At 45.3% G+C, this 144,179-nt stretch overlaps 1 protein-coding gene and 1 long non-coding RNA gene across 2 annotated transcripts; both read left to right on the plus strand.

The window, feature by feature from the left end:
• Positions 1 to 32,409: 32,409 nt before the first annotated feature.
• On the plus strand, positions 32,410 to 87,726 carry LOC309399051 (solute carrier family 2, facilitated glucose transporter member 11-like; the record flags this gene model as incomplete). Its single annotated transcript, XM_081966518.1, has 12 exons — positions 32,410 to 32,508; positions 34,040 to 34,138; positions 42,344 to 42,504; positions 45,441 to 45,565; positions 45,669 to 45,798; positions 46,154 to 46,302; positions 46,915 to 47,018; positions 49,775 to 49,885; positions 50,159 to 50,260; positions 66,782 to 66,857; positions 70,273 to 70,367; positions 87,514 to 87,726. The coding sequence occupies exons 1-12, from the start codon at positions 32,482 to 32,484 to the stop codon at positions 87,724 to 87,726; spliced, it is 1,392 nt and encodes a 463-aa protein (XP_081822644.1). The 5' UTR covers positions 32,410 to 32,481.
• A 41,284-nt stretch (positions 87,727 to 129,010) lies between these two features.
• Positions 129,011 to 131,452, plus strand: LOC309398904. The gene is made up of 3 exons (XR_014176463.1): positions 129,011 to 129,223; positions 129,725 to 129,826; positions 131,323 to 131,452. It is a non-coding gene; the product is annotated as an uncharacterized lncRNA (long non-coding RNA).
• Positions 131,453 to 144,179: the final 12,727 nt, after the last annotated feature.

Raw genomic sequence — 144,179 nt, forward strand, 5'->3', positions numbered from 1 at the left:
TGTGGGAGATGCGATAACCAAGGTAGTCAATTTTTTCCTGATGAAATTCACATTTAGACAATTTGGCATAAAGCTCCGCCGCAAAGAGTTTTTTGAGAACTGAACGCACCAATGTCACGTGTTCCTCACGTGTTTCCGTGTAAATAAGGATGTCATCGAGATAAACTATCACGCCTTTGTATGGGTGGTCATGCAAAACTTCATTTATTAGTTGCATGAAAACCGCTGGTGCCCCCTGTAGGCCAAAAGGGAGTACTCGGAATTGAAAACAACCAAATGCGCAGTTGAAAGCAGTTTTCCATTAATCTCCCTTTTTAATTCTGACTCTGTAATAAGCCTCCCTTAAGTCCAATTTTGTGAAAATCCTCCCTTTACCCAAATGGGCCAACATGTCCTTCATCAGAGGGAGGGGGTAAACATTGTGTACAGACACAGCATTTAAGTTCTTATAATTCACACAGAGGCGAAGAGAGCCATCTTTTTTTTCTCTAAACAGCACTGGAGCAGCCACTCGGGGCCTGGCAGGTTCAATAAACCCCCTTCGTAAATTTTTATCAATAAATTTCCATAATTCGTCCATTTCATGGGGGGGGGGTGTCATTGAGTAGATTTGGGGTTTTGGAAGTTTCCCCCCTGGGAGAATATCAATACTGCAATCTGTTGCGCGGTGAGAGGGTAACCTATCAGAGGATTTCTCACTGAAAATATCATTTAGGTCCCAATATTCTTTGGGGATTTTCTCCTCCCCCTCATTTTTTCTTGTCCTGTGACCGCTAGGTTAGGTTTAGCATCAATGGGCTTTGGAGCCCCACCTCACCCTGAGGAGGTGTTGCGGATCGGATGCGCAACCACCCTTTCCGCCAATTGATGCGTGGGTTCCACTTCCGTAACCAAGGTAATCCTAGTATGAGAGGCCGATCCATTCCTGGGGTGACAATAAAACTTATAGTTTCTTGGTGAGTTCCCATCCACATGTCTATTGGCTCAGTTACAAAATGGGCAGGGCTCCCCCCAGCTATTGACCCGTCCAGCTGGCAAAAAGCAATGGGGACTTTTAAAGTTTTCAATTTCAGCCCCAGTTTTTCCACCACCTCAGAACTAACGATGCAACGTGTGCATCCTAAATCTAAGAGGGCCAGCATTTTTTCTTGCGCTCCAGTAGAGGGCACTTTTAGTTCTACTGGGATAGTCATGGGGCCCGATCGGGAACTTACCAGATGTTTGTCGTCAGATTCGGTTTCACTTTCTTCCGATGAGGAGGATGGTTCCCCCACCCTTGGGGTGGCATGGAACTGCGTAGTTGGCTCCACCTCTTTCATGGTGGTTTCCCTTCTTTTCCTGGGCTGTTTGTCTGGTTTTCTCTCTCCCCCAGTAGTAGGTTTTTGTCCCATCTTGGTGCAGCAGTTTGCTGCGATGTGCCCCTCTTTCCCACAACGAAAACAGGCGATGCCTCGGGGCTTGCTAGTAGACCAACTTTTCCCTCCTTTTGGAACTCTTTGGAGGGCCTTGGGGGGGGGGAAGTAGCCTTCTCTTTTTCACTGTCATCACGGTACTTGTCTCGGGCCAAATCAATTTCCACATCCGCTGCCAATTCATACCAGTGCTGCAATGTGCAGGGAGCCCCCCTGTTTACACAATTCTGGTATATATCTTTGTTTAAACTGTCCATGAAGCCATCCAACAGGGCTTGTTCGGACCAACCCGTCATATAAACAGATAATTCACGAAATTCTTGCGTATATTCAGCAACTGGCCTGTTTCCCTGGGTGAGGGTTTTAAATTTAGTTCTGGCTTTTTGCTCTGTGAGTGGATCATCAAAGCGTTTCCTCAGGGCAGCCATAAACCTATTGTAATCTCTCAGTAGGGGGGAATTAGCATTATGCAGAGAAACCATCCAAGCAGCCGCTTTATCTTCTAATGCCAGGGTAACAATTCTTACCTTGGCTTCTTCTGTAGGTAAATCCTCGCCAAACTGACACATGTAATTCCATACTTGAACTAAAAAAAATCCAAGATCTTTTGCCTCCCCACCGAATTTCATTCCAAGTGGAGGAACTTTGGCCATCCGGCATCTGCGGGGGCCTCCTCCCCCTCTTGGGATGGCTCTGGCGGCCGCTGCTACTGGGGTTGGGGCTCGTTCATCCTGATCATCACCACCATCTGTGCCCCCAGTCTCTCTCGGGCAGAACAGACCCTCTGCAGTTCTCTCCTCTGTTTCTGGGAGAAGATCTTCTCTTCCAGGACCACTCTCATGTAAACGTCGCCTCTCCCAAGCCTCTTCAAAGAGTTTCATGGCCTGAGACATCATAAGGTCTCCTCCTCGACCTCCTACCACTCAGCGGCTGGATGCCTCTGTCTCCTTGTGGTGACCCCAAATGGAATTTCTTCTGGATCATACTTCTGCCCCTCTCCCAATGTCTATCTGGGGTGAATGGATTGTTCTTCCAAGTGTAATCCAGCCATTCGCTCTTTTTCCAGAAGGCAAGAGGATGCAGTTGCTCCCATGTCTTCCTCCTGGTCGCTGCCTGCATGGGACATTCTTTTGAAGTTTGAGATTTTATTGCACTCCCCTCGGAAGGTGTTAACTCCAGGTTGAATGCAAAACTGGGATCTTGCTTAATGTCAGGGCAGCCTCCATCAGTAACCAAGAAAGAAACCACTCAACTCCGTTTTTCAGAATTAAGAGTACTTTTACTGGTTATGAGTAGATAGCAGCTAGCAAAGCAAAATCTGAGACAAAAGCGCGCGTAATCATAGATATCAATATGTGACCCAATTCCCTCCCCCTAGTAACCCCATCCCCCAGTCCAATCCGCACACCCCACAGGTGTCATGTGGGCTGCAGCTTCAAAACCCATCATCAGGTTGATAGGACGGACGGTTGGCCTTGGCGGCAATTCCACTATCTGCAGCATGCGCAGTAGATGGTGAGAAAATCACTCCCTTCTTCATTCACTCCTGTGCTTAAGCTTCCCCTCCCAAATACCATGTTACTGCCACCCTCCCCATTTCAAGGGCAGCCGAAAGCAAGCAGCAAAGCAGAGGCTGACAGAAACACACAAAATCTGGCAAAGCTGCCTTGCTCCAACCTGGCCTGCCCATAGAAAAGCAGCCACCTTGAGACACATAAAGCATGCACCAACCTGTACATTTAAAAGCAACGTATTGCATCACAAATAAAACATTTGTAAAAAGGAATAACATTTCTTGCAATAGACATTCTATAAACAATAAATAAATAAAAATTCCCTAAAAATAATTTTAAAAAAGATATTCTACACACAATAAATTAAAATAAAACCATTAAAATATTCTATACACAATAAATAAAATTTGAGATTGTGGAGGGGGGCGGGACTTGCTGCCAGCATGAATGGCTGCCTGGACAGAGAGCTCTGTTAGTAGCAGCCAGAACTAACGTCCGGAGGAGGTTTGCTGAAAAGATTTTGATAAGCCAAGCCTTCCTGGAGGGAAGACTGAAGAGAGAAGGTTGGTTTGACATGACCATAGGACGGCAATCCATGGTCTGTGCTTGAAATCTCCTTCATATCCCCGGACGTGGAAGAGGGCAACAGTAATGGCCATCCCAAAATGCTGACAAGAGTTCAAAGCAAGCGAGGATTTATTACAGAGAAGCTGTCGGAGTTGCGAGTGACCTAACAGTTTCCGGATCTTGGAGAAGGTAATTCTATCCCAAAACAGCTCAAGAGATTAAGGGCTCCAAGAAGAGGTGGGGGGGGCTGCTTTCCCTCCCTTATCACAGTGGCGAGAAGTAATATGCTGAGTGAAAAATGGAGACTTTATCTTTTTACTCTCTGAATTGTCTGATAAGCTGAACCTAAACCTAATCTATTAACATAACAAAGCCGGCTGTAAATAACTCTGACTATACAGATACCTTCAGGGGGTTTTGAGTTAATTATACAAGTCTGGAAGGCTCGAAGGGAAAAATATATTATAGCAACATATATAGGTGGAGTGATTGCAGTTGGTCAGCATCTGGACAAGTGGAAGAGCGACATCTACTGGCGAAATCTGGAATCCCCCCCCTTAATACCCTAAGAGAAAACAGGATTTTTGCTGACTATATTCTCTGGACAACCTTTGGATACTACTATCTGGAGAGAGAGAAAGAAGATCTATCGGAGCAGGGGAACTCAGAACATTTTCATATAATTATCCAACATAGGAGGGACGCATCTAAGGTTGAACTTAAAACCTAGGAATTAATTTGATAATACTACCATCAAAGGAATATATTGTTTTTGCTATTGTTATTGTTGTAAGATTATTAACCCTAACTTCTTTCGATATTATTGGCCCTAGTACTGCTTAATCTAGGATAATATAAGTAATAACTATAAGCATTCTTCACTTAGATTTTATTAAGTTATTAAAATAGATTATTAGATTAATAGAAAGTTAGGAGTATTATAAATGTGACATACAGACACACATATATATACAGTGATTAACCGATAAGTCTCTCACACTATCCCACTATCCTATGACAGCTGTTCCTATATAACACACGAACTAATCGATATATAGAGTTTACTACCCCCTATCACTATTTAAAATTGATATTTGAGTAGAGGTAGAGGGAAAAGGAGAGGGAGAAGAAGGAAGGTAGGAAGGTAGGCAGGCAGGCAGGCAGGCAGGCAGGAAGGAAGGAAGGAAGGAAGGAAGGAAGGAAGAAAGAAAGAAGGAAGGAAGGAAGGAAGGAAGGAAGATAGGAAGGAGGGAGGGAGGAAGGAAGGAAGGGAGGGAGGAAGAAAGGAAGAAAGGAAGAAAGAAAGAAAGAAAGAAAGAAAGAAAGAAAGAAAGAAAGAAAGGGGACTGGAGAAAGTCACGAGGGAGAGAAGTAAGTGGGAGTTCTGGGAAAAAATTAAAGTAGGGATCCAATTCCTCCAAAAAATGACAAGTAGTACAAATTTTACGAAAATTGGCACGGGGAGGAAGCGGCTGCCAGTCCCTTGAACCAAAGATCTTTGGAGGATATGCCTCAGAGAGAAAGATCCAACTCAACTAAGGAATTGCAGATGATGCTACAGTCCATGCAAGATGCAATGGCTAAAAATCACGAAGAACTTTAAAAGGATATTAAAGAAATAAGGAGTGATACGGTAGAATTAAAGGAGAAAATGAAGAAGATGGACAATAAATTTGAGAAGTTCCAGGAACAGATCGATAAACACGAACAAAGAATAAATGTAATGAAGGAAGGTTGGAAAAGGAGGATGAAAAAATGGAGCAGCTGAGTGCTAGGCTGATCCAGGCAAACAAGGAACTTGAGTTAACGGTCCTCGCGTTAGAATTGGAGAAAGCAGCCCAATTCCTACGGTTCCAGAACGTAAAGGAAGAAAAAGGTGAGGATTTACCAGACACAATGGCAGACCTAATGGCAAAGGCTTTGGGAATAGAAAAGGATGAGATGGCAAGTGAGATCGATGAGACATATAGAATACAGACAAATTACGCAAAAAAGAATAATCTACCAAGAGAAGTCCATGTAAAGTTTGTTAAAAAATCAATACGTGACGAGGTGCTGAATAGAACTAGAGACAACCCGATAATTTACAACCAACAACAACTAACAGCTCTAAAACAGGTACCGAGGAGAATCAGAGAATTAAGAAGGCCCTACCAATTTTTAACAGTGGAGATACGAAAGGAGAAAGAAGTCGTTCTAGACGAAAAAGGGGAAGAACCAAAGGAAGTGAGAGAAATAAGGGCAACAAGAAGCACATGACCCAAATACACATAGAAGTATGTCGGGAGAAATCAAGATCCTATCATTGAATATTAATGGTCTAAACTCACCCCAGAAGAGGAAAACAATATTTAATAAATTAAAACATTTGAACTACGATATAATTGCAATGCAAGAGGTCCATATGACTAAAAGACAGATCCAGATTTTAGAATGTCCTAGATTGGGTAAACTTAACGCGGCACTGGCTGACCAAAAGAAAAGAGGAATAGCACTATATGTCAAAGACACAATTCAGACTAAACTAATTTATCATGATGAGGAAGGGAGAATACTAATCGTGGAAATAATGTTAAACCAGGCATGTCCAAAGTGCGGCCTGGGGGCCAAATGTGGTCCTTTTTCAAATTTCAAGCGGCGCGCAGCCTCTTCTCCCCACTGGAGTTATTTGTTTAGTCTTTCATAAAATACCGTATTTTTCAAAGTATAAAGATGCATCTTTTTCCCCTCAAAAAAGAGGCTAAAAATCTGGGTGCATCTTATGCACTGAATACAGCATTTTTGCCTCCCAAAACTCTGCCCCCTTCACCAAAATGGCTGCGCATAGCCTTTAGGAGGTTTTCAGAGTGCTCCTGGGGGCTGTGCAGGGCATAAATGAGCAAAAAACAGGCCATTTTTTTGCTCAACTTTGCCCCCCCTAGCCCCAAGGAGCACTCTAGAAGCCTCTTAAAGGCTATTCATGCTCTTTTAAAAAAAGGCCCATTTTTGGGAGAGTGCAAAAACTTTTTTTAATTTGCCTCTTCAAAATCTTGGTGCGAAAAATTAACTACCGCATTTTACTACGAAAAATGCGGTAGTTAATTCGCATTTAATGTTAAGGGTTCAAAGAATGTTAGGCTGAATTATCGGCCCCACACATTTTCACCTCACCAAATCTGGCCCTCCTTGCAAAAAGTTTGGACACCCCTGTGTTAAACCAAAAAAAGGTGTCACTGGTTGTAATATATGCACCTAATGAAGGCCAGGAAAATTTCTATCATAGACTACATAGCATTATTCGAGAGAATGGGAAGTGAAAATGTTTGTTTACTGGGTGATTTCAATGCTATAGTTGACCCGAAACGGGACTATAAAAGTGGAAAGAAGAGAAAAGGAGCTAGGAGAACATTGCCAAGGTCATTCTTCCAAATGGCTGAAGAACTTAATTTGTTTATGTATAGCGAGAAAGATGTCCAGAGGGTAAGCAATATACCTTCTACTCGAATAGACACGAATCCTGGTCAAGGATAGACATGGTCTGGTTGCCGATGGAGCTAATCTCAGAAGTGAAGGAGATAGATATAGAACCCAATCTATGGGCTGACCACAATCCCATGAGGATTATTTGGAAAAAACAAAAGGGCAGTAATCGTTGGTTACTCAATAGGTCAATTCTAAAAGACCAGGAATATATTAAAAGAGTCAACCAAGAATTAAGATTCTTCTTCAAAGAAAACAGACCAGGAGACACATCCATACAGAACCTATGGGATACGACTAAGGCATTTATAAGAGGGGTCACAATATCAGCTACAGCCAGGAAGAAAAAAAACGAGAATCTAAAAATAAGAGAGCTGAAAGAAAGGTATAGAAATTTAGAGAGTGAACTGCAAAAGAAACCGCAGAACAGAAGTATAAAAGGAAATATGGAACTGATTAAACATGAATTGGCTATATTTGAAAAACCTATCCTATAGGTTGAGGAAGCAAAAACAAGAGAACTGGATCAATAAACTACAAGATGAAAAAGGCGAGATCTGCTACCAAATAGAGGAAAAGAAAAAGATTATCCAAGAGTTTTATGATCAATTATATAAAGAAAACCGAGACTATACAAAGGAAGGAATATTACAGTATTTGGAAAAGTCAGATCTGCCAAAGGTACCAGAGGAGATTAAGGACATGTTCAATGAAGACATTGAAACATCAGAGATAACCGAGGCCATACAAAGACAAAAGAATAATAAAGCTGCAGGGCCGGATGGGTTGCCAGTGGAAATTTATAAAGAATTCCAGGATATACTTGTCCAAACGTTGTTGGAAGTCTACAACGCTGTATTGAAAGAGGCGAAGACACCGTTATCATGGACGGAGACTAACATTGTACTATTACCTAAGGCGGACACAGACCAGGTGCTTATACAAAACTACAGACCAATATCACTGCTAAATGCAGACTACAAAATCTTTGCCTCAATAATAGCAGAACGGTTGAAAAATTTCTTACATCGTTCATCCATACAGATCAAAACGGATTCCTCCACAGAAGACAAATTAAAAACAATATGAGAATTATGTTGGACATTCTAGAATATTATGAAGTGCACAATGACAAACAGATTGCACTAATCTTTCTCGATGCCCAAAAGGCATTTGATAATGTCAACTGGGAATTTTTGCACCAACAATTAGAATATATGGATTGTGGGGATAAATTTATAAACACGATCAGAGCAATTTATACAAACCAAAAAGCCAAAGTAATAATCAATGGTGAACTAACACAAAGCATTGTAATCCAGAAGGGTACAAGACAAGGGGTTGCCCCCTATCCCCCCTGTTGTTTATACTAAACCTAGAAGTACTAGCCAGGAATATACGTAAAGAGGTACAGGTTTATTGGACCCGTGCCCCTCCTGGCTTGTACTGGCATCCTGGGAGGTTACACGAGACTGGCTCCTGGGCCTAGTGAACGCTTCGTTGAGCGAGGGGTCTCTCCCGGCCACCTTGAAAGAGGCGGTGGTGAGACCCTTGCTCAAGAAGCCTTCCCTGGACCCTCTGGAGCTGGCCAATTATCGTCCTGTCTCCAACCTTCCCTTTTTGGCGAAGGTTGTAGAGAGTGTAGTGGCTTACCAGTTTCCACGACATCTGGAGGAAAATGATTATCTAGACCCGCGCCAGTCTGGCTTCCGCCCCGGTCACAGCACGGAGACAGCCTTGGTCGCATTGGTGGATGACCTCTGGAGGGCCAGAGATAGAGGTTGCTCCTCTATCCTGGTCCTATTAGACCTCTCGGCGGCTTTTGATACCATCGACCATGGTATCCTGCTGCGCCGGCTGGAGGGGTTGGGGGTCCGGGGCACCGTTTTGCGGTGGTTCGGCTCCTACCTTTCTGGCCGGACGCAGCGTGTGTTGGCAGGGGAGGAGAGGTCGACCCTACGCCCCCTTACTTGTGGGGTGCCACAGGGGTCGGTCCTCTCGCCACTCCTGTTCAACACATATATGAAGCCGCTGGGTGAGATCATCCGTGGTTTCGGGGTGGGATATCATCTGTACGCTGATGATACTCAGCTGTACTTTTCCACCCCGAACCACCCCAACGAGGCCGTCGAAGTGATGTCCCGGTGTGTGGAAGCCGTACGGGTCTGGATGGATGGCAACCGACTCAAACTCAACCCTTCCAAGACGGAGTGGCTGTGGGTACCAGCTCCCCGGTTCAGCCAATTAATTCCATCATTGGCCATCGGGGGCATCCAACTCGCCCCCGTGGAGCGGGCGCACAATTTGGGCGTCCTCCTGGATGCCCGGCTGTCCATGGATGACCATGTGACAGCCGTGGCAAGGGGGGCGTTCCACCAGGTTCGCCTGGTGCCCCAATTGCGCCCCCTACTGGACCGGGACGCCTTACGCACGGTCACTCATGCGCTGGTGATGTCTCGCTTGGACTACTGTAACGCTCTCTACATGGGGCTTCCCTTGAAATGCACCCGGAGGCTACAGTTGGTCCAGAACGCAGCCGCGCGGGTAATTATGGGGAGTACTAGGTACTCCCATGTGACACCATTCCTGCGCGAGCTGCACTGGCTTCCTGTGGTCTATCGGGTGCGTTTCAAGGTTTTGATAATGATCTTCAAAGCGCTCCATGGCTCAGGACCTAGTTACTTGCGGGATCGTATTCTGCCCCATACATCCCTGCGACCAATCCGCTCGCACAGAGAGGGTCTCCTCCAGGTGCCGTCCACCAGGCAGTGCCGGGGGGCGGCGCCTAGGAGTAGAGCCTTCTCTGTGGCGGGCCCAGCCCTGTGGAATGACCTCCCCCCGGATATTAGGAATACCTCTGACCTCCGCTCCTTTTGTGTAAAGCTCAAGACCCACCTATTTGAAGTAGCTGGCCTGGCTCAACTTTGATCGAACTATATCGCTCCTGACGGGTTTTTTATTTGGGGTATTTTAATTGTATTAAATTATTTAGGGGTTTTTAAACATTGTGTTTTTAATTGTTTTTTATTCATCAGCTCACTTCCTCCTTGTATATGTATATGTCTTGGTATATGTTTTTGTTATATGTATGTTTGTTTATATATTTATTTCCTATGTTTTATTGTACGCCGCCCCGAGTCCTTTGGGAGAGGGTGCGGCTAAGAAATAAATATTTATTATTATTATTATTATCGTCCGCAAAGGCCTGTAACTTAAATTGCTCCTTTTTAATTTCTAGTCCCTTTATATGTGGTGGGTCGCAGTCGTCCACGCATTCTGTCCAAATCCTCGATGGCAACCAAGTCAAACTCCTCCCAGGTCGATTCCTCAAGACTCGCCACGGACGTCTCCATTGAACCACTGACAGGGACCCAATCCTTCCGGATTTGAGCGATTTTATCCTGCAGATATTTCCCAAATTCCTCTGCTCTGCCCTGTAAAGGGGCCTCCCGCGGCCTCTGAAACAAGAGGGAGCGGGACACCCGAAACAGGGCGGCAGGGCGGTTCTCTGCAGATGCAATGAGAGTGGCATTGGCGTTTGGCCACTCTCAATGCCACAAGGTACGTCCTTAAATGGGCTCGTGCCTGTGTTCGATCAAATTCGGAACGGGAGGATCTCCAACGACTCTCTAGGCGTCTCTTGTGGCATTTCATCACCCTTAGCTCCTCGGTAAACCAAGGGGCCAGGGTGGATCGTTGCCGCCGGAGAGGCCGCAAAGGAGCCACCCGGTTCAAGGCCCCGGTAGTCGCATTATTCCACGCGACCACCAGGTCCTCTACCCGGGGGCGGGTCAGGGTTACAGGTGGTGGCCCAAGCTCCGTCTGGAACCTATCCGGTTCCATCAGGCGCCTGGGGCGGAACCATCTAATGCTTTCCGGTTCCGCTTCCCCGCAGCGGGAGGTAGCACCAGGGAAGTCAAGACGAAGGAGTGAGTGATCTGACCATGACAGGGGAGTGATGGTTAAATCCCCTCCTCAACCACTGGCCAGAGACAAAAACAAGGTCCAGGGTGTGACCTCCCTCGTGTGTCGGGCCCTGAATCAATTGGGTCAGGTCCATGGCTGTCATGGAAGCCATGAACTCCCGAACCCCCTCTGATGCTTCTCCCATCGATGGTAGGTTAAAATCCCCCATCACTAAAAGTTTGGGGGTCTCAACCGCCACCGATGCGATCAGCTCGAGGAGTTCAGGCAGGGCCGCTGATGTATAGCGAGGAGCCAGGTATACTATCAGCAGGCCCAACTGTCTCCCAGGGCCCCATTTCACAACAAGGGATTCACATCTGGACGTCTGTGGCACAGTAGACTCCCTCGGCTCTAAATCCTCCCGAGTAATTGCTGCCACCCCACCGCCCCTTCCCTGGGCCCTAGGCTGGTGAAATGCTCGGTAGCCTGGTGGGCACATTTCCACGAGGGGTAAACCTCCCTCGTGGCCCAACCAGGTCTCCGTTATTCCCACGAGGTCCGGCTCCCCCTCCGCAATTAGGTCGTGAATGAGGGGGGCCTTATTAACAACGGACCTCGCATTGCATAACAACAGCCTCAGGCCCTGGGTCTGCAACTCCTGACCACCTAGAACGTGGGGGTTGGTACAAGCGACCGGGTGTAACCAGCACCCACGGTCTCCCAACCGACTACGAGTTCTTCTGTCCTCGCATCTGCCCCTCCCTACGACCGTTGGAATCAAAGAGCCCTGTATAGGAACGATATCCTCCCCCTCCTCCTCCCTTCCACTCCTTCCGCTCGCGACCACACCTAGTGACCTGGCTCTGTCATCGCTCCTGACCTCCTCCCACCCCACAACCCCAGAATCCCTACAAATTCTTAAAAAATATTTTACTAAAAAACCCCTTAATTTATGCTTCCTCCACCTCTCAGGGTTAATAAACCCGTCCTCAAGGTGGGCCCTTGAAAGGGCTGGAGGCCAAACCTGCGAGAAAGGGGATTCCCGCAGCCGCAGTAATTCCGGCTTCGTGTACATAAAAATGGAATCATGGGGGTAAAATTAATTCGTAACAGGTGCTGGAGATGTAGATGTATCATAAAATCATTGTTTGTCGAGGAAGTTTTCCTTACCCAAGATGAAAGGGTGAGTTAGTGGGCTAGTCACCTAACCGGATCTAGTGTTTGTGCTAGAAGACTCTATGAAGTCTGATACGAAACTCATTGAGGAACTGACAGAGTATGGGAAAATAGCAGGTCTAAAGATAAATATGACAAAGACCAAAATGCTGACTAAAGATATGAAATCAAAAGCAAAAGAGGAGTTAACGAAGAAATTGGGTATCCAAATTGTCAAAAAAGTTAAATATCTTGGTATACATTTATCTGCGAGGTGTGTGACCATCAAAGAATTATACCAATCTGATTAATAAAACTAAGAAGGATCTAGAAAGATGGAAAAACCTACAACTGTCCCTGATGGGCAGGATTGCAGTTATAAAAATGAATATATTACCAAAATTTCTTTTCCTATTTCAGAATATACCCATTAAATTAGAAAAAGGTGTCTTCAAAGATTTGAACCAATTGGTTTTGAAATTTATCTGGCAGGGAAGAAAACCAAGAATAAAACTTAAGGCTATGCAAGACACTAAGGAAAAGGGAGGATTTGGCGTACCAGATTGGGAACTCTATTATACTGCGGCCATATTAACATGGCTAAGGGAATGGATAATGCTGAGAAATAAAAGATTACTCAAATTGGAAGGTCATGACCTCCAAGCAGGGTGGCATGCCTTCCTCTGGTATGAAAAAGGATCTGCACACAAATATTTTAGTAGACATTACATTAGACAATCTCTGTTAATAATATGGAACAAAATTAAACACGAACACTATATCAAAATACCTATTTGGCTATCTACGATGGAAGCATACATACACCCAAATTTAATTAACGTGGAAAATATAGTCACATATAAAGAGCTATTGAACAGGCAGGGGGAGATCAAAACTAGATCAGAATTGACATCACTAGGAGTACAAGTAGAATGGTGGTCTTATATACAGATACAATCAAGGTATGCACAGGATAGGAAGAACGAAGGTATTGCCAAAGACTACACAATATTAGATAAACTGTTGATACAGACAGAAAACAGACTGATCAAAGTACTGTATAGATTTTTGTTGGAATATAAACTAGAGGAAGAACATGTCAAAGAAACCATGGTCGCCTGGGCGAAAAATTTCGGTTACAATGTGGAATTGGCTAAGTGGGAAAAACTTTGGATACTTAATCAGAAATTAACATTGGCTACGGTGTATAAAGAAAACCTTTACATGATGTTCTACAGATGACATCTCCCGCCAGCACGGCTTTCTAAAATGTTGAAAAATCTGGCCCCAAATTGTTGGAAGTGTAAAAAAACACCAGGCACTTTCTACCATATGTGGTGGATGTGCAATGAGGCAAAAAATATTGGAAAATGATCCAATCATGGTTAGAACAAATGGTGGAAGAACAAATTATGTTTAAACCAGAAACTTTTCTCCTAGGCATAATACCGGATGGGTTTAAGAAAGATACACTCTATCTAATTATACATATACTGACTGCAGCGCGCATAATCTATGCACAGCATTGGAAAAAAGAAAATACACCATCAGAGCTAGATATAATCAGAAAAGTGTTGGCCTGTGCAGAAGCAGATAGGCTCACTTTGGAACTTAAAAATAAAGGGGAATCAGAATATTTTGAGGTATGGAATAGATTTTTGAGGTATGGAATAGATTTTATGACTGGTATAAGTTAAGATGACAAGACTGGAACAAATGTATATATTGTGATCGAACAGAAGGACAGACAATGTATTAAGTAGAATAACTGTTAATGGTTGAAACTAGTTGTACATAATGTGAATATATGATCACCCCGACTCCGCGGCATTGCATTGTTTTAAATGTAAAAACTATATATATATTGTATGTAAAAAATGTAAAAACAATATATACGTACGTACGTACGTACGTACGTACGTACGTATGTATGTATGTATGTATTTGTGTTACAACCCCTGGTATGCCTAAATATGGGAGGAAGGTCACTACTCCCTCTTTCTGTCCTTCGGCTCATCACAGAAAACCATGCAGACAGAAAACCATATTTTTTATTTTTAATGTTGCCTTTTTATATTTGTGTTGTATTTGTACTGATAAATAAATAAAGGGAGACTAGTATAGATCTATTTCGAGCTAATTAGCTCTCATCAGCTAGCCATACCCTTACTGGGATTTGAACCTGGGCTGTATTATATCTCAGGCAGGAGTCTTAGCCACTAAGCCACAGGCTCGCCTCCTTATCAGTTGAACCAGGGAAATAGGTATGTATTTGTGTTACAACCCCTGGTATGCCTAAATATGGGAGGAAGGTCACTACTCCCTCTTTCTGTCCTTTGGCTCATCACAGAAATGTGCAGAAAACCATGCAGGCAGAAAACCATATTTTTTATTTTTAATGTTGCCTTTTTATATTTGTGTTGTATTTATGTATTTGTGTTACAACCCTTTATTTATTTATCAGTACAAATACAATACAAATATAAGAAACGTGTTAGGAGGCATGCGCAGTAAATCATTGTCAGATAAGAAAAATATTTCTACAGTATAACTCAGAATAGAAGCTCAAGTAGACAAACCAAAATAACGTAGTGACAGATCATGTAAAACTTGAAATTTGAAATGTGAAGATAAATATTATTAATGGAAAATGGATGGAAAAGAAATGATAAATTGTTTATATTTAAAGAGAAGGGAAATTATTTTGTTTGTATATGTTAAAAATTAGAAATTAGAAAAGTAATACAGCTAAATGGAAACAATAGAAATATAATGTAAAATTCATTATGGTTTTTTGGGGGGAATGTTAAAGGGATTCCACCTTTAAACAACACTCTGTTCATATGCAACAAAAAATAAATAAATAAAATTATTAAAAAAAGAAAATTGACTAGATATTAAACAACAACAGAGACAGACTACAGCCTTGCCTGATCCCTCTTCGTATTTCTGTATCATCTGAGTATTTTTGGCCTAGTCTCACATTTGCTACCTGATACCAATATAGATGATTCTGATGTCTTTGTCATCTAGTCCCACTTGTTTCAGGATTTGTAATAGTTTGCTGTATCTTATTTTATCAAATGCTTTTTCAAAATCGATGAAGCACATATAAACATTGTGATTGACATCTCTACAGCGCTGTACAAGAACATGAATGCTGAATAGGGCATCTCATGTACCAAGATGTACCAAGATGTACCAAGATGTTCCGCGGGGAGGCAGAACCAGGCGGAACCAGATTGTCCTAGATGGTTCCGCCCCAGGCGTCTGATGGAACCAGATAGATTCCAGGCGGAGCTTGGGCCACCTCCTGCAGACCTGTCCTGCTCCCGGGCAGAGGACCTGGTAGCTGCATGAAATAATGCGGCTGCCGGAGCCTTAGACTGGTTTGCGCCTTTGCGGCCTCTCCGGTGGCAACGATCGACCCGGGCTCCCTGGTTTAACGGGGAGCTAAGGGCGATGAAACGCCACAGGAGACGCCTAGAGAGCAAGTGGAGATCCTCCCGCTCCGAATCTGACTGAACACAGGTAAGAGCCTACTTAAGGACCTACCTTGTGGCAATAAGAGTGGCCAAACGCCGATATTGTGCCACCCTTATTGCATCCGCAGAGAACCGCCCTGCCACCCTGTTTCGGGTGACCCACTCCCTTCTGTCACAGGGGCAGCGGGATCCCCCTTTGCAGGGCAGGGCAGAGGAATTCGGGGAATACCTGCAGGATAAAATCGATCAGATCCGGAGGGAATGGACCCCCTTCAGTGCTCCAGGGGGGGCGTCCGAGGCGAGTCTTGAGAGACCACGCTGGGAGGAGTTTGACCCTGTGGTCACCGAAGATTTGGACAGGTTGCGCGGGCGACTGCGAGCCACCACATGTTTATTGGACCCATGTCCCTCCTGGCTTGTACTGGCATCCTGGGAGGGCTCACGAGGCTGGCTACTGGGACTGGTGAACGCTTCATTGAGTGAGGGCCTTCTACTAGCCACCTTGAAAGAGGCGGTGGTGAGGCCCCTGCTCAAGAAGCCTTCTCTGAACCCAATGGAGCTAGCAAATTATCGTCCTGTCTCCAACCTTCCTTTCTTAGCGAAGGTTGTTGAGAGTGTGGTGGCTCAGCAGTTCCCGCGTCACCTGGAGGAATCTGATTATCTAGACCCACGCCAGTCCGGCTTCCGACCCGGACACAGCACGGAGACAGCCTTGGTCGCGTTGGTGGATGATCTCTGGAGGGCAAAGGATAGGGGTTGCTCCTCTGTCCTTGTCCTATTAGACCTCTCGGCGGCTTTCGATACCATCGACCATGGTATCCTATTGCGCCGTCTGGAGGGGTTAGGGGTAGGAGGCACCGTGCTGCGGTGGTTCCGCTCCTACCTCTCTGGCCGGACGCAATGCGTGTTGGCAGGGGAGCAGAGGTCGACCCCGAGGCCCCTTACTTGTGGGGTCCCGCAGGGGTCGGTCCTCTCGCCTCTCCTGTTCAACACATATATGAAGCCGCTGGGCGAGATCATCCGTGGTTTTGGGGTGGGATACCATCTGTACGCTGACGACACGCAGCTGTACATTTCCACCCCAAACCACCCCAACGAGGCCGTCGAAGTGATGTCCCGGTGTCTGGAAGCCGTGCGGGTCTGGATGGGGGACAACAGGCTCAAGCTCAACCCCTCCAAGACAGAGTGGCTGTGGCTTCCGGCTTCCCGGTTCAACCAGTACATTCCATCTCTGGCCATCGGGGACGAGCAATTAGCCCCGGTGGAATGGGTGCGCAATTTGGGCATCCTCCTAGATGCCCGGCTGGCTATGGAAGACCATGTGGCAGCCGGGGCGAGGGGGGCGTTCCACCAGGTTCGCCTGGTGCGCCAATTGCGACCCCTTTTGGACCGGGATGCCCTACGCACAGTCACTCACGCGCTGGTGACGTCCCGCCTGGACTACTGCAATGCTCTCTACATGGGGCTCCCCTTGAGGTGCGCCCGGAGATTGCAGTTGGTCCAGAATGCAGCTGCGCGGGCAATTATGGGGAGAACGAGGTTCTCCCATATAACACCTCTCCTGCGCGAGCTGCACTGGCTTCCTGTGGCCTACCGGGTGCGCTTCAAGGTGTTAGTTACCATCTTTAAAGCGCTCCATGGCACAGGGCCTAGTTACCTGCGGGATCGCGTTCTGCCCCACACATCCCTGCGACCTATTCGCTCGCACAGAGAGGGACTTCTCCGGGTGCCGTCCTCCAGAGAGTGTCAGAGGGCGGCGCCCAGGAGTAGGGCCTTCTCTGTGATGGGCCCTACCCTTTGGAATGACCTCCCCCCAGACATTAGGACAACAACTGACCTCCGCTCCTTCCGCACGAAACTTAAGACCCACCTGTTCCGACTAGCCGGCCTGGCTTAATTTAGAGCTTCTCCACCTCTTGGGCATTTTTAGTTGTTAATTTTAATTTTTAAACTTTAACTATCATTGGGGTTTTTAATTGTTTTAAATTATTGTAATTTATTTATGTATTGTTCCACCTCCTCCATATTGTATTGTTGTGACCGTTGCTAGTGTACGTCGCCCCGAGTCCCTTGGGGGAGAGGGGGCGACTAAGAAGTCAAATTAATAAATAAATAAAATAAATAAAGATTGTTTCTGAAACCAAATTGTGACACAACTCAAGACACTCCTCAATTTTGTTGTATATTCTTCTGTGAATTATTCTCTGGAATATTTTCAGGGCATGACTCATAAAGCTTATTGTTCTGTATTGGGTATACTTCTTTGCATTTATTTTGGGGGGGGGATTGTCACAAAGATTGACTTTAGTCAAACATTTGGTATCTTTCCTGTTTCATATATTCAATTGAAGAGCTGCAGTAAAAAAATTCTTCCCATTGTTCTTCAGCAATTTTAAAATTTCTACTGGGATATCATCAGGTCCTGTGGCTTTTCTTGTTTTTGCTATTTTTATTGCATGTTCAACCTCCTCTATAGTGACATTTGATCCAGTTGTTACACTTCCTATATCCATGATGGCTAACTTATGGCACGCATGCCACAGGTGGCACCCGGAGACACATTTGGCGGCACACCAGCTGCCAGCTAAATTTTGCCCTTCCTTAGGGTCAGGGGAGGCCATTTTCACTATCCCCATGCTTCAGGAAAGCCTCCGGAGACTGCAGAGGGCGAAAAACGGCCCCAATAAACTTCTGGTTAGCCTGTTGGGGCCGTTTTTCACCCTCCCCAGCCTCCGGAGGCTTTCCTGAAGCCTGGAGAGGGCACAAAAATGGCACCGATGGGCCAACCGGAAGTTTTGAAACAATCTGTTTCTGGCTTCTGGAGGGCCTCTGGGGCTGAGGGTGGGCTTCATCCTTCTCAGGGTGAAGCTTAATATTATTTCCAAGAGCATCTTGATTCCTTCAGTTTTTACTATTTTTCCCTTGCTGATGGTGAGGATGGCACATCCCATCCAGATACCATTGAGATATCTTGGCTGCCGGTACAGACAGTATTGGGCAGTGATTCTACTTCAGATTGTCTTTTTCCATACAGCTTCAGACTGTTCATGTAAAGAAGGTGGGATGACCTGACATTGAGGAGAATAGACTGAGGAACCAGTGCATTACGATTATTATTCACCAAAGGCATGAATGAATGCAAAGTTACCAGTTTTCGTGAGGTCCAAGAGTGATTTATTTTATTTATTTATTTTATCATTAAATTTATATTTCTGCCTTTTCACCCATGGCAACTGAAGGCAGCTTACAGAATATAAAAACCACATCTAAAAACAGTAAAACTAATTAAAAAATCTAATAATTAATGTTATGCCATTTTTTTTGCAACATGAAAGAAGTGCTTTCACATTGCTTCATTCCAGGACTGTTTAGATCATTACTCAGCTGGCATGACCAGTACCCAACAGATGACTCAGCATAAATGCAAAGTATCTGCAGCTTTGAAGGGGGATCTGAAGGAGAGTTGGGGAAGGGGCTATTGGGGCAGTTGGAGAAGGATGTCAGGGTTCCCACCGATTCCCTAATTAAATCATGAGCCTCACACCAGGCTTCAAAAGAAATCCAGTTATTGGAGAAAGGAGCTGACAACGTGACGGTACGACGTGCGACCTTGGAGCTCCAAGATTGCAGTCGACACTTTTGCCACTGGATGGTCCATTTGGACCAAAACCGTCCCTAAGAGACAGTGACAGGGAAGAGTACTTCTTGCTGATCTCAGGGACATCAAAAAGTCCCTGATTGATCCAAGAGAATCTCTTCTTGCCGGTGACAAAAAGCACAGCCTCAAGCTGCTGAAGTCAGGACAGCTCCGCAACGGGAGGAAAGCGGAAAGAGAAAGTGTGTCCATCTGGTGAGGAAATCTTTTTTTTAATAAAAGACTGCCCAAAAAAGATTGAAGTTAAATTAAACTGGTAGGAAAAGGAAATAAGCACTGAAATGAAGCATTATTGGACAGTGTGTTATCTTTATTTTTATTATTTTCTATCAATGGAAGTTTTGTGAACATTTTTTACTTTTTAAAGTGAAAGTATTGGATTTTCTTCTTCTATTTCTTTTTTTCCCCTATGGATTTTCCTTTATTTCTACAATACTGGTTGGGATGAATTCTTTCTTTTTATTTTGTTTCATTTAAGAACTTTGTTTCTTCTAAGCCTGAAACATAAAGAAGATATAAAAGGAATATAAAGAGGGTAGTAATCTTAGAAGGAAAAGAAGTTACACTGCCACTTGGAGGTTGGAGGTTGAGACTTGGAAACATTGCTTTTTCTTTTTCCCCTTTGATCATTTTGACCTTGCACTTCAAAGGCTTCAGCTTGTTTATAGAGAAGACCATGGATTGTTTACGGGGGTGCTCTCTGGATGCTTGTTGGTAGCTGGAAAGAAGTGAAAACAAAGATTTGTTTTTAAACTAGAGTGGCAGTGTTTACTAATTGGAAGGATGGCACAACTTCAAAAAGTAACCATAACATTACAACAGATTATATTTGGAATTCAAAAATTATTAGAAACAACAGAGAGAATTGAGAAGAGATGGCAAAATATTGAAAATATAAATTTTAATGTGGTAAAACCTGATGAAAAATTGAAGATATTCAGCAAATGGAAAAAGTGGAGGCTAGAGTCCTAAAAATCCAAGGGAAAAATGAACAAAGAGGCAAGATAACCGTGAATATTGACAGTGAACTGAGTGTGGTTGGATATTGAAAGAGTGGAACAAGGAAAGGGAAGATAGATGGAAAGGTGCTTTACTTCAGATTTCAAGGTATAGAAGAAGAAAAAAGAGAAGAATGGATGGACTTAAGGAGAGAAACTTTGACAAAAACACTACTGATAACCAAAAATAAGCTGATTAAAGAAGCTGATGGGGGGTTTCGAGATTTTACAAGATATGTAACAAGCAACAAGTTGCGAAGAGAAGTCCAAACAAATTTGATTAAGGAAATAACCAGAAGACTAATTCTACAAATGGCAAAAGAAATAGGACTACCCTATTACTGGAAAGACACAGGTTGAGATATGAAAATTAATAATAAAACACTAGTTAAATTTAGTTAAAATTAGAGCATTATGTTAAAAATGTAGTGATAATGATAACATTAGGCAAATAATTGATAATGATAACAATGTATACATATGTATTGGTTTGATAAGAGGAAATTTGGTATAAATTTGAAAAAGGGGGGAAAAGTAAGTTAAACTTAGTCAAACTATTCTTAAATAAATGACCAACAATGATGATAATGTAATAATTTGTATTGACATGATAAAAGGGAAATTGGATATAAATTGTAAACAATGATTAAGAAAAGAGGTCTAAAATTTTTGTTATTAAACATAATTCATTTTTATTTTGAATGTGTTATAAAGGTATAATGTCATTGGATGATATTGAAAATAGATACAGTAAGAGAATGCCACGATGTGGTTTTGTTTTAAATTTTGGAATGTTTGTTATAAAGGGACATTAAAACAACTATAGTCATATGAAGGATGAGGTATGATGATAGCAATATATATATAAATATATCTGATGTAAAATATATAACTTGATATGAATCATAGGTGATGATGGTGGAAGGGATGCACGAAAGTTCTTTGTAACCAATTGACACACTTTCTACAATTTGTAATGGAAGATGATTTTAAGGTGTTTGTGTTTATTCAAAAAATTTTAAAAAAAGTCATATAAAAAAGAAATCCAGTTATTTATTAGGAGCTTCATGTCTGCACGGACCAAATGAAGCCAACTCTGTTCGCTGTGGTGCACCTGGGCTCGTCCAGCCGAATGAGTATGAAGGAATCACGTCGGGGTCACCAGATGTTGGTGAAGTAGAAAAGCAGACGCAGACAGGAGTAAGGTTGTGTGGGAAGGCACCCTGAGTATTTCCCCAGTGTTCCCTTTTATTGTTAAGCTTCTTGGAATAGCAAAAGCTCATTGGGAAGAAAATCCACTTGGCAACTACTGATTGATTTATAGATACATGCTTTCCTCATGGACACCTCATGGACACTTCATGATATAGATACGTGACCCATATGTTTATAAGTTAATCTCTTACTGCATGCAACGTGCAAATTCCATCGTCTCTTCTTGTAAACAAAGGATTAAGAGTAAGGAATGTGGACTTTGACTGATTAATCAGTGTGGTTTGCCAACTACTGAGTAACCAATTAACTCCACATATGGCAACTTGAGAGCAGGCCAGGGATGCTTTGCGAGTTGACAAAGGATAAAATAGGCAGCAACACAGCCAACTCACCAGTCACTTGCTTGAGCTGGACAGCTATAGAAATTGAATGAATGAATGAATGAATGAATGAATGAATGAATGAATGAATGAATTCAATGTAGGTGGGGAAAGGATGTGGTAATCCCAAATCCACACCTGGTTGAACCCTTTATTAAGACAAATACAAAAACTCCTTGTCTCAATTGTCCTGACATCTATCCAATTTCGGAAAAGGAGCTGGTGTAGGCAATGCCCAGAGGAAATGCCACTGGGCAGACTCCTTCGACAGAGAGCCCCCTGTGCTGATTTACTCATTGGCACCTGGTCACTCCAGGTGTGTGATCCCTTGATCTGGTCAATCTCCAGCATCTGGAACAAAAGACTGCATTGAGGGGGAAGGGAAAGGCTAGCTCTGAGGGAAGGCAGTTCATATCACAGTGAGCAACGTGGAGGTCTGCACTGAAGCCCTGCTGTTCAGCCAGGGACTCTCCTCTCTAGAAGAAGGGAAAAACTTGGTTGGTGGAGGAATCCTTCCCCAAATCTTCCCCAACACCCCAATCCAATAAAGTAGAGTCAATCAGAGCTTTCATCCCCAGCCCGGAAAGAAGAAATGATCATAGAAACCATCTCTTTTCAGAAACAGCAAAAGGCTAACCCTAACTCAACCTTAACCTCAAGCATGGAGAGGTAGACATTAGTTTACAGAGGTATTTCTTACAGAGGAGACAACTTGCTGCAAACTCTTCTCTTTGAAAGCAGTAGAATCTGTTTAGAAAACAAAGTTTAGGAAGAAGCTTGTTGCCACTGCTTTGATGTGCCCTTCTGTGGACCTGTCTTCTAGATATTGTGAGTTCAGCTAAAACAAGGAAAAACAATCAAGTGCACACCTACAGCATAAGGGATTCCCAGGTTGGTAATCTGACTTCTAATTTCTAAATTAGAACTTATTTTTGAATGACAAGAAGTTATTTTTCTATGTTAATCTGGTTTGTATGGTCCCCATTGTCAGGGGGGAGTTCCACCCTGAATTAATGAAGCGTGGACTGTGGCTTCTCCTAGCAGCATACTTCTGAAGACAAGCAAAAATAAAACCCGAAACAAGATCTAATAAAAGCATCTTAATATAAAAGAAAATAAAAATTCAAAAACTTGCCATCAATTTTTTTAATAATAATTTTTATTGTTTTTGTCTTTTCATCACATATTACAATCTTTATTTCAACAGTTTGTACAATGTTACATCATCGTATCTATGTATGTTTTCCTCTCTTTACCATATATTACAATCATTATGTCATCTTATCTATACATTTTTATGATATTTTACATATTTGCCTACTTTTATATACAGTTCTATGTTTATTTATGTATATTGTTTTCGGCTTAATTGTTTTTCTTATTATCCAACCATTCATACCACTTATTCCAAATTTCGTAGTATTCCGATTCTTCTTTGTCCTTTAATTTTAGGGTTAATTTTTCCATCTCTGCACAATCCAAGGGTTTTTTTTATCACTAATTCGTCTGGCGGTGTATTATTTTGCTTCCAGCATTGGGCAAAAGCTATTCTAGCTGTGGTTAATATATGTGTTAGTACCGTGTTTCCCCGAAAATACAACATGTCCTGAAACTAAACCCTTACCACATTTTTTGCGTGGGCAAAAATATAAGCCCACCCCCGAAAATAACCCCCCCCTCCAGCCAGGCAGAGCACCGCTCACTGACCTAGCGTTATTCCAAAAGCGCCAAGCTCACGTTGCTTGCCGCCTTCGGGATACCGCTAGGTTGGGGAGTGGCATTCTGCCTGACCAAAGGGGAGAGTTGCCGGGCGGCTGCTCCCTTGTGAACTGGCTCCTGAAGAGCCGGGCACAGCCTCAGGGGCGAAGCACCATGAGGTAACCATGCCCACGAGCAGCCGGCCGGCAAATCCCCTCTCCAGCCGGGAAGAGCGCCATTCACTGACCTAGGGGGTAATCCCTAAGGTGCCAAGCCATGTGGCGCTCTGCCCACCCCCCAGCTCCCGCGGCTTGGCACATTCGGGATACCCCCTAGGTCAGTGCATGGAGCTCTGCCTGGCTGGAGAAGGGGGTTGCGTGAGCGCCTGTTCCACCCGCAGCTTCACCAAGCCCTTGCCAGGCTCTCCCAGGCCACCGCCGCTGGCTGCTGCTGCCCGCCGCCGCCCCGCTCCGCTCCGCGCATAACTTCCAAACTCCAAAACTCGGGGCCGAGTCTTCCAGCATCGGCCGCTGTAGGAGTGCTCTCTATGGTGGGCCGGCTGCCGGACAGAGAGTCTTCCGGACAGAGTCTTCCAGCAGCCGGCCCACCATAGAGAGCACTCCTAGAGCGGCTGATGCTGGAAGACTCGGACCCGAGTTTTGGAGTTTGGAAGTTATGCATGGACCGGAGCGGGGTGGCGGCGGGCAGTGGCGGGCAGCAGCAGCCAGCGGCGGTGGCCTGGGAGAGCCTGGCAAGGGCCTGGTGAAGCTGCGGGCGGAACAGGCGCTCGCGCAACCCCCTTCTCCAGCCAGGCAGAGCTCCATGCACTGACCTAGGGGGTATCCCGAATGTGCCAAGCCGCGGGAGCTGGGGCAGAGTGCCACATGGCTTGGCACCTTAGGGATTACCCCCTAGGTCAGTGAATGGCGCTCTTCCCGGCTGGAGAGGGGATTTGCCGGGCGGCTGCTCGTGGGCATGGTTACCTCATGGCTGCTTCACCACTGAGGCTGTGCCTGGCTCTTCGGGAGCCAGTTCACAAGGGAGCAGCTGCCCAGCAGCCCCAAAACAATAAGCCCTCCCTGATAATAAGCCCAAGGGCATATTTCGTGGGGCAAAAGAAAATAAGCCCCTGTCCTATTTTCAGGGAAACACGGTAGATATTTAATTTTTCTTGTGTAGTTCCCTTTGATTATTCCTAGTAAGAAGGTTTCGGGTTTATACTTTATTTGTTCCCCCGTAATTTCTTGTGCCCACTTCCAAATTCTTTTCCAATATTTTTGCAATTCCGGGCAGGTCCACCACATGTGATAGAAGGTCCCTTGTTCTTTTTTACATTTCCAACAGGTCGGTTTCAGTGTTGGGTACATTTTTGCCAATCTTGTTGGTGGTAGGTGCCAACGTTAAAACATTTTGTATATATTTTCTTTCAATGTTGCTGATCTCGTTAATTTATAATTTGTATTCCAAATTCTTTCCCAATCCGCTAGATCTATATTATAACCAAAATTTTTGGCCCATGCTATCATACAGCCTTTGACTATTTCTTCTTCTAAATTTATTTCTAGTAAATATTTATACATTTTCGTTATAAATTTGTTTTCTGGGCCAATTAAGATTTTGTCTATTTGTTGCAGTTCTGTATATATTCCATATTCTTTTACATCTTTTTTGTATCTTGATTGTAATTGGAGGTATGATCACCAATCTATATTTATATTATTCTCTTTTAGTTCTTGATTCGTTTTCAGATTCCCCTGGTTATCTAGAATTTCACTATACCTAACCATTTTTTATAGATCTAGCGTATTGGGGTGTGTCATAGCTTCCATGGTGGAATGCCATGTCGGTATTTTCATGTAGTGTTTTGCTTTAATTTTGTTCCAGACCTGTATTAATGCTTCTCTGATATAATGTGTATGGAAGTATTTGTCAGCGTTCCAAATATCATGCAGAATTAAATCATTGTCCAAGGCAAAGTAGTCCTTAAAACTCCAATTTAATAAGACAGGCATGTTGGCATTATGCTGTTGAAATTTCAACTCTAAGGTACATCCGGTGAATTCCCCAAGTTAAAAGTTCATCATCTATCCCCACACCCCATAATTCATCACATGGTCCAATCTTCATCTTCCACGCTGGCATGTACACCCCTCTTCTTCCGGCCAGGTGTCGAGGTGCGGAGACAAAAGACGACCTTGAGCTTCTAAGAAATCCATAACAATACATTCCACAATCCTACTCCTTTCTATTCCCCCCTCCCAACTACTATACCAATGAAACAGCATAATATGTATGTTTTAATTATGTGGCAGGCCAAAGATCCTAAAAGGAACAGAATTACAGGCCTGACAGTATTTTTGTTTCTTTTTACTCTCTTCCCATTGGAAAAAGTGCCATCCTATTTGCAGGTCATGGCCTTCTATTGCTAATATTCTTCTGTTTTTTAAATTTATCCAGTCTTTGATCCAAATTAGTGCTGCTGCATTATAGTAGAGTTCCCAGTCAGGTAGCTCCATACCACCTCTGCTTCTATCGTCCTGTAATGCTTTCAGTTTTATCCTAGCTTTTTTCCCTTGCCAGATGAATTTTAGTATTATTTTGTTCAGTTCAGTAAAGATTTTTTTCTCTAGTTTTATGGGGATAGTTTGAAATAGATATAGGACTCTTGGTATGTTCATTTTTATAGTTGCTATTCTCCCTAATAAAGATAGTTGTAATTTCCCCCATAGTTCTAAATCTTTTTTTATTTGTTGCACTAATTTTGTGTAATTATTTTCTTTTATGGTTGAGCACTTTGCAGTTAGCCATATTCCTAAATATTTGACTTTCTTTACTACCTGGAGTCCTATTGTTTTTTCTAATTCTTTATTCTGTTCTTCCTTCAGATTTTTGGTTATTATTTTGGTCTTTTCTCTATTACTTTTTAATCCTGCCACATCTCCATATTTTCCTAGTTCTTGCATTAACCTGTTCCCTGTTTCTAATGGATCTTCTATAATAAATACTAAGTCATCTGCAAAGGCCTGTATTTTGTATTCTTCATTTTTAATTTTGGTTCCTCTTATTTCCTGGTTTTTTCTAATTCGTATCAGAAGGCTTTCTAGCGTCAGAATAAAAAGCAGAGATGATAGTGGGCAGCCCTGTCTTACTCCTTTCGTTATTTCAAAGGACTCTGTATTTTCCCCATTCAATAGTATATTTGCCTTTTGGGTGGAGTATATTGTTTCTATTAATCTTTCAAATTTATTTCCTAAATTCATATTTTTAATTTGTTGTTTCATATATTGCCAATTTAAGTTATCGAATGCCTTCTGTGCATCCAGGAATACAAGTGCCACTTGTTTCTCTGGATGAACCTCATAATACTCCAAGATATTAGCTATTATTCTGGTATTATTTCTAATTTGTCTTGTTGGGAGAAATCCATTTTGATCTGGATGTATGTAGTCATTTAGTAGTCTTTTTAGTCTCTCCGCTATTATTGTTGCAAATATTTTATAGTCAGCATTCAGCAACGAGATTGGCCTGTAATTTTGAATTTGGTTTTGGTCTGTACCTTCTTTAAATATTAACGTGATGTATGCTTCCCTCCATGAGTTCGGTATTTTTGCTTTCGTCAATGTTTCGTTATACATCTCCAGCATTAGGGGTTCTATTGATTCATTCAGATCGTCTATTATTTTGTACCATTCTGCTGGGAAAACTTGCTATCTAAATTAATTACATCTCTGCAGAGTTATGTGCCTGCGTCCTTCGCAGGCGAACAGAAGATCAGAAGAGAAAATTAAGTTGGAATGTGAATGAGCAGGTGCACTAAATCACTTGCAGATAAGAACTGTAGACCTGCGCAATAAATTTCAGCACAGCTAAGCAAACCAATTAACGCAGTGACACCCCTTCTTTTGCTAGTTGAGCTGATGTCATCAAATAATCAAATAAGGCACATCTTCTTCCGCAGATACTTGTGTTGAGCTGCTGGAAGTGGTTTGTTGAGCATGTCAGCAATTTGATCATGTGTAGATACATATTGCAATTTAACAAAACCTTGTTTAACTGCTTTGTGTTTTGATAACGAATGTCGATGTGTCTGGACCTAGAACCTGTGAAATGTGACTCAGAAATATAAACCACCGATTCATTATCTTCCATCACGGTGATTGGTCGAATCGGACGTGTCCAGATATCTGTGATCAAAGCATCAAACCATGTTAGAGAATTACATGCATCTGAAACACAAGCATATTCAGCTTCAGTAGATCAACACGAAACAAAACTCTGCTTTCTTACTTGCCAGTAAACAGGACAACCATTCAGGAACATCATGTAACCTGAAGTATTTGCGTGATTTCTTATCACTTGCCCAATCAGAATCTGCATAACAACATAATTCTGCATAATCAGTATGTGTTGGTTCTAGCAATAACTTCATGTGTTTAGTGTGTTTCAGGTATTTCAATAGCTTTTTAACGCATGTCCAATGAAATTGTGTTGCCTTACCTACGTGTCATGATAAGAGATTAACACTAAGTGCAATGTTGGGTCTGGTCCAACTACTAATGTATAACAGTGACCCAATGACTAAACGATATAGTGTTTGATCCTCGAACTCAGGACTTGGTTCATGTGTTAAGTTGTGAAAATCTGTTTGCATGGGTGTCTTTGTTGTGTTAGCATCTTTCATGTTGCAATGATGCAGAATGTGGTCAATTTTCTCCTCTTGTGAAAGACTAAACCCCTTCTGTGTTTTGTCAATCTGAACACCTAAGTAAGTGCTAATATGATCTAAAGATTTCAATGTGAAGTATCTCTGCAAACTTTTAGCAAAAATCTCACTCATTTTCTTATTTGGACCAATGTAAACAATATCATCAACATAAACAAGAATTATCTCATATGCATTGTTAGATCTTTTTGTGAACACGCATTCATCAGTTTCAGGCAATTTTTCGGTCAAGGCTGAAAAATATGGTGTCCCCACATACTTGCCCAGGTCTCCGCTGAAGACATCCCCGAACGCTCTAATCAACTTGTCCGTGGTGTCATCGATGATGGTGTTGATGGAACAGGGACTCGAACCAGTCCAAGCCGAGCAGGCTTGACAGGACACCATCAATGTTAGCGGCCTGTCAAAGTTTTTGAATTGTACCCTGAAGATTCCGCAGCCCCAAGACAGGGATACAGTTCCCCTGGTAGTCGCTGAGTTGTAGTCATTGGTATTTCAGGTGCTTCTTCTGGAGACTTGGGATTACTCTTTTTAGCGTAGCCCAAGAGACGATGGTTACTGATGACCCCATGTCTACCTCCATATCGCAAGGTGATCTTTCAATGTGGATGGTGACGTGCACTTTCTTGGTCTATGGGGTGCTGGCTTGCCCAAATTTCATCTGATATATTTTTATCGATTCTGTTCATTTTTCTGCTAGGGCTTCCAGGGTCTCATCTGGATGAACGCTGAGGTCCCGTCTGGCTGCTGGTTATTATGCATGATATGATGCTGGTTGGCTGGCATGGCAGACACGTGCCAGGTGCCCCTTTTGATCGCACGTCTGGCATATTGCGTTCCCCTGCAACCAGCCCCTGGAGCTGTTGTTCCTCAGTCTTGGCATTCAGTTTTTCCACTCTGAACATAGACGACACACTTCTTCCTCGTTGTCATCTGAGTCTTCGCATTTTGTGTTCTTGCGATGCACTATGACAGCTTGGTGTGAAACCGGCAGGCTGCCATTTTTTGGGGAGGGCTGCCATGGATTTGTTAGACAATTCCATTGCTCTGGCCTCATCTAATGCAGTCTGCAGAGTGAGGTTCAGCTTTGCTAATAACTGCCACTGTAGGTTAATGTCCCTCACTCCACAGACAATCCTATCGAGCAGTATTTTGTCCAGTTCCCTCAACTCGCAGTACTGAATGATGGTTTCTGCAGACTTCTGGTTTTGTTGATTGAATTTATGCCACCTCACTATCTTGGATGGCATCTGTGTGTAGTGCGTTTCCAGTGTGTTTTGCAACACAGACCAGGGCACTGTCTGTACAGCTGCCAGTGTGGAAAGTGCCTTTGCTGTGTTGAACACCTCAGAGCCACAATAGCTAAGAAAGAGAGCCTCCTTCCTATTGTCTGATAGACCAAGAAGGTTGTTGGCCTCCATAAAGCACTCAAAATGAGTGACACAAGAGTCCCAGTGCTCAGAGGCTGGATTGCATGGAGCTGGTGGGGTGTGAGCTGTCATTTTTGGCATGCCGAGGCAATTAAATTTGCAGCTGAAAATGGCTGCTTGGTGCCTGACCTTCATTCACTCTGACTGGGTTTGGCTGGAATTAGGTGTCAGCTCTTTTTGTCTCAGTCATCTTCCAAACCCACCTTTGTTGCCAGTGTTAGATTGGGCGAATAAAGACCGGACAAGATGTTAAGCAACAAACAGCTCTTTATTTTACAACTATGTATAATCCAGCAGCCGGCTTGTCTGACAGCTTGTCCTTTTATAGGAAGCTGTCATAAAATTTAAAAAAATTGAACTAGCTTCCCACCGGAATGGCAAACCTGAGTGAAGCCTACTAGCTTCACTCTGAATACTTAACATCAATGCTGAAAGCAACCTGGGAGAATGTCAAGAAAGCACTAGCTAAAGCGGTGCAAATCTATAAGAAACAGGCAAACAAACACCAAGCCCCGCAATGGCCATTCTAGTTGGAGGAGGTGGTGTACCTCTCCACAAATACTTGAGATTAAAAATACTTGAGATTTGGCAAGAAACTGGGGCCAAAGTTTATAGTAAAGATTATCAACCCAGTCACAATGTAATTATCCTGACTGCTAGGGAAGATACACCCAGTATTCCATAATAGCCTCTTAAAACCTGTGGTCAGATCGACCCTAGGAGCCCCCAGACTCCTTGGTCATAGGGGGCCAAACCCATTATGAGGTGCAGCAAATCCTTGATTCAAGGTGGCACATGAGACAACTCCAATTCTTAATCAAGTGGAAGGGCTACTCCTTATCAGAAGCATCTTGGGAAAAGAGTAGGGACATCCAGACTGACCGCCTCATAGCAAAATTCCATGCAGAAAAAAAAAACAAGCCAGGGGTGGTGGTGCAGCCCTAAATTCTATACTTGTACTCAAATTGTTTTGCTTTGCACAGATTGCCTTCAAGAAGTGAGGGGAGCCAAATGTCAACTTGTAAATCATCCCTGGACTGCTCTCGAGGGGGATTGGAAACTGATGGACCAGCACAGCAGCCACAAACAGAAGGCATATCTTTCTCAAGGCTTTCTCAGGCTACCTCTCAACGTCTAAAGGGTTTCCATGACTACTATCAACTTGAGAAAGGGGGGAGGAATGCCATGCATACTTTTGGCCAGAGTAAAAGTCTCATATTTCTGTAACTGGGATGTGAATGCGCATGTCCAGGACCCTGCCGTAATGTCCCGTTGGAGAGTGTGATTGATGACTTCAGCCAGAGGGAAGAGGATACAGGGGTAAAGTTCAGACGCCATTAAGTGGGAGTTAGTTTCGGCTCCACAGAAGTCCGTGCCAAGAAGTTAGTCCTAATAAATGAATGTTTTTTTTTAAACTTTGTCTCGAGGCTCGTAAATTAATTAGGTCAGCTCTTGGAAACTTCACACTACCCACAGTGGTCTGTGGTAGTTCTGGAATGGCTATAGTCTTGGCTATTGTAACTTGGAATGGTGCTGCTGTGAATAGCATTGCTATAAGATACCTCTGTGAAGGGGAGGAGGTCAGCCCAGTCATCTTGTTGGAAGTTAGTGTAGCATCTAAGGCAGGGATCTGCAATCTTAAACACTCAACGAGCTATTTAGACCCTTTTCCCACAGAAAAGAAAACACAGCGAGCTACAAAACCCGGGTGGGCGTGGCCAACCCAGCATCACTTCCACCTAGTCACATGCACCACCACCACCCCCAGCCATGCTTCCCCAGGTTTTAATGGCTCCCGGTGTTTCTGTGGGAAATGGCTCTCTGTCTCTCTTTTTCTCTCTCCCCCCTCCCACTCCCCCCCTCAGAGTTTAAGACTATTCTTTGTAGGCCATAAGGGAGTACTCAGTGGAAACATTCCAAGGAGCAATTGAAAGTTGCAACTGGCAAAACACCTTCCAATTGTCCCTCGGAATGTTTCCAGTTTTATTCAAAACAGCAGTCAGAGCTGTTTTACTTCAAAAGGGGTATTGCATCCTTGTGCTTATATCTCCAAATAATGTCAGACACTGAGCAGAGGTGAGCAGTATGGGAAAAAGAGTTATATGTGGTGCATTTGGCATTCTACACGTGGAGACATTTCTTAGAGGGGAGGAACCCTTTTCAAAGTATGGACAGACCATAAGAACCTGGAAACTTTAAAACCACCCTGAAAATTGTCTCTGAAATAATTCTGCTGGACCCAATACTTTAACTGATTCAACTTCATTCTGCAATATCTTCCAGGGGGCAAAGTGAAGCAAAGCAGCATGAAGCATTTAGATGGCAGACCTGACACCAGAGGCTTAGGATTTGCTCTCAATCACTCTGAACCAGCCTTTTCTCCTTCCCATTAATGGGATTTAGTTGCTTCTAGGTGAATGGTCAATCCCAATGTTGGAACCATGATCACTACCTGATCTTCAAGTCTTCCAAAGATTTTCCTCATACTGCAGAAGGGCATAATCTGGATGTTGGATTCCTACTCCTCAAACTCTCCTCAGTTAGCTTTTTCACATTTCTCCCTAGACAGCAGTATCAGCAGCTTCCTGTTACTAATCAGCCAAAGGATTACTAAAGTTCAGAGGAGGAATTCATCCATCTCCTGGCTTCAGATCAGTTGCTGGCAGCATGCTAAAGAGGAAGGAGGGGTGAGGGAAATGGTGACCTCAAGCAGATTGCTTCTTGAAATTGTTAATCCAACATTGCATACCATCCTCCAATAGCCAACAAGAGTAGAAATCAGTGAACTCTGGGTCATAGTTCTCCTAAATATCAAGATTCAGTTAATGAAACTTGATCAGCTTGACAACTGCCAGCTGGAGATCAGCAGAATCCCCTCCAGAAAATGACAGTCAGTTTCCTCTTGGAATTTGTGAGTATAATGCCTGTTGTGGATTAACCCTCAGGTCCCCCCCCCCCAGTCCCCACTTGGAAAGCTAACCCTAACTCTCAACTTTGATGGAAATATGCAAAAACTGTTTCTTAAGCAACAAGGCTGAAATATTTTTTAAGTTCTAAAAAACAAGATGCTATTCAAAAATGGCTCAGGCAGATGCCTCCCTGATTCACTGGGATGGAGGTAGGGAATAAATCTACTCCCTCATCCATTCAATGAACTTTCTGCCATTTGAAGATGGCTGTACAATTTTCTATAGGTTAAATAGCCAAGAGCCACAAACCTCTTAAGGCTTGGTTTCCAGATCTATCACAATTATAATATCCTTCCTTTGAATTCACTGTCATGGGACCAGTTAGGATTCAACTAGGAGTGGAATTCTAGCTTCTTATGGTCCCTACTCTGTGTCTTTCTGAATGTTCCCCAAATTAGTCTGTTATTTTTTAGCAAAAAAAGCTATTTTTAACCTTCAATTTGGAATATATTAGAACTCCCAGATGCTTTTCTCATATGCTACTCTCACATCATACATGTCTGCCTTTTTTCCTTTCCCTGGTACAGGGCTGTCTTTCTTTTTGTAAAACTTTATCCTATTCAAGAATGTCTACAACCTTCTGAATTTTCTTTCTTGTCTAAAGTGGCAGCTTTACATTAATTGTAGTCTTTCTAAGTGTTCCCATAAACCCCGCATCCAACTCCTTGATAAAAATGTTATTCTGTATTAAAGATGTTCATATTTGGCACAGATTGTATTACTGTGTTTCCCCAAAAATAAGACAGGTTCTTATTTTCTTTTGACCCAAGAAATAAACACTTGGCCTTATTTTTGGGGAGATCTTATATTTGAGGTGCAGGAAGCGGCAAGCATGGTCACTTCATGGCTGTTGCTGTGTTGTAGTATTTTTGGGGGAGGGCTTATTTTCAGGGAAACAGGGTATCCATGATTGAAACACTGAATCATATATAGTTCAGTAAAAAATCTTTCATTCTCTGATCTACCTGCACTGGTTTCTAGCTTCATATTTCACTATTTGTATTCTTTTTTGTAGTAACTCTTATCTTCCGCCCATTACTTACTGGAATCAAATGCTTTGGAGAATAGGTTGACTCATTCTTCTCTGTAACAGCCACTCAAATTGCATTACTGTCTGGTTTGGAAGCATTACTATTTCAGACAGGAAGAAGGTGCAGAGAGTGGTGAGGATGGCAGAGAAGATTATTGGTAGCTCACTTCTTCTAGCCAGGACATAGCATATAGGCGATGCTTGTGTTCTCTGCAAATGGCTCTGCCTAAGCTGTGGAAAAATATTTTAGCTGGAGGACATCCTGACTGCCTTCTATTGGTAGATGAGGCTGTTGATCTGAAGACTTGTCCCTGGGTCTCTTGCTTTCACCTGATCCTCTGCTGTACCCACTGTACACCTGTGGAGCTTCTTTCTCTGCTGCTTCAATAATGGATTATGAAAGGGGACTTCTAGATGACCTAGACCGGGATGTTGTCTTTCAGGTGCAGTATCGGCAGCTGTTCCAAATGGTGATTGTATTAGGAATGAGTGGTACCCTCCTTATTGGCTTCCAGGTCTCTGTGATCACCTATCCATCCCAGGTAAGTCACAGAAGCTTTTGCAATTCAGTATCTGCAATCCCAAAGCACAATATGGCCTCAAGAGAGTTAGAAAGGGCTCCATTAGGAGACAAGGTGTTCAATCTATGCAGCTGAATACACAAATCCTAGCATAGACAGCTTTTTAGCCACTCTTCTTTCTTCTTGGTGTCCTTCTCCAGCTGCACCCTGCTCCCGGAGTCATTCAACTGTTGCCTCTGCTGGGCCAAAGATCACCTCTCATGTCAGCACAATATATGCCACCCATCAGTCATCATATCAGGGAGGCCTAGAGGTGACATCACATCATGCTTCAATGCATGCTTTCACATGACTTCTACCTGGGGCAGGGGGTAGAAACTTCTCTGCTTTTTATACAATGAATATCCTCCTGTGTGGTAGAAAGTTTGAACCCCATAGAATAACAGCTGGCCAGTCACCACTCTGATGAGTCCTAGCAACTGGTGACAGGATGCCTTCTTGTGGGCCAATGGGATTGAATTGTTACTAGAATCTTCATTCTTCATGGGCATCCAATGAATCAGAGATACTGAAGGACTGGTGACACAAAACCCATGCATTCCGTTTGATTTTATAAATCACAACAAATGCATTTGGTAACAGAACAACAGCTTCTGAGACGAAGCAGCCATATTTCTTCCCCTACAGGTAATCTACAGGTAGTCCTTGACCTACAACCATTCAGTCAGCAAATGTTAGGGTTAGGGTTATCACACCTTCCCCAATCCTCCCCACCCATCTCTACTGCAGCCACTGTGGCAGGCACTTGCCTAACTGTGGCAAGTGCCTGTGGGGAATCTGGCAGGAAGCTGGGAGTTTCAGCTTCCTGACAGATTCCCCACAGACTTTCATGGTAGAAAGCCAGGAGGAAGTTGCTGGGGAAAGGAGATAACAATGGCTGCTGAGACTGCAGAGACTGCTGTCATTAAGGAATGCAGTTATACTTATTGCTAATTGCTTTATATACTAATTGCTTAGCAACCAAAATTCTGATCCAAATTGTTGTTTTAAGTCGAGGACTACCTGTATGACAACAATATATTTGTGACTCTTATAGCCAGGAAATATAATAAAGCAAGTGTTGATGGAATTTGGAATTCTCTTTATAGAGGTAATATTTTGCTTAGTTATGTGTCCCTTTTTCCACTTTGTTAGATATTAGCAACTGTTATAATGCTTTCCACCAAGATCCTCTGTTCCGGCGGGAACAGAGATTCAGTCTCATTGGTCGAAGGGTCTGACAGCTCCCTATAAAAGGGCTGCTGTCAGACTGAACCTTGGCCGGATTGTACATACTTGTTCTGTTACAATAAAGAGCTGTTGTTGCCTAAGCCTGAGTGTGCCTTTCCATTACCCAATCTAACACTGGTGACGAAGGTGGGATTGGAAGGCAATTAGGTGAACCAAAAAGAGCGTAACAATCCAGCAAGTAAATCCAGCCTGGAGCTCAGCGCGGCTTTGAGCAACCATTTTTGAATGGCAAACTCAAAACACCCTCAGAACTCAAATGGCCATGCACGCTCCACCGACTCCGTATGACCCAGTCACCGAGCACTGGGTATATAACAAGTATATGCTGAGGTTCGACTGCTTCCTGGAAGCCAATGACCTCATGGGCCTTTCTGACAGCCGCAAGAAGAACATGTTCCTGGGTTACTGTGGATGGGAAGTGTTTGAAACAGCCAAAGATCTATCTAAGCCAATGCCGCTCCAATCGGTCGCTTGGTCAGTGCTCCAACAGATGCTGAGGACACATTACACTCTCAAGTAGTCTAAGCACGTCCACTGGCACGAATTTAATATTCGCAATCAGAAGGAAGGCGAATCGATCAACAAGTACATTGTGGTGCTAAGAAAGGCCGCAGCGTACTGTAAGTTCAGAGACCTAGACGAACTCATACTAGACCGCATCATATGTGGTGTGCGGGACATTAATTTGCAGAGGAGATTACTTGCCAAATCTAATCTCACTCTACAAATTGCCTTGGATGAGACCAAGGCATCCGAATCTGCCATTAAGTCTACAGAAACCCAGCAGCACCAAAGCACTCCACAAGATGCGCAAAAGAGCGCACACGAACATTGTGAGGCTACAGAGGCTGAGGGCTCAGAAAGCGAATATGACAGCTGCCGCATACACAGTAGCCGCACCAAGCCGGCACGCAAATTCGAAACAGCAAGCTGCGGAGGAGACCATGCCAGATCGTTTTGCCGTTTCTGCGACTCCATATGCCAGTGTTGCGAGAGAAAGAGGCACATCACCAAGGTTTGCAGAAGCGAGCACCTCACGACGACCTGGAAACCCAGAAGCTGACCTAACTGCCAGTGGAGGCCCAACCAAGGGACATGGCAGCCGCCGCCACGGCGCTCAGAGGGCGACACGAAAGTCACCTACCACACTTCAATCAGCCAAGTCCACACAAGGAGGCCAAAAAAGCTGAAGATCACAGTCTTTATCGAGGGCTCTCCATGCGAGATGGAGATCGACATGGAGTCATCACTGACCATCATGCCATGGTCTACACTCAAGCAGGATATTCCTAGCCTGAAGAAGCAGCATCAATGCCTTGAAAGACAAGAGCGCCAAAGAATTCTTTAAGGAGTTCAAGGACGTCTTCAGCACTGGTCTAGGTAAGTATGTGGGGACCCCAATCTCTTTTAATTTGGACCCCAACATAGCCCCCATCAGGCTAAAACCCAGGAGAGTATCTTTCGCTCTTCGCCCTAAAATTGATCTGGATATTGACAAGCTCATAGGCCAGGGAATCCTAGAGCCAGTTGATCACGCACGCTGGGAGACACCTATAGTGACACCTGTCAAATCTGATGGATCTGTCCACATCTGCATGGACTACAAGTGCACAATCAATAAAGCGTTACAAAAAAGTGCTTACCCTGTCCCATTGTACAGCATTTATTACATTCCTTAGGCCCCGGCAATGTATTCGCTAAATTAGACATGGTGCAGGCATACCAACAATTGCCTGTAGATGCCGCTATGGTGGAGGCCCAAACCATTGTGACGCACAGGGGTGCATTCAAATGTAACCGCCTGCAATTTGGAGTTAGTATCGCCCCTGGACTGTTCCAAAGTGTCATGGGTTGGCTTTTGCAGGGGATTACTGGAGTCGTCCCCAATTTTGATGACATCTTGGTATCGGCTGCAAATGAGGCACAACTTTTCAAATGTTTAAGAACTGTTTTGACCAAAATTAGAGAAAAAGGCCTCCATCTCAAAAAAGAAAAATCCAAAATTAACGTGCCAAGGGTTGAAGTCTTAGGGTATTCATCGACGGCCTGGGATTCACCCGACCACTAAAAAAATTAAAGCAATCCAGGATGCCCCTACACCTCGCAATCAGCCCGAGCTGCAGGTGTTCGTTGAGCACCACCGTTGCTGACCCTTACATCATCTACTGGCAAAAAACACAAGGTGGTCCTGGGGCAGAGCCAAAGCTGCTGCATTTGCCACACTAAAGAGACTACACTCAGCAGACATGTTCCTGGTTCAGTACAGCCAGACCCTGCCACTTGTTTTAATTTGCGACGCTTCCCCATTTGGTGTCGGAGCCGTCCTCAGCCACTGCATGCCCAATGGAACCAAGGCCCCCCTAGCTTATTACTCAAGGACCTTGTCCACTGCCGAGCGGAACTACAGCCAGCTGGACTGTGAGGCATTGGCTGCAGTGGCCGGTGTAAAAATGTTCCATGAGTACCTCTACGGCCATGATTTTGAACTCATCACAGACCACAAACCACTACTGGGCTTGCTGGCTGGGGACCGACCTACTCCTGTGTCATTATCTCCGCGAATGACCAGATGGACTATTTTCCTCACGGCCTTCACCTATCGCCTCGTCCATCAACCAGGCTCAACCTTGGGGCATGCTGACGCTTTGAGTCACTGCCTGCTGCCAGAACTACTTGCAGACCCTACCCCTGAGACGCTAGTCCTTCTTATTGACGGCTTAGAGACTGGTCTTGTCTTGTCTAATGACGTTGCCCACCACACTGCAAGAGACTCGACTATCAAACAAGTTTTGAACTGGGTGTGGAGGGGGTGGCCCAAGGGGCCTGTTGGGTCTGAATTCAAAATGTATTATTGTAAAAGAGATGAAATATCTGTTATTAATGGCTGTTTGCTGTGGGGGGACCGGGTCATTGCTCCACCCAAACTGCGCATTGCAGTATTAGAGGCTTTACATGTAGGGCATCCTGGAATTGCCAGGATGAAGTCTTTGGCTAGGAGTTACGTGTGGTGGCCTAATATGGACAGGGAGATCAAAGAATGGGTGGCTACCTGCACACCGTGCCAGGAGTGCAGACCAGCTCCCCCAGAGGCACCCGCTAAGGAGTGGGAGCGACCTCAAGCACTATGGTCTAGGGTGCACATAGACTTCGCTACACCAGTTCATGGCCAGACATTTTTAGTAGTTGTGGATGCCTACTCGAAATGGCTAGAGGTAGTCCTCATGACCTCCACTTTGGCAGAAGTGGTGATCAAGGTACTACGGAGACTTTTCTCCACACACGGCCTGCCAGATGTCCGGGTCTCTGACAACGAGCCCCAATTCACTGCCATGCAATTCGAGACCTACTTAGCAGCACAGGGAATCAGACATGCCCTAGTTGCGCCATTCCATCTGGCCTACAATGGTCAGGCGAAAAGAATGGTGAGATCTACAAAAGAGGCCCTATTCAGGATGGGCCCGGGAGATTGGCAAACATGGGTTGATAATTATTTTCTAATTCAGCGATGGCGAACCTTTTTTGGCTCGCGTGTCACAAGTGTGGGGAGCGCAGGGGATTGTGTGCGGGCGTGCCGCACCCATAATGCAATGCGCGACCCCCCAGTGCGCATGTGCGCACAACAGGCGCAACCCCCCATTTTTACATGCTTTTTTCACCCTCCTCAGGCTCCAGAGGCTTTATAGGAGCCTGGGGAGGGCAAAAACAGCCTCCCCCCCCGGAGGCCCTCCGGAGGCTTCAGGGATGGTCCGGAGGCTTCCCTGAAGCCTTCGGAACGCTTAAAATGACCCTCCGAGCAAACTGGAAGTGCTCGGAGGGTCGTTTTAAGCGTTCCAAAAGCTTCAGGGACCTGATGCCTTTGGAGCGCTCAAAACGACCCTCCAAGTCCGGTTTGCTCAGAGGGTCATTTTAAGCGTTCCAAAGGATTCAGGGACGGTCCGGAGGCTTCCCTGATGCCTTTGGAGCGCTCAAAACGACCCTCTGAGCAAACCAGAAGCTCGGAGGGTCATTTTCAGCATTCCGAAGGCTTCAGGGACAGTCCGGAGGCTTCCCTGACGCGTTCGGAGCATTTAAAACAACTCTCCAAGCAAACCGGAAATGACTTCCGGTTTGCTCGGAGGGTCGTTTTGAGCGCTCTGAAGGCTTCAGGGAAGCCTCCGGACGGTCCCTGAAGCCTCCAGAGGGCCTCCGGGGGGGCAGGGGAGGCTCTTTTAGCTCTCCTCAGGCTCCTATAAAGCCTCTGGAGCCTGGGGAGGGCGAAAAAATGGCTTTAAAAAACGGTGAACGCAGCTGGCCAGCGCGTGCATGCGCACTGGCCAGCTGACAGGGCAGCGCTTCATGTGTCCTGACAAATGGCTCCGCATGCCACCTGTGGCACGCGTGCCATAGGTTCGCCATCACTGTTCTAATTCAACACATCACGCCTAGTGCTACTATGCGGAGAAACCCTTCCGAGCTTCTCATGGGTCGCTGGCTAAGGTCCCACTTAGACCAGCTATACCTAAACTATTCTGCCGCATCGCCCCCAGACTCAACAAGCAAAATTCGGAATTTTAGCTTAGTGGATTCTGTTTACGCCCACAACTATGCCAGGGGAACTCAGGGGATTCCTGCCACAGTGATAGGCATCACCGGGCCTCACTCTTATCTCGTAGAGCTCGAGGACGGTCGGAATTGGTGAAGGCACCTTGACCAACTCCATGGCCGCCTCTCCAATTCCACTCTTAGGCAGCCAGAGGTAACTCCTGCATGAGTTAGCCAAACCCCTACCCAAAAGGAGCACGAAGTAACTCCTTCCACAGCCTACTCAAACCCGAAGACATTGGGATAATCATCTACTTGTGTTGCAGGCCCGCAGCCAGCAGTGAACTGGCTCTAGTAGCTCCAGCCGCGGCCTGTGAAAGGTTCCAGGAGCTTCCACTAGGTGAAGCTGCAGAGCCAACAGGTCCGTCCGACCTGTCCAAATAACACCCTCCGACTGAACTGCACAGGTCTGGCAGAACTACCAAAAAGCCCGCCTACCTGCGTGACTACGTCACAAGTCGGTTGATTCCATCTAAGAGGGGAGGGGTGTTAGATATTAGCAACTGTTATAATGGTTTCCACCAAGGTCCTCTGTTCCGGCGGGAACAGAGATTCAATCTCATTGGTCGAAGGATCTGACAGCTCCCTATAAAAGGGCTGCTGTCAGACTGAACCTTCGCTGGATTGTACATACTTGTTCTGTTACAATAAAGAGCTGTTGTTGCCTAAGCCTGAGTGTGCCTTTCCATTACATGATCTAACACACTTTTTATATTTGTCCTTTTTGTCTTTCAATTTATCAGAGTTCTTTGTGCAGCCATGCTGATTTTTTGTTTTTTGAGTGCTGTTATTTTTCTTCTTCATTGGTATTTTGATAGACTGGGCTTTTACAATCTCACTTTTCAAAATTTCCCAAACTTCTTGAGTTGTTTTCCCCTTCAGGATTCTCATTCATGGAATCCTTCCCAAACGCTCTCTATGTTCACTGAAATCAGCTCTCTTAAAGTCCAAGATTTTAGTTTGACTTTGTTCTGTTGCTTGTGCTTGCATAAAGTTGAATTTCCCCTATCCTCCAAGGTTCCTGTAACTTCAACACTTTTTATCACTTCATCTCTGTTAGTGAGATGTTAGTTCGTCCAATATGACTGACCCCTTAGTTCCCTTCTCTACTTTTTGGAAGACAAAGTTGTCTGTTAGGTTTGTCAGGAATCTGTTTGATCTTCCACTTGTTGCAGAGTTTGTCTCCCAGTTGATGCAGGATAGTTAAAGTCCGTGAATACTATTGTGATGTGTTTCCTACATACCTTATTTAACTGACTAACAAAAAGTGCATCTCTTTCCTCTGTTTGGTTGGGTGGTCTATAGTATTCAGTTTGATTGGGTGGCCAATGGTAGTGTCATTCCCCCCCTTTTTTTTTCTATTAGCCCCAAATACATTCAAGATGGTTTTCATCATTGTTCTGCTCCATTTCTGTAGTTATGAGTTGTTATAAGAGATGTAGTTATTTCTAATATAATGTATAGTACAGTGATGGCTAGCATTTTTGCTATTGTGTGCCAAAAGCGTGGGGAGTGGGGGGTGTCATTTGCATGCGTGCCCACAACCATAATTCTATGTGCCCTCCCCCCACACATGCGTGCGCCCCCCGCACATGCACACATGACCCCCCTGCTCCGGAGGCCGGAAACGGCCCATTTTCCAATTTCTGGTATGCACGTTGGGCTGTTTTTCACCCTCTGGAGGCTTCAGGGAAGCCGTCTGAAGCCTCCAGAGGGCAAAAAATGGCCCAACACTCAAATCAGAAGTCAGTTCCTGAACTTCTGGTTTGTGTGTTGGGTGGTTTTTCACCTTCCAGAGGCTTCAGGAGGCTTCCCCGAAGCCTCCGGAGGGTGGGGAAATGGCCAAAAATCATGGCCAAAATTAGCTGGCCAGCATGCAGTGAGCTGACAAGACAATGCCTCGCATGCCCTCAGAAATGGTTCCGCGTGCCACCAGTGGCACAGGTGCTATAGGTTCGCCATCATAGGCATAGTGCAACTCTACCTCCTTTTTTACTTGGTCAGTTTCTTTTAAATAATTTAAATCCCACTAGCTGCATATTCAATTCATGGGTTTCATACCACCTTAATGGCAACAATATCATATCTGCTCTCATTTACTTGAATTTCTAGTTCACCTTGTTTATTCCCCATACTTTGTGTGTTGGTGTAAAGACATGTATAGTATGCTCAGGGACAATTTGGTCAAAGGCACTTGTCGTGTAGAATACAGAATAACAGAGTTGGAAGGGACCTTGGAGGTCTTCTAGTTCAATTCATATAATGTAAACCAATACATGAAAAACTGATTCAGATTGTGTTATGCTCCAAGTTTGCAACCAGCCTGGTAGTTGAACACACACTCGCTTTTCGTAGGACATCAAGAGTTTCATCAATGAGACGTGGCTGCAGCGACATGGAGTGTCTTTCCCGCCAGACAGGCTGGCTGTGCTGTGGTCCTTCATCATCTCCATCTACTGCCTGGGGGGTCTTCTGGGCTGTTTATGGAGCGGATCCCTGGTTGTGAGATATGGAAAGTATGGCTTTTCTTTAAGATGAAGTTTTCTTTTTTAAAAAATTAAAGTTTTTATTTTTTTAATGCAAATAACAAATCTATGAACAAAGTGTTATCCAGTTTTTTTTTCCTTTTATATCCTCTTTTGTACATAATACATTTTACATCATAATTCTATTTCCAATTTCAGCTCCATTATTCTCTTTCCATAGTTTCCATCTTAAACCTATTTAAGCCTGGCTCAACTTTGATTTAACCATATCGCTCCTGACGGGTTTTTAACTGGGTATTTTAATTACATTTAATTTCTAGGGGTTTTAAATACAGTATTTTAATTGTTTTTATCAATCGATCTCCTCCTTATGTATGTATGTATGTTTTAGTGTACCTTTGTTATATGTTTGTTTTGTTTACATATTTATTTCGAATGTTTTGTTGTACGCCGCCCCGAGTCCTTCGGGAGAGGGTGCGGCTAAGAAATAAATATATTATTATTATTATTATTATTACAAAACAATATCACTAATTGTCCCTTCAAAGTTATACCAAATTATCATTTCATGATTCCTTCTTTCATCTATTTTACCCTAGTCAAACCATCTGGCTATTTCTTATTTTTAGTTCCTTTTTCTTCTATTCTTGTTCTTCAATTAAGCCCTCTTTTACTCTCTTTTCCATCTAAATTTCTAGCTTATCCTTGCCCACCAAAGTTTCACACACATTTTTAACAACTCAAATAGTTCATTATACATCCATGCTACCAATTTAACAAATTAACATTTTTTTATCATTGTTCTGTTTCCATTTCTAACCAAATTTATTCTCTTTCCATTTTTTTCATCTTAAACTTATTTTCTTTTTAGTATATAAACAATATCCCCAATTTCCCTTTCAAAATTAAACCAAATTAAACCAAATATCCTTTCTTCTTTCATCTGTTAGTCTATTTTACTACAAGCAACATACATCCTCATTTCAATTTTTACACAGAGATCATTTAACTTAACAATTACTAATGTTATATAATTCCCTTATATTTTAATTACCTACATATCATTAGCAATATTGATACAATTCCCTTTAATCTACTGATATATCTCTTTTCCCCTTCCTCCTCTCCATTTTCTCTGGGTCTTTCACAGATTCTACTGCATTTCCCCGAAAATTCTTTTGACCTCCGAAATAAGCGCTTGGCCTTATTTTCAGGGAGGTCTTATTATTTTTGAGGTGCAGGAGGCAGTGAGCGTGGTCACCTCATGGCTGCTGCTGTGTTGCAATATTTTGGGGGAGGGCTTATTTTCCAGGAAGGGGTTATTTTAGTGCATGCGCTCAAAAGCCTGATTCTTATTTTCGGGGAAACAGGGTATTTCTTTTTAATTTTCTTCTTTGCTCCCATTCTCCTACCTTCTTCTTCTTCTTTTTCTTCTTTTTATAATTCTTATTTCTTTTCTTCCAAATCCTTTCTCTCCTTTGTGCTTTTATTGTTCTAGTAATTTTCCCCAGGGGTTTCCCTCACCTATTCCCACTTTTCCCTTCTTTGCTATTCAATTGTTTCTTTTTGGGAGGTGGGATTCCCCTTTGTTTATTTATTTTTTGTATCAGTGTAAAGCCCAGTAAAATCATCTAACTGTTTTTAATTTCAGTTCCCACATCATCTTCTTGCTCTTCATTTAAACTTTTTTCTTCCACGTTGTCTGCTTGCTCTTCATTTAAACCCTTATACCCCCTGTTCTCCTGTTTGCTGCCTTGTGTCCTGGTCTGAGTACTCTATCTGCATTTCTGAGTTTTTTACAGTTTCACTCACATTTTTAACCTCTCAAATAGTTCATTATACATCCAGAGCTCCATAATGCCAGTAACTAATTTAACTAAGATTTTTTTAAAAAAAATTGTATCACATTTAATTAAATTTTAAAGTCCATGCAGTCCTTTTTTTCTTTCCCTTTACTTTCCAAATTCCAGAATCCAATTTTAATGTTAGTCCAGTCCAAATTGAGAAGTTATTTTCTTCCACAACCTTAAACAGTCAAAACCAAACACTGTTGCAAAAACAAGCACTCCTTAAAAGTTCTCACTGCTTCAACGTATCTTTCCCTGTAGCCAAGGTCAATTTCTCCAGCTGTTACTTTCTCTTTCATCTGTCTCTAAGTATTGTAATGATTTATTCTCACCAGTAGGTGACCTATTTCCATTGTACACTCTAATGCGTTAATTGTCAATAATTGTCAAAAACCACTTTTATTTTTTTTAAAAAGCAAAAAAAGAACTTTCATTTTGTCAATTTTAGTATTTTCTAATCCAGATAAAACATAGATCTTCTGAGGTGCTTTAGCCTCTGCTTCAACTTTCTTCCTCCATGAAATTTCCCAAATGCCAAATAGCTGCTAATTCCGCTCCAGGATCCTTTTAAATCCAAATTTAAATTTTCTTTTTACCTCTGAGTTAGCCAATCACTCACCCGGTTTCAACACTTTGTTCCAACATTGCTCCAGCTCAAAAATCTTAGTCCGGTTGCCCCAGCTTGAAAGTGATAATTTGGGTATGGCTGCCACCCCCACTGTCGATTCAAAGAGTTTTCCTCTGACCTACCGAGGAACTTGCTGGTTCCTCTTGGTCATCTGAGAAACCTGTCCTTTTCCCCTGTCTCTTCAAGATGGTTCTGATCTGCAGACCCGCCCCTCCAACAACAGTTTGTCTGGTTGGATTTTGCAATGCCCCCTCGCAGCTGGCTAATTTCCAGTTTCCTCAAGATGAAGTTTTCATGATGGCCCCTTGTCTTATAGATATGTTGATATCCATGACTATATAATTGGGAGAATTCTCATTTTCCCTCCCTCTTTACCTTAAATTAGAACTGAAAGCCTTGAAATTAGTTTGAGTAGCAGAGTAATCACTCAACAGTGGGAAATACTCAGTGGTTGGAGTCTCTAATTAACACTTGATTGTGGTTTATTTCAGAAAGAAAACTTTAATTTGCAGTAATTTTATTATAATTGTGGGAGCTCTTCTTATTGGTTCCAGTAAGATGGCCAGGTCTTTTGAAATTATTCTGATGGGCCGTTTCCTTTATGGCATCAGTGCAGGTATGATGGGGAGGAGGGCCCAACCTCTGACCAAATGCATCCCCTAAATCAGAATAGGTGTGTGGGGGAGACCTTTTGATTTTCGGTGATTCTTCTCTTGAAGGACTCTGCCTGAATATCCATGGGCCCTATCTCGGCGAAATTTCCCCCAAAAAGTTCCGAGGCTTGGTCACCACCACGGCAGCCATATTTTTCTCCCTTGGAAAAGCACTGGGGCAAATCTTGGGCTTAAGGTGAGTCCACTACCCATGAGCCTATCCGGCCAGACAAGCTCTTGCCCTCCCAACCTCCATCCCCATTGAAGACCAATTAGTTTGTCTGTCCTCAGCTGCAGTTCTCCCACCTGCTCTGCCAAGGAAAAGGATGGTCTTCTTGTTTCCTTTAGACTGATATGAAAATTCCCTCTGAGGAATAAACTGTTCTCCCTTTTTGGGTTCTCCTCAGTTCAGGCTGTGATGGTGGGAAGGGCACTTGGCTTTCTTTGGTCAAAGAGATGGTGCCCGCTTCACCCCCCTCACTTTGGCTCCCTCCGGTCATCCAATCCCTTCAGAAGGAATAACAGTGTTTCTTTCTCCCCCATCTCCTCAGAGACCTTTTAGGCACCGAGACCCTGTGGCCCCTCCTGCTGGCGCTGTGTGGCTTCCCAGCCCTGCTGCAGCTGCTGCTGCTGCCGTTCTTCCCAGAGTCGCCCCCGTACCTCCTGATACAAAGGAAGGATGCTGATGCCTGCCGAAAAGGTGACACATTTTTTCTGTGGGGAAAAAACTGCTTTGTGCTTAGCTAAAGGTTTAACCATTATGCCACCCTTTCCATGAAAAGGGCAGCCATATAAATGTGACAAATAAATAAATACATAATACATAAATACATACATAAATACATAAATAAGGTTGGTGTGGGTAAGGAAGAAATAAATAAAGCCAGAAAAAAGATACTTAAAAAACAACTATTGCCATGTTCATGAACCAGTTGCAGCCAGGCCAATAACAGCTTTTCAGTGGAGCCCTGTCAGCAGCCACAGGTTATGGGCTAAGTGGTGGTGGGCCCATGGGCAGCCCTGCTTTGTTGGCTTTCTTCTCACTTGAACTGCTTATTACTGTACTGTCGATACATTGTCTTGAACTTGAATCATGGAAATCAAGTAGAATAAAACCAATAGGTTTCATTGAGAAAACAAAAACCAGATACGCAGCCAGGGAGCTGAACTTGGGTCTCTTGTGGCTGCACAGTGATTTCAAATGGATGATGCACTTAACCCTCCAGAAATTTATCTTGTTGAATTAGCTGAATGTGATTTTTTTGGGGGGGGGATGAATATTTGAATTGTTTTTCTCTCCCTTCCCCCAAAGTAATGAAAGACCTCTGGGGTGAAAGCCATCAGCAAATGGAAATCGAGGAGGCATTGAAAGAGATGGCCATTGCAGGCTCCAAGAACTTGAGTATCTGGGAAGTGGTGAGACAGCCCAGCTTGCGATGTCCATTGCTTATCGTCATTCTCCTGGTCACAAGTTTGCAGCTCTGTGGCCTGAGTGCAGTTGAGTAGAATACTATTTGGAAACAGTTACGAAAATGACCTTTCATTCCCTTTTTTGATGTTGCTACTTGTAGTCAAGGCTAACAGGATTGTGCCTTCCTCTTTGCGCTCCATTCATAGGCAGTGGTGTTCAGAAGAAAGAAGAGAGAAATTATGTGATTTGGCCCAGACCTTCTAGCCTTCTTTTTTTTAACCCCAAGGCATTCAACAGGACCAGGGACAGTTACTAATATTTTGCATTTCCATTTCTTCCCAAGGACCCCCAAAACCTATTTCAGATCAACATATTTTCACATCTTCTTTTCAATTTAGTTTAAATTTAACTGTTTAAATTATGGTATTTAATCCTTGCCCCCAGACAATGACCTAAAGATGCAGGGTTGTCTAGTTTTTCAATAAAGATGGTAACAAGATCAGGTCTTGGCCTTTTTTAAGAATTAGTGCTATATTTGCATCTGTCCAACTTTCTGGTATCCTTCCTCCATACAGAGTTGAAATTGTCATCTTTTTAAAGAGATTGTAATAGTTAATCTTCAAAATATTTATAATAGGAGGCTGGCAATTCTTCTGGGCCAGCTTTCCCTATTTTAGCCTTTTCTCATAGATTTCTATTATTATTATAGGTCCATTACTCAGCTGTTTATTTATTCACTTTGGTAAATTTTGTTTCTTTAAATATTTATTTTTGCCAGAGGGATTTCTTCTCCTTCGTAAAGTTTTGTATATTTAAATGTAAAGGTTTCTCCTGTCCAATTGTTTCCAACTCTAGGGAGCCAGCTTTGTCTGAAGACTCTTCTGGGGTCTTGGGGCCGGCGTGACTATGCACTGAGGGCAGGGGTGGGCTCCAGCAGAGGCTATTGCCGGTTCGCTCAGGGATGCACCACACAAGCGTGTGCTTGATGCACACGGTGTGCGCAAGCACAGTACAACTAAAATTGCCAGGAGAACCAGTTCAGGGGTGTGGCAGGCCTGGGTTGTTGCCAGTTCCAGCGACCCAGGCCCCCAAGCTACTGCCGGTTCAGCTGAACCAGTCCCAACTGGTAGAAACCCACCACTGACTGAGGGGCACGGAATGCTGTTTCATTCCCAGTGAAGTGGTACCAATTTATTGATTCGCATTTGCATCCTTTCAACTACTAGATGGGCAGTAGCTAGGGCAAGACCCCCCCCCCCCTGCCATGGGGTGATCAGGTTTCGAACCTGGGTTTTCAGCTTTCTAGGAACTCAGCATCTTTAACTGCTGAGCTGTGGAGCCCCTCTTTTGCATATTTACATTATCAATTACCATAGCATTTCCATTTTGTAATTTTAATATTATTTTCTTTTCACTTTTTTCAGTTTATAAATTAGGCATTTCCCAGCTTATTTGCTATCTAATTGTTAACATGGAAAATTTGTGAAAGTTTTATTGTTTTATGAGATTTTTTTTTCTTTCTGGATGCCTCTTTTATTTTTATTCCCTTTAAATTCCTTCTCTGGTCTTTATCTTTTCAATTTACCATTTTGCAGTACAAATTGTCCACTCCTAAACTTACTTGCATCTCATAATGTCTCTATTTCCATGCCTTTATTTAAATAAATCTCAAAATATTATTTCAGCTTCTTTTTAGTCCTTAATTATTAATTCCTTTTTTAGCCTCCATCTATAAATTCGACTCTTCCATATCAAAGTCACTGGGTTATGATCTGAAAAACGTTTTCGTAATATCTGCATTTTATTTTGTACCCATAGTGAGCTTCTTAAAAATCCAAAGTAGACTTAGTCTTAGAATAACTATTGTCACTTTGAATGTAACTAATCAGCATACATTGAAATGAAATTTTGTTGCATGCAGCTTTCAAAGTATATCTATTATTGAGAAGGTTCTGTCAATTTCAGAAAAGTACATATATTCTTTGGAGTTACCATTTTTGTGTCTCCATATCAAAATTGATAAAGGCACCATTGATGCTGCTGGATTAGGGTTACAGTTAGGGAGTAATAACCCAGACTTTGCCTACCATCCAATAGTGCATATAATAAGAGATGGGCTGGTTGAAACCAATTCTTTTCAGTGGATTGTTTTAGTGGGCTGTAATAGTCTGACAGCCTGGTCTCAGTTGCTTGGCAATTCCGCTAAGTGTCTCTTAACCAAGATGCCTCAGACCAAAAGGCTTCAAGAGGTTAGAAAAGCAAGAAAGACAGCTCTGGAGAGATCATTCATCACTTAAGTGATGGAGACAAAAATAGATATCTAATAAAGATGGGGGCAGACAGAGAGGACTTAATTTGGATTTCTCGGGGTACAAGTTGATTTTCTAGAGCTCTGATAGGGAAGCTTGTAGGCTGTGAGTGTCTAACTTCTGAGTTCAGGCATGTTCAAGTTTCATATTGTAATGAACAGTTTGCCAAAAGGAAAAGGAAAACCAGCCTTAAGGAAAAGCTTTGCCATTCAGCCACATGACATAACTGCAACCCTAAATGGAAGACTTGATGATGACAATGACAATGGGTAGCATCTAGTTGCACAGACAATTTATAAATAACACATTAAAAAATAAGCTAAAAACAAGCACAAAGTGCAACAATGGAGCTTGAAAGTCTGTGTCTCTTGTCCACTTCATATACAAAACCCTTCATCTTGAAAACCTGCAGCCCATGATCTCCCCCCCCCCCACCTTGCTCTGTCTTTCAGATATACTTCTATGCTTTTGAAGTTTTCCGCACTGCCAGGCTTGAAGAGCCAGTCATCCCTTATGTCACTTTGGGCATCGGTCTCTGTGAATTTGCCTCTGTGATCCTGTGCGTAAGTACAAATGTGTTGCTTGTTCATTTTGCACAATTAGCTGCAAAGAGAAAAGGTCAGGGAAGCAGCCTCCCAAGAGAAAAGTCAGGTGGCAGCAGCTGGATCAAGGCCCTAGTGGGTTGGCATCCGCTCCTCCAGACAGATGTCTTTCAGTCAGAAGTCAAGGCAGGAGGTGGCAACAAAGTCAGGCCAGGCTCACTCACCTACTGCTGCGCATGAGGCAAAGTTCCTTGGGTGAGCTTCTGTTTGGAGTGACCATCTCTTTTGCCCTAGAGCTCCATCATTGACCGCCTGGGCCGGAGAATTCTGCTGTGGGGCGGATTTGGGATGATGGCCTTCACATTGGCCCTCCTCGTCCTCACTCTGTCTCTCCAGGTAAGCAAGTCCCACCTGGCTAATTCCTGGCTCTCTGGATCAACACCTTTTGGACAATTCTTTCTTTTTAATTCACCTTTCTCTAACCACAGTATTATCTTATTAAAATGCTTCTGTTTATTGTCCCACTTGCCACAAACTGTCACAAAAGTTTTTACTTTACTAGTAAAAACTAGTTTCTTCGTTTTTATCTATTTTTTATCTAAATTTCAATTATACTAATGCTATTTATATGTGTGTATGTTTATATATGTATTCATGCATGTGTTTATACAGTCTTTGTCTTGTCATCTGCTGTTTATCAAATAATTGATGGGAAAACAAAATAAAAGTCCATTGACAATTTAAAAGATGAGGTTAAAAAAAAAGCTTGTGCTTTTCACCAAAGGTTTCACCAAAATTCAAATTCAGAATAGAGCCGGAAAGGACTTTGGAGGTCTTCTAGTCCAAATCCCTGCTCAAGCAGGAGATCCTATACTATTTCAGACAGGTGACTATCCAGTCTCTTCTTCAGAGGTATACAGGCACACTGGGAGCAGAAATTGGCCGTCTGTTTGCGTACCCATAGCACGGTGGCATGGCCACGCCCCTGTACTGGTACGCTCTCCTGGCCTGCCCCTATTTGCAAGGTGCTTCTCAAAGAGAAGGCAGTGAGTGTGGGGCTTCTTCAGAGGACCCAGGGCAAGAGCAGCATTGAAGCCCTTTCTGAAGCATCTGGAAAAGGTACACAGAGGTCTGGAGGGGGGGAGAAGAAATTCAAACTTTATGCTTGTTTGCAGTGGTGGGTTTCAAATTTTTTTAGAACCTATTCTGTAGGTGTGGCCTGTTTTGTGGGAGTGGCTCAGTGGTCATGTGACTGGGTGGGAGTGGCTTGGTGGTCATGTGATAAGTGGGCATGGCCAAATTGGAAAATGTGGTGAAACTCACTTAACAACGCTCTTGCTTAGCAACCAAAATTTTGGGCTCAATTGTGATCATAAGTTTTCTTTCTTTCTTTCTTTTTCTTCCTTCCTTCTTTCCTTCCTTCCTTCCTTCCTTCTTTCCTTCTTGTGTCTCTCTCCCCAACTTATTCTCTTTCTTTTCCTTCCTTCCTTCCTTCCTTCCTTCCTTCCTTCCTTCCTTCCTTCCTTCCTTCTTGTGTCTCTCTCCCCCACTTATTTTCTTTCTTTCTCTTCCTTCCTTCCTTCTTTCTTATCTCTCTCTCTAACTTTCATTCTTTCTCTTTCTCATTCTTTCTTTCTCTCTCTCTCTCTCACGCACACACCATTTCCCTCATGTCTGCCACTGACAGCTCTCAAAAAGAAGGAAGGACTCCTGCCTTGGGAAGGGGTTGGACTAGATTACCTTTATGTTCCTTTGTATGCTCCTAAGTCTACTCTATACATATATGTTCTGCTCTGTGCCAGTTGAAACTGTTTTGCATTTATGTGTGAGGGGATATTCTTTTCCAATTTTTAATTTTTTAATAATTTAATTACATAAAACACACTCTAATATACATTTAGATAGCAAATGTAAAAACACTTCAACCATACAGTAAACAAAGGACTAAAAATTGAAATATGAATTTGCAGAGCAATTTCTCTATAGATATAAAGCTAAAGTCTTTCTTCAAAAACATCTACCACAAATTAATGTTCTTTTAAGGAGTGTTAAGAATTCCCTTGAATAGGAATTTTCACGGTAGGTAGCTGGCTACAGCAGACAACCAAAACAAATCCTTCCCATGATCAAGGTACATACATGGGTCAACCATTCATAGAATATTGCAAGCCCTCTTAAAGGCAGGAAGTGGTGGATAGCTGGTTTCCCTGTCTACCATTCCTTAAGGAAAAATATATTTCCCTTTTTCTTTTCCTCAAGTAAAAGACAAATCTGGAAGGATAAAATTCTTGCATGTTTACAATGGTTGACATACACCTGTAACAATATAATAGATAGCATAATGGACAAAAACTGTGGGAACTAATTTTTATAGCAATCAAACCTCTCATGACCTATTTATCTACACAAATAGATATAATATTAATAAAATAATGTGCTTTAATTTATGGATAGTGGGAGGGAAATAGTAATCTTACTCTTCATGGCAATGTATATTATGTCTATTATCAATCTAAATATATATTTGGTTATACCAAGTAGACAAATAAAAATAGTTCTCATATTCCTGGTGACATTGAGCCAACTGAATGATTTATAGCTTCTTTTGAAAAGAGTCTCCTCAGAACTGGGCACCCTGTTTTCCATCTTTTGAAAATATTCCACTTATAGTGGAAAAAAGGTGCAATGAAGAGGTCAAACAGAAGGGAAGGCCTTAACTCACATTGTGAAACTAAAAAACACAGAGAGAGACACACACAAATTCTATACTTTATTGAAAGTGAATATTAAATTGAGTTGTAATATTTTTTAGAACTGTTTTCTTTCATTTGATTGTTAGAAAACACCTTGAGTATTCTGATGAGGTAGGGCAGAGTATAAATAAAAATGAATAAATAATCCTGGCTCCTACCAACTAAAAACATATTTTGGTATTGTTTAAGTGATGAAAAAGATGAATAGTTTTAAATAAATGAATAAATTACTTTTTTAAAAGGCAGGTTTTCACACACATATTTAGGCTCACCACTGAAATTGGGAATGAGAGTCTGTGGCTCCACGTCTCTCAATCTTCTTCCCCGCCTCAGTTCTGTGGGCGAGAGGTGCTGCTGCAGAGGTGGGGCAGCAACGGCGGTGGCAGGGGAGTCGGGGCGTGGCAACAGTGAGGGCAGCCAAGTGGGGGCAGCGCTTTGGTGGGCAAAGTAGAGCTGAACTGAGGGAGAAAAAAGCTCTGCCGGGTGGGGGAGCGGGGTGGGTTGCTCCATGGCGGGAGCCTTTTATTATTTTTCTCCCTTCCCCTCAAGAGAGTCACGCCAACAGCGGCGGTGGCAGGAGGAGCAACAGCCTGGTGTGCGCTCCCGATCTGGCCTGCCTGAGGAAGAGGAGGGGAGTTTGGCTCTTTAAAAAGCCCCGCGTGGAACTCCTCTCCTGTTCCTTCTTTTGCTGCTTGAACAGCCACGCAGGGCGTACTGCCTTGTCTTTCACAGCCCCCTCATTTCCATTGGGAGGGATCCATGGAGAGGAACAGAAAAGATGGATTTCTTCCCCACCCCAATTGGAAACGAGGCGGCTGTCAAACCAAGGGGCCGGCCTGCTGCCCTGTGCTTTGCTGGGCAAGTCTGGGGAGGTGCTTTGCTGGTGGCCAGGCCACGCCACACAAGCTACTGCTGCCCCGCTGCCCCGTGCTTTGCTGGGCAAGTCCGGGGACCTTGCAAAGACCTTGCGAGGTCCCCAAACTTGCCAAAGATGCCAGCCATGCCACGTAATCTCCTGCCGCCATCCCCACCCCTGCGCCCATACTTGCTGGTGGCCAGGCATCTTAGGCAAGTCCGGGGACAGGTGGGGAGAGCAAGCGAGCAGCGACCGGAGGGGCAGGGGGAGCGAGCGACAGGGCCGGTGCCGGTTCCCAGGGCCCGGAAGTTACTTCTGGGTCCGGTCACCAACCGGTTCGCACTGACCGGTGTGGGCTGGCAGAAACCCACCACTGCTTGTTTGGGCAAGGCAATGGGAGGGTGGGGGGTGACAGAGAAGCTGCTTTCAAGCCACTGGGAGAGATATCCAATCCAACTTCTGTGTGTGTGCATGTGTGTTAGAGAGGGAGAGAGAGATAGATAGATAGAAGGGGGTAGGAGAGAGATATCCAATCCAACTTCTGTGCGTGTGCATGTGTGTTTGAGAGAGAGGGAGGGAGGGAGGGGGGGGAGGAAGGGAAGGGAGAAAGAAAGAGAAAGAAAAAGAAAGAAGGAAGGAAACTTACTTTTTAGCAAAGGAGAAAAACAAATGCTGTTGCTTTAAATTGGAACTGAGCATGCCTGGATGTGGAATTCTGGGAGTTGAAGTTGCTACAAACTTTAAATTGAAGCTTTAAATTGAAAAGCTGCTTGGAACAACAAACTGGTTATATTATGTTATATGATTCTATGTTTTTGAAGTTTTGAGGTTTGTGCAATATGGGCTTTGTGTTTCTAAAAGGGTTTGGATGATTCCCTGCTTGCGAATGGAGCCAAACTTTCTATAGGCTCATTATCTCATTATCTCTATCTGGCAGGAATGTGGAATGAGTCTAAGGCAGGTTTTTTTGTTGGCAGAAAGAAAGAAAAACAGCACAGCAATTTTGGACTAGAAGTCTACTCGGAGGTAATCTAGTCCAACCCCCTGCTGCAGCAGGAAACCTTACATTGTATGGATTATTTTGGTCACTCTAACAGAGAGGAACATTGCCAGAAAGGAGAAGGAGTTTACTAGAACAAGGCTGCCATGCAGAGGAAGGCAGAGATAGTTCTTGACTAATGACTACAATTGAGCCCAAAATTTTGGTTACTAAGCAAGAGCGTTGTTAAGTGAGCTTCCCCATATTTTACCCAATCCATGACATCTCCTGGTGAGTGACATCAAGTTGGCCACACCCACCCAGTCACATGACTGCCAAGCCACACCCACAAAATGGGCCACACCACAGAATGGGTACCAAGTTTCCCTGAAAAAATGACGTCCTGAAAATAAGGCCATGCCATATTTTTCAGGTGGGCAAAAATATAATCCCTCTCCCAAAAATAAGCCCCTTGGACAACCCCCCCCCTCTGACTAGGCAGAGCACCACTCACCAACCTAGTGGTATCCTGAAGGCACCAAGCCATGGGAATGGGGGGCAAAGGCGCTCATGCTGCTTGGCACTTTCAGGATACCGCTATTTATTTATTTATTTATTTGATTTGATTTGATTTGTTAGCCGCTCCCTCTCCACAAGGGACTCAGGGCGGCGTACAATAAATAAAAACACATATATATATTACATTGCACAGAGGAGGTAACACATTACAATAAATAAGATAATAATAATGAAATTAGAAATTAAAATACCCCAATTTAAAGTTACTGATTTAAAAAAAAGACTGTCAGGAGGAATAAGATGGAACTATGGTTGAGCCAGACCAGATAGTTGAAAAAGGTGGGTCTTGAGTTTTGAACGGAAGGAGCGGAGATCTGAGGTAATCCTAATGTTGAGGGGGAGGTCATTCCAAAGGGCTGGGCCCATCACAGAGAAGGCCCTACTCCTGGGTGTCGCCCTCTGGCATTGTTTAGAGGACGGCACCCGGAGAAGTCCCTCTCTGTGAGAGCGGATTGGTCGTAGGGATGTATGGGGCAGGTGACTGGTGCTTTGCCCAGCTGGAGAGGGGGGTTGCTGGGCATCTGGTCTCTTATGAGCAGGTTCCTGAAGGGGGAGCACAGCCTCAGGGGGGAACAACTGTTTTGCACTGTCGCAGCTGCACATCACAGCAGCCATGAGGTGACCATGCTCATGAGCAGCTGTCCAACAAACCAACTTTCCAGCCTGACACAGCACCATTCACTGACTAGGGGTATTCCGAAGGCACCAAGCCACATGAGCACCTGTTCCCCACTCCCCGGCTCCTGTGGCTTGACACCTTCAGAATACCCCTAGGTCAGTGAATGACACTCTGCACAGCTGGAGAGGGGGGCTTTGTGCAAGCGGATGATCCACTCCCCGCTCGTGTGACTCCCAGCCTCACCATGCCCTCGCCCATAGAGCTAGATCTAGAATGACAGACAGACAGACAAGATAGTGCTATAAAGAATTAACTTAGAAGAGAACATTACATAGTAACCAATATATATTCACAAATAGATTTTTTATAATCATATGAACTATAGTATACTAACAACTTATATATATATATATACATATATATATATATATATATATATATATATATATATATATATATATATATATATATTTCAATCTTTAAAATCTTTACTAATTTTATATCTTTATATTTCTTAGGCGTAATCAGATTTAGATTGCTATTTATATCAATATGCAGAATTTCTAGAGTATATTATTGATATTGTTGATATTGTTGTTGGTATAATAATATCTTATAACAATTTCAAATAATGAGGTAGACAACAAGTGTATATATTGGCGAACTATACAATGGAAAAGTGGAAAACTGATAGATAAATAGTAGCTAATTTATAGTGTTGTGGAAAAGCTTTTTCAGGATTTTGAAAATGACAAGTACGATGCCAATTATAAAAACAGGGGAAAAAACAACATCAAACCCAATACTGACAGTAGCCTCCCCATTGGGACAGTGCTCAAAAGAAAGTATGTTGGGTGGTGAGAAATCAGGCTCTACACTGAGTCTGCAGAACATGCAGTTGACCCTTATTATGATTCAAGAAACAATGATGAAAACGCAGGAGTCAATAACAAAAAATCATGTGGAAATGAAGAACGAGATGGGAGAGGTAAAAGGAGACATACACAAACTAAAAAGTTAGGCCAAGACATAAGAGAACGGATGGAAATGGGATGCCATGAAAGAGAAGGTGTGAGAACAGGAGCAGAGAGAGAGACAAGGGCAAAGAGAGGACTGAGACTTATAAACATAAATGATAAGATGGAAGAAGAAATTAATATGTTATCAATTACCATAATGGAACGAACTCCACAGCCAAAAGAAAACAAATATTCACAAAACTTCAAAAACAGAATATGGATATCATTTGTTTAAAAGAGATACACATCAAGAAACAATATGGTAATATTTTAGAATTTCCTAAAATTTGGGAACTTCATCTGGCTCTGGCACAGTAAAAGAACAGGGGTATAGCAAAAGAGTGGCTGACACCAAAACAGATCTATGCTGATGAAGAGGGAAGAACACTATTGATTGAAATAACAACAAATCCAAAAAAATGTTACTTGCAGTAATTTATGCACCGAATAATAATCAGAAGGAATTTTACTATAAATTGCACAAATAATAGATCATGAAAACATATGCCTAATAGGAGATTTCTTTTTTTAAAAAAAAAATTTTTTATTGATTTTTACAAATATTTTGGGGAAAAGGGTACATAAGTATGGAGAAAATTTTTGACAGCTACATCATATGGAAGGTGGTGCTCCCCCGAGATCTCACATCTCTCTCTTATTTTTGTATATATCAAAATATCATTATTACATACATATTAGCAGTTAAAGTTTACCTCAAATTCTTTAACATCTTCCATCATTTACTTTATATCACTTCTAACCATTTCATTATATCAACAATTGCAGTGTAATTTCAGTTCACTTCTGTGACCTGAGCCTCATTGCTGCCTCCTCTCCCCTATCTGCTGGCAGAGCCATGGCCCCTCCCCCTTTCATATCTTGCGTACTGTCTCTTGTTCTGTCTAGAAGAGTCTTGTGTTTTTCCATGAAGGCTTCCGCCTCCATCACTGTATTGATTCTAACTCTACCACCCTCCCAGAAAATCAACAACCCTTCTGGTATTAGCCATCTAAACCAGATATTTTTTTCATACAGTTTTTTAGCTAAAGAGGAAAAAATTTTCCTCTTATCTCTTACTTTCTTTGGTATCTGTTTTAAAATGGTTATTTCTTTATCCTTATATCTTAAAGGTTCCCCCCTTTGAACCCTTAGAATCTCATCTCTTGTAGTCTTTCTAAAAAATTTAACATGAACTTCCCTTGGAACATTGTGTGTTCTAGCATATGCTGAATTAATTCTATATATCAGATCAATATCCCACCCTAACTGTTGTTTATCTCTTTTAATATAGTCTGCTAACATTGTTATCATAGGTCTCCCTCAAATCTTCACCCTCCATTTCAGGTATATTTTGAAATCTAAGAAAGAAAGACATCTTTTCAAATTCCATTTTTTTCATGTAGTTTTCAATTCCAACATTTTCTTTTTGTAGTGCCTTCACCTCTTCTCTCATCCGCACAGCACTCTCCTCCTGGACGTCTATCTTTTGTCTATTTTGCGAAGTTTGTTGTTGATTTTCTCTGAGTTGTTCATTTAAGTCCGCCAACTGCTTTTTAATTTCGCCTGTCCCTTTATGATCATCTGGAACATTTGTTGAAATATTTCTTGAGACAGCTGTTCCCCCTCAGAAGCTTTAGGTTGTAAAAAAGAAGATAATTGTGTTTGTTGGGGAACAGGGCTTGAAACAGAAGATGTTGGGGCCGAAGCCGGTTTGTGGGGGGGGGACTTCTTAGCAGGCATTACAAAACTCAGAGAAAATTATAAGTCTAGACAAAAAGATGGCATCTGTAGAAATGCACCGTCAGGCGAGATCACAGGCAGGCAAAATCCAATGTGGGATATTAATCTTTCAATACAGCTCCACGCCAGTTGAAATCAATTTTTTCCAGTCCAAGGAAGAATATACGAAGAGATGCCTCTAGGATTCACTGGGGTATGATAATTCCAACCCAGAAATTTTTTTTAAAACAGACAGTTCATTTGTAGCGGCAATAGAAGAGGGGGAAGAAACGTCATTTTGGCTCAGCCCTGTACCTAATAGGAGATTTCAATGCAGTGGTAGATACTAAGAAAGATTATATAAGTAATAAAAACAACAACAAGAAGAGAAGAACACTGCTGAATACATTTTTTGAAATGACACAAGAGTTAAACTTACAAGATACATGGAGAGAGTTAAACCCCAAAAAGAGTCAATATACCTTTTTCTCAAACTCCCATAACGCTTGGTCAAGAATCAACATGGTATGGGTGAATTCAGAACTGAGAAGGGACATAGAAGAAATAGAGATAATGATGAATATTTGGGCACACCATAATCCCTTTAAAGTGAGATGAAAGGGACCCAAAAAAGAGAAGGAGGCGGACCCTAAACCATAAGATTTTGAAAGAATATGTGCAAATTATGGAAAAAGAACTTGAAGTATTTTTTTTAGAAAATAAGAAAGAACAAACAACATTGCAATATTTGTGGGATATAACTAAAGCATACATCAGGGGCTCAACAATCACCTATGTGGCATGAAGGAATAAGGAAAAGAGGAAACAAGAAATGGCACTTCAGGAAAAACTTAAAGAATTGGAATTTGCATTACAAAAAGAACCCCAAAATGATAACACTAAAGGGGAAATAGACTTAGTAAAACATAAAATAAATGTAACGACGCAAGAAGAAATGGCACAAAATCTTAAAATGGCAAAACAATTTTTTTGAACATACAAATAAACCAGGGAGATGACTGTCACATAAAATTAAAAAAAGAGAAAGAGAAAAAATGAATACAACAATTGCAAGATGAGAATGGGAATCTTGACTATTGGACAGAAGAAAAAAACCATTACCCAAAAATTATTTAAAACCTTATATAGCCAAGAAGATATATTGAAAGAAAATATCAAGCAATGCCTAAAAAAGAGGGACTTGCCTACAATATGGGATATAACAACGGAAATGCTGAATGATAAAATTACCATGATGGAGATGAAGGAGGCAATTAAAAAACAAAAAATAATAAAATACCGGGAGCGAATGGAATCCCTGCGGAACTGTATAAAAAAATACAAGAGCCACTTGAGATGTCAATGTTGGACCTATATAATGAAGCACTAGAACAAGCCAGACTACCAAACTCATGGACGGAGGCATATATCACATTAATATTAAAAGAGGATACAGACAACCAGCAGATCAAAAATTATAGGCCCATCTTGTTATTAAATGCTGACTATAAAATATTTGCCACAATAATTGTGGAAAGGACTAAAAAAATATTAAATGAAATTATCTACCCTGATCAAAATGTTTTTTTACCAAAAAGGTAATTGAGAAATAATATAAGAATGATAATGAACGTGTTGGAATATTATGAAGCCCATCCTGAGAAACAGATAGCGCTGATATTTGTGGACACGCGAAAAGCGTTCAATAACTTAAATTGGCAGCTCCTTATTAACCAATTAAATTTGTAGGGATGATTAAGGAGATATACTCCATCCAAACATTAAAAATATTATTAAATGGGGAAATAACAGAAAAAATCAATATAGCAAAAGGGGTAAGACAAGGATGCCCATTATCTCCCCTTTTATTTATCTTATCATTAGAAGTACTTCTGACACATATTAGTGTTCTGTCCCAAGTCTCTAAATTATACTGATGCCGGCTTGGCTGTCTGCCACGACTAAGGAGGGAGATAGACAACCCCTTGGCTGGGAGCCCAGAAAACTATCTCTTAGTAAAACAAGGCCTGAACTCACGGATTTCTTCAAACGTTTGCTACACCTGGATAAATAACTGTTGTTTCCTGCAAAATTCCCCTCCCATTGCCCCACCTATAAGCTCTCTGGGAGGGGCCACTCAGTAGCCACCGGTTTCCTATTTCCTTCTATGAGCCTGTTTCCAAAGCTGTTCCTTCCTATCAGTTCTATGCATCTGCACATCAGGGACAACCTCCCTCTGTTCCTCCTCACTGCTCCCTGAGTCAGATGCCACCTAGTGGCCAACAGGCCTCTCTAGTCCCCACTCTGACTCCGAACACCCCCCCCCAGAGTCTTCCTCAGCCACCAGGGCAGTCCCATAGTGTTTATTGCTGTCAGATTCCACCAACAACTCAGCCGACTGCTGCTGGGCCACAACACTATCTCTCACTGCAGGGCCCTTCCCTCGAGTCTAATGCTAAGGTTGTGGCCTAGCTGGGAATTGATCATGGAAGGCCTGCACCAAAGCAGGTGCGTGCATGGAGGTAGCATCTTCCCAGGTAAAATCCTCCAGCCCATGGCCCTTCCATTCAACCAGGTATTGGAACCATCCTTTCAGCCATTGGGAATCCCGGATACTGGCAACTTCATACTTGAGCGCCTCCTCAATGTCACGCAGTTTTGGCTGGGGATGATCTGGTTGACGAAGAGAACAAGCCGGCTGTTCAGGAACAAGGTGAGATCAATGAAAGACTGGATGGATTCACATCGAGTGTTGCAATGTCAGGCAATAGGCGACTGGGTTGATGACTGCTTCAACAGGAAACGGGCCAAGGTAACGGTGGTCTAACTTCTTGACTGGCCAGTTTTATGGAAGGTGTCTAGTGGACAGCCACACTCAATCTCCCCCAGTCAACGCCGGCGTCGCGTGCCGAGACCTGTCTGCGACTCTTTTATAGTCCTCCTTGGCTTTATCCAGATATTGTTGCACCACTTGATGGACCACCTGTAATTCCTACAGGAAGTCCTTAGCTGCGGGGACCGGTGAGTCAATTGGTGTGAAGGGAAAGAACTGAGGATGATATCCTACATTGGCCAAGAAGGGCATCGTTTGTGTGGATGTGTGCTGCAGTGACGTGCGGTGAGGTTTATGGCTGGTGAGGCTGGTGACGTCATCAGGAAGGTGGGGAATTCTTAGCAAGGCGCCGGCCATGACTCGGTTTCCAGGATCCTTTCGCAAGCAAGCTGGCTGGGAAACGGTAGCCGACGGTCTGAAAAGTCCGTCCTTTCACCAGCAACTTCCCGTAAACCTGCCATTGCTCAGTGCGAGGAAGGGAGCCACTCGCGCCTGCGCATTTGCCCTGGAACCATGAGCTCCGGCGTCAAAATCCGACAGAAGGTGGGGAATGGGACCACATGTGCAGGAGGGATGCTGAGGCTAGAGGAGCCTCCTGTACCTCCCTCTGTCCTGCACACGTGGTCCCATTCCCGGCCTTCCTGAGTCAACATGAAGGTGACCTTGGCTTGCGAGCCGTGGTCCCCTTCATGTTGACTCAGGAAGACAGGGAATGGGACCATGTGTGCAGGAGGGAGGCTGAGGCTAGAGGAGGATGTGAGAGCGAGCCACGGTCCCCTTCATGTTGACTCAGGAAGGCAGGGAATGGGACCCCATGTGCAGGAGGGAGGCTGAGGCTAGAGGAGCCTCCTGCACCTCCCTCTGTTCTGCACACGTGGTCCCATTCCCCGCCTTCCTGATTCAACATGAAGGGAACCGCGGCTCGCGCAGTCACATTCCCCGAGGCTCCTCAGCGCCTTTTCCCTTTTCCCTTTTTTTTCATGATGAGAGCGGTGAGGCTCTGCCTCCCCTGCCTCCCCTGACCGCACATCCCTGGTGTGCTGTGAGTTATTGAATGCAAACTCCACCACTGCCAGGTAGTCTACCCAATCATTTTTCTGCTGGTTCACAAACCAGCGCAGGTACTGCTCCAAGATGCTGATCACTTTCTCTGTCCTTCCGTCGGTTTCGGGATGGTGCGCTGAGGACAAGCAGATCTTTACATCCAAAGCTGTCATCAGCCCTTTCCAAAACTGGGCTGTAAATTGCGTTCCTCTATCCGACACGACTCTGTCAGGTAGGCTGTGCAGCCTGAAAACATGTTGGATGGATCTGCAGGAGCCGAGTGAGGGGCGCAGTCAGGGAAGCAAAGCCAGGGATAAAGGTCCGATAGTAGTTGGCAAACCCAAGGAGTTGCTGGACATCCTTCACTCGCCGATACACGGAACATATTACCATTTATGGTGGACCTGTGAGGAGGCTAAAAAGTTTTGGAAAAAGATCAAAAATTGGCTGGAGGCACTAACGGGGGTTAAAATAGAATGGAAACCTGAAATTTTTTTATTAGGAATAATGTCTGCGAAATACAAAAAAGAAATCCAGTATTTAATACTACATATAATTACGGCGGCAAGGATTGCCTATGCCCAGAAATGGAAAAACAAACTAACTCCAAGTGAAGATGAAATAATAAGAAAGGTTATGGACTGTGCTGAAATGGACAAACTAACTAAAGAAATTCAGGGAAAAGAAGAATCAGAATTCTACTAGATATGGGATAAATGGTATAGGTGGATGGAGGAAAGAAACAAGAATCAATGAAGGAATGTAACAAAACTCAAAAATAATAGTTATGGGTAAAATAAGAAAGTTAAGAATGGTGAAACCCAAATAAAACCCAATTGAATGGGAAAAAATAAAATAAAAATAAAAACTTAGTTAATTTTTGGTGATTAATAAGTAGAACGTTATAGATGCTTATAGAATGTTTCTGTTTTTAAAATGTCTATTCGTTAACAGATAACCCATCATGATAATAATAATGAAATAATAACTCTAACTGGTAAAAACAATTTGGATATAAACTATAATATGGGACCTGGGGAAAAGATTTACTAATTTTATTAATATTTTTTTGTTTAGATTTTGTTATAAAGATGTAATCTCTCCTGGGTACTTATAAATTCTAGTAATAAATTTTTGTCTAGATTTATTATAATATAAATATAAATGATTCTAGACAAAAGCACATTTAAACAAATATAGTTAAATGAGAATGATGGTATATTGATGATATAAAGATTTTTGATTTAAAATGTACAATTCAATATGAATGAAATATAAAGAATGATTGTAGTAACGCACGAAATTTATTTGTAACCAATCGACATGCTTTCTGGAAGATGTAATGAAGAATGTTTTTTTGTGTGTTTTTTGTTTAATTAAAACAATAAAATAAAAAATAGTTTTAAAAAATAAAATAAAATGAACATATTACCTAAACTCCTATTCCTCTTTCAAACAATACTAATAAAATTAGGAAGGAAATTTTTTGAAGAATTAAATAAAGTAATATTAAAATTTATCTGGCTAGGGAAAAAATCCTGAATAAAATTAAAACTTACAGGACAGCAGAAATAAAGGAGGCTTTGGACTTCCTGATTGGGAACCAAGCAGCAGCTGTGACTTGGTTAAAAGTTTGGATAAATTTAAAAAACAAAAAGGGTATTGACAATAGAAGGCCACGAATTGCAACTAGGCTGGCACTCATTTATCTGGGAAGGGAAAAACAAACCACAGACATAATTTCAGAGGCATCAAGTGAGAGATGCTCTGATATGTGTCTGGGGAAAATTAAAGAAACCCATTATATTAAAATTCCAATTTGGCTGTCAACTATGGAGGTAGTGATATATCCCAATGTACTAGACGTAAATAAGGTAGTAACATATAAAGAGCTATTAGATCAGGAAGAGAAATTAAAATCTAATCAAGAATTAAAATGTCAAGGAATAGAGATAGACTGGTGGCCATACTTGCAAGTTTGGACAAGATACAGAAAAGACTTAGAACAATACAGCTTCTATAAGGAACAACAAGAATTAGATGAAATAATACAGGGACGGAGCAAAAAAATGATAACTAATACATACAATTATCTTCTGCGATTTAAAATGGAGGAAGAAACAGTCAAAGAGATGATGACAATTTGAGCAAAAAATTTCGGCTATAATATTGAATTAGAACATTGGGAAAAATTATGGGGGGGAAATTACAAATTAACAATGTCAGCAGCATATAAAGAAAATTTATATAAAATATTTTATTGTTGACAATTTTCTCCGGTGAGATTGGCAAAAATGTTTCCGAATAGATCGGTGGAATGCTGAAGATGTAAATGCAAACAAGTTACATTTTTTCATATGTGGTGGACGTGCCCAAAGTCAAAATATAGATATGGTTAGAGGAAATGACGAAATAAAAAATTGAGCGGAAACCGGAATTATTTCTACTAGGCATTATTAAGAGAAAACCTAAGTAAAAAAAACCAATATACCATACCCAGCATAATAACTGTGGCTAGAATGACATTTGCTCAAAACTGGAAACAAGATAACACTCCCTCTGATGTAATGATAATAAAAAGGTGCTCGATTGTGCAGAGTTGGACAGGTCAACTATGGAATTAAAAGATAGAGAAGAAACAGATTATTATATGATTTGGATCATATGGTATAATTGGCTAGAAAATAGATGTAAAGATCATTTATAAAGATTACTTAAGAGTTATATCAAAATGGAAAGGTATTGTATATATTTGTGAATATTGATACAAGTTATAACTAAAAGGTATTATGTACTATGAATAATTATACAATATATAGAATAGTGATGTATATAATTGGAAATAAAGAAAATTGAAACAGCTACGATGTAAATATGAGTGATACCAACACTGGAACTCTGTAAAGAGCAGAAATGTGTTGTAAATGTTGAAATATGTTTCATAAAAATATTTTTTTCAAGTCGTTGTTCAAGTCTGTCAATATGTTTTTTAATCCTGAGCTTGTCTTCTGGGGTGTTGGCTATCCCTGCCATCTTAATGTCATCTGCAAATTTAATGAGTCCTCCTTCTATTCCCTCATCTAAGTCATTTATGAAGATTGTTTAACTTCTCTCCACGTAGATGTAGTACCATTAAAGATTACTTGCCGAGTATGGTTTGTCAGCCAGTTACAAATCCATCTGGTGGTGATGCTTTGTATCCCACATTTTTCTAGCTTACCGAGAAGTATGTTGTGGTCTACTTTGTAGTTTGCCTTGATGAAATCTAAGTATATTATGTCCACAGCGTTTTGCATAGTATTTCAAGTTGGTTGCTCTGAAAAGAATCAGTTTCAAAATGAGTTTCGGCACAACGGGGTGGGGGGGAGGGGGAGACGACGACTGAGGGAAGTCGCTCCCCTCGCTGAGGCGGCTTGGTGCAAGAGAAACGGGAAGGCGGCCGGCGGGATGCTGCCGGTCCTCTTCTCCACCATGAGGACCGGGGGTCCAGCAAACAACCACCCTGGATCTTTCTACGACCCAAGCTGGATTTTAAATTGTAATTTTAATTCTATCTCCATTTATCTGTCTACCTCCTCCACGTATACGTCTATATTTTTGTGTATGTATTGTCTATATTTGTATTTTAAGTGTTTTTATTGTACGCCGCCCCGAGTCCTTCGGGAGAGGGTGCGGCTAACAAATAAAATTTTATTATTATTATTATTATTTATTATTATTAGATGATGGGGAGGGTTGGAGGTCTGTGTCCCAACTACTCCATAGGAAAGAATGACCCTTGACTCCATAGGTTTTAGATAAAAGTTTTTCTCTAAACCTTTTACTAGAGATGCTGAGTGCAGCGTGGCTTGGTTTAGTCTCCCTGGACATCGCAGCAGAAGCCCCAAGTGCACCGATCTCGCCATTTTTTGCATTGGGCAAGCCCGGGATCCATGCAAGGAGAATGGGACCACATGTGCAGGAGGCTCCTCAGTGCCAGCCTCAGATCAGCGCAGCCACAGTCCCCTTCATGTTGGCTCAGGAAGGAGGGGAATGGGACCACGTGTGCAGGGGAAGGGGACCGCGGCTCCCGCTGATCTGAGACTGGCACTGAGGAGCCTCCTGCACACGTGATCCCATTCCCCTTGCAAGGATCCAGGCTCACCCGATGCAAAAAATGCCTAGGTAACATCATCAGTGCTAGAAGGGAGTGGGGGGGGGGAAGGAGGAGAAAGGAGAAGTTTCTCTTCTCAGAAATGTCTTCTCAGTGGAGCTGTGGCAGCCTTTCAGACATTTCTGAGAAGAGAAACTTCTCTGGTTGGGCTGTGCCCATGCGATCGGAGCAACCACGCAGTTTGATGACGTCACCAGCCTCACCAGCCATAAACCTCACCGCACGTCACTGATTTCCACAGTATCCTCCACACACAGGATGCAAAAGATATCATGTTGGAGGGGACAATGTCTGGTCTAAACTTTGGTTTGCTGGCAGTGGACCCTCATTTTAATCCCACCTGCTCTTATTCCTCCCTTTTAGGATCAGTCTCCCTGGATTTCCTACAGCAGCATCGCCCTCATCTTCTTCTTCGTAATTTTCTATGGAAGTGGTCCATGTGAGTACAGTGAAATCAGATATGGACCTTCCCTCATTGTCTACACACTTTATTTATTTGTTTGTTTATTTATTTAAAAATATTAGCTTTATATATTAATTGTATTCTAACTTTTATCACATGCTGCCCAGAGTTGCTTTTTGAAATGGGTAGTCATATAAATTTAACAAATAAATTGTTTAAGTCACACAACTGGTTTCACATCTAAATCAGAAGTAGAACTCATGGTTTCCCACCCGTTCTAGTCTGATGTCTTACTCACCAGAACCTTTTACTTCTTCAATCAAATAAAAATGTTTCTCCAACAATTTTTTTGGGAAAAACATCTCATCTGGGGGGCAAATGGCTCTTCATTCACTTCTTGAAAACCTCCAGTGATGGAGCACCCACAATTTCTTCCACCCATTACATTTTGTCCTGCCCTGGCACTTTGGAGAATAGGTTGACTCTGTCTTCTCTGTAACAGCCCCTCAAGTACTGAAATACTGCTCTCATTATTAGCCCTATGTCTTCTCTGTTGATTTAGCCTCCAGACCCTTTATCATCTTTGTTGCTCTTCTCTACACCCTTTCTAGGGTTTCAATATTTTGTTTGTATTGTGGTGACCAGAATTCGATGTAGTATTCAAAATGTGATCTCACAAAACTGTACTATCATTTCACGTCATCTTGAAACAATCTCTCTGTTGATTCGGAGGACTGCATTAGCTTTTGGGGAGAGCTGTAGTATACTACTGGATCATATTTCAGTGGTATTCTACTAGGAGACCTAGATCCATCTCACACTTGAATCTGTTGAGCTGGGTACCATCTATTCTACATCTGTGCAGTTGGTTTTCTTGCCTATGTGTAGGACTTTACTTTTCACAGCATTGAAATGTACCTTGTTAGATACGGCTCAGTGTTCAAATCTCTTAAGATCCTGGATCTTTAGCCTTCCAAACTGTCCCCCCCCCCCCGATCAGAGCTCCATGCTTCCACACTGCGATGTCTTCCCCAGCAGCCGAAGCAAGAAAGGATGAGTACTTTTGGAAATTAACCCCTAAGCAGCTGAAGTAGAGTTCCCTTATCCCAATTCCCAGATACAGGGAATGGTCTCAAGCAATCTGGCAAGGGTGGACTGGAAACAAGCCAGGCTCCCAAAGCCCCAGATGGAATCCCTAGGGAGTGCAAAAGAGCAATTGAGGGGGGATTTTGACCGAGCTACCCTTCATGATGAGGGGCCATCATGCCATCAAAAAGAGAGGGGAGGGACATCTAATCCTGTTGAAGGGAGGAGATGCAGATTGGAATGCAGCCCCCTCCCCCTCCCGATAGAAGGAGAAGGAGCCCAAAACAGCAACCAGTGCCTCTCCCACGCACCAGGGAGGCTGCCAAGAGCAGGCAACCCCCACCCTCTTTCTGAACTAGGGGTGAAGAAGATGACCAGCCATATCAGGCGCAAGTATACAGAGGCCGACAGGAGGTTGGAGAAGTAGGGCTGAACGACCCACCCCAATTCAGGGGAAAGTTTGACGGAGACTCAGACTAGCCCTATTCCTTGATTCAGCTGATAAACACCTAGAACACTATGGGCACCTCTACCCATCCCCCAAAGCCATGGTGAATACCATCACACAGGGTCTAGAGGGAGAAGCAAGGAAATGGCTAGCAGCCCTCCATAAGAGGAGAGCCCTTCCAACTGCAAGACATAGATGACTTCCTGTGACTGCTAGAGGCCAGATTTGAGGAGGTGGAGGAGGACCCATATGCGGAAGAGGAACTCAGCAACCTAAAGAAGAGGGGCCGCCTCATCAAAGAGCACATCCGTGAATTTAGGAGGGTCATAGGAAGGCTACACCCTTTACCAGAGCGGCTGCATTTTTTTCAGAACAAGACTGGACAAGCAAATTGCCCAGGTAACCACATACCGCAACATCCCAAATCGACTCTCTGAGTGGTTCCGAGTAGCAACAAAAGTCGACAGTGCGCTACGTGCCAATGACATGGGAAAGCAACCAGACACAAGAGAGAGAGGTCGACTTGACCTGATCCAGCTGGCGGGGAACCACAGCACCAAAGCAGGTCCTGAGACCAGCCCTCCCTCGAAGTCCACTGAAATGCTACAGATGTGGGGGGATGGGCCACATGGCAGCTGCATGACCAACCCCAGCCCCAAAACCAAGGCCAGACCCACCGCCCAGGGCACGACCATAACGAGGGCCCAAACGGACCACCAGCATGTCTGGGAAAGCCCTCCAGGCTGCAAAGGCCCATTTCCCCTCAGGCGAAAGTAATGGAACCCCAGGCAACAACAACCAGTCGCCAGAATCATATGACAGCGAGGACGAGGGAGAAAATGACCCAATGGTGAGTGAATCAATTCAACGTTTCCTTTTTCCAATACACCTCACAGCCCCAAAATCAGGAAACCAGGGGGATTTTCAAGCCCTAATAGACTCAGGCAGCACAAGGTGATTGATCAACCTAACCACAGTCCTGAAACTGGGGATCAGAGAAAAAAGACTGGCCCACCCAATCCGGTTCGAGCAAGTCGATGGGTCCTTAATGGGAGGAGCCTATGCAACCCACCTAACTGAACCAGTGAGACTAGAATTACTGGGAAGTAATTCGATTCATAATAGCCCCCAAAATGACAGACGCAGTCATACTGGGACTTTCCTGGCTAGAGAAGTGGGGACCGACCATCTGGTGGCAAGGGGGTATGTGCAGACTTAGGATATCAAGGGGCCCCCAACCCCTCCCACACCAGCAAGCAGAAACATCACCCATGCTGGAAACCCCCCAAAAGGGCCCACAAGAACAACTGGCAACCACATCCAACAAAATCCCAGATGCCGAACTGATTCCGATGGAATATCAGGGCCTCATAGAAGTATTCAGCAAGGCCAAGTGCAGTGTTCTGCCTCCCCACCGGGAGACAGACTGTGCCAATGAAATCATCCCTGGGGCAAAACTACCCAAGCCCAAACTGTACACCATGACACCCCGGGAAATGCAAGAGATGTGCCAATACATAGACAAAACCTAGCAAGGGGGTTCATTGAGCCAGCCAAGCCACGGGTCGTGGCACCAGTCCTCTTCAAAGAAAAAAACGGAACTATGACATTGTGTGTGGACTTTTGAGGAATAAATGGGGTATGTGTACACAACCTATACCCCCCTCCCCCTCCTGAAGGACATGCTATCTCATCTGGCCAAGGGAAAAGTCTTCACCAAACTAGACCTCAGAGAAGCATACTGCCAAGTACATATCAGACAGGCAGATGAGTGGAAAACAGTGTTCAGCTGCCCCCTAGGGAGCTTTCAATTCAAAGTGAAGCCTTTCGGACTGCAGGGCCCCCCAGCAGTATTCATGAAGTTAATAAACAAGGTGCTGCGCGAGCACCTCTACAAGGGGGTCCTCGTCTACCTAGATGACATCCTTATCTACACCGAGACCATGGAGAACCACATACCCCTGGTCCACCAAGTACTGGAAAAAATTCTGGCAGCCAACTTGTACGTCAAGGTATCAGAATGTGAATTCCACCATGCATGGTTAGACTACCTTTGTTACTGAGTGTCAAATGATGGAATAGAGATGGACCCAGTCAAAGTGCAAGCCTTCCTAATCTGGCAACCCCCTCGCACAGGCAGACAGCTACAAAGCTTCCTAGGGTTCACAAACTTCTACAGGCAATTCATCCCCTTCTTTGTGAAGATTGCCAAACCCCTGACAGACCTCAAGACAGGGAGCCCAGGAACAAAACCTCATCCGGGACAGCCCCTACAGTGGGACCTCACCTGCCAAGAGGCGTTCAAAACACTAAAAGAAATGTTTGCAAAGGAGCCAGTGCTGAACCATCCTGACCCCGAACAACCCTTCGTGATCCAGGCAGATGCCAGTGACATGGCAGTGGGAGCAGTGCTACTCCAAAGAAACAACCAAGGAAACTTACAGCCCTGTGCCTACACCTCCTGCAAGCTCACAGACACAGAGAGGCAATGGGCCGCATGAGAAAAGGAGGCGGGTGAGATGGGCACTGCTAACCTGGAGACACCTGTTGGGAGCCAGAAACCGTTCGAAGTCTGGACTGACCACAAAAATCTGGAGGTGCTTACGACCCCACAGAAGCTATCACCCAAACAAGTCTGATGGGCTCAATACTTCAACCGTTTTGATTTTGTCTTAAAGCACATTCCAGGTGGGAGGAACTTTCTAGCTGACTTCTCTCCCACATGCCTCAGTACAAATGTGAATGGGAGCATGTAGTGGACGCCATTATTCCCTCTACTCAAACAGCTGCCTAAGTAATCACCAGGCGGCAACGCCGTGACCAGCAAAACCAACCCACAAGCGACCTAACCACAAGACTCCTGCTAGCAGACCCCTGGTTCCAAAACAACCAACACATCTTGACAAAAAGAGATGACCTTGCATGGAAGGGACAAAACTCTACGTTCCAGAATCCCTACGTACCCTAGTTCTCCAGAAGAGTCACGACGCCAAACCGGCAGGCCACTTTGGGTTCCTAAAGACTTTACACTTAGCCTGGAGGTAATTCTGGTGGCCTGGCATAAAGAAAGATGTGGATAGTTCCGTGAAAAGTTGCACCATCTGCGCCACAATGAAGAGATGACTGGGAAAAACCCCTGGACTGCTGCAAACAGTAGCAGAGCCAACAAAGCCGTGGGAGGAGATCGCAATGGACTTTATAGTAGAGTTGCCAAAAAGTGGGAGAAACACGGTGATTTGGACTGTAATAGATCTGTTCTCCAAACAGCCACACTTCATTCCCTGTAGCAGACTACCCTCGGCTCACAAGCTTGCTAAACTGTTCATGAAGCATATCTACCGACTGCATGGAGTACCTTGAAGAATTATCTCAGACAGAGGGGTCCAGTTCATGGCTAAGTTCTGGAGGGAATTCCTGCAGTCCATTGGGTCATCTCAGGGTCTTAGTTCAGCTTTTCACCCGAGCACCAATGGGGCGGCAGAGAGATGAATGCCATGATAGAGCAGTACCTGAGGTGTTATGTGAACTATCAGCAGTCAAATTGGGCAGACCTTTTATTTTTTGCTGAGGTCGCGTACAATAATGCTGTTCACAATAGCGCAGGACTCAAGCCGTTCAAAGTAGTGAGTGGCATGGACTTTGTCCCAATGCCTCAGTATCCAAGGGACCCCCACCTCCTCTGTCAGCTTGACTGATTGGATGTTGATGCTGAAAGCAACTTGAGAAAATGTCAAAAAAGCATTTGCTAAAGCGGCACAAACCTGTAAGAAACAGGCAGATAAACACCAGGCTCTGCAATGGCTATTCCGGTTGGGAGAGAAGGTTTACCTCTCCACAAAATATTTGAGATTAAAACTGCCTAGCAAGAAACTGGGTTTATGGGACCATTCCCCATAGTAAAGATCATCAACCCAGTCACAGTGTAATTGAAACTGCCTCGATTGCTGGGGAAGATACATCCGGCGTTTCATAGTAGTCTCTTAAAACCTGTGATCGGATCCACTCTGCGATCACTACCACGGGAGCCCCCAGGGCCTATGGTCATAGGGGGCCAAACCCATTATGAAGTTCAATGAGTCCTTGATTTGAGGTGGCACAGGAGATAACTTCAATACTTAATCAAGTGGAAGGGCTACCCCTTATCAGAGGCATCTTGGGTAAAAAGTAGGAATATCCAGGCTGATCGCCTTATAGCAAAATTCCATGCAGAAAATCCAGGCAAGCCTGGGGGAGGGACGCATCCCTAAGTTATACACCTGTACTCAAATTGTCTTTGTGTCACACAGGTTGCTTTCGGGAAGTTAGGGGAGCCGGATGTCAACTTCTAAAGCGTTGCCATGACTATTATCAGGTTGGCATTCAAGGGAGAATTCCATGCATACCTTTGGCCAGAGTTGGATCTCATATTTCTACAACCTAGTTTGTGAATATGATGCATGACGCATGACAGAAGAGAGGAGATAGAGGAGTAAAGTTCAAACGCAATTAAGCGGAAGCCAGTTTAGGCTCCACAGAAGATCAAGCCAAGATGTTGATCCTAATAAATGAATGTTTTTGTTTGAACTTTGTCTCAAGGCTCGTAAATTAATTAAGTCATCTCTTGGGAATTTCACATTGTGGTCTACTTTGTCAAATGCTTACTGAAGTCCAAATATACTAAGTCTACAACATTTTGTTAAAGAATGCAATAAGATTCATTTGGCATGATCTGTTTTTAACAACCATGTTGGCTTCTAGCAATAACTTGTTCTATTAATAATTTGCTTGTTTCTAGGTGGTTGCAGATCTGTTGCTTGATTATCTTTTCCAGGATCTTCCTAGGTATTGATGTCAGACTGACTGGTCTGTATTTTCAAGGAACATTTGAACCACATCTGCTGTTTCCAGTCCTCTGGCAGTCCATTTACACTCTGGGATCTTTGAAAGATTTCAGTCAGTGGTTTCAAGATCACATCTGCCAGCTACTTCAGATATCTGGGGTGTCATCCATCTAGTCCTGGTGATATGAACTCACCTAGGGTGGAAAGGTGTCAGCGTATCTTTCTCTTGCCTGTTTTGACTTGCTTTCCTTTTCTGTCTTTTGCAGCACTGTTTTTGATAGGTTGGGCTGTTTTTTTCCCTTTTGTGCAAAGAGAAATGCAAAGAATGAAGTAAGCCGTTATGCTTTCTCTCTTCTGCTCATCACCTCCTTACTATCTTCTTCTGCTAGGTGACCAATCATTTCCTTGACTTTTTTGTTTCTTACATGTTGAAAGAAACTTTATTTTGCAAATGACAAATGGGCACTACTCAGTACCTGAATAAAGGGAAGGCCTCCATCTTCTTTAGCAAGGGTTCTCAATTATCTCATCTCAAAGACTTTTTTCCTGACATTCAATCAGAACCTACTTTTCTGTAAATTATACTTTTGTTCTGAGATCCTTTCAATATTTGAAGGGCCTGGTCATACCCCACTTCAATCTTGCCTTCTCAAGATAAATACAGCTGTTTCCTCCCATCTCACTTTACAGGACTGAATTTCTAGTTCTCCAATCATATTTGATGTCTTTATCTGAACCTTTATCCAGTTTGTCTGGAATTTGAAAATTTGGAAGCAAGAAGAGAACAGGTCTCTTCCAGAGTTAAACAAAATGGAACTATTCATGCCCATGATTTCATGTCCTGAATTTGCCTCTTCTTCAATATCCAAGATTCTTTTTCATTGAACAATTGCCAAGTGACATATTTTTCATTCAATGTCTGTGCATTTCTGTTACCAAAACAGCAACAACAACTTTGCTCCTTATTCTGATAAATATGATTGGAGTTTTTTCCAGTCCTTTTCTGTAACAGGTGATTCTACTTGATGTTAGATACTGATGTAGATGACAGCTGCACTTAAAGGGGGTCCAGCTGCAATTTCTCCCTGGAATCCATGCCTTCTGCCACACAAGCTTTGTCTTGGCTTCTGCAGCTATTTATGCCCCCTCACCAATCTTGAAAAAGCAGCTTTGCTCCCAGAAAGTGCATTTTGTGCAGCAGATTATTATTATCTCATATTGTGGCATGGGGGTGATATGTCTTTCTCCCTCCCGGCTCACCTTGGGGGCAGAAGTGAAATACTATGTGTTTGAACATGTTCATACAGGAGTGTGGGGACCAGAATCCGGACTATGAACTATAAATTTAAATTAAGTGAACAACATATAGAGATTAGAGGGTGCCGGGAGCAGTCTTAGCAAGCTGTTTCATGCACTATAGGCATGGCCATGGTGAGCACATCCAGGGCTGCTCAGGAGCATGGAACATGAATCCTGCAAGGAGAGAGACTCTTGACATTCTACAGCTGTCTCTTCTTTCAGCTGGTGCCATCTTCTCTGTCATGGTGGAGATTTTCCGTCCTGATGCACGACCATCCGCCCTTGCCGTGGCCAGCTCATTCAGCTGGTTGGGTCTCTTTATCACCGGCTTAGCCTTTCCCTTTGTGGTGGTAAGTAGGAATGAAGGCCATGATCCCAAAGGGAAGGAGAAATTAATTAAAATAATAACATGAATCATGTATGTAATTACAATTTTGGTGATTGATTTTTAAAGCTGATTTCCAATGCACCATTTCAAAACATTCTTATTATTCTTAATTTCAGAGAAATGTGTTCACTTTAAAGAATATTATTTGGATTTACTTCTGCTGTCCTTCAAGAGTCTTAAAATAGCTCAATATCGCATTTTTACTGTTTCTTTCAATTATTTCCAAAGCGGGTTCCCTTCCCACACCTCTTCTTTGCCCCAATGAAGACTTCCTTTCCTTCTTTCCCATTTTGACTTTTGAGCTCCAAGGCACTATAGGGAGTATCATTCAGAAGGGACCTAACTGACCAGCACATGAGTCATCCACTCCCCTGGATTAAAGAATTGACAGCCAAAAACCACCAGAAGAACTTAACTTTCTGACTCTGCCTCTCTCCTCTGCCTACTTCCCTGTTCTGCTTTGTTGCTTGGAGGAAGGTTGAAAATGTCTTCAATGCTTCCTTCAGCCACCAGAGTTTTCTACCAGTCCTTTAGGTTCCTGCCTCCAGAAAGGGCCTGTGCTGCCCCTGACTTTCAGCTACACATCCACCCATGTCCAGGCTTTCTGAGCTCTTTTAAGTTTTAAGTCCAACCTCTTTTTAGTTTGACCCACTGAGCACTTTGTCCACTCCTTCTTGGGTAAAAAGGACTTTCTTGTTGTCCAACTCACCAGTTGTCCATCAGATTCACTCAGTGGCTTGGATTTCATTAGGTTTTCAGTTAATTTTGAATTTTTGAATTTTATTGAATTTATAGACCACCCCCTCTCCCCGAAGGGACTCGGGGCGGTGTACAGACAGCAGCTAAAAAATCATATACACAATAGAAAATATTAAATACCCCTTAAAAACAGATTAAATATAAAGCCGTACAATAATAAAAATTAAAAAGCAGCCGAAAAAGTCTACCCCCGAAAATTTAAAATACTGGCCAGAAGGATTAAAGATTAAAGCTACGGTTAGGCCAGACCAGCTAAGTGGAACAGGTGGGTCTTAAGTTTCTTGCGGAAGGAGCGGAGATCGGTGGTTGTTCTGATGTCGGGGGGGGGGAGATCATTCCAGAGGGTCGGGCCCATCACAGAGAAGGCCCTACTCCTGGGCGCCACCCACTGGCATTGCCTAGTGGATGGCACCCGGAGGAGTCCCTCCCTGTGAGAGCGAATTGGTCGCAGGGATGTGTGGGGTAGGATGCGATCCCGCAGATAGCTAGTTCCTGTGCCATGGAGCGCTTTAAAGATGATCATCAACACCTTGAAACGCACCCGAAAAGCCACAGGTAGCCAGTGCAGCCCACGCAGGAGAGGTGTTATATGGGAGTACCTGGTACTTCCCATGATTGCCCGTGCGGCTGCATTCTGGACCAGCTGCAGCCTTCGGGTGCATCTCAAGGGAAGCCCCATGTAGAGAGCATTGCAATAGTCCAGTCAGGACGTCACTAGCGCATGAGTGACTGTGTGAAGGGCGTCCCGGTCCAATAGGGGACGCAATTGGTGCACCAGGCAAACCTGGTGGAACGCCCCCCTTGCCACGGCTGCCACATGGTCATCCATCGACAGCCGGGCATCCAGGAGGACGCCCAAATTGCGTGCCCGCTCCACGGGGGCCAGTTGTTCACCCCCGATGGCCAGTGATGGAACCCACTGGTTGAACCGTGGCACCGGTAACCACAGCCACTCCGTCTTGGAGGGGTTGTGCTTGAGTCTGTTACTTCCCATCCAGACCCGTACAGCCTCCAGACACCGGGACATCACTTCGACGGCATCGTTGGGGTGGTTCGGGGTGGAGATGTACAGCTGAGTATCATCAGCGTACAGATGGTACTCAACCCCAAAACCACGAATGATCTCACCCAGCGGCTTCATATACGTGTTGAACAGGAGAGGCGAGAGGACCGACCCCTGCGGCACCCCACAAGTGAGTGGCCTCAGGGTCGACCTCTGCTCCCCTGCCAGCACACATTGCGTCTGGCCGGAGAGGTAGGAGGAGAACCACCGCAAGACGGTGCCCCTCACCCCCAACCCCTCCAGACGACGCAATAGGATATCATGGTCGATGGTATCGAAAGCAGCTGAGAGGTCTAATAGGACCAGGATGGAGGAGCAACCCCCATCTCTGGCCCTTCAGAGATCATCCATCAACGCGACCAAGGCCGTCTCCGTGCTGTGACCGGGCAGGAAACCGGACTGGCGCGGGTCTAGATAATCAATTTCCTCCAAGTGGCGTGGGAACTGTTGTGCCACCACACTTTTTAATTTAATTTAATTAGCACTTCTAGACCGCCCCCTCTCCCAAAAGGGACTCGGGGCGGTGTACAGTCCATATCAAAAACATCATAAATAAAATTTAAACAATTAAAATTATTAAATGGATAAATACATAAATAAGAGGAGGATAAAAATAGACAGAACTGTAATTGCTAAATGAATAATTTAAAATATACAAAATTTAAAACCCCCGTGTCCTATAAAATTAGGTCCCCTAAAAAAACAGTAGGAAATATATATGCCAGGAGGTAGACGTTAAAAATTATGCCAGGCCAGCCAGTCGGAACAGGTGTGTCTTTAGTTTCTGCCGGAAGGAGCGGAAGTCAGTGGTGGTTCAAATGTCGGGGGGGAGGTCGTTCCAGAGGGTTGGGCCCATCACAGAGAAGGCCCTACTCCTTGGTGTCGCCCGCTGGCATTGCCTAGTGGACGGCACCATGAGAAGCCCCTCCCTGTGAGAGCGAATTGGCCGCAGGGATGTGTGTGGGAGGATGCGATCCCGCAGGTAACTAGGCCCTATGCCATGGAGCGCTTTAAAGATGGTGGTCAAAACCTTGAAACGCACCCGAAAGACCACAGGTAGCCAGTGCAGCTCGCGCAGGAGCGGTGTTATGTAGGAGTACCTAGTACTCCCCATGACTGCCCGCGCGGCTGCGTTCTGGACTAGCTGCAGTCTTCGTGCGCGTCCCAAGGGAAGCCCCATGTAGAGAGCATTACAGTAGTCCAGGCGAGACGTCACCAGTGCATGAGTGACCGTGCGTAGGGCATCCCGGTCCAGAAGGGGGCGCAATTGGCGCACCAGGCGAACCTGGTGGAATGCCCCCCTTGCCACGGCTGCCACATGGTCATCCATCGACAGCCGGGCATCCAGGAGGACGCCCAAATTGCGTGCCCGCTCCACGGGGGCCAGTTGTTCACCCCCGATGGCCAGTGATGGAACCCACTGGTTGAACCGTGGCACCGGTAACCACAGCCACTCCGTCTTGGAGGGGTTGTGCTTGAGTCTGTTACTTCCCATCCAGACCCGTACAGCCTCCAGACACCGGGACATCACTTCGACGGCATCGTTGGGGTGGTTCGGGGTGGAGATGTACAGCTGAGTATCATCAGCGTACAGATGGTACTCAACCCCAAAACCACGAATGATCTCACCCAGCGGCTTCATATACGTGTTGAACAGGAGAGGCGAGAGGACCGACCCCTGCGGCACCCCACAAGTGAGTGGCCTCAGGGTCGACCTCTGCTCCCCTGCCAGCACACATTGCGTCCGGCCGGAGAGGTAGGAGGAGAACCACCGCAAGACGGTGCCCCTCACCCCCAACCCCTCCAGACGACGCAATAGGATATCATGGTCGATGGTATCGAAAGCAGCTGAGAGGTCTAATAGGACCAGGATGGAGGAGCAACCCCCATCTCTGGCCCTTCAGAGATCATCCATCAACGCGACCAAGGCCGTCTCCGTGCTGTGACCGGGCAGGAAACCGGACTGGCGCGGGTCTAGATAATCAATTTCCTCCAAGTGGCGTGGGAACTGTTGTGCCACCACACTTTTTAATTTAATTTAATTAGCACTTCTAGACCGCCCCCTCTCCCAAAAGGGACTCGGGGCGGTGTACAGTCCATATCAAAAACATCATAAATAAAATTTAAACAATTAAAATTATTAAATGGATAAATACATAAATAAGAGGAGGATAAAAATAGACAGAACTGTAATTGCTAAATGAATAATTTAAAATATACAAAATTTAAAACCCCCGTGTCCTATAAAATTAGGTCCCCTAAAAAAACAGTAGGAAATATATATGCCAGGAGGTAGACGTTAAAAATTATGCCAGGCCAGCCAGTCGGAACAGGTGTGTCTTTAGTTTCTGCCGGAAGGAGCGGAAGTCAGTGGTGGTTCAAATGTCGGGGGGGAGGTCGTTCCAGAGGGTTGGGCCCATCACAGAGAAGGCCCTACTCCTTGGTGTCGCCCGCTGGCATTGCCTAGTGGACGGCACCATGAGAAGCCCCTCCCTGTGAGAGCGAATTGGCCGCAGGGATGTGTGTGGGAGGATGCGATCCCGCAGGTAACTAGGCCCTATGCCATGGAGCGCTTTAAAGATGGTGGTCAAAACCTTGAAACGCACCCGAAAGACCACAGGTAGCCAGTGCAGCTCGCGCAGGAGCGGTGTTATGTAGGAGTACCTAGTACTCCCCATGACTGCCCGCGCGGCTGCGTTCTGGACTAGCTGCAGTCTTCATGCGCGTCCCAAGGGAAGCCCCATGTAGAGAGCATTACAGTAGTCCAGGCGAGACGTCACCAGTGCATGAGTGACCGTGCGTAGGGCATCCCGGTCCAGAAGGGGGCGCAATTGGCGCACCAGGCGAACCTGGTGGAATGCCCCCCTTGCCACGGCTGCCACATGGTCGTCCATTGACAGCCGGGCATCTAGGAGGATGCCTAAATTGCGCGCCCGTTCCACAGGGGGCAGTTGTTCGCCCCCGATGGCCAGCGTTGGAGTCAGCTGACTGAACCGAGGTGCCAGTAGCCACAGCCACTCAGTCTTGGAGGGGTTGAGTTTGAGTCTGTTGTCCCCCATCCAGACCCCGACGGCTTCCAAACACCGGGACATCACTTCGACAGCCTCGCTGGGGTGATTTGGGGTTGAAACGTACAGCTGAGTATCATCAGCGTACAGATGGTATTCAACCCCAAAACCACGGATGATCTCCCCCAGCGGCTTCACATATGTGTTGAACAGGAGGGGCGAGAGGACCGACCCCTGCGGCACCCCACAAGTGAGTGACCTCAGGGTCAAACTCTGCCCCCCTGTCAACACACATTGCGACCGGCCGGAGAGGTAGGAGGAGAACCACCGCAAGACGGTGCCCCTCACCCCCAACCCCTCCAGACGACGCAATAGGATATCATGGTCGATGGTATCGAAAGCAGCTGAGAGGTCTAATAGGACCAGGATGGAGGAGCAACCCCCATCTCTGGCCCTTCAGAGATCATCCATCAACGCGACCAAGGCCGTCTCCGTGCTGTGACCGGGCAGGAAACCGGACTGGCGCGGGTCTAGATAATCAATTTCCTCCAAGTGGCGTGGGAACTGTTGTGCCACCACACTTTTTAATTTAATTTAATTAGCACTTCTAGACCGCCCCCTCTCCCAAAAGGGACTCGGGGCGGTGTACAGTCCATATCAAAAACATCATAAATAAAATTTAAACAATTAAAATTATTAAATGGATAAATACATAAATAAGAGGAGGATAAAAATAGACAGAACTGTAATTGCTAAATGAATAATTTAAAATATACAAAATTTAAAACCCCCGTGTCCTATAAAATTAGGTCCCCTAAAAAAACAGTAGGAAATATATATGCCAGGAGGTAGACGTTAAAAATTATGCCAGGCCAGCCAGTCGGAACAGGTGTGTCTTTAGTTTCTGCCGGAAGGAGCGGAAGTCAGTGGTGGTTCAAATGTCGGGGGGGAGGTCGTTCCAGAGGGTTGGGCCCATCACAGAGAAGGCCCTACTCCTTGGTGTCGCCCGCTGGCATTGCCTAGTGGACGGCACCATGAGAAGCCCCTCCCTGTGAGAGCGAATTGGCCGCAGGGATGTGTGTGGGAGGATGCGATCCCGCAGGTAACTAGGCCCTATGCCATGGAGCGCTTTAAAGATGGTGGTCAAAACCTTGAAACGCACCCGAAAGACCACAGGTAGCCAGTGCAGCTCGCGCAGGAGCGGTGTTATGTAGGAGTACCTAGTACTCCCCATGACTGCCCGCGCGGCTGCGTTCTGGACTAGCTGCAGTCTTCATGCGCGTCCCAAGGGAAGCCCCATGTAGAGAGCATTACAGTAGTCCAGGCGAGACGTCACCAGTGCATGAGTGACCGTGCGTAGGGCATCCCGGTCCAGAAGGGGGCGCAATTGGCGCACCAGGCGAACCTGGTGGAATGCCCCCCTTGCCACGGCTGCCACATGGTCGTCCATTGACAGCCGGGCATCTAGGAGGATGCCTAAATTGCGCGCCCGTTCCACAGGGGGCAGTTGTTCGCCCCCGATGGCCAGCGTTGGAGTCAGCTGACTGAACCGAGGTGCCAGTAGCCACAGCCACTCAGTCTTGGAGGGGTTGAGTTTGAGTCTGTTGTCCCCCATCCAGACCCCGACGGCTTCCAAACACCGGGACATCACTTCGACAGCCTCGCTGGGGTGATTTGGGGTTGAAACGTACAGCTGAGTATCATCAGCGTACAGATGGTATTCAACCCCAAAACCACGGATGATCTCCCCCAGCGGCTTCACATATGTGTTGAACAGGAGGGGCGAGAGGACCGACCCCTGCGGCACCCCACAAGTGAGTGACCTCAGGGTCAAACTCTGCCCCCCTGTCAACACACATTGCGACCGGTCGGAGAGGTAGGAGCCGAACCACTGTAAAACGGTGCCTCCGACTCCCATCCCCTCCAGCCGGCGCAATAGGATACCATGGTCGATGGTATCAAAAGCCGCTGAGAGGTCTAATAGGACCAGGATAGAGGAACAACCTCTATCTCTGGCCCTCCAGAGATCATCAACCAGCGCGACCAAGGCTGTCTCTGTGCTGTGCCCGGGTCGGAAGCCGGACTGGTGTGGGTCTAGATATTCGGATTCGTCAAGGTGTCGTGGAAATTGCTGTGCCACCACATTCTCAACAACCTTCGCTAAAAAAGGAAGGTTGGAGACTGGACGATAATTAGCCAGCTCCATTGTGTCCAGTGAAGGCCTCTTGAGCAAGGGCCTCACCACCGCCTCTTTCAAGGCAGTTGGTAAGAAGCCCTCACCCAATGAGGTGTTCACCAGGCCCAGAAGCCAGCCTCGCGTCACCTCCCAGGATGCCAGTACCAGCCAGGAGGGACACGGGTCCATTAAACATGTGGTGGGTCGCAGCCGTCCACGCAACCTGTCCAAATCCTCGGGGGCAACAGAGTCAAACTCCTCCCAGAATGGTCTCACAAGACTCACTGTTGACGGCTCGTCCGGCCCACTGGAGGGGGCCCATCCGCTCCGGATCTGAGCGACTTTGTCCTGCAGATATTCCCCAAACTCCTCTGCTCTACCCTGCAAGGGTGCCCCCCGTGTCCCCTGTGACAGGAGAGAGCGGGTCACCCTAAACAGGGCGGCAGGGCGGTCTGACCTTATTTTAATGCGGGAGTCCCCCCTCTCGCAGCTATGGCCTCCTGCCCTCTCAAGGGCCCACCTCGAGGACGGGTTCATTAACCCAGAGAGGTGGAGGAAGCGCACACTGAGGGGTTTTTTAATTAATTGTTTTTTAAAAGTTGTAAGGGGTTCCAGGGGTGGAGGGGGGAACAGGTCAGGAGGGATGGGAGAGCCAGGCACCTAGGTGTGGTCGAAGGAGGAGGGAGCGGAGTGGGGGAGGAGAGGGAAGATAGCATTCCTGTGCAGGGCTCCTTGATACCAACGGTCGTGGGGAGGGGCAGGTGCGAGGACAGATCAAGAGCGCGTAGTCGGTTGGGAGACCGGGGTTTTTGGTCATTCCCGGTCGTTCGTACCAACCCCTGCATACTAGGTGGTCAGGATCTACAGACCCAAGGCCTGAGACTGATATTATGCAACGCGAGGTCCGTTGTCAATAAGGCCCCCCTCATCCACGATCTAATTTTGGAGGGGGAGCCGGACCTCGCAGGAATAACCGAGACCTGGTTGGGCCACGAGGGTGGTTTACCCCTCGTGGAAATGTGCCCGCCAGGTTATCGAGCATTTCACCAGCCTCGGGCCCAGGGAAGGGGCGGTGGGGTAGCAGTGATTATCCGGGAAGACTTAGAGCCGAGAGAGTTCACTGTGCCACAGACATCCGGGTGTGAGTCCCTTGTCGTGAGATGGGGCCCAGGGAGGCAGTTGGGCCTGCTGATAGTATACCTGGCTCCTCGCTATACGTCAGCGGCCCTGCCTGAACTCCTCGAGCTGATCTCATCGGTGGTGGTTGAGACCCCCAAACTGTTAGTGATGGGGGATTTTAATCTGCCGTCGATGGGAGAAGCGTCTGAGGGGGTTCGGGAGTTCATGGCTTCCATGACAGCCATGGACCTGACCCAGTTAATTCAGGGCCCTACTCATGAGGGAGGCCACACGCTGGACCTTGTCTTTGTCTCTGGCCAGTGGACGAGTGATCTGGGAATAGGGGATCTAGCCATTATTCCCCTGTCATGGTCGGATCACTCACTTCTCTGGCTTGACTTCCCTGGAGCTACCCCCCACCGCGAGGAGGCGGAACCGGAAGGCATTAGATGGTTCCGCCCCAAGCGCCTGATGGAACCAGATAGGTTCCAGACGGAGCTTGGGCCACCTCCTGTGGATCTGACCCGCCCCCGAGTTGAGGACCTGGTGGACGCATGGAATAGTGCGACTACCGGGGCCCTAGACCGGGTGGCGCCTTTGCGGCCTCTCCTGCGGCGACGAACCACCCTGGCCCCTTGGTTTACTGAGGAGCTAAGGGTGATGAAACGCCACAAGAGACGCCTAGAGAGTCGTTGGAGATCCTCCCGTTCCGAATTTGACCGAGCACAGGCACGAGCCTATTTGAGGACGTACCTTGTGGCATTAAGAGCGGCCAAACGTCAACATTGTGCCGCTCTTATTGCGTCCGCAGATAACCGCCCTGCCGCCCTGTTTCGGGTGACTCGCTCCCTCTTGTTTGAGAGACCGCGGGAAGCCCCTTTACAGGGCAGAGCAGAGGAGTTTGGGAAATATCTACAGGACAAAGTCGCTCAAATCCGGATGGGATGGGCCCCTTTCAGTGGTCCAGTAGAGACGCCCGTGGCGAGTCTTGAGGGACCGCTTTGGGAAGAGTTTGACTCGGTTGCCATCGAGGATTTGGACAGGTTGCGTGGACGTCTGCGACCCACCACATGTTTATTGGACCCGTGTCCCTCCTGGCTTGTACTGGCATCCTGGGAGGTTACGCGCGACTGGCTCCTGGGCCTAGTGAACGCCTCGTTGGGTGAGGGGTCTCTACCGGCCGCCTTGAAAGAGGCGGTGGTGAGGCCCCTGCTCAAGAAGCCTTCCCTGGACCCAACGGACCTAGTCAATTATCGTCCTGTCTCCAACCTTCCTTTTTTAGCGAAGGTTGTAGAGAGTGTGGTGGCACAGCAGTTCCCACGTCACCTGGAGGAAAATGATTATCTAGACCCACGCCAGTCCGGCTTCCGACCCGGGCACAGCACGGAGATGGCCTTGGTCGCATTGGTTGATGATCTCTGGAGGGCCAGAGATAGGGGTTGTTCCTCTATCCTGGTCCTATTAGATCTCTCGGCGGCGTTCGATACCATCGACCATGGTATCTTGTTGCACCGGCTAGAGGGGCTGGGAGTCAGGGGCACCATCTTACGGTGGTTTGGCTCCTACCTCTCTGACCGGACGCAACGTGTGTTGGCAGGGGAGCAGAGTTCGACCCGGAGGTCACTCACATGTGGAGTGCCACAGGGATCGGTGCTCTCGCCTCTCCTGTTCAACACATACATGAAACCGCTGGGCGAGATCATCCGTGGTTTTGGGGTGGGATATCATCTGTATGCTGATGATACTCAGCTATACATTTCCACCCCGAACCACCCCAATGAGGCCGTCGAAATGATGTCCCGGTGTTTGGAGGCCGTACGGGTCTGGATGGATGGCAACCGACTAAAACTCAACCCTTCCAAGACGGAGTGGCTGTGGCTTCCGGCCCCCCGGTTCAACCAGGTGTTTCCATCTCTGGCCATTGGGGGCGTGCAACTAGCCCCCATGGAACAGGTGCGCAATTTGGGCGTCCTCCTAGATGCCCGGCTGTCCATGGATGACCATGTAACAGCCGTGGCGAGGGGGGCGTTCCATCAGGTCCGCCTGATGCGCCAATTGCGCCCCTTATTGGACCGGGATGCCCTACGCACAGTCACCCATGCGCTAGTGACATCTCGCCTGGACTACTGCAATGCTCTCTACATGGGGCTTCCCTTGAGATGCACTCGGAGACTACAGTTGGTCCAGAACGCGGCCGCGCGGGTGATTATGGGGAGGACTAGATACTCCCCTGTAACACCTCTCCTGCGCGAGCTGCACTGGCTTCCTGTGGTCTACCGAGTGCGTTTCAAGGTTTTGATTATGATCTTTAAAGCGCTTCATGGCACAGGACCTAGTTACATGCAGGATCGCATCCTGCCCCACACATCCCTACGACCAATTCGCTCACACAGAGAGGGACTTCTCCGGGTGCCGTCCGCCAAACAGTGTCGGGGGGCAACACCCAGGAGCAGAGCCTTCTCTGTGATGGGCCCAGCCCTGTGGAATGACCTCCCCCGTGACATCAGGATTATTTCCGATCTCCGCTCCTTCCGTGTACAGTTGAAGACCCACCTCTTTCAATTATCTGGCCTGGCTCAACCGTAATCTTTCATATTCCTCCTGACTGTCTTTTTTAAATTTTAAATTTTTATTGTATATTGGGTTTTTATTATTGGGGTATGTTAATGGTTTTAATTGTCTAAATGTTGTAATCTATTACCTCCTCTGTGCATGTATGTCTTTGTATATATGTATGTTTATATATGTCCTAGTGTACGCCGCCCCGAGTCCTGCCTGGAAAGGGAGCGGCTAATAAATCCAAATTTATTATTATTATTATTATTATTATTATTATTATTATTATTATTATTATTATTATTATTATTATTATCCATGGACGCAATAAGAGCGGCACAATGTCTACGTTTGGCCGCTCTCAATGCCACAAGAGCCACCACACTCTCTACAACCTTCGCCAGAAAGCAAAGGTTGGAGACAGGACGATAGTTAGTTAACATAGCTGGATCCAGGGAAGGCTTCTTGAGTAGGGGCCTCACCACCGCCTCTTTCAAGGCGGCCGGCAAGGACCCCTCTCTCAAGGAAGCATTGACTAACTCCTGGAGCCAGCCTCGTGTGACCTCCCAGGATGCCAGTATAAGCCAGGAGGGGCACGGGTCCAGTAAACATGTAGTGGCTCGCAGTCGCCCACGCAACCTGTCCATATCATCGGCAGTAACAGAGTCAAACTCCTCCCAGAATGGTCCCTCAAGACTCGCTTCCGACGTCCCTTCTAGACTACTGAAGGGGACCCACTCGCTACGGATTTGAGCGATTTTGTCCTGCAGATATTCGCCAAATTCCTCTGCTCTACCCTGCAGGGGGGCTTCCCGTGGCCTCTGCGAAAGGAGGGAGCGGGTCACCCGAAACAGGGCAGCAGGGCGGTTATCTGCGGATGCAATAAGAGCAGCACAGTATTGACACTTGGCCACTCTTAATGCCACAAGGTAGATCCGTAAATAGGCACTTACCTGTGTTCGGTCAGATTCGGAGCGTGAAGATCTCCATCTGCTCTCTAGGCGTCTCTTGTGGCGCTTCATCACCCTTAGCTCCTCGGTAAACCAAGGGGCCAGGGTGGCTCGCTGCCGCAGGAGAGGCCGCAAAGGCGCAACCCAGTCCAAGGCCCCGGCAGCCGCGCTGTTCCATGCGGCCACCAGGTCCTCCATCCGGGAGCGGGTCAGGGCTACAGGAAGTGGCCCAAGCTCCGTCTGGAACCTATCTGGTTCCATCAGGCGCCTGGGGTGGAACCATCTAGGACATTCTGGTTCCACCTCCCCGCGATGGGGGGTAGCGCCTGGGAAGTCGAGCTGGAGAAGTGAGTGATCTGACCATGACAGGGGTGTAATAACTAATTCCCCTATTCCCAGATCACTCTTCCACTGGCCAGAGACAAAAATAAGGTCCAGCGTGTGGCCTCCCTCGTGTGTGGGGCCCTGAATTATTTGGGTCAGGTCCATGGCTGTCATGGAAGCCATGAACTCCCAAGCCGCCTCGGATGATTCCCCTATTGACGGCAGGTTGAAATCCCCCATAACCAGTAGCTTGGGGGTCTCAACCGCCATCTCTGCGATCATCTCGAGGAGCTCTGGCAGGGCCGCTGATGCATAGCGAGGAGCCAAGTATACAATCAGCAAGCCCAACTGTTTCCCTGGGCCCCACTTCACGCCAAGGGACTCACACCCGGATATCTGTGGCACAGTGAACTCTCATGGCTCCACCAGTTATCCAGTGCTTCCCCCCTACAACCCCCAAGAACTATGCAGGGGGATTGTGGTTCTGGGAAGGGAGAAGAAAACCAGAAAGTGTCTTGATTTCATTCAGAAAGTCCAGAATGAACTGAGGCTAGACAGAATAATCTTTACCCATGGGAAATTCTTACCCTTCCTAGAGTCTGACGAGGCCTCAATTGCACCTCAGGTCCAATGACAATAAAGTAAACTAACTAAACCTCTGCCAAAAATACTCATCCTTATCTTTGATTTCCTTAGGAGGCCCTTGGCCACTACTGCTTCCTTGTTTTCTTCGGTGTGCTCATCGGAATGGGACTTTTCACCTACCTCTTCATTCCAGAGACAAAAGGAAAGTCCTTCCTAGACATCACAGAAGACCTCAACAGGATCCCTCTGGGGAAGAGGCGCACATTACCTGCTCTGGAAAGCAGCTCTGCCCCCAGGAGCCACAGCCTTTGCACCAAGTTATGACCACAGCCTGGCAAACTCTGCAAAGACTCTTTGATGCCTAAGCCAAACAGAATCATCAGGGTGAAAGAGGGGAGGAGCAGGGAAGGTTCTCCTGATGGATCAGGACAGCCAGGGAGAAGGCCTCAGGCACTTCCCTCCTTCCATTGGATCTGGAAAGCCAAGATTCTTCATCAGGCATGACAGGCACAACTATGAAGCTTCTGGGATCTACCACAAAAGCCTTAACTTTTAAAAAAATCCTAATAACATAATGTGTGTATCTTAAAATTATATATATTTAAAATATTATAACCATTTGATTATATTTATAGACCAGAGTGGATGCAATAGACCAAAGTGGATGAGATAGATGAATTCTGACCAAGCTTTGGCAGGATGAAGGCACTTAGTTCACCTCCCACAGATGCTGATTCTTTCATTACAGCAGAGGTGGGTTCCGCCCAGTACAGCCGTACTGGGAGCAGAAATTGGTGTACGTTTCAGTACCATAGAGTGGTGGCATGGCCACACCCCTGTGCCAGTATGCTCCCCTGGCCTGCCCCCATTTGCAAGGTGCTTCTCAAAGAGAAGAAAGTGAGGGCGGGGCTTCTTCAGAGGACCCGAGGCAAGAGCAGCCCTCTCTGAAGCAGCTGGAAAAGGTACACTTGGGTCGGACTGTGGAAGGAATTTAAACTTCATCCTCCTGGTGCATAGCGGGGCTTTGGGCAAAGGCTGGAGGGAAGGGTCCTGGCTCGCTCATGCTTTCTCCCTCCCTAGTGCAGTTTGATGCTGGGTGCCGGTGAGGGCTTGGCTTTTTGTATAACTTTATCCAGCTGTGTGTGGGGAGAGAAATGGATGGGGGCCTGGGGAGGAAGTCATTCCCCCCCAACAGTTGGATAAAGCTGTGCAAAAAGTCAGCCCAGCTTCACTGACTGCAGGTTTGAAAAAGCAACGTGTCTCCCTACAATCAAACTAGACTGGGGAGGGGGAGCATGAACAAGCACTGGGGAGACCACAGCAGGAAGGAAGCCAGGCAAAGGAGCATGCTGTAGCACACACATTCTCCCTCAGCCCCATTCTTTTGGAAGGCTCCGATTGGCTCCCCTCCGGCTTCTCTGCCTCTCCTCTCACCCCAGCCTGCCAGCAGAAGGTGAGTAGGTGGGCTTTATTGTGTTCCAGGCATTTCCCACCTGAACAGCATGCTGCATTTGCAATGGGGGAGGTGTTTGGACAAGGTAATGGGGAATGGAGGGTGGCAGAGGAGCTGCTTTCAAGTCATTGGGGGAGATATCCAATCCAACTTCTGTGCATGTGCATGTGTGTTTGAGAGAGATAGAGTGGGAAGGGGGGTAGGAGAGATATATCCAATCCAACTTCTCTGTGTGTGTCTGTGTGTGTTTGAGAGAGGGAGGGAGGAAGGGAAGGGAGAAAGAAAGAGAAACAAAAAGAAAAAGCCCTCTCTGAAGCAGCTAGAAAATGTACGCATGGGTCAGAGGGGGAGGAAGGAACTCAAACTTCATCCTCCTGGTGCAGTGCAGGGCTTTAAGCAAAGGCTGGAGGGAAGGGTCCTGGCTTGCTCACACTCTCTCCTTCCCTAGTGTAGTTTTATGCAGATTGCAGTCAGTGAAGCTGGGCGCCAGTGAGGGCTGGCTTTTTGCATAGCTTTATCCAGCTCTGTGTTTTGTGTGTGTGTGTGTGTGTGTGTGTGTGTGTGTGTGTGTGTGCGTGTGCAGGGAGAAACGTACAGGGGCCTGGGGAGGAAGTCATTCCCCCTCCCCAACAGCTGGATAAAGCTATGCAAAAAGCCATCCCAGCTTCACTGACTGCAGGTTTGAAAAAGCAACGTGGCTCTCTGCAATCAAACTAGACTGGGGAGGGGAAGCATGAACTGGAGAGACCACAGGAGGAAGGAAGCCAGGCAAAGGAGCATGCTGTAGCACACACACTTTCCCTCAGCCCCATTCATTTGGAAGATTCTGATCGGCTCCCCTCCAGCTTCTCTGCCTCTCCTCTCACCCCAGCCTGTCAGTAGGAAGTGAGTGTGTGGGCTTTATTGCATTCCAGGCATTTCCCACCTGAACAGCATGACGCATTTGCAATGGGGGAGGTGTTTGGGCAAGGCAACGGGGAAATGGGAGGAGGGTAGCAGAGGAATTGCTTTTAAGCCATTGGGAGAGATATCCAATCCAACTTCTCTGTATGTGCATGTGTGTTTGAGAGTGGGGGGAAGGGGTAGGAGAGAGGGAGGGTAGGGGTGGATGGGAGTGAGATATCCAATCCAACTTGTGTGTGTGTGTGTGTGTGTGTGTGTTTGAGAGGGAGAGGGAGAGAGGAAGCGAAGGAAGAAAGAAAGAAAAATAAAAGAAAGAAAGAAGGAAACTTACTTTTTAGCAAAGGAGGAAAACAAATGCTGTCACTTTAAATCCTAAGGACAAAATCACTTCTGGTTTGCCATTTGTAGTCCTCCAGAACTTTCAGGGAAACCTCCTAACCCTAACCCTAACCTCCTGAAGGTCCCCGAAGGCTCCGGAGGGCGAAACCGACCCTACGAGCAAACTAGAAGTCCATTCCCGAACTTCCAGTTTGCCCATAGGGCCATTTTGTTGTGCTTTGGAGGCTTCAGGGAAGCTCCTGAAGCCTCCGGAGGGCCTCCGGGGTGCAGGGAGGCTGTTTTTGCCCTCCCCAGACTCCTATAAAGCCTCTGGAGCTTGGGGAGGGTGAAAATGGCTTTAAAAAGGCTGAACTGAGCTGGCCAGTGCGCGCATATGTGGTGGCCAGCTGACAGAGCAACACCTCGTGTACCATCCCGGTGTTATATGGTTCTATGTTTTTGAAGTTTTGGTGTTTGTGCAATATGGGCTTTGTGTTTCTAAAAGGGTTTTGATGATTCCCTGCTTGTGAATGGAGCCAAACTTTCTATAGGTTCATTATCTCATTACCTCTATCTGGCAGGAATGTGAAATGAGCTTCAGGCAGGTTTCCCTTGTTAGCATAAAGAAAGAAAACCAGCACAGCAATTTAGGTCTAGAAGGCTACTTGGATGTCATCTAGTACAACTCCCTGCTGCAGCAGCAAACCTTACATTGTATGGATTATTTTGGTCGCTCTAACAGAGAGGAAAATTGCCAGAAAGGAGAAGGAGTTTATTAGGACAAGGCTGCCATGCAGAGGAAGGCAGAGATAGTCCTTGACTTATGACTACAATTGAGCCCAAAATTTTGGTTGCTAAGCAAGAGCGTTGTTAAGTGAGTTTCATCCCATTTTACAAGTTGGCCATGCCTACCTGTTCACATGACCACCAAACCATGCCCACAAAAAAGGCTACGCCCACAGAATAGGTAGTAAAAAAAGTTGAAACCCACCCCTGATCAACACACACACATACCCAGCCTCCAATGGTGAATTAAGGAGGGATAAAGACTGTTGGGGGCCGGACTATAGTTTGAAAAAAACATGAACAAATGTCTACGAACACTGCACATATCTTCATTTGTAGTGCAAAACCCCCATGAAATAATACAATATTTAAAATGAAGAACAATTTTAACCAACATAAATATACTACTAATTCAGTGGAAAGTGTGGGCCCGCTTATTTGGGATTACAGGGCTAAAGGCCTTTTAAGCCTGGTGGAGAATTACGTACTGATTTGCTTTTTGCCACACTTGTCCATCTACCAAAATTGTTCAGCAAGCAATTTGGTGGATGTACTTGATATATGGGAAGAATCAAAGCAGTGGGTGAATTCTCCTTCAGGCATTATATTGCAGTTGCATTTAAATTAGTGTTAGCCAACTTCAGCTGATTTTGAATAAGCTAGGAGATGACCCCCACCCACCCACCAACTCACTCACTTTTAAAGCACTTCTTTAAAAGCAGCCCCTTCCCTACTCACCCACCAACCCTGGATCACATGGCTGTGAAAAACATATGAAAGGCTGCTTTTAAAGATTTTTTTAAAGACTTTTAAAGTGTAAACTGTAAAGAAGTGTCTTTACAAGCTGCCAGCTGCTTTTCATCCCACCACTCCACGGTCTGGATATTTTGCATTGGCTAGCCATATCTGGCCCACCGGCCGTAGTTTGAGAATGCCTACTCTAGAGCATGTCATGATTCTATATCCTGTACCCATATCGTGTTTGATTGTAAACAATATTCTGCAGAAAGGACTCTTTACTTAGACTCTTATTTAAAAACCTAAAAGATGTCCAGGAGAAATTGCCTTGCTTCATGCAGGGGACAAACCTGCAAATCACTAGCAAGTGATTTTTATATCAAAGACTATTTTGAAGAGGACCAAATTACCTAGAACAGGTTGGGTAGGGGGTGAGAATTTGTTATGAACACATCCTACTATTTTCTCTGTATAAGTTTTATAATTTCCTTGATATGATCAGATGATAATCAATAAATTTTCAATAAACATACCTATTGAACCCTAAGCATGCAGATAGTCCTGCAATGAGGGCCACCCAAAAAATATGCCTGAGGGCCTGGAGGTGAAACAACCAATGTTTGGTTGCCATGGTCCAACTCATGTTCCAAAGTTTTAAACCATTTCCTCTCCAACTGTAACAAAACAAGCTAATTGTCAGGTCCACCATCTTTGGAATGGTGCTGTGCTGGCATCCTACCATCAAAGGACTGGGGGGAGGGGCATGATAAACCCATATGCATTTTTGTGGGGGAATCAAGAGGGGGATGACAGCTGAATAAAAGCTGATCAATGTGGGACTGGTTCATGCCAAGGCATCTTCAAAGCTGTTTGCCTTAAGTGTGGAAAGTTACCAGCCCAAACACCTCAATGTTCCCAAAACATCCTGGAGCATCGCATTTGCTTGGTTTGGACTAGTCATGGGGCTCCAATGTCTGATTGCCAGACATCTGAATTTTGTTTACTTGACCATGGAGTCATTGCAACAATCAGAACACTGTGTCAGGCCTGCAGCCATATTCCTTTTGGATCTTTGGCCTGCCACACTTTCTACTATTCTACTATGCCATTTCTACTGTGAGAAAATGGGAGGGGGGATGTACCAGCATTATACATGCCATGTGCCAGTATGGCAGTGGAGGTTTGGACCATGTGATGGACTTGTGGCTGTGGGGGCAAGATCATGAACTTACAATTGGGTGGGTGTGAATGCGCGGCTGGCTGCCACGCGGCGACGACCTCGTCTGCTTTTGGGACCCTCGCAAGGGTGAGCCGGAGCTAAGCATTGGGACCCCCACAGGGGTGAGCCTGTTAGGCTATGGCTGAGCTCGGCTATGGGACCCCCGCAGAGGTGCACCTAAGTTAGGCGGGTCTGGTACTGCCAAGGAAGAACGGACACCATGGTGTGATGAAACGCACCAACCAGCTCAGCGAGATAAAAAGACCTCGACCGGCTGATTGAGATGGTATTTATTAAAATCATACAAACGGTTTCTGTCTTACAGCGTGTTATTGCATGATTGGTTAAAATACTTGTTGCTGGGCAAGCTTATTCACTTGTTACACATACTTGTTACTGGGCAAGCTTGTTCACTTGTTACAAAAAGATGTTACAGAAAAATGTTGCAGAGAAATGTTGCAAAGCAGAACCTTGAGCAGGCTTTGTGCAGGCTCAGCAAGAATGTGATGCAGCTAGCAACTTTAAACATAATCGCTACATCTCCTCTGTTTTTACTTTATTAAAGCTGAAAACATGGAGCTTTTACGTCCATGGAGGTGAGTGCTATTTCAGGTCGCGAGTTGCCCTCCGACCCCAGGCTTCCTGTGTCCGCACCTACCATTCTGTCAGCGTCATCTTCCGAATCGTTATCCGAGGAGAAATGTAGCAAGGGTTGCTTACTGTCATCTGTTGGTACAAATATATATGCATTATTCTCAAGCATCATATTAATTTGTGCAGTAGCTTTTGCTTCAGCAATGGCATTCAAACTACGCTTTATCATGAATACAAAAATAGGCAATAAGCAGGGTAATAGTATACATCCCATAGCAATCATTGCAACAAATATAAAAACAGCTTTTAAACCTGGGAATTTGGGTAAAATACCATAGTTGAAAGGGGGGGAAACCTGTACCTTGTCTGGAGCAATATGAAGTCCCCCCAGATGTAACAAGTGCGTCCTTGTGGCAAAATTATTCTGTTTGATGCACAATTCCGCAGGAAATGAGATAAAAAGTGTCACTGAGTAAGTTTTGTTCATAGTGTGATGGTTTGTAAAGTACAAATGCAGTGGTTGATCACACCCCTTTGCGGGGTGCCATAATAAATCCTGAATAAATATCCATGGAAATATTTCTATGGGGCAAAAAAAAAAGGTATTGAATCATGCATATGCCAGAGTTCACAAGTCCTCACATACACAAGTCCTCACATATCTTCATGTTCCGTCTTCAAAAACATATCTTTGAAAAAACATATCTCTAACTTTCTTTCACTTACTGAAATCCTTTCTTGCAATGACCAGTTGCTGTACAAAATGCACATTGATTTGGTCCCAAAATGACCTCACCAACTGCCAAGCTTCAACTGTCCTTAGCAACTTGGCTTTTTCCTCTCTTTTGTTTCTGCAACATCTCCAGTACCTTCCATTCAACAAAGCACATCTTTTTCCCACGTCCATCCTGACTTCCAATTTAGGTCAGATGCCTTTTACCACATTCTCTTCCCATCTATATACAAAGTAACCATCGGGTGCTAACCATGTGAGTGATTGATTGTTTGGGTTTGTCAAGAACTTTTTCATGTTTATAACTTTAAACAAAGCAGTTTCGTCTTGTCCAGCTGAGCTATTTTTTCCTGACCACATTTTCATTATTTTAGAATAATTCAGTTCTTGGGCTTCCCAGGGCCATTTTTTCCCCCATGTTGGTTCCCCCACATACAAAACAATTAGTAACATTCAATGTGTTAGCAATGTCCTCTGCTAGTTGGACAAAAGTGTTAGTAACATGTTGTGGTATTTCAGGGATATTCAATTTCTCAATTTCCTGATAAAATAACCAAAAAAGTCCTTTAGTTGTTCGCAATTGCTTAGTTTGCTTGGTTACTGTCCAGCGTAACGCAATATAATGTTCTGAATCTTCAGGAAGCCATGTGTTGTTAAAAAACCATTGCCAAAAAGTACCTTTTTTCTTGATAGGAGATCGTTGTCGACAGGACATGGTGGGAGCATATGGCACTCCTTGTATGAAGGTGTAGCGTACCTGGTGTGTTCGTATGAGGGAATTGTATTTTGGAAAGTCAGGTGCGTTTCGGCGAATCCTTGCTCCTGGGAGAGGCTCGCTTACTCCTGGTGCATAGTCTGGAATTTCTTTGGCTTTCCACAAACAAGTATTCACATCGCATGGTTCTGGAAAACAGCATGAAAAATGGCGAAGCAAAGTTCTTGAAGAGGGGTGAGGAGAGGTGCGGACAAGAGTCATCCAAGAAAGAAAAAGTGAGGATAACGGAGGATAAGCCACAGACGGTGTTGAGTGGAGATAAACAGTTTGGTTAAAATAGGTGTTATTGGACAAAAACCCGATGCACGAGTAGGAGCCAATAGTTTGAGGAGTTACTTGTAAGGAAAGACGAACTTGACAAGAGTCATGATATAAGTATTGAATTAATATCAAAGGTTTTAAAGAAGGGAAAAGAAATTGGCCCTGATGCTGCAAGGCATAGGGGCAAGCAGTGAGAAGAGTGTCTTTGAACACAAAAGTCACATGAGTGTCAAGAGGTGCAAAAAACACCTGAGGGTGAGCAACAAATCGAGCAGAGGCATAAGATAACAATGAGAGAAAGAGTTTAAAGAAAAAGGAGTGATATGTCAGGGGGAGAAGAAAAGGCAGGGTCATCTTGATCTTCTTCTGGTATGCGGTGATACGGACGAACACAACGAGCAGGAACCCAGAGAGTCTTGTCGTCAATTTGAAACCGCTGCGTAGCCTTTTCCCAAGTGATCAATTGTGCCGGACCTTTCCACTGTGGATCCGGCAATTGCCTGTAGTAAACAAGAGGTCGGGAGGCAGGGAGAGGAGGTTTAGAAAAGTGACGAGAGGCTGCAGAGGAGGCAGGTGTGCCAGTGAGGTTAAGAAAGTTGATAGTATAAAGACAAGTGTTTAGAATGTTTTGCAACATCGGGAGATTGGGGGGGTGTAACCCTTTTGACCCCATATGCCGATCAAGAGCTATTTTCAAGGTTTTATTTGCTCGTTCTACATAAATTGCTTGTCCTTTTGAATTAAAAGGAATTCCAAATTTGTGAGTAATGGACCACCTATAACAAAATTCAGCAAAGGCAGAGGAGGTATAGGCAGGACCATTATCAGTTTTTAAAATTTTTGGACACACCAATGTTGCGAAAGATCGAATACAGTGATTAATTGTTTGTTTGGTATTTTCACCCCTTTGTGGGGTTACCATAATAAAATCTGAAAAAGTGTCCACAGAAACATGAAGGTATTTCCATGGGGCAAAGGGAGAATACTGAGTGACATCCATTTGCCAAGTTTCACAAGCCTCAGTACCCCTTGGATTTACTCCTTGCGGGATACTATTAGCTTGGAGACTACACGTGGGGCATTGTTGAATAATGGCAGTTGCTTCTGCCATTGATATGCCAAATTGCTTCATCAAGGCTTTTTTATTTTGATGAAAAAAGGTGTGACTTTCACCTGCTGTCAATGGGGCAGGCTGAGGTGAAACAATAGTTAGAGGCATCATTTTGCAGGCCTCGTCTGCCATGTGATTTCCTTCAGATAGGAACCCAGGCAGATGCTGATGACTACGAATGTGTGCTACAAACAAAGGTTTAGTCCTTGCGTGTAGTACTTTTTGCAATTGTGTAAACAACATCAAAAGGGAAGGTGTTAAAGAGGGTGAGATATAGGCATCAAAAATGTGTAAAGCAACATACAGACTGTCTGTGATGATATTTAGAGGTTCGGAAGAAAATAATTCCAAAGCCAGATTAAAAGCTGCCAGCTCAGCCTGTTGTGCAGATGTTTGTGTATCAGTCAATTTCTTATGCCATATCTGTTGTGTATTCCAAGTACATGCACCATGATTTTTGGACCCATCTGTGAATACGGTTAATGCATCTTTAATGGGTTGTGATGTTATTGGTGTATAAAATTGTATCGGAATGGTCTTAATAACTTGTAGCCTTGGGTCAGCTGGCAGATGACATGAAATTTGACCAGGCCATTCCGTGAGTGCATCTTGGAGAAGAATAGAATTTTGAAAAAGAGGTTCCCATTGAGATAACTTAAAAGGGAGGTAAAGCGTAACAAAATCCATTCCCATTAAGGCACGGGTTCTTCTTTGTGCCTTTTCAATGAGCAAAGCCATTTGGGCTGCTTTGGGTGTGAGTGAATTGCGAGGTGTATGTGCTAGATGTAACCATTCTAAAATATAAATTTTGGGTTTTGGGATCAGCACTACTTGTATGATGATCCCTGTCAAAAGTTGAGGAGTTGCAAGAAGAGCTAATGAAAGGGGAGTGTGTGGGAGTGCTCTATCCACCCATATAGTTTGTAATGTATGGTTGACCTTTTCCAAAGAATCAAGTTGCTGCTGATTCAAATGTATGGTATCAGAAGGATGTTTAAGGCCTACCAAGCCTTGAAACAAGGGGGAAAGGTCATTTGTAGAAAGGGATAAATAGGGTCTAGCCCAATTAAGAGTTCCCAAATACTGTTGTAGCTGAACCAATGTGGGGTCGGAGGGAAGTGTTAAACGTGGTAAAGCAGGTGCCGCAGCAGATGCGATTACTTTATGACCTAAATATTGCATTGGATATTGGTGTTGAATTTTTTCTGGAGCTATGTGAAGGCCTGCTAAATGTAACAAGGATTGTAAATGAGGTAACGTTTTTGATACTGTACCTTTAGGTCCTTCAGCTGCCAGCAAAATGTCATCCATGTAGTGGTAGATCAAAAATGTAGGGTGCTTGTGGCGAAAAGGTTGTAAAATTTTATCAACATAGTATTGACACATTGTGGGAGAATTCATCATACCTTGAGGTAGAGATTTCCATTGGTATCGAGCAGTTGGTTTAGAATTATTATATTCAGGTATGGTGAAGGCAAAAAGAAGTCTATCCTCAGGATACAATGGGATAGAGAAAAAGCAGTCTTTTAAGTCAATAACAACAAGATCAAAATCTTGTGGAATTAAATTTGGATTTGGGAGCCCACATTGAAGCGCTCCCATAGGTTGTAAAATCAAATTTACCACCCTGAGATCTTGAAGGAGGCGATACTTCCCATTTTTCTTTTTAATAACAAATACAGGTGTATTATAAGGACTGGTGGATGGTTCAATATGGCCTAATTGCAACTGTTCATCCACCAATACATGAAGGGCCTGTAATTTCTCAATGGGAAGAGGCCATTGATCAATCCATATTGGGGTGTTAGTTTTAAGCGAAAGCTTAAGAGAAAATAGTGACATGATGTTAAGGAATATTCAAGGTAGCATTAAGTTGAGAAAGCAAGTCACGTCCCCAAAGATTAATGAACAAAGGTAGAACATAAGGTTTAATATAAGCAGTAAGAGAAGAATGAGAGGTAGATGCAAAAAGCCACTTATTTATTTATTATTAGCGTTTATATACCGCCCCCTCTCCCGAAAGGGACTCGGGGCGGTGTACAGTCCGTATTAAAATACGACAGATTAAAACATAGAAATAACTACAAAAATACATGTATATGAGGAGGATAAAATATGCCAAACTGTACTGCTAATAAATAAATCAATATAAAAGTTTAAAATATCAGATTAAATTTAAAACACTATCCCTCTAAAAACCAGTAAGAATGTGTATGCCAGGAGGTAGACGTTATAAATTATGCCAAACCAGCCAGTCGGAACAGGTGTGTCTTCAGTTTCTGTCGGAAGGAGCGGAGGTCAGTAGTGGGTCTAATGTCGGGGGGGAGGTCATTCCAGAGGGTTGGGCCCATCACAGAGAAGGCCCTACTCCTCGGTGTCGCCCGTTGGCATTGCCTCGTGGACGGCACCAGGAGAAGGCCCTCCCTGTGTGAGCGGATTGGCCGCAGGGATGTATGTGGGAGGATGCGATCCCGCAGGTAACTAGGCCCTATGCCATGGAGCGCTTTAAAAATGGTGATCAAAACCTTGAAACGCACCCGAAAGACCACAGGTAGCCAGTGCAGCTCGCGCAGGAGAGGTGTTACGTGGGAGTACCTAGTACTCCCTATGACTACCCGCGCGGCTGCGTTCTGGACTAGCTGCAGTCTTCGGGCGCGTCCCAAGGGAAGCCCCACGTAGAGAGCGTTACAGTAGTCCAGGCGAGACGTCACCAGTGCGTGAGTGACTGTGCGTAGGGCATCACGGTCCAGAAGGGGGCGCAATTGGCGCACCAGGCGAACCTGGTGGAACGCCCCCCTTGCCACGGCTGCCACATGATCATCCATTGACAGGCGGGCATCTAGGAGGACGCCCAAATTGCGCGCCCGTTCCACAGGGGGCAATTGTTCGCCCCCTATGGCCAGTGATGGAATGAGCTGGCTGAACCGAGGTGCCGGCAGCCACAGCCACTCAGTCTTGGAGGGGTTGAGTTTGAGTCTGTTGTCCCCCATCCAGACCCCGATGGCTTCCAAACACCGGGACATCACTTCGACAGCCTCGTTGGGGTGGCTTGGGGTTGAGATGTACAACTGAGTATCATCAGCGTACAGATGGTACTCAACCCCCAAACCACGGATGATCTCACCCTGCGGCTTCACATATGCGTTGAACAAAAGGGGCGAGAGGACCGACCCCTGCGGCACCCCACAAGAGAGTGGCCTCGGGGTTGACCTCTGCCCCCCAGTCAACACATATTGCATCCAGCCGGAGAGGTAGGAGCCGAACCACCATAAAACGGTGCCTCCGACTCCCATCCCCTCCAGCCGGCGCAATAGGATACCATGGTCGATGGTATCAAAAGCCGCTGAGAGGTCTAATAGGACCAGGATAGAGGAGCAACCTCTATCTCTGGCCCTCCAGAGATCATCAACCAACGCGACCAAGGCTGTCTCGGTGCTGTGCCCGGGTCGGAAGCCGGACTGGCGCGGGTCTAGATATACGGATTCGTCGAGGTGACGTGGAAATTGCTGCGCCACCACATTCTCAACAACCTTCGCTAAAAAGGGGAGGTTGGAGACTGGACGATAATTAGCTAGCTCCGTTGGGTCAAGTGAAGGCCTCTTGAGCAGGGGCCTCACCACCGCCTCTTTCAAGGCAGTCGGTAAGGAACCCTCGCTCAATGAGGCGTTCACCAGGCCCAGAAGCCAGCCTCGCGTCACCTCCCAGGATGCCAGTACCAACCAGGAGGGGCACGGGTCCATTGAACATGTGGTGGGACGCAGCCGTCCACGCAACCCATCTAAATCCTCGGGGGCAACAGAGTCAAACTCCTCCCAGAGTGGACTCACAAGACTCACTGATGTCGGCTCGTCCGGTCCACTGGGGGGGGGGGGCATCCGCTCCAGATCTGAGCGACTTTGTCTTGCAGATATTCCCCAAACTCCTCTGCTCTACCCTGCAAGGGTGCCTCTCGCGTCTCCTGCGACAGGAGAGAGCGGGTCACCCTAAACAGGGCGGCAGGGCAGTTATCCGCAGACGCAATGAGAGCGGCACAATGTCTACGTTTAGCCACTCTCCATGCCACAAGGTAGGTCCGTAAATAGGCTCTTACCTGTGTTCGGTCAGATTCGGAGCGTGAGGACCTCCACCTGTTCTCTAGACATCTCCTATGGCGCGTCATCACCCTAAGCTCCTTAGTGCTAACCTTGGCCAATTGAGCGCTGCCCACACCTTGCACTGAAGGAGAATCAAGCAAAGGCCAGGAAGAAGGCCATTCAGATTGTTGGATGACAGAGACGTCAGCTCCAGTATCGACCAGTCCTGTAAAAGGACGTCCGTTAAGAGAAACAGTAAGCAGAGGCTTATTAGATTGGACAGGTTGATGTAGAGCATAGATGGAAGAAGTATCGGAAGAAGGAAGGATTAAAAGAGTAGCAACAATAGTATCAGCAGAAAGGTGAAAGCATCGGTCACCGATGCCAGCGAGTGAAATGTTTTTTAAAGAGGAAGAATCATAAAGAAAAGGGGCGGCAACCACACCCTCAAGGATGAGGGTGGAGTTGGGCATGAGCAAAAGTGGCTGAGAAGGCGGAAGTGGTGTCAATAAGATAACTGACAGCGGGAGGGTAAAGACTGAGCCAGGATCATCATAAGTAAATGCTTCTGAAAGCGCCACCGGATAGGCGGTGGGTAAAGAAAGCATATCAGGGGACGGAGCATGCACCAAAGAGTTCCGAGAAGCAATAGACAAAAGAGGAGGATCAGCCTTTGGAGTGGGGTTAGCTGAGGACCCCGAAATTAGTTTCCCGAGTGAGGGGTCTCGGGAGGGGGATTAATACGGCATTGCGAAGCCCAATGAAAGCCTTTGCGACAGCGAGGGCAGATGGTTTTTGGCTTCACCGTAGGGTTGGGGGGTGTACCCCGAGAGCCCCTTGGTTGGCCTCCACCGCCAGGCAAACGGCATTGACTTTTAAAGTGGCCAGGCTTTCCACAATTATGACAGTTGCCTGGGCGAGAGAGAGCGAGTGCATCAGGTGACGTAGCAGGGGGCGGGAGAGCAGTGGAAATGGAGGAGGAGATGGCCGCAGCGAGAGCGCCCATTGTATGAGACGTCGTGCCAATGACACGACAAAGTTGCAAGAACTCAGCGATTGTCACGCCAGGTTTATTGGCGACAGTTTGTAAAACTTTCTGACAATCCTCATTTGCATTAGAATAAGCCAATTTTATCAAAAGTTCTTTCCTCGCAGCATCATTATCAATTTGTCTTTCTAATGCAGTCTGCAAACGATTAATAAAGGAAGAATATGATTCATGAGGTTCTTGCATAATTTTCAAAAAGGCTTGAGTGGCTTCAGTGGTAGAATCATCTACTCGTTTTAAAGCGGACATGGCGAGTAAATGAGTCAAGGCGTGGGCGCGGCGAGGACTATTTTGCTGTTGAACAAGAGTGGAAAATGCGCCCGTGCCTTTAAGATGGTCAACAGTAACTTGAGCCGGAAGCCCTTTGAGGACTTCGGCATCGACCAATTTTTCATATTCAGACAACCAGACAACATATTGAGCAGGAGTCATCAACATAGAGAACAAAGTTTTCCAATCATACACAAGCATTGCCGTGGTGGCAGACACAAGAGAATCTAACAAGCCTTGGGTGTAACGAGACTGTAAACCATAGGCATTAACTGCTTCTTTTAGGTTTTTTAAAACACGCAGTTCAATGTTAGAATGGACAGGGGGGCCGGGGGCGCCCGGCACAAAGGTAAGAGGATAGGCGGCAGGGAGATCGGAGGAGTCAAGGGAAAAGGAATGGGAACGGAGAAGGGAGGAAACGTGACCGCCCTGGGAGGGAGAGGGGAGGCAAGGGGCAGAAGAAGGAGAAGGGGGAGGAGGAGGGTAATCGGGAGCCGTAGGTGGGGGATAGGGAGGGGGAGAATCAACAGTTACAGGAGCATACAAAGAGTGTTTTTCAGAGGAGGAAGCAGAAGGGGGGGTGTGGGAGAAGGAAATGAATCCTTGGGATAGACAGTATTGAGGGCTGCCATAACGGCGCGCCAAGAAGACATAACACCAAAGGGAGCATGAGGAGGAGAGTGAAAGTAAGAGCCGAGGCGTTCCCATGTGGAACGTTTGACAGTTCCAGCGTCGGGATAACCCGGGCAGTGTTGATAGACATAAAAAAGAAGTTGATCAATATCAGATTTAGAAAGGGGATAGACAGTGGTGCCGTTAAGTTTTTGCAGACGATTGGCTTTCTTGATTAAAAGGGAAAGTTCATCCCTGTGAGAGGCATGAAACTTTGAGAGTGAGGAGCCCATAACTTACGATGCGCTTGCCCGTCAGGTGCGTAAGATGGGAATCAAGGCGCCGAACACGTAGACACGGGACTCGGCGTGGGACGTCCGAAAGGCAATTCGAACCGTCGGGGTCACCAGTTGGGAATGCGCGGCTGGCTGCCACGCGGCGACGACCTCGTCTGCTTTTGGGACCCTCGCAAGGGTGAGCCGGAGCTAAGCATTGGGACCCCCACAGGGGTGAGCCTGTTAGGCTATGGCTGAGCTCAGCTATGGGACCCCCGCAGAGGTGCACCTAAGTTAGGCGGGTCTGGTACTGCCAAGGAAGAACGGACACCATGGTGTGATGAAACGCACCAACCAGCTCAGCGAGATAAAAAGACCTCGACCGGCTGATTGAGACGGTATTTATTAAAATCATACAAAAGGTTTCTGTCTTACAGCGTGTTATTGCATGATTGGTTAAAATACTTGTTGCTGGGCAAGCTTATTCACTTGTTACACATACTTGTTACTGGGCAAGCTTGTTCACTTGTTACAAAAAGATGTTACAGAAAAATGTTGCAGAGAAATGTTGCAAAGCAGAACCTTGAGCAGGCTTTGTGCAGGCTCAGCAAGAATGTGATGCAGCTAGCAACTTTAAACATAATCGCTACAGGTGGGGAAAACAGGGAAGCTTTCAGATTCGGGTTTTCCCAGATGTGCCAACATGGCTCTCTAATAAATTGGAATTTTGAGCAATACTTTCCCCTGGACTCTGATTTCATTTTGGATGCTATTTGGAACCATGATATTAACCCAAATCTTCCTTAAATACTTCATCAGCTACCCCAAAAATTGGGGTGCTATTTGGGGTTCTGAGCCCCAGCACTGACCCAAGCTTGGGCAATGCAAAGATTCAGTGAAGATGGAGGAGGAGGAGGAGAAAGCCACAGGGAAAGCAGCAGATGATGGACTGCCTATCTATGTCGAGACCATCTACGTGCCTTCCAAAGCCATGGTGGAAACTGCAGATGCCGCGGAGAGGGAATGCCGGCTGGGAGCCAGGTGCAAAGAGCCAGCTCCTAGGTGTCCCCCGCAATTGGAACTAGCTTTGCAAGATGAAGCCTCAGTATTTATCGTCACTAAGGAGTTGCTATTGGAGCCACAAGGGGGGTGCTAGGGTAGCCTCGACCCACAACTGGAGGGGACCAAAGCAAATGCCAACCGGCCACTCCAGGGATCCCAGCCACCCTCATGCAGTCAGTCTCTTCCTCCCAAACCAATTCAAACAGCTGAACATGAGTGGAATCAACCCTTGCCTAGCTCTGGACCACCCGGGTGGACCATGGCCCAGCCCACATTTGCCTTCCCTGGTAGAGACTCTGCAACGCACTGAAGTGGGGGTTTATGCTGCTTCCACAGCAACAAACTGGTCAAGTCAACACCTTACCACTGGAGCAAGACCAACAGCAGAGCCCCTCCTCCCTGGGGTACAGATGGCCCCTCAACCAGGATGGGGAAATCAATCCAGTCAGCAGCAGGGGGGCTGGGGAATTTCTCCCCCTAGCCGGCCATCGATGTTTAGGCTGCAGTCTGCAAATCAAGCACCACCGGGCTTTCTTCCCGGGCCATGGATCGGCGCAATACCAATTGACATATGCCCCTCCTCAGCAGATGGTACTATTTCAGATTACTGGGCTGGGGTAACCCTAGGGACTGAACCCCCAATCGGTTCCAGCCCCACCAATGCCTCAGGGGCAGCCCCCAGCCTCAATGGCTCCTGCCCAACCTCAGTCGCAGGGGGCATCCCAACAAGGGGGGGCACCACCCCAAGCATCCGCCCAAGTGCCCAATCAAATCCTGCCACCAGCCCTGCCGGCTCCCACACCCCCTCGATTTCATGCAACATTTGATGGGACCCCAGGAAAGCTACCTTACTTCCTAAATCAAGTGTGGGCACACATTGCTCAATTTGGGGATCAATACCCTTCCGATAGAGAATTGATCTTGGCAATATCAGACGGAATGAATGAGGGAGAAGCTGCAGTGGATAGCGGAGCTCCATGAGGAGGAGGCTCCTGACTAGAAGATGCAGACTGGTTTGTCCTAGCTGATGCGAATCTGATTTAACAATGTGGCCCAACACGTGGAAGCAGAAGAGCAGGTCCAGGTATTGCGACAGGCTGGCCATCCTGTGAAGGAGTTAGTTTGGGAGTTTAGGAAAGAGGCTGGAAAACTAAGACTGGCCAGAAAGACTCATGGTGCACATGTTCAAAAATGCTTTAGATCCTGAACTGAGAAAGGCATGCAGCATGAGGGGGGTTCCAGAACAGATCCAGAATTGGTACACCACCACAGTCCTTCTGGATCATGATCTTCACCCCCATTGGAAGCCCACTGCAGAAAAACTGGCTAGAAGACCCTTGGGCCACTGAACGCAGATGAAGCAAGCCGAGAAGCCTCCCCCCCCCCCCGATTGGTGGGGGCAATAAAATGTTACCGGTGTGGTCAACATGAGCACAGAGCATCAGAGTACCTGGCTCCAGCCCCAATCCCACAAGTGCGCACACAAACTGCCAGTGGGACAAAGAGAGGGCCCCAAAAGCCACCTGAAAAAAGTCATCTAGCCCAACAATATGAAGGATCTGATCCCCAGCCTGAGGAGATGGAGATTCTGCCTGATGGGGAAATCCCTCCCCCTTCGGAGGAGGAGAAAAGCAATGAAGACGACCTGATGGTAACTGCATCCATCCGTCCCTTTGCCATCAAAGCCAAGCTCATAGTGTCGGACAAGGGGGTAGAAGGGGAAGTTGAGGCAATCCTGGACACCGGCTGCACCCGATGCTTTATCAGCATGTCTATCGTGGAGCAGCTAGGCATACACACAAGACCCCTAGCCAATCCCATTCTATTTGAGCAGGTGGATGGGACGCTAATTGGAGGGGCTCTGGCCAAACTAATTACCAACTTGGTAAAGTTGCAGATAAGGTGCCACTATGAACTCCTCAGATTCATTGTAGCTCCAAAGATGCATGAATCAATTAACTTGGGGCTTGCATGGTTGAACAAGTGGACACCTACCATAAAGTGGGAGGACGGCATTCGGAAATTGATCATAAGCTTTGGGCCGCTACCACCTGTGAAGCTAGAGGGCCACCCGGGGACTATCAAACCCAATAAAGAACCTTGAGCCTGCAGCCCCTTCAGCAGATACAAAACCCCCAGGCATCCAACAAGTGCCAAAAGAGTACTGAGACTTGGCAGGGGTCTTCAGTGAGGAAGATTGTAACTATCTCCCCCTTCAGTGGCCCACTGATTGTGCAATAAAATTCATACCTGGGGCTACCCTACCAAAGCCAAAAATGTACTCCATGACTCCTAAAGAGATGGTAGAATTAAGAAAGTACATTGACATCAATTTGAAGCAGGGCGCTATTGAACCAGCTAAGCCAGAAGTAGTGGCCCCTGTGCTCTTCAAAGAGAAGAAAGATGGCAAAGTTCATCTCTGCATTGATTTGCATGGGATAAACACTGTTTGCACAAAGAACACCTATCCCATATCCCTCATGAAAGATATGTTGAACCACTTGGCTAAAGGCAAGGTGTTCACCAAACTGGACTTGAGAGAAGCGTATTACCACATACGTATCAGGGAGGGAGATGAATGGAAGACCGCCTTTAACTGCCCCCTTGGCAGTTTCTAATTCAAAGTTATGCCATTTGGGTTACAAAGGGCCCTTGTAGTCTTCATGCAATACATAAATAAGATGCTACCTATACCAAGGGGTGCTCGTTTACCGTGATGATATCCTCATTTTTTTTCTGAGACCCTAGAAAAGCACATAAAGCTGATATGACAGGTCCTGGAAAAACTTCTAGCTGCAAAGCTATATGCAAAATTGTCAAAGTGTGAATCCCACAAAATCTCACTTGATTACCTTGGCTATTGCATCTCCAGTGAGGGGATAGAGATGTATCCAAGGAAAGTGAAAGCTGTGTTAGACTGGAACTCCCCAAGTACCCGCAACCAACTACAAAGCTTCCTTGGATTTGCCAACTTCTATAGGCAATTCATCCCGGCTTTTGCAGAGTTCCTGAGGTCCATTGAGTCCACACAAGGACTGAGCTCGGCTTTTCATCTGAGTATGAATGGGGCAGTGGAAAAAGCCAATGCAACTGTGGAACAATACATCCGTTGTTATGTGGATTACCAGCAAGACAACTGGTTGGATTTACTACCTTTCACTGAAGTTGCGTACAACAACCTTGTCCACAGCAGCACTGGATTAACTCCTTTTCAAGTTCTGAGACCCTAGAAAAGCACATAAAGCTGGTGTGGCAAGTCCTGAAAAAACTTCTAGCGGCCAAGCTCTACACTAAACTATCAAAGTGTGAGTTCCACAAAACCTCACTGGATTACCTTGGCTATTGTATTTCCAGTAAGGGGATAGAGATGGACCCAGGAAAAGTGAAAGCGGTGCTAGACTGGAAACCCTCACGTAACCCGCAAATATCTACAAAGCTTTCTGGGATTTGCTAACTTCTATAGACAATTCATCCCAGCATTTGCAGAAGTCACCCTGTCCTTGACTGAACTATTAAAAACAGGGCCATCCCCAACAAAGCCAAAGCCAAATCAACCAATAGACTGTCAAAAATCGTTTGAAAAATTAAAATGACTTTTTGCCAAAGAACCCATTCTACAACCCAGAATAGCAATTCATAATCCAGGCTGATGCCAGTGATGTGGTTGTAGTGGCAGTGCTGCTGCAAAAGAACAAAGAGGAACAACTCTTGCTGTGTGCTTATGTCTCCAAAAAACTCACTGCCACAGAAAGAAGGTGGGCCATTTGGGAGAAAGAAACCTATGCGGTCCAGTAGGCCCTATTCACCTGGCGACATTTCCTAGAGCGGCAGACATGCCATTCAAGGTATGGACTGACCATAAAAACCTCAAAGCTCTCAAAAGTCCCAGGAAACTGTCTCCAAAGCAAGTTCGCTGGGCACTATACTTCAGAAGGTTTAAATTCAAACTGAAGCACATCCCTGCATGGAAGAACTTGCTGGCGGATGCCTTATTGAGAAAACTGTAATATGACAGTAAGAGGGAAGAAGTGATTCATCCCATCATTCCCCCCAACCAAAAAGCAACTCAAGTCACCACCAGAGGCCAGACCAAATGACAGCCTACCCTCAGCTAGGACAAGCTGACCACAGCAATGAACTGGCACTGCCAACTGACCCATGGCTCAATGATAACAAAGACATCCTGACAATGAGAGATGGCTTAGCTTGGAAAGGATCCACTCTACATTCCTGCGAACTTGAGACTGGAGTACCCAGAAGAATCATCTCAGACCACGAAGTTCAGTTCACTGCCAAGTTCTAGAGAGAGTTCCTGAGGTCCATTGGGTCCATGCAAGGGCTTAGCTCAGCTTTCCATCTGAGCATGAATGGAGCAGTAGAGAAGGCTAATGCACTGCTGGTACAATACATCCGTTGTTATGTGGATTACTAGCAGGACAAACGGTCAGATTTGCTACCTTTCGCCAAAGTTGAGTCTAATAATGTTGTCCACAGCAGCACCGGATTAACTCCTTTTCAAGTTACCAGCGCATGGAATTTGTTCCCATGCCTGAACTGCCCAGAGAACCCCCCTCCTCCTTGTCTCTGACTGAGTGATGGACGCTCTTAAAAAGGGGTGGGAAAATACAAAAAAAGCTCTGGCAGAAGCAGTAGAAGAGTACAAGAAACAAGCTGGTAAGCACCGCTCGCTCCAACCTCACTTCCACATGGGGATAAAGTTTTCTTGTCTACCAAATGCATAAAGTTACAAGTGCCTAGCAAGAAATTAGGCTGAAATTTTTAGGTCCCTTCCCAATAGTGAAAATAATTAACCCAGTTATGGTTCAGCTCAGTTTGCCCAGAATTCTAGGGAAAATTCACCCCATATTCCATTGTAGCTTGCTGCAACCTTTGAATGGGTTCAACTTAAGACTGTTGACCCAGCCTCCCCCTCCTCCAATAGTGATACAAAGAGAAACTCACTATGAAGTGAAGAAAATTTCAGACTCTAGATTATATAGAAGTCAGTTACAATATTTAGTGCATTGGAAGCGGTACCCTTTGTCTGAAGCTACATGGGTGAAAAGTTGGAATGTAAAAGCCGATAAGTTAGTGAAACAATTCCATGATAAATTTCCTGATAAGTCAAAGGTCCCTCCCCTTGGGGGGGGGGGAGAAAGGTGGTTAGTTATGCTCATGTTAACCCCCACATTATTCTCTTTTCAGAATACACTTTTCTTCTGAGGAGAGGCCGCCTGTCAGGCCTGCAGCCATCTTTTCTTTTGGGTCTTTGGCCTGCCATGCTTTTTATTATTCTGCTATGCATTTTCTATTGTGGGAAAACGAGAGAGGGGATTGTAAGGAGTCACATACTATGTAGCCACAACAAAATTATTTCTAGAAAGCCAAGGGCATCCTTTGTCTCTGCACCTTTGCATCTGACCAGAACTGGATGGGTGGAATTGCCAGCATGGCAGTGAGATATTTGATCATGTGTGGGTGTGGGGACAAGGTCTTGAACTTTCAACTAGGTGGGAAAAACCAGGAAGCTTTCAGATTCAGGTTTCCCAGATGTGCCAACATGGCGCTCTCAATAAATTGAAACTTTGAGCAATACTTTTCCTTGGACTCCGATTTACTTTTGGATGCTATTTGGAACCCTGACACATTCTTTCTTAGAGGCTCAAGTTGAGGCAGGTCTTTAAGCCAGAAGTGCATTGTTAATCCACCCAGAGAACCAACCTACCCTGGGGATTGTGCAACCATCTCAATCTCCAGCAGAGACCAAGCAGACATGGAGAATCACCACAGCCAAACCAGAGGGCAGCTATGAGAGCCCTGACCTAGGAGAGGAATTGGAATTCTATGTCAAAATTGAACCATTTTGCTTCTTTCAAACCTTAATGGTTTTCAACTTGCCAATGAATTGAGAGGGAAGGAAAGGGGAAATGGAATATGGATAATAACCTTTTATTGAGAAAAAGTGATAGCAGGACAGGCGAAGCAGACTCAAATTTCCTCCTAAACTATACAGTTAGAAATAGGGTGGTAGAATCTCCTCCCTCCAGTCTGGATGTGGATTTAGCCAATCCACAGGTGTGAAGATGTTTATTGTAATGGCCGTCTTGAGAAACAGATAAGTATCTTCTTCTGCTTTCAGCAAACTAAAACAATCCATGTGGCTCTCCCTCCTTGTCACATTTCAAAGAAGGTGAGAACACTGCAGGGCACTTAAGACACCAGGAAAAAGGTTATAAAAATACAGCTTATCTCCATGCTCCCCCCTTTCTCCATTTGAATGGCAGCAGGGACGTGCGGTCAGGGGAGGCAGGGGAGGCAGAGCCTCACCGCTCTCATCATGAAAATAAAAAAAAGGGAAAAGGGAAAAGCGCTGAGGAGCCTTCTGCACACATGGTCCGGGAATGGGACCACATCTCCAGGAGGCTCCTCTAGCCTCAGCCTCCCTCCTGCACACGTGGTCCCATTCTCCGCCTTCCTGAGTCAACATGAAGGGGACTGCGGAGCGTGAGCCGTGGTCCCGCGGAGCGCACTCTGTGGTCCCCTTCATGTTGACTCAGGAGTCAGGAAGGAGGGGAATGGGACCACGTGTGCAGGAGGCTGAGGCAGCTTCACGCTGATGATGTCACCAGCCTCACCAGCCATAAACCTCACCGCACGTCACTGAATGGCAGTATCACATTGGTAATCTGACATACTGCTCTTCTTAGAAAATATAGATCTAGCTGTAAGAGATAAAGACAAAAAAATCCATTATAATATTTTAGCAAGGTTTGTGAGAGTATTGGGTGTGGAATTTCTTTAAGAGTGTGGGGGTGATGACGTGTTTTTGTCCACCCACTCATTTTGGGAAAAGAGTAGGTGTTTCCATGCTACTAGGTATTGGGTTTTCCCTTGATGGATTCTAGAATCAAGGATGTCTTTGATTTCAAAATGTTGCTCACCCTCACCCATTATGGGTGTGGGTGGTGCATGGGTTTGAAGTCTAAGTGAGGATGTTACTTCAATTTTTAATAGACTAATGTGAAAGACTTGTCTCAGTGTTTTGGGGAGTGCTAATTCTACTGGCACTGGGTTGATGATCCTAGTGATTGGAAATGGACCCACAAATTTTGGCCCAAATTTCTTTGAGGGTTGTAGTGTTTGCAATAATTTTGTGGATAAGTATACTCTGTCACCTATTTGGAAAGATTTTGGTTGCATTCTCTTCTTGTCTGCTTAGTATTTACATGTTTCTCTAAGTGTTTTGTACGGTTTCCATCTACTCCTTCAGGGAGGGGATGGTGGGTGTTTCCATTGGTAGTTCTGGCATGGGGTGAAATCTTGGCCTGTAACTACTTTAAAAAGGGTGTAGCCTGTGCTGGAGTATACAGAGTTGTTGAATGCCACCTCTGCAAAAGGTAATAGTGACAGGGTTCTAATGGATGCCCTAATTAACTCATTGTCAGCGTTCCAAATATCATGCAGAATTAAATCATTGTCCAAGGCAAAGTGATCCTTAAAACTCCAATTTAATAAGACAGGCATTTTGGCATTATGCTGTTGAATTTCAACTCTAACGTACATCCTGTGAGTACACCCAGTTAAAAGTTCATCATCTATCCCCACACCCCATAATTCATCACATGGTCCAATCTTCATCTTCCACGCTGGCATGTACACCCCTCTTCTTCCGGCCAGGTGTCGAGGTGTGGAGACAAAAGACGACCTTGAGCTTCTAAGAAAATCCATAACAATACATTCCACAATCCTACTCCTTTCTATTCCCCCCTCCCAACTACTATACCAATGAAACAGCATAATATATATATATATATTTTAAATATGTGGCAGGCCAAAGATCCTAAAAGGAACAGAATTACAGGCCTGACAGGCGGCCTCTCCTCAAGAGAAAAACGTTTCCTGAAAAGAGAATAACATAAAAGTTAACCTATTAAAATTTAACCACCTCTTCCTCACCCTGGGGGACCCTTTGGCTTATCAGGGAACTTCTCATGGAATTGTTTCACTAATTTATCTGCTTTCAGATCCCAACTTTTCAGCCACGTAGCTTCTGACAAAGGGTATCCCTTCCAATGCACTAAATATTGTAAGCGACCCCTATACAGCCTGGAATCTAATATTTTTTTCACTTCATAATGTGTTTCCCCTTCTACCACTAAGGGAGGAGGTGGAGTTTGGGTGGATGTTCTCGTGCTACACCCCCTTACCGGCTTCAATAAGCTACAATGGAATACCGGGTAAATTTTCCCTAAGAGTCTGGGCAGGCTGAGTCGAACTGTAACTGGGTTAATTATCTTTTCTATTGGGAAAGGACCTAGAAATTTTGGACCTAATTTCTTACTAGGCATCTTTAATCTTATGTATTTAGTAGACAAAAAAACTTTGTCCCCCACTCGAAAGGGGGGTTGTAGGGAACGATGTTTATCAGCTTGCTTCTTGTAGGCTTCTACCGCATCTGTTAGCGCCTTTTTGGTATTCTCCCATCCCTTCTTTAGTGCCTCCAGCCATTCATTCAGGGACATGGAGGAGGGTGGTTCCTTAGGTAGTTCAGGCATGGGAACGAATTCCATGCCACTGGTAATCTGGAAAGGAGTTAATCCTGTACTGCTGTGAACCACATTATTATATGCTACTTCAGCGAAAGGTAGCAAGTCCGACCAATTGTCTTGCTGATAGTCCACATAACACCGGATGTACTGTTCCACCATCGCATTGGCCCTCTCTGCTGCCCCATTTGTGCTGGGATGAAATGCTGAGCTGAGTCCCTGCGTGGACCCGATCGATTTTAGGAATTCTCTCCAGAACTTGGCAGTGAATTGAACTCCGCGATCTGAAATGATCGTTTTTGGAACTCCATGTAGGCGATAAATGTGTTTCACAAACATTTTCGCTAATTTCTTTGCGGATGGTAGCCTTGAACAAGCGATAAAGTGTGCTTGCTTGGAAAACAAATCAATAACTGTCCAGATTACTTTATTACCACTGCTATCTGGAAGTTCGACAATGAAGTCCATTGCTATCTCTTCCCATGGTCGGCTAGGGTTGGCCACTTGTTGTAGTAGTCCAGGGGGCTTTCCCGGACGGGTTTTCATTGTTGCACAAGTAGCACAGCTTTTTACATAATCTTCCACCTCCGACCTCATCTTTGGCCACCAAAATTGACGTCTAGTGAGGTGGAGAGTTTTCAGGAATCCGAAATGACCTCCTAGTTTCGCATCATGACTCCGCTGTAGCACTTGCAATCTCATCTCTGCAGGGACGTACAGTTTGGATCCCTTCCAGGCTACGCCATCATTAATTGTTAGGATGTCCTTGTTGTTGTTGAACCATGGGTCTGTCTGGAGGGCTGCTTTCAGTTCGGTTCTCAGTTTATCTTGGAGAGTTTCGAGGTTTTTATGATCAGTCCATACCTCGAACGGTATATCCCCCCCTTCCAGGAGATGTCTCCAGGTGAGCATGCTCCACCTGATCGCGAATGCCTCCTTCTCCCAAATGGGCCACCTTCTTTCCATAGTGGTGAGTTTCTTGGAGATGTAAGCGCATGGTAAGAGGTGGCCTTCTTTATTCTTTTGTAGTAGCACCGCGGCTATCGCGACATCACTGGCATCCATTTGGATTATGAAAGGTCGCTCTGGATCGGGGTGTTGCAATATGGGTTCTTGGGCAAAGAGACGTTTTAATTTCTCAAAAGCCTTTTGACAGTCGATTGTCCATTTTAATGGTTGGTTTGCTTTTGGTTTAGTAGGGGAAGGCCCCATTCTTAATAGGTCAGTCAATGGTAGGGCAATTTCAGCAAAGGTTGGAATAAACTGCCTATAAAAATTTGCAAATCCAAGGAAGCTTTGTAATTGTTTGCGAGTGCTTGGAGGTTTCCAATCTAACACCGCTTTCACTTTTCCTGGGTCCATTTCTACTCCTTCATTGGAGATACGATATCCCAGGTAATCTAGCGAGGTCTTGTGGAATTCACACTTTGACAATTTTGCATAACGTTTGGCAGCTAGAAGTTTTTTCAGGACTTGCCGTACCAGTTTCACATGTTCTTCCATGGTCTCAGAGAAGATCAAGATGTCATCTAAATAAACGAGTACTCCGCGGTACAGGTGGTCGTGTAGCACTTCATTTATGTACTGCATGAATACTGCGGGTGCTCCTTGTAGTCCGAAAGGCATGACTTTATATTGGAAGCTGCCTAAGGGAGTATTAAAAGCGGTCTTTCACTCATCCCCTTTCCGGATTCGTATACGGTAATACGCCTCTCTCAAGTCCAGCTTGGTGAAGATCTTGCCCTTAGCTAAGTGGTTCAACATATCTTTCATGAGAGGGAGGGGATAGGTATTCTTTTCGCATACCGCATTCAAAGCTCGTAAGTCCACACAGAGGCGAACCCCCCCATCTTTCTTTTCTGAAGAGCACTGGGGCCGCTACTTTTGATTTTGCTGGTTCAATAAACCCTCTTTTCAAATTGGTGTCGATGTACTTCCTCAATTCTATCATCTCTTTAGGCGTCATAGAGTACATTTTGGGCTTTGGTAAGGTTACCCCAGGTTTGAACTCTATTGCACAATCTGTGGCGCGGTGAGGTGGAAGGTAGTTTCCGTCTTCCTCACTGAAAACCTCTGCCAGATCCCAATAGATCTTTGGGACTTGTTGGATTCCCGGAGGTTTAGTGTCTGCTGCGGTTGCTGCAGGTTCTGGATGGGTTGGGCTGTTAGGTTCCAATGTTCCTGGGTGGCCTTTTGGTTCCACCGGTGGTAACGGCCCAAGTCCAATAGTCACCTTTCTAACGCCATCCTCCCACTTTATAGTAGGTTCCCACTTATCCAACCATGCAAGCCCTAGGATAATTGACTCCTGCATTCTAGGGGCCACGATGAATCTGAGGAACTCATAGTGGCGGCCTATCACCAGCTTTACTAATTCAGTGATCTTTGTAGCCGGAGCTCCCCCAATTAGGGTTCCATCCACTTGCTCAAATGGAATGGGACGTTTTAGGGGTCTGGTGCGTATACCTAGTTGCTCCACTATTGACATGCTGATTAAGCATCGGGTGCAGCTGGTATCTATAATCACCCCAACTTCCCCTTCTACCCCCGTTTTCGGTATTTGGAGTTTGGCTTTTATTTGGAAGGGGCGGATAGGTGCACTCACCATTGGGTCGTCATCTGGGTTTCCTTCCTCTTCCTCCTCTGAGGTGGCCAGGGCGTTTTCAGTGGCTCCGCTTTTACTTTACTTTACTTTATTTTAAATTTCTGGACCGCCCCCTCTCCCGAAAGTGACTCGGGGCGGTGTAGAGTCAAATTAAAACACAAGGAATACATAAGAATAAATATATAAATACACAGATCCTTAAATACTTAGATGAGGAGGCTATAAAAACTGTATCTTAAAGTAAAGCGATTGAAAAACAGTATTAAAAAATAACCCCTAAAAATACCCCAAAAAGTTAAAGTTAAAATAATGACCTAGAAATTCCCAATTAAAAAATATCTGCCAGGAGGTAAGATAAAACTATGAATGGGCCAAGCCGGCTAGTCGAAACAGGTGAGTCTTTAGTTTTTGATGGAAGGAGCGGAAGTCGGTGGTGGTTCTGATGTCGGGGGGGAGGTCATTCCAGAGGGTTGGGCCCATCACAGAGAAGGCTCTACTCCTAGGCGCCGCCCGTTGGCATTGCTTGTTGGACGGCACCAGGAGGAGTCCCTCCCTGTGAGAGCGGATTGGTCGCAGGGATGTGTGCGGTAGGATGCGATCCCGCAAGTAGCTAGGTCCTGTGCCATGGAGCGCTTTAAAGATGGTAATCAACACCTTGAAACGCACCCAAAAAACCAGAGGCAGCCAGTGCAGCTCGCGCAGGAGAGGTGTTATGTGGGAGTACCTAGTACTCCCCGTGATGGCCTGCGCGGCTGCATTCTGGACTAGCTGTAGTCTTTGGGCTCGTCCCAAGGGAAGCCCCATGTAGAGGGCATTGCAGTAGTCCAGACGAGACGTCACCAGCGCATGAGTGACCGTGCGTAGGGCATCCCGGTCCAGTAAGGAGTGCAATTGGCGCACCAGGCGAACCTGGTGGAACGCCCCCCTTGCCACGGCTGCCACATGGTCATCCATCGACAGCCGGGCATCTAGGAGGATGCCCAAATTGCGCACCTGTTCCACAGGGGGCAATTGCTCACCCCCTATGGCCAGTGATGGTGTCAACTGGCTGAACCGAGGTGCCGGTAGCCACAGCCACTCAGTCTTGGAGGGGTTGAGCTTGAGTCTGTTGTCCCCCATCCAGACCTCGACGGCTTCCAAACACCGGGACATCATTTCGACAGCCTCGTTGGGGTGGTTTGGGGTGGAAATGTACAGCTGAGTATCATCAGCATACAGATGATACTCAACCCCAAAACCACAGATGATCTCCCGCAGCTGCTTCACATATGCGTTGAACAGAAGGGGCGAGAGGACCGACCCCTGTGGCACCCCACAGGTGAGTGGCCTCAGGGTCGACCTCTGCCCCCCTGCCAACACACATTGCGTCCGGTTGGAGAGGTAGGAGCCGAACCACCGCAGAACGGTGCCTCCAACTCCCATCCCCTCCAGCCGGCGCAATAGGATACCATGGTCGATGGTATCAAAAGCCGCTGACAGATCTAATAGGACCAGGATAGAGGAACAACCCCTATCTCTGGCCCTCCAGAGATCATCAACCAACGCGACCAAGGCCGTCTCCGTGCTGTGCCCAGGTCGGAAGCCGGACTGGCGTGGGTCTAGATATTCGGATTCCTCAAGGTGTCGCGGAAACTGCTGTGCCACCACATTCTCTACAACCTTCGCTAAAAAGGGAAGGTTGGAGACTGGACGATAATTAGCTAGCTCCATCGGGTCGAGGGAAGGCCTCTTGAGTAAGGGCCTCACCACCGCCTCTTTCAAGGCGGTAGGTAAGGACCCCTCACCCAACGAGGCATTCACCAGGCCCAGGAGCCAGCCTCGTGTCACTTCCCAGGATGCCAGTACCAGCCAGGAAGGACACGGGTCCATTAAACATGTGGTGGGTCGCAGCCGTCCACGCAACCTGTCCAAATCCTCGGCGGCAACAGAATCAAACTCCCCCCAGAATGGTCTCACAAGACTCACTGTTGACGGCTCCTCTGGTCCACTGAAGGGGGCCCATCCACTCCAGATCTGAGCGACTTTGTCCTGCAGATATTCCCCAAACTCCTCTGCTCTGCCCTGCAAGGGGGCTTCCCGCGTCCTCTGTGATAAGAGGGAGCGGCTTACCCGAAACAGGGCGGCAGGGCGGTTATTGGCAGACGCAATAAGAGCAGCACACTCTCTGCCCCTGCTGGCTGTTGTGCCAGATGACTTTTTTCTGGTGGTTTTCTGGGGGTTTTCTTGATTGTGGTTGGCGTGGTTGTGGAACTGAGGCTGGAGCCCAGCATGTAGATGCCCGGTGGCCAAGCTGACCACAACGGTAGCACTTTATTTTGGGGGCCCAGGAACGAGGGGTTGGCGAGGGCTTTTCAGTTTGCTGCCTCTGCGTTCGGTGGGCTAACGGTTTTTTTTCAGGGGTTCTGGTACCCGGCTTTGGATAGGTGTTAATCTCGTGGTCCAGTATGATTGCAGTGGTGTACCATTCTTGGATACGATCGGGGGTCCCCCTTACGGCACAAGCTTGTTTTAGTTTGGGATCTAAGGCCTTTTGAACGTATAGACCAATAGTCTCTCTGGCCAGTATCGTAGTCTTCCAGCTATTCTCCGGAACTCCCAAACTAATTCTTTGACCGGCCAACCCCCCTGTCGTAATTCCTGGATCTGGTCTTCAGCATCTACCTGTTGGGCCACATCGTAAAATCGGGCCCGCATCAGTTGGATGAACCCCATTATGTCATCTAACTCAGGAGCTGCTTCTTCATGGAGTTCCGCTATCCATTGTGCTGCCTCTCCTTCATTCATCCCCTCTGCTATTTCTTGGATCAGTTCTCGATCCGTCAGGTATTGTGGGCCTACTTGGTCAACGTACGCCAATACTCGATTCATAAAGTAAGCTAGTTTGTCTCGGCTGCCATCATAGGTTGCACGGAACCTTGGGGGTGTGGGAGGAGGAGGGGGTGCTGGTGGTTGAACCGGAGCAACCTGTCGGCCTGCTGCTTGGGGTGGTAAGCTTCTTTGTGGGGCCACACCCATCGGTTGGGCAAAAGCCTGCTGAGGCATTGGTGGGGGGGCTGGACCCTGTGGTGGTCCCAGTCCTTGGCTCTGCCTCTGGGCAGCTATTTGGGGTGGCGCCATTAGTTGGGAAGGGGCAGGCGTCCACTGGCATTGAGCCCATCCATGACCCAGGAAGAAAGCCCAACCTGGATTGGCTTGATTGATGGGTCCAGAGCCATCGCTTTGCAGAGGGGGGGAGGTGAAAGTGTTCCAGGCCCCTTTCGGCTGGTTAGTTTTTACTTCCCAACTTTTTTTCACTCCAGGAGGGGGGGTGCTGATTCACTGGTGGCTGTGTGGAAAGAACCAAGGTCTCCACTCCACTGCACAGCAGTTTCTCTGCTGGGAAAGGATAATGTGGGCTTTGCTAGGCTCCACCCGGGTGGTTCTGGGGGCCCCAGGGGTTTTTGTTCACTCACATTTAGGCGTCGGAATTGGTCCTGAAGGCCCATCAAAGACTGGCTGCGTGAGAGCTACTGAGACCTCCATTCATTTGCTCTTCCCCCTATCCTCCAGCCTTCTGTCGGAATTCCCTTGGGGGGCCCCCCTCCTTCCAGCAGGCATTCCTGAGAAGCAATAAATCCCGAAGCTTCCTCTCGCAGGTCTAACTCCGTCTGTGAGGAAAATCTTGGTTTCGGTTCCTTTCGCCGGGCGCCCAGCCGAAGTTCCCTTTCCTTCGCCTCTGCCTATTGAACTATTTCTTTAGAAGGTGCATAGATAGTTTTGACAAAAATAAGCGATCCATCATCCTTAGCTTTCTCTGCTGCATTCTTTCCTTCCTCCATCTTCACTGAAATTTCGTCCTGCCCAGGGTTGGGTCAGAACTGGGATTCAGTACCCCGATGAAAGTAAAAAAAATTATGGGAGAGTTGAAATAATGTCAGCGTTCCAAATATCATGCAGAATTAAATCATTGTCCAAGGCAAAGTGATCCTTAAAACTCCAATTTAATAAGACAGGCATTTTGGCATTATGCTGTTGAATTTCAACTCTAACGTACATCCTGTGAGTACACCCAGTTAAAAGTTCATCATCTATCCCCACACCCCATAATTCATCACATGGTCCAATCTTCATCTTCCACGCTGGCATGTACACCCCTCTTCTTCCGGCCAGGTGTCGAGGTGTGGAGACAAAAGACGACCTTGAGCTTCTAAGAAAATCCATAACAATACATTCCACAATCCTACTCCTTTCTATTCCCCCCTCCCAACTACTATACCAATGAAACAGCATAATATATATATATATATTAAATATGTGGCAGGCCAAAGATCCTAAAAGGAGCAGAATTACAGGCCTGACACTCATGAGCCTCGAGCCAAATTTCAAAAGAAATACAGTTATTTATTAGGAGCATCATGTCAGCACTGTTCCCGGTTGAGGTTAATTCTGCAGCACGAGATTTACAGTTCAACTGTGACCCTGTTTCCCCCCTCCTTCCAGAGTGTGTCATTAATCACATTGTCCAATGAGGTACTTTTGCAGGCTATAAACCCCCCTCACCCTTCAGGCTGGCACCGATAATCTGAGATCTGACCTTGAGGAAGGTATGCATGGAATTTGCTTCTAAACATGGCTGCTGAACTGCTCCATCATTTCTCTCCCCCTCCCTTCCTGTCCAGGCCACCTCAAGGGCAGACCATGATTGCTTAGTGAGTTGACATTCGGCTCAGTTCAGTTATCTTGTTGATAATTAATAAAACACCTTAAATATTGCTCTAACACGCCATTCATGGAAGGCTCCTTGCAATCCAAAAGGGAATACCTTAAATTGGTAGCATCCACTGGTGTGTTAAATGCCATTTTCCACTCATCTCCTTCCCTTATTCTTATTCAATAATATGCCTCTCTCAGGTCTAGCTTTGAAAATATTTGTCCTTGTGAGAGGTGTGCCAACATGTCCTTCTTTTGACCCCTGAAATAAACGCTTGTCTTTATTTTCAGGGAGGTCTTATTATTTTTGAGGTGCAGGAGGCAGCTAGCATGGTCACCTCATGGCTACTGCTATGTTGCAATATTTTTGGGGAGGGCTTATTTGAGTGCATGCTAAAAAACCCAATTGGGCTTATTAATTGGGGAGGTCTTATTTTTTGGGAAACAGGGTAGTCACCCTGTGTGTTCATTGCCAAAAGGGCATGCCAGAAAGCAGCAAGGACTATTGCAGGGGTGTCAAATTCACATCGTCACAGCAACATCACATGATGTATTGCTACTTTTTCCCATTAGCTAAAACAGGCATGGCCATGGCTAGCGTGTGACACATTTGGCCCATGGGTCGCAAGTTTGACAGCCCTGGACTATTGCAACCGGTTGCTAGTTCAACAGCACCCTGGAAGGAAATATTCATGGACTTTACTACTGGAAAGCTCAGTACACACTGTAATTTGGATCACCACCAATCTATTCTCAGAACAGGTACATTTTGTGGTATGTCTCAAGATCCCATCTGTATGACCCTCACAACAAATCTATCGCCTACACAGGGCTGATTATAATGATAATCTCCAACCAAGGGGTACAGTTCACTTTCCAATTCTGGGAAGAGTTCCTAAAATTATTAGGAACTACTGAAGAACTCAGCTCCTCACATCACCCTCAGACTAATGGTGCCTGTGAATGCACTAACTGAGTGTTGAAGCAGTATCTCGGGTGTTACATCAATTAGCAACAGAAAAATTGGTCTGATTTGCTCCCTTTTGCAGAAAGATCATGCAACAATCCAATATGATGGCCAGAAAAGATTTTCTCTGGCCTTTTGCAAAGTTACTTAAATTCAACTTAAATATAAGAGAAACAATCCTGATAGTAATATACAACAGTGAAACAGCCTTCTCTGGGAGGTTGTGAATTTTCCATCTCTGGAAACATTTAAGAAGAGGCCACTTTTCATGTATAGTTTAAAACAGTGGTACCAACGTTACCAGTTTGGTGACCAGTGTGGGGAGTGGATGAGATGGATCTGTGTGAGTGGTAGGCATGCACAAGAATGCACACAGCTCCATTTCTGCAAGTGGCGGGCACATGTAAGCATCAGAACCCATCACTACACAAATGGAGCTGCATGGATCATCCGCTAATTGTCCAGCATGGCCCACTAGTGGGTCATGACCTGGGGGTTGGGGACCTCTGGTTTAAAGGGTTTTCCTGCATACTGCAGAGGGTTGGACTAGATGATCTTTATGGTATGTTCCAACTCAACAATTCTGTGATTCTGTTATTCAGGACAGCTCTGATCTTCACCTGACCTGGAATCCATAGTCTACATTCAGGCAAGAGAGTATCTTGGAGCTGTAAGCCTTCCTGAACCAAACTGAGGAGGATTTTATAACTAGAAAAGGAAGCAGAGTTATGTATAGGAAATGTATAATAAGGTTTGGCCACCCCATCCTCCCAGGAGGAGAGTCCTGGACTGTGTGTCCATTCACGTGCCTCAAAAGGAAGGTGACATTGGGAGACACAGTAGGAGCACAGTAAAAATCCCCTCTTCAGCTGCCCCCTAAAGGTCAGTAGGTAATAACAGGTAGTGGCAAGGAATCAAATGAGGTTTGGACTTCCAACAAATTAGAACCCAAAAGCATAGCTAGCCTTGCAAGGATGAGGGTTGGCTGGTAGGTTTGGATTTCATGCCTAAATGAGTTTTAACTTTCTGCCATCAAGCATTCCACTCTTTTATTCTGTATATATTAATGGATGGATTATCCAACAATTTCATCTTACCCAATGAGCAAGAAAAACAGAAACAGGCAAGGTTAATGATCACTCTGCTGTCATGGTTTCTGTAGCTCAACAGAATGAAAATCAGCTGACTTTCCTCACAAAGCTCTTTGGTGAAGAGGAATTACAGGATGATGCAAGGGCTCTTCTCCAACCTGGTGAGTAGGCAGACAGTAAATGTGGCAATCTGCAGCTGAGGCACATGGAGCACAAAGGCTTACTGGTCCATCCTGTGCAGCCCTACAGTCCACCTCTGGGTCAACTGCTAGCTCCAAGGCCAGGAATGGCGTGTTCCTGTGAGGCTTTGTGGCTTTGCCTAGCATGCTGTGGATGGCCTCGTATTTGTTTGGTTGGTTCTAAGAGATCTGCCCACCATCCTACTTGGTTCTTTTGTCCTATGGACCTACTCTACATTGCTACAGTTGCCCTTCTTCTCTCTTGTAGACCCTTCCTCCTGCTCAATCATTTACCTCAAAAATAATTGTAAGCCATAATCATAATCATCAAAATCCATACAACATAGAACACAGAATTGGAGGGGACTTTGGAGCTCTTCCAGTCCAATCTCTTACCTAGGGCAGATTTCATACCATTTTGGGCAAATGGCAGGATGTCTTTTTGACACTGAAGCAGTCTTTGTGTGCTCCAGTGATGGGGCACCCAAAGCTTCTGGAGGGAAATTGCTCACTGATTAATTGTTCTCACTGTCATGAAATTTCTCCTTCTAGGTTGGATCTCTCTTTAATTATCCATCATCACTATGATATTAAATATTATGATTATTAATTATATTATATTTAATGACCCATCATGGTTCCTCTCATAGAAAGCAATTCTAAGCAACTTCTGAGCATGTTTTCTTCTAATCACAGGATTGGAATTCTCTAGCCCAGAGCCCCTTCATGTTCTCTCTCTACCCCACCCATCCACACAACATATTTTTAGGGTTTCCCCAAGATCAGAAAACCTTCTGAAAGCGTCTGACTAGGGACAACTTTTGTTTTAGTTCTCATTCATGCTTTGCTCTCTCTACAGGGTCATTACCAGAAGTTCTTTCAAATGATCTTTGTCCTTGGGATTGGTGGGAACCTTATCGTTGGCTATCAGATTTCTGTGATCAATTATCCCTCTGTGGTAAGAGATACTTTCAGTTGGTAGAGTAAGGGTTCGTTTTCTGTCTTTTCTGGATCCAGAAGGCCACCATGTGTGCGCCTCCAGCCCCACTGCTATTTAAGACAATTCTCTTTCTTCCCTTTGAATTTATTTCCACAAACTGCCCTTTCCTTAACTCTAGGATGGAGCCGGTCCTGAGCCTCACATGCTTCAAGCAGGGCCTCTTGGGTTCTTCCTCATGGCTGGTAGCATGCATTTTTCCAGGCTGTGATCTGGCAGAAAAGCATGCAAACACAACCTTTCTTGCCGCCAAAGCTCAGTTTCCCTGCTGCCCATTATGGGCTATCTAAGTCAGCCAGAGGATTTTTCATCTTTGTTTTTTACCCTGAGAAGCTCATCTGCCAATTGGATGCTGATCAGTGGCTCCCTCCTACTTCATTTGGCTCCTCCATGAAGTTCCACTGACTGCTCAGTCAGAACACTTTCTTTGCCATTTTTATTTTGCAAACAATATGGGTTGATCAGGCCAGAACTTGCATGGATCCTACCTGCTTTAGCTGCAAGCCAGAATTTTATTTATTTATTTCCCACATGACTCAAATCAATTTCCTCCAATAGCACTAGTGCTTTGGCTAAATAAATACATTTTGGGCTGATAGGCCTGCTCTGTGCAAGCCAGATGCCCTGTCTCTCTTGCAGCCAAGCCCAAATGGACACGAGGATCTGTGCCCATCCAAAGGAAGCAAACTAAACGACCCACTTACCCAGTCCCTAAGGCTGGGACTCAGACAGCTTCCCACATCACTCAGGGCACTTCCTAGCCAACCACCTGACAATTGAGATATTCCTGGTTAAAGGCAACAATCTCTGCGGCACGGTTTAGGTCCATACGGATCGTCCAGCAGCAAAAGTACCGACTGCGACCTCGGAACTTCGAGATCACAGGCCGTGTCGTTGCGATGTCAGCTCCTTCTTTTTCAGGAAGGGACCTTTCTAATCCAGCTGCCAATAATCAGTGGAAGAGCTTGCCTCCAGAGGTTTTGGTTGCTCCATCATGGGAGGCTGTTAAGAAGAAATTGGACAACCATCTGTCTGAAATGGTATAGGATCTCATGCTAAAATGGGGTTGAAAGAGACCTCCAAAGTCTCTTTCAACTCTGTTATTCTATTCTGCCTCCCTGAACAAAGTGATGGAGCCCCCACAACCCCAGGAGACAGGCAGGCCCACTGCTTCAAGAGCCCAATAGTCAGGCCAACTCTCCAGCCTCAAGGTTGATAATTTCTTGGGTTTGGAGCCTCTGACTGAAATGCTACAAATTCCTTTTCAAACTACAGATGGTACTGTAGCTTTTTTAATATTACCTGTAACTATGGATCTGTGTCGCCTAAAAATACTACATGGACCATTTAGTCCTACTCATCTCCTGCCATTGCTGGCATTAGGCTCACTTCATCTACAAGCCTTGGTTTTACACTAGGCTTGCTCAGACACTTTCACATCATAGGACCTGCTTGTAGGTGTGCAATGCAGCCAGCCACAGCTTTGACGGGGAGGGAGAGGGGAGCAAAAGATTTCCTGTACTGCTGAGGAATTCAACAGTAATTTAGTCTGGAGAATCATCATCACCATGCTTTTGGCTGGCATCTCTTCTTCCCTCTGTTCTCAGTACATCAAGAGGTTCATGAATGAATCCTGGCTGGAGCGCACTGGAGCCCCCCTCAGTGAAAGGATGCTGATCTTCCTGTGGTCATTTGCTGTGTCTGTCTTTGGAATAGGAGGCCTGCTGGGATGTCTCTGCAGCGGATTCCTGACCGTGAAATATGGGAAGTAGGTGTGCCCAACAGATGCCAGAATCCTGGCAGCCTCCTTGGGGCAGAGCTGAGAAACAAATGCACCCCTCAGTTGCAAAAGAAACCATTGGGCTGCTGGTCCAGAGAAAACAGAAGAGCCAAAACCCAGCAGGAGGGCCACAAAACAGCTGCAAGGCTTCAGTTGTTTTATAAACTTTCTTTTGGTCTAATAAATATAGGAAATCAATGGGCTTATTCAAAATGTAAATGCAGAAGGGATTTTAAAAGGGATGTTTCCTGAACTGTTTGTGTTCATCATTGGCCCTGCTGGCATCGAAGGTGCTGCCTCTGTTTTAGAAAGTCACCCTGATTCACTCTTAAATCTTGTTTTCCCACACTTGTGATTTGTGGATGCAGTGGATGAAGCCAGCCCTACAAAACAGGCTTGCAGGCAAGGCAGCCCAAGGCAGTGAGCCGGCTAATGTGTTACTTTCTCTCCTACACTTTTTCTTGGCCCATGGACACAGAAAGAAATGCCAGCTGGGCACAGACCTCCTGGTTATCCTGACGACCATAGTCGTGATCTGCAGCAAGAGAGCCACGTGCTTTGAAATGGTTCTGCTTGGACGATTTGGTTACGGGATAAGTGCTGGTAAGAAGCCTTAGAAGACTGGGCTTTAATGTGGCTTTTTATATTCTCTGGAGAAAGCCCAGGGGCTCAAAGTCAGTCTCCTGCCACACGCCAGCCAACCTGCCATGGAACCCCAGGACTGTTGCTGTGCCCACGCCCACTGATTCTCATAGGGACAACTAACTGGCCAGCCTTTGGAAGAAGAGGGCCATTGCTTGCATCCACCAGGGCTCTTCTGCCCTTCCAACTTTCAGAATCATAGAGCTGGAACGGTGGCCTTCTAGTCCAACCCTCTGCTCAAGCAGGAGATCCTATAACTTTTCTGACAAGGGGCTGCCCAGTTTCTTCTTAAAAGCCTCCAATCATGGAGAAACCACAACTTCTGAAGGCTGATTGCTTGTTCTCACCAACAGGAAATTTCTCCTTAGTTCTAGGTTGCTTCTTTCCTTGATTAGTTTCCACCCATTGTTTCTTGTGTTGCATTCTGGTGCTTTGGCTAATAGTTTGACTCCACTCCCCTCTTCTTTGTGGCAGCCCCTGAAATACTGGAAGATTCTATCATTCCTCCCTCCCCAGTCCTTCTTCTCTCTAGACTAGACATACCCAATTCCTGTTCTTCATATTTTAGTCTCCGACCCTAAATCATCTTAGTTGCTCTTCTTTGCTTTCTTTTCAAAGTCATAACATTTGTTTTTATAATGTGATGACTAAAGCTGGATGCAGCATTCCAAATGTGGTCTTACTAAGGTTTTATAAAGTGGTACTAATATTTCATGTGATCTTGACTCCATCCCTCTGTTTATGCAGCCAAGGATTGCATTAGCTTTTTTGGCTGCTAGCACACACTGCAATAAATGATTGTCCACAAGGTTTACAAGATCCCTGTCTGATAAACTGGGCAATTGGCTAATGATTGCGGCAACAGAGGAGCCTGTATCAGATCCTGGGGAGAAAAGGTTAAAAGTTAAAGTTAAAAGTTAAAGTTATAACTTGTGACAGGAACATTCTCTGGACTCTCCACCGAAAAACCTCTGGGTGCCCCAGTGATTTGATGCAGCTCTTGTCATCTGCCTAAACCAGCAAACAATTCTGTTCCTGGGACTGTGTGGTTATTTCAAATTTCATTGGTTTCTGTCTGTCCTTCCTTTCCCCTTTCTTTCCTTCTAGGCCTCTGCCAGGCCATTCATTCTCAGTACGCTGGAGAAATTTCCCCCAAGAAATGGCGAGGACTTGCAAATGCTACCTCGGGATTCTTTTGGTCTCTGGGGAAATGCTGGGGCCAAATCTTGGGACTCAGGTACAGAAGGAGCAGGATGAGGAAAGAGGGAGGGGGCTGTTCCTCCACCTCCAACCTCCGTTCTCCTACTCTTCAGGGAACTCCTGGGAACTGAGTCATCCTGGCCTCTGCTGTTGGCCTTTCCTGGTGTGGCAGCGTTCCTCCAGTTGCTCCTCCTGCCCTTCTTCCCCGAGTCTCCTTCTTATCTCTTAATCCAGGAGGGAGATGAGGAAGGCTGCCTGAAAGGTAAGTTGTCCTTAAAAAATGGTCTCACCTCAGAATGACCAAAGTGGAGATGGTCTTGGCAAATGTGTTGTCCAAATCTTCGACTGGCCAGGATTAAGGAGGAGTTGGAGATAGTAGGGACTTCAGCTTCCCTGCCAATCTTTGCATCATTGTCGTCATCTTCCTCATTGTCATTATCTAGTGCTTTTTTTGAAGGGTCCAGAATGTGCTGTGCCATAAAGCTGTTGTGTGAATGTTAAAGGCAAAGGCAATAAGAGTGGCTTATTTGACTAAATATATATGGGGGGTACTTGGCAGAATTCTGATCAATGTAATATGAGAGGGCAGTCATGGGACATAATCCTTAAACAATCCTCCTATTGGCCCTTCGCTCATCTGGATCATCTTGAACAGAGTTGCTGGCCTGTAATCTGTGGCTGTCATAAGAACAGAAAAATTGTGGTGATTGGTGTTCTTGCTGCCACAGGGCCATCCTTAAGAGAGGTTCTTACATATGTTTTCTCTATTTTATGCACTCCTTGTGGAGCCTTTTTGGATGCTTCATCTCCTGGAACTTTTCCAAAAACCAGGATGCAAAACAAGATCTATGAATAGGAGGGGCCACCCAGGAATAACCTGGTACAAGGGTGCTGTTGTCGACCATCATTCCAAGCAGTAACTAAGGCCTCATTCATAGTACAAGACCCTCAAGAACAACCCTAAGGTCCTTTTGAAAGGACCAGCATGGTCCATGAGGTACCCAAAGTGGACCAAAGGAATGTTTCCAAGGTCCTACATCAGAGAGCAGCTGTGGGGAACTACAAACCCATCAAAGAGTGATCTAATCATGACAAGAGATAGATATTAATATCTCCAGATAACATTGCCACTGGCTCAAGACAAAAAACAGACTGAACCTCTGTCCTCTACTAAGGCCATGGTTGCCACAGCTAGGGAAGATAGGTGAAATCTGCCAGTGTCATAAGTTTGGAAGCTCCACTGCCAACCTGACAGAGAATCAGGCAATTCAAACATTTCTGTTTTTCTAGCCAACTAGCCCAATCCTTAGCAAGCTGTGAGCTAGGGCAGGGGGTCTCAAATTCAGCAACTCAAAAGATCTGTGGATTTCAACTCTCAGAATTCCTCAGACCCAAATCATAAAGTTGCAGAGAGGGAGAAACACGGAGCTACAGGACCAAGCCAGCTTCCTCCACCCCGGTGGGCTCCTTTCCCAGTGACTGCTTAGAGGTTGGGGCAGCTGCTTTCCCTTAGAGCCCCAACTGCTTCTCTGGGGCTCTCGTGGCCTGTCGGGCCTTTCTGGCTGTGGGGAAAGGGTGCTGCTGACTTGGTTAACCTTTGTAACCTGCATCTTTTCTCTTCCCCAGCAATGCACCAGCTGTGGGGCCAAGGGGATCACAAGGAAGAGCTTGAGGAGCTGAAGAAAGAAATGGCCCCAGGAGGGCAAAGGAGCAAAGGGCTTTGGCCAGGAGAGCTGTTCCACGATGCGTCACTTCGCCCGCAGCTGAGCATCCTAGTGGCTGTCATTGTGACTGTGCAGCTCTCTGGCATCAATGCGGTTAAGTATAGTCAGAAAGAGTGAGGGGAGAGGGGTTTTTATCCCACTTTTTCTTAGTCTATTCAGAATTCCCACTCACTTACCCCACTTTTGCCTTCAGCGTCTATTCCTTTTGATCTTATTTATCTTCCTGTGTTAGAAACTCTTCTGCATTTGTAAAGACAGGAGGGGTGACGTCACAGAAAAATGTTCATCAGAGAAGAAACATTGCTTGATGTAGTTGGTCTCTTGAGTATGAAATCTGTAGTGAATTACAGAGAATGATAAAAAAATAAGAAAACTTTCAGAGAGCATTTTACCAAGGCTGCTGTCCGCGGCGCCATTTTGGCAGGGTTATTATGAAAAATGGTGGTCATTAAAGAGGCTACACAGGGACTGACAAAATGAAATGTAAATGACCAAAATTAAAATAATTTTTAAATTATTTTAAATAATAAAAGTTTTGAATTGTCCAACAATGAATTGTCTGTGGCAAGTAAGCCATGAGAAGTCATCCCATTCCGCAGCAGTTCTGCCTCAGGGCTAACAAAGTTGTTCTTTTTCCCCTGAGGAAACCCCCTCCTCTCACTGCAAGGATTTCAAGAGGGGAAAATGCCACTTCTTTAAGCCAGCTCCCATCTTGCGAGAGCCGGCTATATTGGTCTGGGAGGTGAGGGGTCTTTTGCCCACCAGCCACCTCGGTGGGTAGCATAACTTCAGTGCCCTGTAGAGAAAGGACCAGCCTTGCTTAACAAGCCTGGGCAGATTTGGCACATTTGCCCTTCAGCTGCTCCCCCCCTCCCCCCCATCCTCTCCCATCCCCTTCCGTGTGCGAGTTTGAGCTGCGGAGTCTTGTGAGCAGATTGGGGGTGGGGGTTTGGAAAATGCAGACCTTCCCAAGGGACCGTAGCACGGAGCTTCTGAGGCAGGGGCAGATCTTCACTGTTTCTTGGCAATTATTATTATCATCTTCTTTTTTCCACTTAGGTTTATTTCTATGCTTTTGAAGTGCTTCAGAATGCAGGCTTAGAAGAGAGACTTATCCCCTACATCTCCCTGGGCATTGGCTTCTCTGAGCTCTTCTCATCTTTCCTCTGTGTAAGACAGTTCGTTTTATTCTGAAAACCTCCCTCCTCTCCCAATGTTATGTTGCCATTATGAATCTTCTTCTGTGTTGGTCTCTATTCTTCTCACACCCTCCTCCGTGATTCCCCAGGGGCCCAGCCTGCATCTCTGCTTAAAGAATGAGGTAGCAAGCCCAAACTCTCGCTAGGACCACTTTGGCTGCCTGCAAGGTTCAGCAAAGCCTTATGGCCAACCTGGGTCCTCTCGCGTTGGACATCCTAGCAGGGCCTGCCTCCTCGGACCCCTTGGAGGAAAAGGTCCACACCCCTGGGCTAAACCCCAGGCTGGATGGAACTCTCTGACCATGCAATTCCACTGGAGGAGAGACTGGAGGAGCTTGGTCCAGAATTCTCCAAAAGGAAAAAAGAACTGAAATGTCATTTGAATTTGAATATAAAGGTTCTGCTTGACACCTATTATTTGAATTTAGATGCCTGGAAATCTGCCCATATTTCCCTTATTTCCCCTCTCCAGATATTTACCATTGAACAGTATGGAAGGAGGCCGCTGCTGTGGAAAGGCTGTGGATCGATGGCCTTGGTGCTCTTTTTCCTCACAGGGACTCTTTCTCTGCAGGTAAGAAGAAAAGGCTTGTCTGGAAATTCTTTGTTTTGGCAAAGCCGGGAGCCTAGTTAGCCTCATCTCCTGTAGGAAATGAAAGCTTCACTTTAAGGTGAATATTTGTCTACATTGTTTTGATAGTCCCATATAATTCTAATGATCAAATCCTAAAATCTTCTTTCAGTTTCCACAAAAAGACCAATGATGGCTTCCAAGCAGAAATAAAGTTTATCAAAGTGTTTTCTTTATCAAGGCTGTCAATTTTGCCATCTCTGTCAATTCCATCAGTTTCACCATCCATTCCTCCATTGCAGTAGTGGGATTAAAAAAAAATTGCTACTGGTTCTGTGGGCATGGCTGGGTGGGCATGGCAAAGGAAAGATACTGTAAAATCCCCATTCCCTCCTGATCAGCTGGGACTTGGGAGGCCGAGAACAGATGGGGGCAGGGCCAGTCAGAAGTGGTATTTTCCGGTTCTTCGAACTACTCAAAATTTCCACTACTGGTTCTCCAGAACTGGTCAGAATCTACTGAATCCCACCTCTGTTCCATTGTATGTTTTTACAAGTCCTTCCACCTTCGGGCATTTAAAAATCTCAGTGCCATTGTCATGTATAAAAGCAAAGGTCCAGGAGATGACTCCATTTGTTTGTCTATTAAACAAAAAAAGAAAACCCTCTAATTTCAATTGTACCTTCTCTTTTAAAATCTTCTGCATCAAAATAAACCCAGAAGGCAGATTGCTCCCCTGCTTTATAGATGATCACCCCACAGCATCTTAGTGGAATTGAGAGCCAGGCTTTGACTTGGCTATTTCAGAACCTCCATTTCTATCTTTTCTGAGTCATTCCTTGCTGTATTTATTGAAAGGTTTACAGTCATAGTTATGGGGGAAAGCTGGCTGTTGTCAGCCTTGCAAGATAGACCAGACAGGAAACACAGACACATTAACTAACTCCACTTTATTATAAGGTTATATTAACAAGAGTTCTCCTGCCATTACACTTTCTGAGGAGAGTCCCTCCTGGGCCTCTTTCTCCACACACTAGGCAGCTCTGGGCCACGCTCTCTCTTCTCTAACCTTTCTGGCGGCAGCATCCCTTCTTCCTTCTGCCTTCTCCCAAGGATTTTCCCATATACCACTTCCTCACTCTGGGATGTTTGACCTGGGATTCCCGCCCAGAATAGGGTGTCAGATTTGATGGCCTAATGGTCCTTCCAGGTCCACAGGTCTGACTTTTGACCAACTCTCCCAATCTGTCTCTTGAGGAGACTGAACACAGCAACCTGGGCTCCTGATGGGAAGGAGGACTCCTGCAGCAGTAGTTGGAATGCAGGCACAGCTGTCAGCCGTTTGAACCTTCTTCCAGGCAAGCTCCTCAGTCTTGATGAAACCTCCCACTTTCTGAGAAGGATGAATTGACCAGAGAGCCCTGTGTTGGGGGTGGGGGCTGCTACACATTCCGATCTTCAAAGCTTCTAGACTGCTGTTGTCTTGTTCCTACTTCCAGAAAAGCCTCCCCTGGATGTCTCTCTGCAGTGTCATCCTGATTTTCTTGCTTGTCATCCTCTTTGGAGTTGGACCAAGTGAGTATACAAGTTCTTCCAGAGTAGCAATGTGGAAAGAGAAAGAGGCCTGATGGAGGGGGTGGAGGGGGGAGGGTCCTGACAACCAATAATATTGGTGGAGAGAAATAACGGCAGGAGCAAATGGACTCCAAGCAGCAAATGGGGAGGGCAGGCCTGAGTAAGAATAAAGTGCCACAGGTGGAACAGAAATGGTTTTTTGGAAGAAGGTCCAGTTCCAAGCTGGGAATAAAATGGGGTCTGCTTAAGAAAGCTTATGCTATTGGTGGTTCTGGGACAGCTGACAAATTGGTTGAATGAGTGGATGGATCTTTATAGGTTTTTGTGATGCTGTTGGGGGGTGTGCAATGTCTGAATTGCCCCTAGGGGGTTGTGCTTTGTGTCTTTTCTATTATAATGGTGGTGGTGTTTTAATCCTATTATGTCCTAAAGTCCTGTTCTTAGAATTTGGGTGTAGAATTTTAATCCTATTGCTGGAGGCACAAAGGTGTTTACTTTGTGAATAAGCTGGCCCAGTCTTTCTTAATGGCACAAAATATCCATCTCTAAAGACTTCACCCTGGAACTATTAAGAAATACTGAGGCTGCTTTCTGCCTTTAAGAACATGTTTCCCCATTTCTCCTTTGGGGAAATATAATATTCTGCCTCTTTTAATATCCCCCCAAATATTTCATCCTCTAAGAGTGGGTGGTGGTTCTCACAGCTTGTATCTCATGTGACCAACCCAATTTTACCACCTTTTCTGCAATGGGTATTAAGTATGTGCACAGGCTTGAGTTATTAAAAATAATAAAGACAGAATGAGGGAGGGCAGGAGGAAGGGAGGAGGGAGGGAGGGAGGGAGAGAGAGAGATTAAATGAGCTCCCAGTGACTCTGAGTGGTTAAGAAATTATTTTAAACCAAAAAATATTTAAACCAAAGGGGGAGACCTAGAACCACAGGGCAGTCCTAGTTTCTCAGGTGGCCCCTGGGGAAAACCAATTCTCCACCCCTGCCCTAAACAGAGCTGCTTGATGGCGGTCAGTAAAAACTATAAAGATGCAGAACTATTGATTTTCACACATACACCATTGCCATGTAGTAACAACTTCTAATAGTTGTTATAGTTTGTTTATTAATGTATTTATTTGTTTATTAATGTATTTCTTTATTAAACAAATTTATATGATCACCCAACTCACACAAAGTGACTCCAGGCCGCTTATAGCTATTAAAAATCTGCAACATAAACCCATATCCTCCCTCCCCCACCTCAGCAGCAGCAACAGATATGCTCACACCAGCCCAGGGGTCCCTAGACCTGCAGACAGAACATCTTCTGGGTCTTCCAGAAAAGTAGTAAGTTGGGGGCAACCTTATCTCTGGGGGAAGGATCAGGCTCTTTTTCTTGGTCCTGCGAGAGGCACTTCTCTGTCAGATGGGTAGACCTGCATTGGTTAGATGTAACTGGGAAGGGGCAGTCCTTTGAATTACCTGCCCCCAAGCTACTTTAAAGTGAGAACTAGCATCTTGAACTGTACCCAATGCAGCTCCTGCAAAAGAGGTGACACTTATACAAATCTGGGCTTGTGCAAAACTTGTCAAGCTGCTTCATTTTGAACCAACTAAAGTTTCCAGATAATTGGGCTGAATTTCTGCCTTTTGCAGAGGTGGCATAGGGAAATAACTGCTTGCGTTTGCATGGGAAATCCAGAGCTGGTTTCCCTTCTTCTGTGCCAATGTAGTGTTTCAATAAAGTATTACACTCCTGATAAAATTATGTCCCAGGAGTTTCTTTTTTGGGGAGGGGAAATGCCAACTGGACAGTTGACAGTCCATTGGGTTGAGAGAGACTTTTAATGACATCTGCATCAATTGCAGAAAATGACATAAATGGATGCAAATAAGGCAAATATCAATTATAGAAATGACCTAGGTTGATACAAATGATGTAAAAGTTAACTTTGCAGATTACCCCAATTAAGATTTGACTGCCAATGGACATCCTTTGCCCCCAATACTCCATTAAATTGAGCTAAATGAAAATTAGCATCTGATAGAGTTATCATGATTAGGGTTTTTTCATTTCTGGATGTTACTATTGGGTTTTTTTGTTTATAGGCCCAAAGAAGGCTATGGATTACCAGGCCACTGCTAATGGTTCTCCAGATAAATGAATTCTTACTCATCCTGGGTTAAAAAGGGTTTCTCTGTGTTTGAACATATTTCTCTATGTTGTCCCTCTTAGATGGAGCCACATTCTCTATTATGATGGAAATTTTCAGCCAGTCCGTCAGGGCAGCAGCGTTCACCATCGGTGGTTGTCTAAACTGGGCAGGCCTCTTTGTTATCGGAATCGCTTTCCCTTTTGCTGAGGTCAGTTTTTCCCAGCTCTCCATTTCTGTCCCAAGTGGCCTCCACATGGCAACAATGGGAACAATTCCAGGCACTGGGTTGGGCGGCAGGTAGGGAGATGCACCACATAAAGTCCCATCTTGGTTGTTCAGGCAGCCCAGGTCAGTCACTTAGATGTGTCTGAAGCTGCTAGAAATAGCAATAATACCAACAATACAGAACAATAATTATTATTATTTAGCTGGAAGCTAAACCATATGACGAATGGCTGAAGGAACTGGGTATGTCTATCTAATGAAAATAAGGACTAGGAGTGATATGACATCAGTCGTCCAGTTCTTGAGGGGCTCTCATAGAGAGCAGGGGGGGGGCAATCTATTTTCCAAAGAATCTGGGGACAGAACCAGAAGTAATCAGTGGAAGATCATTAGAGATTCAACTTAGAACTAATGAAATTTCTTGACAAGTGAGAACATTTAACCAGTGGAATGACTTGCCTCCAGAAACTGTGTGTGCACCAACACTGGAGGTTTTAAAGAAGAGATTGGACAACAATTTGTCCAGAATGTATATGGTTTCCTGCTCGAGCTGGGGGTTGGACTAGAAGACCGCCCAGGTCCCTTCCAACTATTTTATTCCACGTTCTGTATATTTTTAAATGTCGACATACTCTATTGCAGTGGTTCTCAACCTGTGGGTCAGGATCCCTTTGGGGGTCAAATGACCCTTTCTTAGGGGTCACCTATGACCATCGGAAAACACATATTTTTGAAAAAATACAAAAAACAGAGAATAATCTTATGGTTGGGGGTCATCACAACATGAAGAACTGTATTAAAGGGTCATAGCATTAGGAGGGTTGAGACCCACTGCTCTATTGGGTCATCATTTCAGAGATATTTCCTACCTAGGTAAAGAAACAGCAGAACTATGAGTGGACAAGAAAGCAGGGGAAGCAGGAGCAACGTCTGGCTTCCTGCCAGCTTTCCCATTGACTTTCCTTGTGGGAAGCTGGCTGGGAGCATCAAAAATAATCCTTCATCCTTTCCTCCCTCCCATGCATGCTGGTTCCCCCCTTGACTTTGCTTGCAAGGTAAGCTTGCAAGGAGAAAGCCATTGGGGAAGCCTGCAGGAAGTTGCAGGTCCAAGGTGAAGAAAATCAAAGTCAGTCTCATCTGATGCACCCTTTTCTCCATCCTCTTTTAATGACCCAGAGATGCTTGTAGTTTTCTCTAGATGCAGTTTCTGTTTCTTCACCACTAGACTGCAATTCCAGCGTGAACTTTGGGAATGATGGAGATAAACGAGGTAATTTGTTCAATGGCTTCAGACACTAATGAGACTGTTGCTGTTTATTGTGTCCATTCCAGGAAAGTCTGGGTCCCTTTTGCTTCCTTCTCTTTGCCACCGTGCTCTCTGGCTCTGGGATATTCTTCTACTTATTCCTTCCAGAGACAAAAGGCAAATCTGTGGTAGAGATCACAGAGGAATTCAGCAGATCATCTTTGGGAAAGAAACTTGCTGTTCTCAGGAAAAATTTCAGTGAGGACCATTCAGTCTACTCCAGTTTCTGAGTTGCATCTGCCGAGGAAGATTTAAAAGGGTATGGGCATCACGAAGGGCTCTGTTGCCAAGACGAATGTTTCGGCTCCCAGCAGTTTGGGCTCCTGGGAAGCCCAGGTGCTCCCCCACCCTCCATAAGTGTCACTCTTCATTTTAATCAGATCACAGTTTAAAGGACAGCCAACCATCTTGTAACCCCCATCCTTCACGGCATTGAGGTGTCTTCCACTTCTTGCTGAGCATTTATAGATCTCTCCCAACATGTTGCCAGGTTGCCACTGCTTGCTGGCTTCATTTCTGCTCAAGCTCAAATGCTTTTCCTGCACAACGTTTTCCTTATTGTTTTTCACCTGTTGGAAAAGCAACTCGTGGCTCTACTCAAACCTCAATCAATTAAACCAACCTAGTTAATCTGTAAAAATGGCTGCTGAAGAGTTGCTACTTGGAATTATTTCCTTCCATCAATCTATCTTTAAGCTTTATGATTAAAGTATTTTACCTTAGACCAGTGGTTCCCAACCTTTTTCAGTCCACCGTCCCCTTGGTGCTACAAACTGATCCTCAGTGCCCCCCACCCAGTGGTGGAATTCAATTTTTTTTACAACCGGTTCTGTGGGCGTGGCTTGATGGGTGTGGCTGGGGGAGTCATGTGACTGGGCGGTTTGCATGAAGGAATAAAGATAGTAACAGTAAAATTCAAAACTGTAACAATTAATTGCACATTTATTCAAAATCCAATTTAAAAACCTTTGTAGTTGAACATGATCCAGTGATACCAGGTTTTCAAAGTCTGATAGTCATTTATCAAGAACCTTAGTAACTAGTAACTTAGTAAACTTAGTAAAATTTAATAACTACTTCACTGTTCAGTAAATTCTTAATGTGATGGATGGGCTTGATGAAGTGATACCAGTTTCCCAATGTCTGGTTTTAAGTCACTTAGCAGGAGTCTTAAATCACCACATTCAGTAATCTGGAGTCATTTTCTTTGCTTGGAGAGAAGTTGGATGACCACACTGAAGCCATGTTCCACCAAATATGATGTTGGAAATGCAACAAGGAACTTCTTAACCACTGTCCATAGTGCAGGATAGGGATCAGAAATTTCTTTTTGTAACCAAAACTCTTGGTACGATTTCTTGAACTTTGACTTCAGCTCAATGTCACCAACATTTGATTGAATTATTTGATGAGATTGTTGCATGGTACCTAGGGATTCCCAATATGGAAAGTGAGAATGGGAACATTTTAACAGATCTATATATTCTTGGGTTCTAATTTTCATTAAAGAACCATGGGGATGGAAAGGGAAATATAGACAATGGAGTCCAATCCCCTTCCTCAACAATTTGGAAGCAAAGAATAACTCTAGCAAAATGTGGCCTTTTACCTCTTTGGGGAATCATTATTTTTTAAATGATAATGATGATGATGATGATGATGATGATGATGATGATGATGATGATGATGATGATGATAATAATAATAATAATAATAATAATAATAATAATAATAATAATAATAATAATAATTTTTTCCAATACAACTCATGCAAAGGGTCATCCACAACTACATTACATTTTCCACACTCATATTTGTGATTCCTTATAACTTCTTTAAACTAAACATTTTTAGTACAAATCAACGCATTGACATATATATCACTAATGCAGTTTCCTATCAGTATATCAAGTATAGGTTAAACATGAATTGAAAAACATCTAGTTCAAATGTATAAGCTGTGAATTTATTATATAATCGCAGGCAAACATTGCACATGCCTAAGTCCTCTACCCACTTATAAGACAGATAAAACTATCTTAGCTGTTGTAAATATTACTCTGCTAATTCAACAAGAAATGCTACTGCATGACTCCTTAATGCAGAACACAGCTAAAAGTGATTTTAGCAATTTTCTTCCCAAGTTAATTCAAAATGTATATCCAAATGTTCCTCTTATTTTTCCCCAAGCACTAGGGAGGATTATATTCAAAACCAGACACTTTTGCTTTGTGTGTGTGTGTGTGTGTATTTGGTTGCTTCTGGTCTCCAGAGTCAGAAGGGCCAGTTGGGACCCCCAGAGGTCATCTAGTCCCACCCCAGACAGCGCCCCTGCCCCACATTCCCCAGCCCCACCTCCTCTGGGAAGGCTCCGGTGGGGGGGAATGCGGAGCCCCCACCCCTTCTGCTGCTCTCCCCCCCTTCATTCTTACTCCCTCCCTCTCTTCGCAGGCCAGGCGGCCGCAGCGCTACTGGGACGGTGAGCATGGATGGGCTGTCGCCCCAGGGAGGGGAGGTCTGGCCGCTAGCAAAGGGCTTCTGGCGAGGCACCCCATGCAGGCAAAATAGCGAGCGAGCGAAGGAGGATCAGGCTACCGAGGCCCCTTCACCTCCCACTTTGTCTTGATGAGCTCGCTGCAGCTTCCGGGCGCGGGCAGACGGAGGTAGCCAAAGCGGCCCGGGCGGGCGAGCGATGGAGGATCAGGCAGCTCTCTCCCTCGCTCGCCTGCCCCCCCGGGCTTTCCCACCTCTCTGGCTACCTCCATCCATCCGCGCCCACAGCTGCAGTGACCTCATCAAGACAAAGTGAGAGTGAAGGGAGGTGAAGTGTTGCCCCCAACTTACTACTTTTCTGGAAGACCCAGAAGATGTTCTGTCTGCAGGTCTAGGGACCCCTGGGCTGGTGTGAGCATATCTGTTGCTGCTGCTGAGGTGGGGGAGGGAGGATATGGGTTTATGTTGCAGATTTTTAATAGCTATAAGCGGCCTGGAGTCATCATATAAATTTGTTTAATAAAGAAATACATTAATAAACAAATAAATACATTAATAAACAAACTATAACAACTATTAGAAGTTGTTACTACATGGCAATGGTGTATGTGTGAAAATCAATAGTTCTGCATCTTTATAGTTTTTACTGCCCGCCATCAAGCAGCTCTGTTTGTAAATGTAAAAATGTAAAAAAATGTAAAAAAGATGTGGAGACTCTAGAAAGAGTGCAGAGAAGAGCAACAAAGATGATTAGGGGACTGGAGACTAAAACATATGAAGAACGGTTGCAGGAACTGGGTATGTTTAGCTTAAGAGAAAGAAGGACTAGGGGAGACATGATAGCATTATTCCAATATCTCAGAGGTTGCCACAAAGAAGAGGGAGTCAAACTATTCTCCAAAGTACCTGAGGGTAGAACAAGAAGCAATGGGTGGAAACTAATCAAGGAGAGAAGCAACTTAGAACTGAGGAGAAATTTCCTGACAGTGAGAACAATTAATCAGTGGAACAGCTTGCCTCCAGAAGTTGTGAATGCCCCAACACTGGAAGTCTTTAAGAAGATGTTGGATAGCTATTTGTCTGAAACGGTATAGGGTTTCCTGCCTAGGCAGGGGGTTGGACTAGAAGACCTCCAAGGTCCCTTCCAACTCTACTATTGTATTGTATTGTTTAGGGCAGGGGTGGAGAATTGGTTTTCCCCAGGGGCCACCTGAGAAACTAGGACTGCCCTGTGGTTCTAGGTCTCCCCCTTTGGTTTAAATATTTTTTGGCTTAAAATAATTTCTTAACCACTCAGAGTCACTGGGAGCTCATTTAATCTCTCTCTCTCCCTCCCTCCCTCCCTCCTCCCTTCCTCCTGCCCTCCCTGTGCTGAGCTTCAGAACAGGGTAAGAGGAAGGAAAATCTCCCCTCCCCATTTTCAAGCCATCCCCAAAAATGCCTCATTCCAAGCCTTCAATCCTGCAATATGCTGAAGGCTCGAAATGGAACGTTTTTGCAAACCGTTTGAAAATATGGAGGGGGATATTCCTGCCTTTCCCCCTGTTCTGAAGGTCACAGACTGACAAAATCTTCCCTCCCGCATGCCTTCAATCCTGCAAGCCTGGATAATGTGAAGGCTTGGAATGTGGCGTTTTTCAAACCTCTTGAAAATGGGGACGGGGGATTTCACCTCTTACGTATCCTGTTCTCAGTCTGTGCTGACATTCAGAACAGGGAGAGGCAGGAATATCTCCCTCCCCATTTTCAAGCCATTTGCAAAAACGCCCCATTTCGAGCCTTCAATGTAAATATGCAGGTGAGAAGCTCCTATCTCCTGTAGGCATTAAAATCCATACTCTTGGGACATCGGAAGAAATCTGCGGGTTGGGGGGGGAGATTTCCTGCTGCTGCCGAAGTGCAGGAAATCTCCCCCCCCCCCCCAACCTGCAGATCGTCCTTTCAAAGAGGAGTTTCACCAGGATGAAGAGGTGGCTGAAGGCGGCGTTTTGTGTCACCTTCATCCTGGTGAAACTCCTTTTTGAAAGGACGATTTGCAGGGGGGGGGGGGATTTCCTGCACTTTGTCAGCAGCGTCTCCTTGCAAGGCTTCTTCCGATGTCCCAAGAGTATGGATTTTAATGCCTTCTTTTCCTGTTCCATGGATGGAATTGCGAGCTGTGACTGTCACTGTTAGGCAAGGAGGGCATGAGGCATTTGGGTTGTGTTGCTTGGGCTCCGGCTTCTTTTGCAGCAGTGATTGGCTGCAAAAGCGACTGGCATTTTGCTGTAGGTAGAGGCCTGAGTGGCACCTGCGAATCAGCTGTTTTGTGAACGGAGCGGCCCAACTGATCTGATTAAGGGGCCAAGAAGCCCTGAGGTGACCGGGGAAGGGAAGGGCTGCCCCCTGTTCTGTCTAAACCCACCTCATTTAAGGGGAGGGTTTATATTTTTGCCCACCGCAAAAATCTGGCATGGCCTTAGTTTCAGGACATGTCGTATTTTTGGGGAAACACGGTACAAGAATAGTTGGCAGCAACCCAAATCAAACAGAACAGACGGACAGAAGATCCTCAATACTGTTAAGAGCAGTTGATTTCTGCAAAACCTTCCTCTCCAAAGTCCCGTCTTATATACGCTCTTGAGAGGGGCCCCACCCCAACCACCTGAGCTTCATTATCTTTTATGAGCTTGTTTCCAGAGCAGCTGTTGCCTTCGTTTCTCCGCCCTTCTCTGCCGGGCATCAGAGACCAACTCCCTCTGATCTTCTCCACTGCTCCATGCCTCAGGTGCCTCCTGGTGGCCAACCAGCCTCTCTGGTCCTTGCTTTGTGTCTGAACCCTGCCCAGGGTCCTCCACCTCCTCCATAGCTGACTCCCAGGGTTCGTCACTTTCTGAGTCACTCAGCAGCTGCAAAGGATCCTGCTGGGTCACAACACTATCCCACACTGCAGGGCCCTTCCCCTGGGTCTGATGCTCAGGGTGCGGCCTTGAGGGATATTGTGCATGATAGGGCCACACCAAAGCAGGGGCATGTACGTCCGTCGCATCGGTCCACGTCCCCCCATCCGACCCCTCGTCCTTCCAGTCCATCAAGTACTGGAACTGTCCCTTTAGCCATCTTGAGTCTCGGATCCGGACCATTTCGTGTGGTAGTTGCACCTCTACCTCACGCAGTGACGGCTGGAGCAGAGACGGTTGGCGGAGAGGACAAGCCGACCGCTCAGGGACCAGGAGTGGGCGATGGAACACCGGGTGTACTCACATCAAACATGGCAGGATCAGGTGATAGGCCACCGGGTTGATGACGACCTCCATGGGAAATGGCCTAAGATATCTGTGGTCCAACTTCTTCGCTGGCCAGTGGGAGGGAAGATGCCACGTGGACAGCCACATGCGATCTCCTACAGCCAACTCCGGCACTGTATGCAAGAGGTGACGTACATCTGCACATCGTGTCATAAGTGGGGCCACCAGAAAGTACTGGAGACCAGGTTCAAGGTCTTGAAAAGGGCAAAATGTCCCGCCGCCGGATTGTCATGACACTAGGAGAGAATAAGTCCCCGGAGGGGCCCCACGGGCACATAGAGCCGGTCCTGGTACCTCAAGAGGTCCTCGTTGAAGGTCCATGAGGAAGCCGGCCCTACTTCTGCCCTCCGTTGCTCCACCCACTCGTTGCCCCGCTGCGCCTCCCATATCTGCGACTGTAAGTCCACAGGCTCGTGAACTGCAGGGAAGGATTTGACGGGCAAAACTGTCTGGGGTGGGAGCGGGTCTGTAGTGTCAGAGTACTCCGGTTTCTGGGACAGGGCATCCGCCCTTTGGTTTTGCGCACTTGGGATGTAGGTCACCCTGAAGTTGAACCGGGCAAAGAACAGGGACCACTGGATCTGGCAACTTGCATGCTGTTGTCAGGAACTCTAGATTACGATGGTCTGTCCGGACCTCGATTTGATGCCTGGCCCTCTCCAGGTGATGCCTCCAGGCCTCAAACGCCACCTTGATGGCCAGCAACTCCTTCTCCCAGATGGTGTAATTGCGCTTGGAAGGATTGAGTTTCTGTGAGTAATAAGTGCAAGGGAAAAGGGTACCACCAGGGGCGTGAGCCTGCAGTAACACCACACCCACCGCAATGTCAGACATGTCCACCTCCACCACAAACGGACGATGGGGATCAGGGTGTTTCAGAATCAGCTCCTTCGTGAAGGCATGCTTCAGGGCGTGTTGCTCTGTGGGCCCCCAGCGGAACGGTACCTTCTTCTGCAGGAGCTGAGTGAGGGGCGCGGTCAGGAAAGCAAAGCTGTGGATGAAGGTCCAGTAGTAATTGGCACACCCGAGGAGTTGCTGGACATCCTTCACATGCCGAGGAGGTTGCCAACTACGCAACGCCTCCACCTTGCCTGGTTCCATCCGCAATTCCTTCAGGGGAGAAATTTTGGCCATCTCTGCTAAGTTTACTACTTTTAACGTCCATTCTTGGATAATGGGCAACTCTTCCTTCTTCCAGTATTGCGCCACCAACAATCTTGCTGCCGAACTATTAATAGAAGGAAAGAAAATACTCTTAACAGGAGTATATGTACCCAATCAACAACAAGAAAAATTTTATAAGTTGCTTCACACTAAATTAACACAATGGGGTTACAGATCCTACGTTTTACTGGGTGACTGGAATTGAGTACTGGATCCCGCTCAAGACAAGAAGAGGCTTTTGCAAAATACCCAAACACGAACAAGATTACCTAAATCCTTTTTTTATATATGATGGATGACTTTGAACTGAGAGATATCTGGAGAGAACGGAATGTTAAAGAACGGGGTTTCACTTTCTTTTCTGATAGGCACCAATCCTTTTCTAGAATTGATTTTATACTAATTACAAATGACTTTTTTCCAGGTTGAAGAAGACTAAAATATGCCCGAGAACTTTAACAGATCACAACCCGGTTTGGATGGAATTTGAATATGGAGACCGACCTAGGAGGTCTTGGAGATTAAATGAAAATCTATTTAGATATGAGAAAAATGTTACGGAATGTAAAAAACTATTGAAAGAATATTTTGCTTTTAATATGCATAAGGAGATATCTATGGAAATGGTTTGGGATGCAAGTAAAGCATACTTGAGAGGTGTTTTAATAAATTTGAATAATGTTTATAGGCGCAGACAAAGGGAGAAACAAAGGGAATTAGAGGAAGAGATTAAAAAAAAGAGTAGGAGTTAATGTTTAAACCAGATGATAAGAAGACTAAAGAGGTAATTACTTTATTGCAAGGGCAGTTTAATATGTTAATGTCGGACCAGATAGCCACTAATCTTCTATATGCTAAACATAACACTTTTTGCAATGCCAATAAACTAGGTAGATGGTTAGCATATATGTTAAGGAAAAAACAAAGATCTCGTAATATAGAGAAAGTAGAATACAAAGGTAAAGAAGTTTTTTCAACAGGATATGATTAAAAAGACTTTTTTAGAATGTTACATGAGATTGTATGCTGGTGATAAAATACAAGGGTCAGACATAGACCGATATTTGGAGAAAGAGAAAATTCCTATACTTACAGATGAGCAAAGGGGAAGATTGAATCAACTTGTAACTACAGAGGAAATCTTCCTGGCAATTAAGCAGTTAAAAATCGGCAAAGCTCCTGGCACAGATGGCTTGGCAGCAGTTTATTATAAAAAGTTACAACTAGAAATGATGGAACCTCTTAGGGAACTACTTAATAAAATCCAAATGGAAGGCAGAGTCCCACCATCCTGGAAAACAGCTTTTATTTCATTGATTCCAAAAGAAGATCAGGATCCTACCCAGCCAAAAAACTACATTACTTAATACAGATTATAAAATTTTTGCTAAAATATTGGTAAACAGGTTAATGCCAATTGCGTAACAAACGATTCACAATGATCAGTCTGGTTTTATACAGGGGAGATAAATGAAAAGTAATGTAAGACAAATCATCAATATAATGGAATATTTGGGAAAGTATAACCAAGCCCCGGCAGTGCTTTTATTCTTAGTTGCGGAGAAAGCATTTGATCAAGTCAATTGGCAATTTTTAATAAAAATAATACAAAAGATGCAGTTTGGAGAGCATTTCATGCAATCTATCAAAGCAATATACCAGAAACAGACAGCACAAATTATAGTTAATGGAGGCTTAACAGAATCTTTTAAAATTGAAAAAGGAATAAGACAGGGGTGTCCCTTGTCTCCATTATTGTTTATTTTAACCCTTGAATTGTTATTGAACAGAATGCGTGGGTCTGACAAATTACAAGGAATTAAGATTAGGCACTACGAATACAGAGTAAGAGCATTTGCGGATGACTTGGTTGTAACTTTAAACCAGCCGGGGGAATCAGTTACAGGTTTAATGAATATAATTAATCAATATGGCCAAGTATCTGGGTTCAAAGTAAATCTAGGGAAGACAAAGATGATAGCTAAAAATATGACTACGAACCAAAAAAAAAAGAATTAGAAAGAGTAACAGGATGTGAGATAGTAAAAAAGGTTAAATATTTAGGAATTTATATTACAACCTCAAATGGGAAATTATATAAGTACAATTATGAACCATTATGGCATAAAATACAGATAGAAATGAATAAATGGAAAA

This window comes from Natrix helvetica, assembly GCF_964273705.1.
Source record: "Natrix helvetica genome assembly, chromosome: 14".
NCBI lineage: Eukaryota > Metazoa > Chordata > Lepidosauria > Squamata > Natricidae > Natrix > Natrix helvetica.